Source organism: Panthera pardus, unplaced genomic scaffold, assembly GCF_024362965.1.
Source record: "Panthera pardus isolate Hobbes unplaced genomic scaffold, ASM2436296v1 HiC_scaffold_21, whole genome shotgun sequence".
Taxonomy (NCBI): domain Eukaryota; kingdom Metazoa; phylum Chordata; class Mammalia; order Carnivora; family Felidae; genus Panthera; species Panthera pardus.
The window spans coordinates 11,299,302-11,443,480 of NW_026526777.1; the positions used below are offsets into that span (position 1 = coordinate 11,299,302).

At 46.5% G+C, this 144,179-nt stretch overlaps 1 protein-coding gene, 1 long non-coding RNA gene and 1 pseudogene across 7 annotated transcripts; all 3 read right to left on the reverse strand.

The window, feature by feature from the left end:
* Positions 1–18,209: 18,209 nt before the first annotated feature.
* On the reverse strand, positions 18,210–89,771 carry LOC109276607 (uncharacterized). Of its 6 annotated transcripts, XR_002084755.2 has the most exons (8): positions 89,478–89,771; positions 88,803–88,910; positions 87,325–87,446; positions 42,062–42,267; positions 41,276–41,366; positions 35,282–35,386; positions 26,491–26,593; positions 18,210–18,554 (listed from the first exon to the last, which is right to left on the reverse strand). It is a non-coding gene; the product is annotated as an uncharacterized LOC109276607 (long non-coding RNA). The 6 variants fall into 6 exon arrangements; XR_002084753.2 differs by lacking the exon at positions 26,491–26,593; XR_002084756.2 differs by lacking the exons at positions 18,210–18,554; positions 26,491–26,593 and adding an exon at positions 19,920–20,080.
* LOC109276606 (ATPase PAAT-like) lies at positions 64,617–66,490 on the reverse strand (annotated as a pseudogene).
* Positions 89,772–117,939: 28,168 nt separating the features above from the next.
* Positions 117,940–123,526, reverse strand: HLX (H2.0 like homeobox). Its single transcript, XM_019465673.2, has 4 exons — positions 122,478–123,526; positions 121,560–121,739; positions 120,566–120,750; positions 117,940–118,785 (listed from the first exon to the last, which is right to left on the reverse strand). The coding sequence occupies exons 1-4, from the start codon at positions 123,070–123,072 to the stop codon at positions 118,303–118,305; spliced, it is 1,443 nt and encodes a 480-aa protein (XP_019321218.1). The 5' UTR covers positions 123,073–123,526; the 3' UTR covers positions 117,940–118,302.
* Between the last annotated feature and the right edge of the window lie 20,653 nt (positions 123,527–144,179).

The following is a 144,179-nucleotide window of genomic DNA, read 5'->3' on the forward strand; positions in this document are numbered from 1 at the left end:
CAGTGAGACAACAGCACTTACCAAGCAACTATTTTTTTAAAAAGCGGGGGAGGGTCTTCTTCATTTCACTGTCCTCTCCATTTTTCTTCATTAGACGGATTCGGGGGCCTGTTTTTAATTTAGTCTCCAGTCTTTGTTTATCCTACTGCTTACATCACATGAACCATGCTACCGGCAGGCACAATTCTCCGGACAGCATGGAGTCCAGTAGTACCTACCTCAGTTTCCCAAATCTGGCTACTTTTATTGTCATTTCCTTGTGGTCCTAACATCTTTACCCACGTAGCGCAAGAATTTTATAAAAGGATAATTTACCGAACTATAAATGTTTATTGTTCTCCCTATATTTTTGTCGGGTGAACACACCCTTTGGGCTTCCTGGTTTCTGTGAGTTTAGTGGAATTAACAGCAGAACGAAGAACAGAAGCATCCTGAGGCTGAGATAGCACTACTGAGATAGCACTACGAGTACCAAGCAGGTCAAGGGATGGAAACCCTTTCGAATCCTAGAGCCATCCTGCCGGGTCTTGGGAAGGGAAGGGCGGGGGGGGGGCAAGACCTGGGAGATGTATAGACCTCTTTACTCTCTGGGATGATGCTTGAGGAAGCGACACATGGTCTTGCCAGAGCCGAGAAGGACTTCAAGGGGAGGGATCCCAGGCCCTCAGGATCCAGGCTCAACAGAAATGCCTGTGCCCCATACACAGCATGGAGGCAAAGAGCAACCAGATACCAAAGACTCCATGGTTTAATCGTAAGGATATCAGTGTATATATAGGGGCCCAGAGATGAGGGGCCTTGTACCCATTTACTCGGGCTCACTAGCCTCCCAGATCCTAGGACATCCCTGACAAAAGTAAACAGAGCCCAACAAGTGGCCACGATGGAATTTCTGCCAGTCGGGCAAATGGGGACTCATGACGCAAAGAAATAAGAAAGTAAACATCCTTTCCCATTTGAGCTGGTAGACCAAGATTTGTACCCATTCTACATAATTCTCTGGGAGAGTTTTTGTTCTATACACTTACTTCCTCTCCTTGCCTCATTCTGCCCCATTACAGACCCTAAGGAGGGAATTCTAAGTAGGTCTCTGCTGCTTGGCTCTTGATTCGGGTCCGTGGAAATGCCCCCAAATGAAATTATTTTTTTTAAGTACCAACAGAGCATAAAACATGCAAGTACAATATAACCTATGAGTGCGAAGTAGAATTTACACTTAAACAATGTATATTTATGATGTTCCTCTCCTTCCTCCATTGGGGAACAGAATCACTTCTGTATACTTAATCAGAACACATTTTAAATCACACCGTGCAACAGGCCTTGTGGCAATCCATGATGGCCAAAGTATATAAAATATGATGAAGTTAAGAATTTGCAGCTGAACCAACAATATATCCTCCTGGAAAGGAGACATTAAATAAATCTTCGCTGTTTTTTGATAGCCTATTAAAGTTCCTTAAGAGCTCCAGTACATTTGACTACATTTTTTTTAGCCACAATGCCTTAAACAAGCTTTTGTAATCATAAATATAACACTAAAAAAAGCAAAAACAAAGAATTAGCAATTAAGTGTGTCTCTTTTTGGGACTAGCCAATGAACAGGGCCTTCCTCCAAAGGGAAGTAAAGGATTATGTAAAAAGCCAGGCTATATAGGAATTGGGTTTTTTTAATTTCTTTATCCATTTGTGGGGATTTAAGGCCTAATTTTATTCTTTTTTTTTTTTGTTTTGTTTTTTTGTTTTTTTGTTTATTTATTTTGAGAGAGGCAGAAAAAGAGGGAGAGAGAGAATCCCAACCAGGCTTCACATTCAGCACAGACCCGGACGCAGGCCTCGATCCCACAACCCTGAGATCATGACCTGAGCCAAAATCAAGAAACAGACGCTCGGCAGACTGAGCCACACAGGTGTCCCACAATATTTTTAATTAAGTGGATAGACACTGGGTAAAATAAAGGATCCAAAGCTTCTCTTGACATGAAAATTTTTTATGACCAACTTTCTTTGCTTATGTTTGTGTGGTCACAGACAGGTATTCGTTACAGCTGAGCACCACAGAAGTTAATAACATTGCGGCAACAGAAACTTCCAGATACAGGCATAGTTCCTAATGGAACTGGGGCAGAAGGTAAGGGTAACATAAGAAGAGGCCCCCGGGGCACCTGGGTGGCTCAGTCAGTTAAGCGTCCGACTTCGGCTCAGGTCATGATCTCACGGTTCATGAGTTCGAGCCCGGCACCAGGCTCCATGCTGGTAGTTCGGAGCCTGGAGCCTGCTTGGGATTCTGTGTCTCCCTCTCCCTCTGCCCCTCCCCTGCTCACTCTCTGACTCTCTCTTTCAATAATAAATAAACGTTAAAAAAAAAAAAAAAAAAGGAAGAAGAAGAGACCGCTACTTTCAGCCAGATAATATCGGCTAAGGAAAATAGAGCTTGAAATAAATACAAATGTAGCCCAGAAGTACAAATGAATCTCTTAAGAGTGACTTCAAATTAGTATAGCATTCCTGATGGAATTCAGTGGGAAGACAGGACACAGGATGAAAGGTTAACAAGGGATTTGTGCTCACAATGAAGTCAAGGATGTAGGAGCCAAGGTGCTACCTTGAGCTGGCTGAGATGCTGAACTTGGGAGGGTCTGGGGGGAGAAGCTCCAGTCAGAACCCCAGGTCACTCTGACTCTTCCAAAAGGGTCTCAAAGGCCATGGAAAGAATGCAGGGCTACTGGTAGGCTGGAGCCACTGAGGTGGGGAAAGGGAACTAAAAGAAGGAAAGGAAAAAAGAGAATAAAAGAATTTTTTTTTTTTTTTTTTTTTTTTTTTCCACCATAGCAGAAAGAACACTGGCCTGGATGCTGAACACTCAGGTCTGGCTCCGGCAGCCATCGGCTGTCTCTGGGCCTTTCACTGAGTCACTGAGTGCTTCGCCCGAGCTTCCTGGTCTATGCAACAGGAACGTGAGCTCATCACGCAACTTTCTGATGTGAATTTCACAAAACCTTGGACCCATAGAAAATGCTTTAAGAATCTTTTTAAATTTTTTTTTTACATTCTTATTTATTTTTGAGAGAGAGAGACAGAGCACAAGTGAGGGAGGGGCAGAGAGACAATGAGACATAGAATCCAAAGCAGGCTCCAGGCTCTGAGCTGTCAGCACAGAGCCCGATCAGGGGCTCGAACTCACAAACTGTGAGATCATGACCTGAGCCGAAGTCGGACACTTAACCAACTGAGCCACCCAGGTGCCCCTAAGAATCTTTTTAAATAAGCCTTGTGAGACCAAATATATTTGGAAAATTCCACACATTTTAACCCAAGCAAAAATGCACAATGCATATTAGTACATTAAGACTCTGTGAAGTCTCACAGTAATCTGGTAAGAAATTTTACTGTTTCCTAAACCGACTTGATCTCGGAATGCTTTTTTTTCCCCTATGAAACATTTTTTAACATAAAGTGTACCCTTTGTGAAACACATAGGACTAGATATTTCCAAATTTAAGTTTCGTTTTTTTTAATATGAAATTTATCGTCAAATTGGTTTCCATACAACCCCCAGTGCTCATCCCAACAGGTGTTCTTCTCAATACCAAATTTAAGTTTCTATGAGGCTCTGAGCAGAGATGCATAGAAAAGGCTTGAAGCCCAAACTTACAGTTTGTATCCCTACCCCAGGACTGTAAGATGAGTACAGACTGGTCTTAATCTAAAACTCCCATTCGGAAGTATAACATGAGTAGCTGATCAGGCAACTGAATAGAAATCAATGAGCGAGGGGCCACCTGGGTGGCTCTGTCGGTTAAGCATCCAACTTTGGCACAGGCTATGATCTCATGGTTCGTGGATTTGAGCCCCACATTGGGCTCTGTGCTGATAGCTCAGAGCCTGGAGCCTGCTTCAGATTCTCTCTCTCTCTCTGCCCTTCCCCAGCTCATGACCTGTCTCTCTCTGTCTCTCAAAAATAAATATTTAAAAAAATGAATTGAAGACTACTCTTGAGAAGATACATCTGGACAAAAGAAAAGAAAAGAAAAGAAACCAATGAACAAAAACTCAGCTCTTGTGACCTATCCAAGTTCTGGTGAGCTACTCAGTCAATTACACGTGAAAAGAAATGCCTCTCAGGCACCCACTCTGTGCTGAGTCCTGACATGTAAGACCTTATTTTGTATCCCAAATAAACATACTAATTTATAATCCCAAAATTACAATTTTAAGCCCCAGGAGGACAAGGGATTCCCTAATGTATCCCCAGAGCCTATCCCAAATCCGGACATAAAGTAGATTTATTCACTTGTGAGTGAGCATTCCAATGGACAAATATTCCAATGGACAAATATTTGTAGAGATGCACTAGATATAATATCATCCCCCAAGGAATTTAAGGCCTGTTTCAAGTAATCTCAAAATAACTTTATTTATTGCCAAAGTCAATAACAATTGATGCTGAATGATCATGAAGACATATCGGTTTTCAGCCAGAACATAATGCAGTGATTGACTATCTCCAGGTGCAAAACTATGTCCATCATGTATTGGTACATCTAGAACTTTACATAAATGATAATATATTAATAATCCAGGATGGGCTTTTACTCTAATAATATAATGGACAGTTCAGAACAGACCGACATGTTACTAATATAACTCTGGCTACAGAAACAAAATAATTATAAAAGGAGAGAAATAAAAGACCCAAATATTCATGAGATTCATTGAGAAAGGTTTTCTATAGGAAAACTTGAAGATGCTTTTCAGAAAAAAGAAGAAGGGTGGGGGGGGGGTTAAAATAGGACTGGTTTAAAAGGTATTCCAAGATTCTTTCTGTTATTGTCTTTCAAAGCAAGAAAAATGCAGATTCTGGTTTGTTTTGCAAATAAAGACTCCAAAGAGGTCCCTGACTTGCCTGCAGGCACACTGGGAACAGCCTAAGTAAGGAATTCATGGAGCCCAATGACTGAGCCCCCAGCTAGGGACACAGCCCGAGCCCCTTCACAACGGACCCAACCACGATGCCTTCGGTCACTTGCTTCTATTCAGAAATGGGCATCTTTGGATGTTGACAATAAAGTTATTCAAACTAATTATTATTTCCCCAATGTCTTGATCCCTTTGGCTTTTTCTTCAGCCTAGAGTGTGTGGACACCTTCTCTTCCTCCCTGTCTCCCCGACCTGCTCTTCAGCCCCCCACCTGCATGAGCAGTGCTGATACACGCCGTCACCACATTCTCAGCTTTATCTCAAAGCCAGTTCCGTTTGCTCTCTGCCCCTGTCAAGCACTCTGCTCCAGTTCTTCCTCCAAATTCAATAGGAAAAGCAGAGCAGATATCCCTATAGGACACTGTCATCACCTCATAAGGCCTGCAGCCTGGAACATAAAATACTTCCGACTTCTCAGCTCTCTCTCAGCCTGAGCAGATTACAAGTAGGGCACTTAAAATCAAAGGCCAAGAGGGACCAAACCATGACTTTTGAATGAGAAGTAGAAGCAGAAGCCATGAACCACTTCCAAAAATTGGGAGTCTCAGATTCAAAACTCTAAGTGCCCTGGAGACAATGTGAGTTTGATCATCAGAATGTTCCCAAATACAAAAAGCAGGAAAGCTGGCCTAGGTTTAAAACATGACTTTGCAACATATGGGTTTTGGTCGAGCATGACACAAGACAAAAAAATAAGACAGAGAAGTTTGGAAGGACTGCTCAATTGTTCTCTTATCTGCCACCAAGAGAGATAGACAGTATTTCTCCCTCCCAAGGCTCACAACTCACTAACAGACCACGTAGAACTCACACCATAGGCAATGCAAAGTTTTTTCACTTCTCAGGGTACTAGAATCCCAGATCTAGAAGGATCATTCCAAAGCCACACCCTCAGCACTTGTCTACTGATGTACTTTAGAAGACCCCCAATGCTTTTTTCTTCAACAGAATTACAATCGAAGAATAAGCTAACATTTTGAAGAAAGTTACTGGTAAGTTCCAGAACGACTTACCCTCCTATCAGTCATTCTCCAAGTCATACTCAATCACTGAACCACCCTGTCACCTGCAGAATAGAAGAAGACCCAACTTTTTCTACCACTCGCTGTTCAATCAAAGGGACAAACTCTCCACGTTGTTGCAAATGGTAGGATTTCATTCTTTCTCATTGCCAAGTAGTCTTCCATTGTTTATATAAACCACATCTTCTTAATCCATTCGTCAGATGATAGAACTGGAGGGTATTATGCTAAGTGAAATGTGTCAGTCAGAGAAAGACAGATATATGTTTTCACTCACATGTGGAACTTGAGAAACTTAACAGAAGACCATGGGGAAGGGAAGGGGAAAAAATAGTTCCAAACAGAGAGGGAGGGAGGCCAACCATAAGAGACTCTTAAATACAGAGAACAAATGGAGGGTTGATGGGGGTAGGGGCAGAAGAGATGGGAAAATGGGTGATGGGCATTGAAGAGGGCACTTGTTGGGATGAGCACTGGGTGTTGTATGTAAGCAATGAATCATGGGAATCTACCCCCGAAACAAAGAGCACACGGTATACAATGTATGTTAGCTAACTTGACAATAAATTACATTTTTTTAAAAAAGGGACAAACTCTTTTTACCAAGCACCTCTCTCTTTCTTCTTAATCAATACAAAGAGTAAGATTAATGATCCTTTGCTTTTATAAAGCACCCTGAGTTTAGAAAGCAGTTTAACATCCTTAATCTTTTCTTCCAGGGTAAATGACCATTATCTATTTTCTCTCCCCCTGTGATTGGCATTCTGCATCGATCAGATAGAATTCATTCACATCGTGCCTTCGATGAGGCCTGTACTGTTCTTCTAGGTTGATTACTTGTCAGTTGCACTCCCCCAATATTATATTTAGAGTCTGTCTCTACTTTATGTAACCTGCTCAAATTCCTGCTGGAGAATTGCAGAATCCTAAGATCTAAGGCTAATTCCATTTACTGCCTCTGCATGTGAAAAAAAGAATAATTATTAACAGTGCGAGACTTCCACCTTTCCTCCCTGCCCCGCTGAACAGCCAAAAGACTTCCAAAATTGGTCAAAGTCACAAATCTTGCTTGGGTCCGTTCCTTCCTATGAGAAGAATAACTGGGGGAGAGGGCAACAAATCAGGAAATATAATATTCCTAGGCAGACTTTCTATCATCCATTAGACCAGACCTCACAAAGTCAAATGCCACAGAGGCCAGACAGGTCAGTGAGTGAGTGAGCAGGCATGAAATATTCACAGTGGTGGGGATCGTAGCAAACTAGTAAACACATTGCCCAGTGCCTACAGACTCCCCATCGTTCAGCTCCAGCCCGTTGTGGACTAGAAGTACAGGTCTAGGGGAGGCCGATCCTTGGATTTTTCATGAGGCTCCCAAAGAAATTTCCCAATTTGTAAATGTTGGCAACTAATTAAAAACATTTCAAAACAGTGTGAAGGCCAAGGCAAACATGTCCACGGGCCAGATGTGGCCTGTGAGCCGTGGTTTGCAACCTCTGTGATAGGCTGACGAGCTATTTAAACGCAGTAAGACAGTTGGGGTGCATAAGGGAGGAAAGAGAAATGGCATAGCCTCCTGGCTTCGGATGGAAGTTTAACAACCTGTGTGGAAGAAAGGTACGCCGCGGGGGAAGCACTAGGCCAGGAGCCAGCGCTGGCTGGCCCAAGCCTTTGGGTTGACAATTGTTTCCCTTTGTCCAAGAAATAATCTCCGCAGAATAAGCTAAGGGATGGATTTGGGAGTCTAATTTAAAGAGCATACCAGTATGAATAGATAAATAAGAAATACATGTGTTTCCATTCGAGGTACAAAAGCAAACGGGAGTGAGATTCAGGTCCCAGTTTTTCCAGGACGGAGAGAAGAACCGTGGGGAGCCAATGAGTTGATGTGCAGGTGTTTGGTGACAGAGAAGTGGGGTGAGAGAAAGGGCACAATGCCCGGTGTAGACCCTGGGGTGAGACAGAGTGGACCCCACGTGGACACTATCCCAACCCACCTCCCCCAGTGCCCTTCTCTAAGCACTGCACAGGGCCGACCAGCCTGAACTGTTTAAATGGATGAATGTAACGAGGGCCTCTGTCTCTCTCTGGGTCTGTCTGCATCTAACAGCTGCCCACATCAGTATCCTGGGACCTACACCTTTAGGGAGCCCTGCGACGGATTCCTATTACACCAAAGGGAAAAGCCATGTGCGCGGAACCGAAAAACAATATTTGCTAATTTATAGCTATTAATTAAAAGCCCTGTCACCAAGCCAGGCGCTCCAGTGTGGTTTTAAAAGGTCCAACTTCTCCAGGGAGGTTGCTGCAGAGAATGTGAAGTGAGCGCCCGGTGCTTCCTTCGGCAGGCAGGCTGGGGAGCAGACAATGTCTTTAGGCTTTGGATTTGCACAAAAAGACCCTGCCTCCTCAGAGCCCAGACAATGCCCTGCATTCACGGGGATCTCGGGAGCTCCAATGCTGTGCTGAAGAGCAGAAAAAAAGTAGAGCCGAATTGAGAATAAATTGGTATTCACTAAATGGCACTTCTGAATTTACTGCAGCCTTCACCTTTGGAGGGAATTGCCAAGGTGCTCATAAAAGAAGAAATGATGAATATTCAGGATGTCTTTTGAATCCATTAGGCAACCGGGGATGAAGTCTCCATATGTAGACTTCTGGTTCTTTCCTTAGGCTGTTAAGGAGACTGCCAAAATGGCCGTCTGCAGGAAAATATGGACCCTGGGTTTGCCAGTGGGGAGAAAGTCTACACGCCAAAGGTCAAGTCCATGGAAATAAACCTGGTTTAGGAGTTTCTGCAAAGGAAGAGATCTATAAATTTTGGATTTCTGGATACAATGAATGAGAGAATGTGTCTTTTTGTAGGAACACGGATCAAAATGTAGCAGCAATCTATTCATCGTATGTGAGCCTTTGTTTCACAGAATCAGATGTTCTGCAGATCTAACTGTGGCTACGCCACACGGGAAAATCCCAGACAATCTATACAAAAGCCTCATGTAGTTTTTTTCAACTGGGTTCACCAGGCACAGAACTGTTTGTCCATCTCTGAAGAGGGCACTGTTTGATCCCCAGTCTGCTTACTTACGTCCCAAACCCTTGCTCCTGTAACCTTACACAAAGAGGCATCGTGGGCTCTTTGTGCTAAAAAGAATTTTAAGAAATAATATAGCAAAGACCATCAATTTCCAGGAGTACTGAACAAAGATCAACCAATCTTCAGAAAAAGGGAATTTTTGAAAAAGGGATGATACCCGTCACTTACCATCAGTTTCTTTGCCTTTAAAGTAAAGGAGGGAAATCAGATTCAAAGCCACAAGCGTTCATGAAAGCCGTCTCTGCACTGCACCTGGCCCTGGGATGGAGATAGCACTCTTTCTGTCTTCCAGGCACTGATGCTATAGTAAGGGACATTTACATACAAGTATTCCTTTAACACAGTCTCAACAGCTACATTAAGGTGTTAAGTCAACTCAAAGGAGAGAGTGATTCATTTCTGTAGAGAAGGATGGAAGGAGAATGGGAGACTGGAAACTACTCAGGCAAAGAGACATTTAAGTTGTCCCTTACAGGAGAAGTTCAGCAGAAGAAGGAAAAAAATGAGGGAGAGGGTACCCCAGGTAGAGGACTCTGCCCGGGTCAAAGATATGGGGTAAGAAAGCACAGGAAGGAATGAGTTATCTGGTAGAAAATGCCTCTAATTATTTTGTAGGAAATACAAAATACCACCACCCTCAGGGAGATCATATTCCTGCCCCTATTTCTAAATCAGGAATCAAAAAATATAGTCATGTGTCTCCAAAGTCTCTTCCAGAAATAACACTCCACGATTTTTATAATTCTAAGTAACAGGGAAAAGTTGAACAACCCAAGAAGAGCCTTGTATTGAACGGTCTCTTTTCTTTGCTCTTTTATGACCAAAAGTGAAATCGGTGGTGGTAAGTGGGATCACCACCTACACTGTCTATCGCGGTCAATCTTACATGACTTTGACATCAGACAAATGCAAATTTGGGGACAACCTAAAAAATACTTGACCAAAGGTGTCAAGGTCATTAAAGACAAGAAAAGACCAAGAAGCTATCACAGATTGGAAGAGACTAGGGGACGTGACCACAAAATGCAACATGGTAGCCTGCACTGGACCCTAGAGAGAAAATGAACATTATTAGAGGCATTGAAGAAATTGCATGAAGTCTGTAGTTTACCTAACCTAATAGTGCTGTACCAATCAATATGAATGTCTTAGTTTTGATAAATGTACCATGGTTATGGCAGATGTTAACATTAGGGGAAGCCATGTGAGGGGCATACACTCTCAATACTACCTTTTCATGCTTTTTGTATTCTTTCAAAATAAAAAAAAAAAGTCCTCTTACGTCCAATATAATATCGACTACCAATATAGTTGCTAATCTTCTCTCCTCAGGCCAAGGTTATAAAAGATTTCCCACTATATCATTATGGAAATGTTGTGGAACAAAAAAAGAGAAGATTGGTAGAAAGTGCCTTGGAAGAAAAGGAGACTAGAAAACGAAATGCTAAACAAGGATGAGAAAAGAAAAACTGGAAAGATTGGTGCTCCCTCCGACCTAGAACCCACCAGACCCCAGCCCGACATTGCCACGGTTACCCATCATTTCACTCCCTGCTGCCAGAGCCAGATCTGTTAGGGCACAGGCTAAACTGTTCTAACAAAAGCACTGACACAAAGATTAAATAAGACTGGAGTTGATTTTTCTCTCATTTTGCAGTTCAGAAGTAGGTCCAGTGCTTACAGCGTGATTGTGCCATCCTGTCTGTGGTTTCAGGTTCAAGTTAACTGCATGAGGTCTCACCTTCGTCCAACACCCGGGAAAGGAGGGGTTGGGGGGGGGGGGGAGGCAGGGTCCATCAGGCACTTTCCTTGGCACATATCTTCTACTCATATCCCACTGCCCAGAAATAGGGCACATGGCTGGACTAATCTCATCTCTAACTGCACAGCCATGTGCTCAGCTACGGCTCAGCAGATGTACTACTCCAGAAGAGAATCAGTCTTTTTTTTTTTAATTTATTTTTATTTTTGAGAGAGAGAGAGAGAGGGTACGAGCAGGGAAGGGGCAGAGAGGGAGGGAGACACAGAATCTGAAGCAGGCTCCAGGCTCTGAGCCATCAGCACAGACCCCAATGCAGGGCTCGAACCCACGAACTGCAAGATCATGACCTGAGCTAAAGTCGGACGCCTAACCGACTGAGCCACCCAGGTGCCCTGGAAGAGAATCAGTCCGGGGGGACAAGTAGCAGTCTCTGTCACTACTCCTCTAATCCAGCCTTGTGCTGCAGGCATTTTCATTCTATTCAAGGTAATGGCAAAAGCAGAGTTTCGATCTGACAGCATAAAATTAAGTTGTAGAGGAGGCAACGATATGACACCGTGGCACGTGGGATAAGGGCAAAACCACGACACAGATTGAGTTCATCTGAGGAGAACCAAAGGCAGGATCCTAGTGTGACAGGATGTTTGAGAAAATGCGCTCAATTCTCCACTCCTTCCCATACCTTCACCTGTTTGCAGTGTGATTTAACATCTACTCCCACCAGGAGAATCTATTTCCTTGCCTTTGAACCTAGACTACCCTTGTGACTCGCTTTGTTCACTAGAACGCAGCAGAAGTGGGGCGCCTGGGTGGCTCGGTTGGTTAAATGCCTCTTGACTTCGGCTCAGGTCATGATCTCACGGTTCGTGGGTTCGAGCCCTGCATCGGGCTCCGGGCTGAAACAGCGCACAGCCTGTTTGGGATTCTGTCTCCCTCTCTCTCTGCCCCTCCCCTACTTGCTCTCCATCCCTCTCTCGTAAATAAATAAATAAATAAACAGCAGAAGTGACACTGTGTGAGGTCCAAGCCTGGGCCCCGGGAAGCCTTGCACCTTCACGCTCTGTCTCTTGGAATACAGCCACCATGCGAACAAGTCCAGGCTGGCCTGCTGAAGGGCAGGGGCCATGTGGGGTCAACAAGGTCTTGCCAGCTGAGGCCATCCGACCCCAGCCAGCCTCCCACTGATGTGATGAGCCTGAAGTGCCGAAGGTAGCGGAACGCAGCCAAGAGCAGCCGAGCCTGACCTGGACCAGCAGAACTGCTCGGCAGATCCAAGGCCCGAGGCTAAATAAATGGTCGCGGTTTAAAGCCACTAAATTAGGGGGTGGCTTGTTATGCAGCAGTAGCCCCTGATGACATCAGTGGGGCTCAGTTCTCGATGAAGAAGCCGGCCAAAAGGAGTTAAAGAGATGGCAAAACTCGGGGTGCCTGGGTGGCTCCGTTGGTTAAACCCCCAGCTCTGGATTTTGGTTCAGGTCATGATCTCACTGAGTTCATGAGTTCAAGCCCCACGTTGGGCTCTGCACTAACAGTGTGGAGCCTGCTTGGGCCTCTCTCTCTCTGTCTCTTTGTGCCCCTCCCACATATGCGCACATGCTCGCTCTCTCTCGCTCTCTCTCAAAATAAGTAAAAAATTTTTTTCTCAAAAAAAAAAAAGGGATGGAAAAACTGGAGAAACTAGTCAGAGAGCTGTGAGGAGAGCAGGGAGGGTGCAGCACGGGGATCAGAGGAAACCTTTCAAGATGAAGGAAGTGGTCCTCAAGCAAGACGAGGCTTGAGAGAGAGAACTTTTGAGGACAACAGAAATAACAGTTGAGAGGCCATTCGGGTGATGAAAACCCAGATGGAAACATGAGCTGCCCAACAGCGGCACAGAACTCAGCTCCTCCTTTTGCTTAAGCACATACCCCCGCATCTCTGTGTACCTTTCGGGTCCGGGAACTTGCTTCATACTTTCTACATGAAAGACACATGAAACTCACACGACCCTACTGACCTCCTAGGATAGGAGTCTGAGGAGCTGAGGCTCTCGCCTGTGAATTGCAAACGAATTTATATCCGCTCGGATCTCCATCATTTCACATGCCCCAGGTATGGACGGTTTGTCACACAGCCTGCAGCCTGGTAATATGGGTGGATAATACTGGTTTGAAGTGGGCCGGAAGCCTCCTCCTGTGGTGACAGTCACGTGCAGTGAGGAAGAACACAGCCTTTAGCGTCAGCCCTGGATTTGAGCTACGGCTCTTAGCCGTGTGGCCTGGGACTTACTCCACCTCCTAGAGCATGAGGTCCTTCATCTGTAAAATCAGGTGAATAATAATCTCTACCTTGAAAGTCAGATATGAGCCTGCGATGATATGAAATAAGCTAGAACGTCAGCGTTAGGCCAGAGTCAGAGATGGCGTAAGGAAATCACCCAGAAGTGCCCAGGGCACGGGGGCCTCAACAATGCTTCTGTCGGTGCCATCCGGGCTTGGTTTCCCACAGCCTTGCTCCACTGGCCTGGTGAGACTCTGTAGCCTTGTGTTAGGCCTTCCCAAGCCTAGTCCCTGACAGATTACTACCTGTTCTGCCTAATGGACTCGATTTCCTCCAATCATCTCCTTCCCGGCCCGGTGGGCCAAGGTCGGCCCCCTCCTGCTGGACCTAACCAGGCTGGGCCCACCTGGGTTTTAAAGAGGCAATTGGTTCCTCAAAATGATTCTCTCGATAAGTGGAATAAGACTGCAATGGCAAACAGGGAGAGGAGGGGAGGGGCGTGCATAAGAGGGCACGGCATTTTGACAAGCACATTCAAGGCCATAAATATGTGGCAATTGCTTTTCTCATCCAATTCTCTTATTTTGAAACTTTCCTGGAAGGGACCTGGTATCATTAAGCATTATTACAAGTCACCCAATCACGGGCATCCACGTAGGACTGACAACCAGCAAGGAAGATTATGTCATTCTCAAAGACAGAGGGAAGAAGGGGGGGGGGGGGGGGGGGGGGGGGCGGGGAAGAGGCTCCAGTGTAGACAGAAATGGGGGGAAGGGTATTTCAAACACCCATCAGTGAGTCATTATGCTTTTAACAGCCTGAACTTAACATCGGTTAAGGCCTCCTGGTCACCGCTTATTTTGTGAGCTGCGCGGTAACGTTTTAAGTCTACCTTTCTAATCACTAACACCTAGATGGCTGTAAAAGCAGATTACTTAGAGAGCCAGGAGGAAACACTGCACATGTACAAGCAATGGCACAACAGATCGCTGTTCTTGCCCAATGTCCCCGACAGTGCTTGGAAACCTCTTCTGTCTTTGCTATTCCACAAGGTACCGGGGGTTCGACAGAATCAAAGACAACACAGATGCATTGCTCTTGTGCACCGGGCATCCCTCCACGCGGTGAGTCCCCCGCCCCGCCTCTGCACCGAGGCCCACGTTGGCCGATCACACCCTGTTCGCCCTGTTGTGGGTGCAGCTGCCCCTGTGCAGCCCCGGGTCCTGGCGCCCCCAGCTGAGGAGGGCCCCTCCTGGCCGACACCCAGAAACTGTACCCCACGGCACGACTCTCCTCTCATTGGTCTTCTTGGGGATGCAGAGAGCCCAGGATCGTACTGAGGGCCAAGACTGAGAGCTGGAACCACCTGCTCTTTGTCTAAGGAGCTGGTCTCTCTCTGCCTGTGTCAGGGGGATGAGCCAGTGCCCCCAGCCCCCACCGGATTTCCCCCCCAAACAACCCCTAGATACCCCCCTTGCCAGACCCTGGTGGGGGCAGCTGAACTGGCTGCTCCCATTCTCTGCCTCTCTCTTTCTCCCTGTCTCTTTCTCTGTCTCTCTGTCTCTCTCCCTCTCTTTCTCTGTGTTAGATAGATAGATAGATAGATAGATAGATAGATAGATAGATAATAGATAGATGATAGGTTTCCATTCACATCACATTCTGATTGAAAAAACAAAACAAAACGTTTGCCATCTTCTCCTTGCCTTCAGGACAGAGCCCGCCCTACCGAGCCTCGCATCCAACGCCCTCTGCAGCCTATTTTTCCTTGCTGGCTCCCACCCCAAATCCCTGTGTTGAGCCCACAGGACCTCCAATCCACCCCCAGAACCATCCTCCAGGTCAAAATATTACCACTCTTCGCAGCCAGCACCACACACAGGTCCTATTTTCCCACCTAGAAACAGATTTCTCCCCTGGTTTATTTATTCACTCATTCAACGTGCCTTAGCTGGGCACCAATGGAGCTTGAGTCAGGCCCGGCGCGAAAGCAGGTGACTCTCATATGCTCACAGTCAGATGTATTTTGCTCTTTAAAAAACGGCAACCACACAAACATGTCACGGTATCACAGGGCAACAGCCATGGTCCCCGCGAGTCAGGGATGACAGTGACACGGAAACACAGGGCCTCTCAGACACTTCACGGCCCCCACAGATGAGATCACTGGGCGTGGGTGTGGAAGTCACCTCTTGGAGTTGGCTCTCAGAACTCACGGCTTCTTCCCCCTCGATCCTGTGCAGGATGCCTTTGCGCCCTCCGGCCTCACGAACCAAACGAGAAGACAGGCGAGGAGTCCCCCCTCCTCGGAGATGCTGGTAACTTTGTCAGGACCTCCCGGGTCGGGAGGTGGGACGAGGTCGCCCGCCTGCCCAAAGCAGTCGGGACCGGGCGGTTGGAGGACTCAGACGCTACCCAAACCCGGGCAGGGGAGGGGAGGGGCGGGTGTCACAGCAGCCTCTGCAAGAGAACTCTGCAGAGACAGGCTGAGAGGAGGACAGGTCCCTGCAGCGGCCTGTGGATAGCACGTCGGAAAATTTTGAGCATTTCATTTCACTTTATTTCTGTTTTGAGATTTCTGCAGTGCCTAGTAGATAGTAGATAACGCTGCACTGTATTTCGCTTTTTTCTGGCCGGCTCTCCGATCCTGAAGGTAAAGCATTTTGGTTCTGAATTCCGGGAAAACAGATCACTCATTTCCCCGCAGTTTCAGGGCCTGCGCGCTAGGGTTTGGCTGTTGGGGCAGCGAGACGGCCAGTGGCAGACAAGGTTGAAACGCCCGTGCGAAGGTTCCACCAAACTCCAAACGCGTTCCGGCAGCCAGGCCGGAGCCCAGCTGCACCCTAGAGTCTCCGCCCTCTACCACCGTGTCTTCTGCGCTTCCGCTGACCCACCAGTGTTTTTAAGGGGGGCTTGATTTAAATTTTTCCTTGATTCCACATACCAAAATGTTGGGGCGAGGACCCCCGCTAACAAGTACCACTGGCAGGGAGGGCTAATGCTTTCAAGTTTGCAAATTCTTTCCCATCCTTTATCTCATTTAATATCCACCATACTCCTGTGACCTACTAGCCCCAGCGGCCCCACTTGCCGGGTGAGAAAAATGAGGCCCAAGTATCCACTGACTTGCAAAGGGTTTCGCACCAGTAGGCCATGAGAAGAGTTTTTCTTCCCCAGCAAGAAGTCCGCTTGATCGCTTATTCTAGACTCCGCTAAGTGCAGTGGCCCCGTGGGCATTATTCCTGGGGCTCCTACTCAAACGGCGTGCTCTAACCTCGCCAATTCCACGGTCTCTTAGAGAAATAAAACCTGCCCGCCCCCCACCCCACCGCACCCGCAGACCCACACCTATTTCCAGTCGGCCCTTGGCAATGAGGAAGCACCTTAGACTTCAGTCTAGGTGAAGTGCTGAAGCCATAAGTGGGATGGAAAAAGCAAATCTCTACAATTCCAAGGGAGCCTCCCTTGGAATAGGGGTAGAGAGAGGGGGAGACACAGAATCGGAAGCAGGCGCCAGGCTCCCAGCTGTCAGCACAGAGCCTGACGCGGGGTTCGAACCCACGGACCGCGAGATCATGACCCGAGCCGAAGCTGGACCCTTACCCGACGGAGCCGCGCAGGCCCCCCCTTTTTGCTTAACTTTAAATGGCACTAGCCAGCTGTACCGTGCACCGTTTTTCCAACAAATGAGAAACAAACAGCCGAAGAAAAATTTCTGAGGTGTCTCCCTGCTGAACGAAATCAAACTCGGGTAAGAGGCACCAGAGAGGTTTAGCCTGCCTGCCATCTTCAAAGTTTTATCAGAATTATTCATCGGGGCTTCCTCTCCACCTCTGACCCAAAATTCACCAGATTCCCTGAAGTGCCATCGTAGGTCACTAAACTTCTTCCCCATCGTCTCTCCAGCCCCACCTTGTCCCACGCTGGTCATCTTCTGCTTTGCCTGAAGTAGTTTGGCGTATTGTTTATTTGTTTCACGGCCTAATCTGAAATATGAGTGTGACAAGGCTGCTCCCCCCCCCCGGGGGGTTAATGGATCATATCATAGCAACGACAATCGGGCATCGAATTGTATTATCAACATGGCTTCCCTCCCCCCCCCCCCCCCCGCATGTTTACAACTGCTTTGTCTCTTTCAAGTCACAACCCTTCCTGGTTTGTGTGACCTTGAGAAAGCCTCTCGTCCTCTCTCTAAACTCCAATGAAAGAAACATAAGAGTAAATTCCTGGCAGAATTCTTGAGGGCGGAAGACAAATGAACGGATGAAAATGTCTTTTGAAACCAGTAAGAGCTACAAAACATGCCTTAGAAACCTCACTATTTCATTGAGGCCTCTACTTCCTTGTTGGTCAAATGGTGGTATTGAAAACAGCACGTGCTTCATACAGCTATTGTAAGGACCTGATGAAATAATACGGGGAAGGTGCTAAGCTCCGTAGTCAGCACGGAAGACGTGCTCAGATGGGCGCTTGCGGGGGGGGCTCAGTCGGTCGAACGTCCGACTTCGGCTCAGGTGAGGATCTCCAGGTTCGTGAGTTCAAGCCCCGCGTCGGGCTCGGTGCTGACAGGCTGGAGCCTGCTCCAGATTCTGTGTCTCCCTCTCTCTCCCCTTCCCCCACTCACGCTGCAACTCTCTCTCTCTCTCTCTCTCTCTCTCTCTCAAAAATAAATAAGCGTTAAAAAAATATTTTAAAAAAAAATGAGTGCTCAGAAAAGCCAGCCCGCAGCAGCAGCCACAGGTCAAACCTCGGTGCTAAGTCCAGCAGGTATGACCATCCCCATTTCATAGCTCAGGAAACTGAGGTTGGAAAGGTCAGGGAGACTCGGGCAACATTGTCGGCTTTACTGTTTCAAACCTCACTGGAAAATGTGTACATCCACATGGCTGGCTGGTTAGCAGGTAATTTTAGGTGTTTCTGCTTTGAAAGCACAAGTGGGAAGCAACAGGCTTCTGGTTCCTCCAGACTCGTGGCTAAGGAGCCACAAAAGAATTTACCAGCCCTTTCTGGATTGTTGGCTCATTAGCAGCGGCCGTTCAACCAGATGCTCATGAGAAACGCAAACTCAAAGAGAATGAGGAGACTCGGGGGGAAGACAATCGTGGCTTTTACTTTTCATCCTCATTTACAATCAGTAAAGAACCCAAGGGAACAACAGTGATGAAGTTTAGGGACAGACACTGAAACTCCAGGCTTCCAGTACAGAGATACCAGACAAGTCACTTGCGAAGCGTTTTCACCCCTCCGATTATTTCACAGTTTGGGTCCACAGAGAAGCTGGTCCCCACACTCGGGCAGCAGAGGCGGAAAGAGGTAGAAAGATCCGAAAACCTCCAGCCAATTCTGCGCACATCATCACGCTCCAGGTTGTGGAGCCTCTCCTGGTAAGAAGAACACGGCTTCTCAAGGAAAGCGTCTTGCCATCCAGCTTTAGCTTGTCCAAAAAAAGAAGAAGGAGGAAAAAAAATAAATAACCCCAGTCTTCAGCCAAGAACACCAGTTGGGGAGTTAAAGAGCTGGGCACACAATAATTTTAAGTCACGTCGGAGGAGACTTAAATAGCACACATCAGCAGAAAAGAATGAGGGAGCCTTAGCACACTGACTTCATTGATACCCCATTTATCAGCAATTACGGACTCCATTAAAGGCCGAGTTTACAGCAGAAAGAGAAGCAGAGCCTAAAATATGTCCCAGCAGATGGACGGAGAGTGTCTGTGATGCCGTATTTCAAAGGCATCTGCAACGTTGTTATCATTGAACGTGGAGTCAGAGAGGCAGCAAAAATACAGCGGCCCGAGAGCCAGCAAATGATTTACTTGACCTTTGGATGGGTAGAACTGACAGCAGAAACCTCATTAATTCCTCAGGTCACTCTGGAAGACATTAATTTGGTTTGGACTCGACGAGAGGAGATTTTCCAGACATACACTAGGAATTATGAAATCTCCATGGCCGGCGAAAGTATGCCCAAATCACTTTTTGCATAAATCAAGCTGACTTTCTGAAGAAGGATAATATGCTTAATCAAGGGAGTTATGGAATTTCTGGTGCTTATTAGACAGAAAATATAACAGGATTTTATTTGGTTATCAGTTCTGGGAGAGAGATTTTTTTCTTTTCCTCTTTAAACTAACAGTCTTCTCCTGCCAGAGTGGAAGAGAGCCTTTGTAAGCGCTGGAAGAAACGAGCCGTGTAAATAATTTGTTCACACAAAATAATTTGCTTTGCTTTGCTCGTTCTTGCTCTTATCGAGTGGCCACGTGCATCCTGTGGGCATCTCTGCTGAGTCCCAATCAATGTGCCAGCTCAACCTCCCCTGCCTCCCCTGCCTTCCCCCTTTAGCTAGAGCTTTCTTGATATAGACACATCTCTCTAAGTAACAACCACGGGTGACTGGTGGCTGTATTCTCTACATTTTGGGGGCCTGGGCCAAAATTAAGAAGTCTGGGATCAAGGCAACTTGTGTCAAAATACAAAGAGTGCAATGCTAACCAGAAAAACCTCTCTGCTGTGTCTTCACGTCCGTGAAAGTCTACACACACACACAAACACACACACACACACACTGTTCTCTGGTCCCCAAAAGGAATCATTTCTAATGGTTGTAGATTAATGACTTTTAAGCTCTATGACTTTCCCAGAAATGCTGCTTCTTTGTTTCTTTGTTCACTGAGGAAGAAAAAGGTGTGGAGTCCTTGGGAGGTGGGGGGGAGGGTTGATTAAATCCAGAACAGTCATCTGGGTGATTTACATCATTTCATTTTAGGGACAGTGACAGACAGATGGACTATTCAAAATGGTCAGGAGAGAGAGAGAGAGAGAGAGATGGAGATAGAAATGCTGCTAGGCGATGAGCTTATACCCAAGTGTCTGATGGATAAGCCACAAGCCCCCTTCTCGATGATATCTTCTCTCGTAAAAGTTGCATTCATCATGTTTAAAGCAAGGTTATCTCTGGCTAAAGAGAACATGCATTAGTACGTTTTACTCATTCAACACTGAGCACTCCCTATCAACAAGCGTCTGCCTAAAGGGGAGCAGGAGAACGAGAATTAATCACAGGAAGACAATTTAAGGGAGTTGGGCTATAAAACGGAATTCATTAGTAACCATAAAGTATCACTGCTCTAACCTGCTTTCCCTTAGACTGCTTCCTCTGCCGGGGGACTGCGCCAGCTTGTTCACCTGACAACCTAGAGCCCCCACCCCCACCCCCTCTGCCCCCATTCCTCTTCCTGCTGGGGACAGAAAGAACAGAAGACTTGCTGGTGCCCGGCCAGGAGCACAGTGTGTGAAGCCACAGAAACTCCTGGACAAATACCGAGTTAAAGCCCAGATGAGTCCAGTTGGGACAGAAATCCTTACATCTAAGGTCCTCTGTTCATCCCACCTGCTGACTTGGAACAGCATGAGCTCTTTTTATAGGGGACTGTCACGTATGAGACAGAAAAACGTCCTGGTCATAAACACAGGTTCTGGATTTTTGTAGACCAGAACAAAGCAGGATCCCAAAGAGCTATCTGCACCCCTGAGTTCAGAGCATCATTATTCACAAAGGCGAAGATGCGGAAGGAACCCAAGTGTCGATCGATGGGTGGAGGCATAACAGAATGTGGTATATCCGTACAATGCAATACTGGGCAGCCTTTGAAGAGAAGGAAATCGCTCACTTGCCACATCGTGGGTGAAGTTTAAGGAGACTATACCACGTGACATAAGCCAGTCACGATAGAACAAACACCGTCAGATCCCACCTAGATGAAGCACCTAAAGCAAACAGATTTATAGAGACAGAAAATAGGACGGTGGTTGCTAGAGGCTGCAGATGAGCAAACATGGGGCAGCTGCTGTTTAGTGGGGACAGAGTTTCAGTTTTGCAAGATGAACGCGTTCTGGAGATTCGTTGCATGACCATGTGAATCTCCTTAACACTACCGACTTCAAAACAGTTCAGGTGGTAAATTGTATGCTCTGTGTGATTTAAACAAAAAGAAACAAAGCATCCATAATTCATCATACACGTATAAATCACGTTCAAATTCTGATGTTGCAGTTAAATCTGTCTTTTCCACTGCACCGCACATTGTTAGCATTTTCTCAGGACCTTGCATATTCTACAGCCATGCCTCAGTGGTGCATAGTATCCCATTGTCTTAGCGATCCCTTATTATTGGACATTTAGGTTACTTCCGGTTTGTTGCTACTACAAATAAACCATGGTAAACTCCATTTTTTATGTTTATTTATTTATTCTGAGAAAGAGAAAGTACACGAGCAGGGAAGGGGCAGAGAGAGGAGGGGGGGAGAGAGGGAGAATCCCAAGCAGGCTCTGCACTAACAGCCTGCAAGGGGCTCGATCTCACGAACCGTGAGATCATGACCTGAGCAGAAATCAAGAGTCAGTCACTTAACTGACTGAGCCACCCAGGCATCCCTAAACCCCATTTTTACATGATTTTTAAATTTCATATTGTATTCCTTCCATTATGTCTTTATTTTCTTTAGCAGTTGAGACAGTATGGGTGTGGTATTTAAGATGTGTTTGTTGGGAAACCTCTTTGATTCTGAGAGGACATGTGTTGCAATTACAGGAGAAGGAGGAAAATTGAGGGAGGTCAAATCAATCTTTCACAGAAGTAAAACTCCCAGTTTGAAAACAGCGATGGTTTTGGCATAAGGATCATCAGAACTGGGTTCTCACAAACTGTCCCTTCCCCAGAGAACATCCGTGAGATCGTAACTGGCATTTGTTTGCAGAACTCCCACCGTCCTTCATGTGCCCAGGATCAGACTTCAGACCATCGGCACCCAGAGCACATCCTCAAGGCCTTTCCTACAGAAGAGAATTATTTACTCAGGCCTTGCTCCCCTTGTAAAGTAACTTACAACATTAATTTAGGGTCCGTATCATCACTCCCAAGTCATCAGTGAGAAAACTGAGGCCCGGAGAGGTTGAATAACATGTCCCTTACACGGCTAACAGTGGCAGGGTCAAGGTTCAACCCCAAACTTCCTGTGCTTTCCCCCCAACACGACTCCGCCATGTTGCATATACGATTGATCACGGAGCTCCGCGTGCAGAGGAACTTTTGATTTGTAGGATTTCTCTGGCTCCCAGTTTTCCTCATCTATAAGGGGGCCAATACACATTACCGGGGGAGACTAAGGGACCAGTTTCAGACAAGGCTTCCTGTTGCCTGCTCCCCTCCTCTCTCTTCCCCATGCCGGACAAACCCTACTCATTAAGAAGAGTATTTCTGAAAGAGGCGTAAGAGAGTATTTGGGGGGGAAGTGAAAGAGCCCCAATTAGGAATGTTCTATTCTAGGAGGAAATGGGGCTGTAGATCGTATTCCCATATGGCAGTTGCATGTGCCTCATGGAAAAGACTATTGAAAAGCCGCTGTTACCACAGAACAGTTATCTTGCGCTAAGTTCCTGGGATCCAGACACGGGCTTTTCTAACAGACTTGTTCTCTGCAGTCGTCTGTGGCCACTCTCAGAGCCTTTGTCCTCGGAATTCTCCTCCCAGAATGGCTGTTTCTGTAACGTGAGTCCCGACGAGATGACTCACTGGGGCCATGTTAACTTTTATCTTCATCTGTTTTTAACAGTAATTAGGCCAGAGCGACTTTTGGGGGCAGCACATGAGTCAAATTTCCAATCACTCCCTGCGCTGGAAATCCTGGTGGTTATTATTGGCATTTTGTGACCATATTATTCACATGAGCTTGGAGTGGTGCTGTGTAAGGTATCTGGTCAGGCGATTAGGGATGCATTGTTTCTTTTATTTCAGTCAGTTCAGATCAAAGGCCTGCCAAAATCCATCCCAAAACCCCTTGCTCTAACCCAACTGCGGCTGCTACCATGTAGATAAATCCTTGAAGACAGAAAAACCAGCCATTTGCAATGGTCTTTCTTACTACTGTGAAATTCCACACGGTTTCCAATATTCGTCTGGAGGATGTGCCAGGCTTTCATCTTTTGCAGGCACGGAGGGTGTGCAAACTATTAATTTTTTAATGATTATGACCGTGTGGGACAAGCCCAGAGTCCAAGTGCCCAGGCCACACCCTCGTGTTTGGCAAAACATTCCCCACATTTCTTGCTGCCTGGATCCCTGCACGGAGCTGCGGGGCTGAGCACGACTCTCCCCCCTCCGCCCCCCCCCGCCCCCACCCCCCAGTCCCACTTCATAATTCTCAAATGTGGCCTTGGCTGAATATTCATCTCTGAATCCAATTCACTCCAGTTTTTAAATATGTACATATATATATATATATATCTTTTTTTAATTCCAACAGATTCTGCCTTCCTAGAGCCCTGCTTTTCCAACTTCCCAGATGCAGCCGTACTTAAAACATCACAAAGCCACAACCCGACTCACCCGCTGAATGCCCGGCACCATGACCCGGGATAACCATGAAGGAGAAAGGAGATCGGGCCTGGGGCCTGGACTGGTGTTTCGCGTTACAGAAGAAGCAGGTCGTAAGTAAAGCAAAATGGACGAAGACACATTCTGCAGAAGAGGAAGTGTGGTTTACAGACTCTACAAAGGGCAGGAAGGGAGGTAGAGGTGGGCTAAAGAAAACATAAACAATGAATAAAAATGCCAAGGAGCAAACCAGGACTCCCTTTTCACACGGATTTGGAGTTGGTTGATCCTGGGTCTCAAAGGATTTAATCCCTCGCTCAGTTACTTCAGGAAATATCCCCCCTGCATCACTTTAAAGTTCATCTCTCTTGGGGATCTGTAGTAAAAAATACCGACATGGACCAGAATGATACGTTCCTGTGGTTCATCAGAATAAGGGTTACTTTTGGGAGCCAGGGACACACAAATCATTTCGAATGTATTTGTCACCACGTGTCTCTTAAGCTGGTGATAGGTACATCGATACTCTTGTTTATCCCTTTTTTGAGTGTCCAGAAGATTTCAAGGAAACTTCTAGATAAACAAATAAGTAAAAGAAACATCAGCCAAACCCAGTACTTGAAACCTCCCTCAAGGAACACCAGGACTCGTTTCACGGGGCAATGTGAACCTTTCAGGGCACACAGCTCAGAAGGGCCCCACGCGGGGTCTGACGCTTTGCTGTCACCCACTTAAATTTCGTCATAAATGTTTAACAAGGGGGCCACATTTTCATTTTCCACTGAGCCCCGCAAATCACATAGCCAGTCCCAGGTGGCACTTACTGGGTCAAGACAAGAACATTTCCAGGGGCGCCTGGGTGGCTCAGTCGGTTGAGTGTCCGACTCCTGATTTCAGCTCAGGTCATGATCCCAGGGTCAGGGGATCGAGTCCTGCGTCGGGCTCCACGCTGACCATGGAGCCTGCTTAAAGATTCTCTCTCCCCCTCTCCTTCTTCTCCTCTGCTCACTCTTGCTGGCTCTCGCTCTCAAATAAACAAAAATAAAATATCTTTTAAAGTTTTGATTTTTTTTTAAACTTCCGGCCACCCTCCCTTTGGAAGTGGTAAATCTCCTCCAGTTTGTCTAGGTGGAAACATCCTCCAGACCTTCCCTCTCTCATCTTCCCCTCACCCTCTCCTCAAAAACCAAAGACACACGAGACGCAGAGGAGGGAAAGGCTGGTCAGGGCGAGGCAGCAGCTCTCAGGATTGGCGAGAGGAAGTGGTTCCAGACCTGCTTCTGCTCCCCACTCGGCGCAAACGAGGGAAGTGGCTTCCACTTACCGCTGTTCCTCCCCAGCAGACACTCTTTAAATTTTGGTTCGCGCTTAATTTCCCACGTTGGGACAAAAGAGCTCTCCCGTCCGATTATTGACAAAGCATGCTTTCGCTCACCAAAGGGGGACTGAGCCCCGGTTATGTGCAGGCCCTGTGTCAGGCCCTAGAGGACACAAAGCTGCAAAGTCGGGGGTCCCCCCCACCGATGGAAAATGTTTAAGTCGATTGAGAAAACAGCAAACAAATGATTTGAATACTGCGACCCAGAACCAACGCCGCTCAGAGTAAGATAGTATAAATATACTACTACCGGGGCGCCTGGGTGGCTCAGTCCGTCAACCGTCCGACTTCGGCTCGGGTCATGATCTCACGGTTCGTGAGTTCGAGCCCCGTGTGGGGCTCTGGGCTGACAGCTCAGAGCCTGGATCTTGCTTCAGATTCTGTGTCTCCCTCTCTCTGAGCCTCCCCTGCTCACACTCCACTTCTCTCTCTATCTCAAAAATAAATAAAAGCACTTTAAAAAAGACGAAAAAAAGTATATGTGTACCTCTACCATCCTGGAGATGAGCGCTAAGTGCTGTGGAAGCAAGGGAAGAGTGCCAGCATCCACCTGGGTGGGGAGGGGGCATCATGGAAGGTGCCAGGAAGGAGTGGAGTGGAGAAAAGCATTTCAGACAGCAGAAACCCTATGTGTGTAGAAACATATAAGAGTGTATGGTATATTTATTCGGAGGACTGCTGTTCATCCATTCATCCTTTCTTTACAAATCGTGTGTAAGTCACCATGCCTCAAAATAAATTTAAGGGAGATAATGGCAGAAGTTGAACGGGCAGGAAGAGGCTAGATCACGAAGAAAAGGTTAGATTTTGTTTTGTCGGTAGAAGGAATCATCGAGGAATTTGAGCCGGAAAGTCAAGATAAGGTTTGTTTGTTAAGAAGAAGACTCTGGCTTTGAGAGATAATTTCCAGGAAGGTGAATTAAAGTTTTATGACCGGTCAGAAGGAGTCTATTGCAATCTTCCTGTCTCTGTATAATGAGGGCGATGACGAGAGGTAGGAGACAGATTTTAAGAGAGTTTACTGGACTTGGAGACTGGGTAGGAGCAGGGAGAAGGAGGAATTTAGTGTAGCTCTCGGGTTTCCATTGGGAGCAATTGAGGAAAGGTAGCATCATTCTCCAAGTGCTAGAGGCCAAGAAAGGAAGCCGGTTTGGGGGACGAGGTGAGGTGTTTGGATTCGGTGGTGTTGAGTTAGAGAAGTCTGTGGGACCCCCGAGTGGATTTATTTTTCTTAGGCCAATGGAAACCTATCAAGAAAGAGTTTTAATCTAGAAATAGACTCCGGGGAGTCCTTCATGCACAGGGAGTTGTTGGAGCCGCAGCCCTGGATAGCCCTCACAGGAAGGAGGAAGAGCATGTGGAAAGAGAAGTATCCTGATGATAGGAACCCTAGGGCTAGGAGGTACAGTTAAATCATTAAGGGAGACTGAAAAGAACTACCAGAAATTACAACTTAACCAAGAAAGAGTGACATTATAAAACCAAGTTTTTCCAAGATGAGGAGAAAGAGAGAGGGCCAACCCATCAGGGTTATCCGTGACTGCAATCCTCAGTCTCTCACGAAAGCAATATGCCTGGGGCAAATCAAGTCCACTCGCAGACAAGTCCGACACTTACCACTCAACTCATTAGAGCGTGATCAAAGTTGAGCACCCCTCCACCCTGTCAGGCTTAGAAGCGAGACATAATTAACAGCCTTCCGTGGTTTCATCAGCAAAACCTGGTAATGAAGAGTGAAAACCCTATGATATTAATGTAGGAAATGGAGAAAAAGACCAAAGTCTAAGGACAAAAGGAGCAGGAAGGACACCAGAATGAGGTGACTCTCAGGAGATCTAATCTTTCCTAGCAGACCTATTACAGTAGTGATGGGCATATTTGCTAAGGGTTACTGAATCACGTCACTTACAGAATGAATATTTCATTTAGGACTTTCAATTTTCTTTCTTCAGTTACAGCTGTACAATAGAGCTTTACCTTCTCTACCTGAGACACAGAAAACAGGTTGGTCCCTTGACTTGAGCAGACAATCATGAAAAAAAAAGAAAAGAAAAAGCAAATACATACATATATGTCAAGTTTTTAACTGAATTAACCAGGTGGCTGGTAGAAAACCACTAACAGCATTTCGTAGGGTTGATTCATAACATGGAAACTCAAATTAAATAAAGCACAGTATTTCAGATCAATTTATTTAATATTTTTAACAGACTCGGATCGATTCAAAAAAATCAATTCACCAATCCCGTGTACACACTGAGAAGTATCTTAATTCCCACCAGTCAGCACAGGGCACAGGGGAAGAACAAGTCCACCAAATTGGAACATAAGCCCAAGTTTCCGCCAATGAATTCTAATCATTGTTTTCAATTAAGCCAAAGTTTCCTCAAATGAATTCTAATCATTTTTTTTTCAATTTATATCAGCTCATGGAGCTAATCAATTCAAAAGTTTAAGGGAGAACTGAGCAACCTATAAGTGATATTTGACTTTATGGGAAATGGTAGGAGCTTTCTTTTACTAAAATGCAGCCAACAGTGACTTACATACAACGGACTGACTTTCACTTCCAGCTAAGATGGAGTAGCAAGGGCTCGAATTGCCATCCCACTTGAAACAACTAATAAAGGAAACAAAAGACGTGAAACGGTAACTTTCAAAACATTGGGCATCATGTGATAAAGGGAGACGATCCCTGAGAGACAAGAAAGGAAGCAGGCTCAACAACTGCTCGGCTTACTTCCTGGACGGAGTTTCCAGGCTGCAGCCTGGGGAAGGGAAACCCATGGACACACAGCGTCATGCCGTCTCCCTGGGTCAAGGAAATGGAGCTCGGAGTCGGCCAAGGCATCTTTATTTTGCTGAGGTTAAAAAATCTGGAGCTAAATAAAAAATTGAGCATGTTAAATAGAAATACGGGCAATATGAGGAAAGTAAAATTTGAATTTCCAAAGATGAGAACCAAAATGTCTGAGATTTAAAAATTACACTGGTGAAATTAATGATAGTCTAGCTTTTCAGAAGAAAAAGTTAACGAGCTTGAATACATAGCAATAGAAAGTATTCAAGATGAATCACAGGGGAAAAAATAAAGAGAAACAAACTCAGCATCAGTGAGCTGTGGATCAACTTCAAGAAGCCTAAAAGACGTGTAGTTTGAATCCCAAAAAAATGGAGGACAGATGCGAGACCAAATTAATATTTGAAAAAATAATGGCCAAAACGTCCAAGTCTTATGAAAACTATAGACTAACAAATCCGAAAAGCTCAATGAGCTTTTTGGCACAAGGGACATGAAAACTACACCAAAGCACGTTACAACAAAATTGCTTAAAAGGGAAGATAAGGAGAACATTAAACACAGCCGGAAAGGGGAGGGGGGGAGAGAAATTATATACACACAAAAAAGAGACATCAGACTTCTCATTAGAAATCATTCATGCCAGATGACACTGGAGCTACATATTTAAATTACTCAAAGAAAAAAGTTGTCAACCTAGAATTCTATATCCAGCAAAAATATTGTTTTAAAAATGAAGGCAAAATAAAAACTTGTTTAGGCACACAGAAGCTGAATGAACGCCTCATACCCCAATTTTCCTTCTGCTTTTTCACACAGAAAGCAAATGAAACCAGATGGAAATCTGGATCTGCACAAAGAAAGGAAGAGCTCCAGAAATGAGCATTGCATGGAAAATATGCAAGCCTTTTATTCTTTTTATTTTTATCCTCGTTCACCATTATACAATGAAAATCAGTGCCTGCCCAGAAGGCTTTGAAGTATATTGACCATGTGAAATCTACCGTTACAAGATAGTAGGAAATGATGAGAGTAACTATTAGAAATTGAGCCCCAAACTTCTAAACACTGATGACATAAATATGCCATGAGATCAGAAAAACTTGAGTATCTTAGCAGTGAATATTTTAATGATTGAATTGGGTAAAGTCAGGCTAATTAAAGAAAATATGCAGACATCAATCATTATATAAAACATGATTGAAAAACATGACTTTGCCAACTCAATTTTCTATGATAACTGTCCTTCACTTACCCTGTTCCAGCTATATCATGCTTTCCCTACTCTGGCAGAGTGTCTCATAGCCTGCTAGACTCTTAGTTCCTTGTTGGAACTTAGCTTACAAATGCAAAAAAAAAAAAAAAAAAAAAAAAAAAAAAAAAGATGATGGAGAGAGAGAGAGGCAAAGCTAATGCCAAATTTATTCTCTTATGGTTTAAAATTCACACTTTTTCATGGCACCTGGTTGGCTCAGTCGATAGAGCATGCAACTCTCGATCGTAGGGTCATGAGTTCGAGCCATACACTGGGTGTAGAGATTACTTAAAAATAAAATCTCTGAATAAAATAAAATTCACACTTTTTCTTAAATTTGGACTTATGAGGTAAGGCAAAAAAAAAAAGTTTTTAATCATGGGGAATGATTATGTATTTATACTTCCAGTTACCATCACTCTTCAACATTCCCGTTGCTTATTTATGCTCTAAGGGACTTATTTGATGTCCGCAGAGGGTCTTAGACTGTCTTCAAGCATGCCACACATTCTGCGCGAGGCCAGAACATACTAACTTACCCAAAACAGAAATTATTCTTTGGCTTTAATTGTGGTTTGCTTCTGATTTTTCTTTTCAACAGAGTGGGTGCTGTATGTATGTGTGTATGTGTGTGTGTTTAGATATGTCAACTTATATACAGTAATGTAAGGCAAATCGCATTTTTCACGTTGCAACAACTGTGAAATCAGAATGCACTAGACAATCAAAGGATCTTAGATTAATTGAAATACAGTAACACTCAAGGCACATCATGAAAAATGCCAGCCTTCTGTTTCACACCACCCTATCCCTGCAGTCTATTCCCCACAAGCAACCACTTCTTACTTTTTTAAAGTTCCTATAGATAATTACCTGTATATTTTAAATGACTTAACATAGCTATTGTTTTATTCTCTACGTTAGGTTTTATCTGTTTTTGCTCTGCAAGGGAAGAAGGCATTTCATCTCTCTTAACCATCACCACCACCCCCTTCTCTTGCCAATATGCTCTTCCTTTCCCAACATAATTGTGGTAGGCAAGATTCTAAGACGTGCTCCAAGGCTTTTTTGCCCATGGTATGCATACCTTACATAATTCCCAGGACTGTGAAAAATGATGTATTTTACTTCCATAATTAGGTTATGTTGCAGGACATGTTGCAGGATAAAGAGATTATCCAGGTGGGTCTGACTTAATCACGTGAGCCTTTTAGAAGTGTAGAGTTTTCTCTAGCCAAGAACAGAAGAGGGGGACAGACAGATATACTCCAGCTATCCTAGAAGGAAGCAAACACCCATGCTGTGAACTGTTGGTGGGAAGGTGTGGCCTCTAGGAGCTGAGAACAGTCCTCGGCCAAGACTAGCAGAAAAACAAGGACTTCAAACGTGCAGCCACTAGAAAATTAATTCTACTAGCAATCTGAATAAACTTCATTGGATTCTTTCCCCAGACCCTCCAAAAAGGAACACAGGCCAGCTGATACTCTGACTTGGGGCAGTGTTGGTGAGGATGTAGAGAAATTTAAATAAGGAACAAATTAATTACGCAGCTGTATCACATTTTCTCATTATATCCATATTTAGCATTTATGTTATTATGGATCTATGAATATTATTCACAGGTAAGCCATGGAGTATACTACAATTACATTTCATTCTCGAACAAGTTTGTTTCCCTGGAGTCAATAATCACCCAGATTTTTCTTTAGTTACTATGCTTTGTATTTGTCACTAATTCTCCTTCAAAATGTTCACTGTTCAGAGAAGCATACTAGGCCATCTATTAATTTCATATTTTTGTCAAACATCACCCTTCTGGAGCCTTCTAACCTTCTGCTCAATCTGGGCTGATTGCTTTCTACCTAAACAAATTTCATCTCCCTTCACTGTTATACTGGAATGCCCTCTCTCCCACATTTCTTGGATTCCTTGTTTTGCTTTCTTGGATTACTCTTTTGTTTTAGAGAAACACCGTTTTTAATACCTTCCTGCAAAAAGAACCTTGGAGATCATTTTTTTCCTTTTTCCTTTTTTTTTTTAAATTGTGGTGAGAACAGTTAACATGAGTTAACATGAGATCTTACCTCTTAATTTTCTAGGTGTGCGATACACTATTGGTAGCTATAGGCACAATGTTGTAGAGCAGATCTGTAAAACTTGCACAGCTGAAACCCTACGCCCATTGAATAGCAACTCCCCCTTCTCCACCCCCCCCCCCCCCGCCAACCCCTGGCAACTACCTTACCACTCTCTGCTTCCATGTTTGACTATTTTAGACACATCATACAAGTGGAATCATGCAGCATTTGTCCTTCCCTGACTGGCTTACTTCATTGAACGTAATATTCTGAAAGTCCATCCATATTGTTGCACCTGGCAACAAGGGCTTTCCAACCCTTCCTTTTTTTTTATTTTTTAAGGCTAAATAACACTCCCTTGTATGTATATTCCACAGGAAAATACAAACCAAAACCGCATCAAAATGTGATATCATTTCACACCTGTTAGAAGGATGCCTTAGTTGGACTGCTATAACAAAGTACCATAGATTGGGCAAAGTTTAAACAATAAAAATTTATTTCTCACAGATCTAGAGGCTGGTATCTGATGAGAGTCCACTTCCTGCCTTGCAGATGGCTATCTCATTATATCTTCACGTGGCAGAGAACACAGACATCACATGTCCTCCTCTTTTTAGAAGGTCATTAATGCCACTCAGAAGAGGCCCACCCTCTTAATCCAATTATATCCCAAAGACTCCACCTCCAAATACCATCACACTGGGGTGTAGGCTTCAACACACAAATTTGAGGGAGACACAAACATTCCGTGCAGAGTAGATGGTTATTATTTAAAAAAAAAAAAATACATTGCTACCAATAGTGTAGAAGGGTTCCAACTTCTCCACATCCTTGCCAACATTTGTTATTGTCCGTTTTGTTTTATTTTGTTTTGTTTTGTGATACTGGCCATCCTAACAGGCATGAGATATCTCATTGTGGTTTTGATCTGCACCTCCATTATGACTGAGCATCTTTTCACGTACCTGTTGGCCATCTGTGTGTCTTCTTTGGAGAAGTGTCAATTCAATGAGCTAGCAGCTCATACCTGTCAGGGTGGCCATTATCAAAAACAAAAACAAATGTTGGTGAGGTTGTGGAGAAATGTTGGTAGGAAAGTAGAATGAGGCAGTCACCTTGAAAAAGAGTACAGAGATCCTTCAAAAAATTACAGATAGAAATACTTTATGATTCAGCAATCCCACTTGTGGATGCTTATCCAAAAGAACTGAAATTGGGATTTGGAAGAATTATTTGCACGCCTATGTTTATTGGAGCATCATGCATAATAACCAGGAGGCAGAATCCATCTAAATGTCCATCAATGGATGACAGATAAAGAAAATGTGGAGATGAATTTTTGAGAGGCTTCATGTCTTTAATGTTTATTTATTTTTGGGAGAGAGAGAGAGAGACAGAGCACGGGCAGGAGAGGGTCAGAGAGAGAGGGAGACACAGAATCCGAAGCAGGCTTCAGGCTCTGAGCTGTCAGCACAGAGCCCCACGCGGGGCTCAAACCCACGAACTGTGAGATCACAATTCGACCTGAGCCAAAGCCGCAAGCTTAACCGACTGAGCCACCCAGGCGCTCCATGACTTCTCATGTCTTTATATTGCATTCATACTGGGCTGATAGTTTGGCTGGGCACAGAATTCCGTGTACGAGCTTCTTCACTATGCTTTGGCATCCAATTTGCTTTCGAGAAGAAAACTGATGCCATGATGGCCATCCTCTGAGTACAACCTGATTTTCTTCAACTTCTCCCCTTCCCCCACCTTTTTTTATTCTTCTCTGTCAAAGTTTTTAAGAACTTCTCTGTGTCCCCAGTGTTCTGACATTTAACAGCGATGTTTAGTGTGCCTTTCTAATGTGCACTCATTGGGTCCTTTTAATTTGGAACCTCATATCCTTCATTTGTATTGTTTCTTAGACAATTTCCTCTCTTCTGTTTTCTCTGTTCTTTCTTTTTGGAACTCCAGTTAGGAGATAATTTCCTCCCTTCTGTTTTCTCTGATCCTTCTTTTCACAACTATTACTTCCTGGCCTGGTCATTTAATTTGATCTTTTCTTTCATATTTTCTATCCTTTACTTTTTGTTCTATTTTGTAGATTTCTTCAACTTTGTTTTCCAACCCTCATATTGACCACTAATATTTTGCTTCTTAATTTGCAAACGCTCTTCCTGTTCTCTGAATGTTCCTTTTTAAGTAGAATGCTATTCTGCCATGATAATATGTTTTTATATATTTCTGCGGGTATTATTTTAGAGAGATTTATTTTTAAGTGTGCGTTGCTTGCTTACATTGTCTTTCCTTCCTCTGAGTTCCCATTTTCTGATGTTGTTATTGATGTTGTTGTTGTTGTTGTTGTTCTAATTATAGTCTCTATTTTCATCTTAGAGGCTTTTCTCAAATGCCTGGTGTCCCTTGATTATTCTTTCCTATGTATGAGTGAAACATTAATTTTATTTAGAAGCATTTTTGTTTTGAAGTCTTCTTCTCATTTCTGAGTTTCATTATAGGTGGAGACTTGGTCGTCCCTTGGGGAACCTCTCAGAGTTGTGTGTCTTTAGCTCTTCTCTCTTCAGCAAGTTTCCCCAAGGACAGAGCATTCTGTTCCCTGCCAGGAGGGTATAACCCTGATTATACACATTCCAAAAGCTGCTTCAGAAAAGGAAGCTGGGGATATCAATGGTTGGTATGTAAACCTTTACTTAATCCTCCTGATTTCTGTGCGATGCCCCCTTCCAGTGCTATGCCTGGTATGCTTGAACAGGGCCTCTGTCTTCCTGCCTACCCTGAGAATAAACTGTCAGTGGTCTAGAAATTGGGGGACGGCAGGAGCCTGGCTTCCAAGGTTGGTGAAGAAGATCCGGGACTCTTTATTCAGACTGGTACCTCCCATTTGGGATTCTCCCCAGGATTCGGAGCTCACTTTTTTTACCGGTTCTTCCTGCCAACAGGTGTTTAATTTTCAACTCTTTCCACACTGCAGCTTTTTACCACTGGTCTAGTCACTTTCCAGTTTCCAGATTTTGTTCTTTTCTTATCTCTTATAAGTTTACTCCTTTTTTTCTTTATCATCACCTTAGTGGGATTTCAGTGGGAAAAAAGCATCATGTTTAACCAGAATCTCTTAGATATCAATTGACTAGAAATCTCCCTCTATTTGTCATTACATCAGCTCCTAAATGTGAAGGATTTTAAAACATAAGAATATCATTATTACTTTATTTTAGCACTTACAGTGGATTTTTTTTGTTTAGATTTTCTGTGTACTTGTATAAATTTGCCAAGGGTTCTGGAATTTTCATGATAACTAATGTGAAAGACACCAAGCTGGGAGAATACTTCCCCGAACACCCGCTCTCTCATGCATATACACCATTTGGTATGTCCGGGTATATGCATGCCAACCTTCCAATTCCTCAGTGTTACCCTCTTTGAAATGGCCAGAGGTAGAGTAGGCAAGGCCTGGCAGGAGTGATCTGGGGTGTGGCAGGTGTGACAGGGAAGCCTAGCTCCTACACAGCCCTCCTCCTCCTTCACTTATGGCTGTTGGGCTTACCCTGCCCCCAAGTCTGGTCTCTGACAAGAATGATCGAAGATACCCCAAGTGAGCATCAAGCCAGTCCTCCTATAACTTGCCTTGCCCTGCCCCTGTCCCCAGGTGGAAGAAAAGCAATTCTGCCCCAGCCCTTTTTTACATGCCATGCTGGTAACTGAGTCCAAGTCCCCACCTGGTAACCTGCATCATGTCCCAATTTACGGAAAATTGGATCGGGGCTAGGTTTCCGCAGAAGCCGCAGTGTGGTATCTCTCCTGTGCCTGCCCACTCGTCCACTGGAGGGCTTCCAGATCTTACTTCCTCCTGGGCAGCCTCCCTGCAGCGGTTAACCTGTCCATGAGTTAGGACACCGTCTACTCCCAAACTTCCCTAATCAACTTGCTAATGCATGAACTGTTCTCCACTCCTTGACGTGAGCCATTTAAACCCTTGGTTGAACAAATTCATGCAGTCTGTTCATGAGGGTTCCATTTGAGGGGGGAAAGGAGACAGTTCAGGGACGTAGGGTTTGAAAGAGGGACAAACGGAACCCAAAGACTCAACCCGTCGCCTCTTCGTAACTTTAAAACCAGCCCTTCCCGCCCGCTTCACAAATTGCCCATCTTCGGTGATTGACCCCCACTAAACTGCCTGAATCCTGTGGTCGCCCTTCTGATGATATCACCTCTGAGCTTGGGGGTTACTCTTATTTCTCCACACGTGTCTCGGTGTTAAGAGTTTCATACCTGGAAGGTTGGCTTGTCCAGTTTACTGACTTTCCATGGCTCCTATCCCAGGACAGTCGTGGCATTCATCAGTCCGATTCTCCAGCCCATGGCACTGAGGTCACTCTGCCAAAAAATCCACAAAGACCCTAAGGGTAAGCTCATTACTGTCCTTGCACTGTGGGTGGCAGTGAGGAGGTCTCTCTCCTACATTATGTCAGGGGAGACACCATTACTGCCTTCAAATTAACAACGCTTGGCCTCGGTTTCCCTCCTTTTTAAATGGGTATGCTAACGTGTGACTCACAGGGAGTTGTGAGGAGCAAATGAGAAAATGTGATCAAAATGCCAAGCGCGTGTCTCACACGTATTTGACGAGCCGTAGGTGTGAATTCACAGACTCTCTCCCTGCGGCCAGGGAGGAAGAAGATGCCTTTGGGGAAGCCACTGGAGGCATCGCCGGAAGGTTGAGGGGAGCACCTGAAGAGGGCACCCTGCGCCGTGAGGGTGAGGATTGTTGATTCCAGACAAGATCTTCCCTTCCACGTCCACCCGCCCAAATTCCAAAGCCTGTAAAAGCATTAAGGGACCATCCGCCTGGAGCCACGCAGGAGCTTCCTGACCTAAACAAGAAGGCGCTCTGGGCCTGCAGGAAAAGCAGGGCCGGGGTGGCTGTATTTCAGCAGGCCTCCCGACCTCTGAGTAAATAAATGTGCGGAACAGATACAATCAACATTTTCTCTGGGCCTGAAATCAGATCTGCAGAGGCCTCCGTCCCTCTGTGCCGGGCAGACTGTAATTACAGGATATGTTAAATTTTCTTTATAGCTAGTTCTGATGGTCGCGAGGTGACCACACCAGCCCGTCCAGCGCCCCGCTCTGGTCTGCTGCCACTGGTAATGACAACCAGATGTTTGTCTGAAGTTAATCATCAATAGGGCTCTCGCCCCAGAGTCAAGAAGGGCTCACCATTTGCTTGGAGAAGCCGTGTAAAGTGGTGATAAGCGGGGGTGGCCTGCAGCCTGCCGTTGGGACTGCCGCTCCAGAGGGAGATAAGCCATCTGACACCCTCAGAGGCGACTGAGGGGAGAGCAACTGACCAAAACCAAAGTTTACCCGGCGCGCAAAGTGTCTCTGGGAGTCGCGGCCCTTCCCTGAGGTGCGGGAGAAGGACTTCCAGAGATAGGGCAATTTGGATAGCTACGGACGTCTTCGCTGAGAATCCACAGATCTCACTCAGCCTGCGGACAACACTCTCCTGGGATTCCCGAGCAAAAGTCTTTTCCTTTTAGGGGCAGCGCTCCTCTCTGGCTGAGAAATTGTCATATGATATGTACATCAACGAATGTATAATTGAATCACTCCTGTTAGCGTCTAACACGGCAAGTCTGAGTTCGAACCGGTAACAGCGGCATCCGTACTTGTAATTATTAGAAGAAAGCATCGACACCGGGATTCTGATTAGAGGTATGAGCTAAGCCCCTGGCATCTACACTTTTGATGAAACCCCCAAGTAATTCTCCTGCAGGGACATGCCTTTTTTTTAAAACTCCTGAACCAAACTAGTTTGGAGACGCAGAGGGAAGAAGTGTGGACGGCTCTTTTCCCCAGTCTTAGAACCACAAAGACTCCAGCAAGAGTCCACTCTCTGCCCGGGTCTGTAGCGTCTCAGCCCGAGCACTGCCCCCAGACAGTGCCCCAGTCTAGGAAAGGGGGTCCGATCCATTTCAATGTGATTGTTTTAAGGAATCAGGGATTTTTTATCAGGAATGAGTTGGATGTTCTGGCAAACTAAATGTCATCAAAAAGTCCTATGTTTTCAAAAGTTTCCCAACTCGGAAACTTCTATGTAAGGTGTCTGCTGATTCTTTTTTTTTTTTTTTTTTTTTTAATTTTTCTTATTTGAGTAGAGTCGGTGCACAATGTTACATTAGTTTCAGGTGTACAACATAGTGACTTAACTTTTCTATGCTTCCCACAAGGGTAGCTACCATCTCGTATTTGGTAATTCTTTTTTTTTTTTAATTTTTTTTTTAACGTTTATTTATTTTTGAGACAGAGAGAGACAGAGCATGAACGGGGGAGGGGCAGAGAGAGAGGGAGACACAGAATCTGAAACAGGCTGCAGGCTCTGAGCGGTCAGCACAGAGCCCGATGCGGGGCTCGAACTCATGGACCGCGAGATCATGACCTGAGCGGAAGTTGGACGCTTAACCGACTGAGCCACCCGGGCGCGCCATCGTATCTGTTAATTCTTGAGGAACTCATTTGTTTCCTCGAATTTTCTCCTCAAATTTACAATGATCATAGTCAGTACTCGCATTTACCAAATATATTTGCTTTGCTTTATACGGTATTTACTTTTCCATTTGGTGCACACCTCTTTCTTACAGGTGCCCTGATTTAGAGTAACACATTAAACATTGGTGGGAGGATATCCAAGCCAAAATATTATTCTTATTCTTAAGTCCAGACAGCCCGGGAAATTCTCAATTGAGTACTGTTCTGTAAGTACTGCTCTAATATGAAATATTATATTTCATATAATTAACTTCCTTTATAGTCATGGTTTAGGGAATAACAACTAGTGTGTCCCTAAAAATCCAACCCAGTCCCAGAGTTTAAAAACACTTCTTGTTTTTCTGGGGCCCCTGGGTGGCTCAGTCAGTTGAGCACCCAGCTCTTGGTTTCAGCTGGGGTCATGATCTCAGGGTCGTGGGATCGAACCCCACATCAGGCTCCATACTGAGCATGGATTCTCTCTCTCTTTCCCTCTGCCCCTCTCCCCTGCTCTTGCTCTCTCTCTCTCAAATAAAAATATATATATATATATAAATATTTTTTTGTTTTTCTGGATATAATAATATATGATTGTAAGAAACTCAAACAATACAAAAATGAACTAAGTACAAAGTGATAGTTGTCCGAAAAGAGATTGGAGTTAGATTCGGAGTAAGAATCAAGAGTGTCTGTTACACATATTACTGAGTAACTAATACAAAGTTTATGCATTTTAATCAGGACATTTGGTGCCACCATCAAAATGGCTTTCTCGAAAAGCAGCATCTTCACAAAGATCAAAACTCACCCTCTAATATTCCACCTATTCCACACCTGGACTCTCTAGCTCCCTTTTCTGCTTTATTTTTCTCCATTTCCCTTAATACTATATAATATAATAAAGATTTATTAATTGTTATTTAGTGTTTGTTCACCGCTGTTATTATTATTTATCGTTTGCTTCTTTATTCACTGCTGTATCTCCAGCATGAAGGACAGGCCAGATTCATAAAAATTCTTGCTCGATAAACAATCGAAAGTCGAATGAGTACATGCAACTCAGGTGCCATCGCTACTCTGAAGGCTTTGCTCATGTCTGTTATTCTTGACTCGAACTTACCGGAAAGTAACTTCCTTTCTTTGCGCTTCTATTTCTGTATTATGTCCACACTTCTGCAGTTACATTTTTCACACAATTACAACACGCTGACCCTACCAAAAACCATGAGGCCGCCATTTGAGGGCCAGCGCAAGGCCATTTGTATCTTTATCCCCAGTGCTCATCTCCACAGCTGTCTCCTGTCTCCTTGTTAGTGTGACAGTGAAGAGACTGAGGAAAGTAGAGCGTAAATAATAAGACTGCTGATTTGATTAGAAAAATACCAGAGCAGGGAAAGAGCCAAACCATATATATATATATATATATATATATATATATATACACTCTTGTGTATATATATATATATATACTTTTGTGTGTATATATATATATACTTTTGTACATGTCTATATGTGTGTGTGTATATATATATATTTATATAGTATACAGTATAAATATACAGTATACAGTATAGTATATAGTATAAATATATATATACTTTTGTTATGGGATGGGATAGAGTATAACTTTCAATCCAAGCCTCAGATAAAACCTAAGTAGGGCTTAGGGCACCTGGGTGGCTCCGTTGGTGAAGCATCTGACTTTGGCTCAGGTCATGATCTCACAGTTGGTGGGCTCGAGCCCTGTGTTGGGCTCTGTGCTGACAGCTCAGAGCCTAGAGCCCACTTTGGATTCTGTGTCTCCCTCTCTCTGCCCCTCCTCCACTCATTCTCTCTCTCTCTCTCTCTCTCTTTCTCTCCCTCTCTCAAAAATAAATAAACATTTTTTTAAAAACCTAAGCCAGGCTTTATTTTGGCCTAATATGGAAGGTGATGTGGAATCAATGTGTGCCAGCTCATTAAAAGCATGCTGGTTGAATTCCTGGAATGCTAGGTTGTTCCTGGGTTTCAAAGATCAAGCTGCTATCTTCACTTCTTTCCAAAAGACCTCACCAAGTGACCAACAGGCAACAGAAAATATGATACATCTAGTTCAGTATTTAAAGATTCACTAAAAATGGATAAAGAAGATGTGGTGGTGTATACAATGGAACAGTATTCAGCCAAGAGAAAGAAGGAAATCCTGTTATGTCACAAAAGGGATAGACCTTGAGGGCATCATGCTAAGTGAAGTAAGTCAAATACAGAAAGACAAATATTGTATAGTATCACTCGTATGTGGAATCTAAAAAAGTCAAACCTGCAGAAACAGAAAGTCGAATGGTGGTTACCAAGGGGCATCTGGGTGGCTCAGTCGGTTAAGCGTCTGACTTCGGCTCAGGTCACGATCTCACGGTTCGTGAGTTCAAGCCCCGCGTCGGGCTCCGTGCTGACGGTTCAGAGCCTGGAGCCTGCTTCTCATTCTGTGTCTCCCTCGCTCTCTGCCCCTTCCCTGCTCATGCTCTGTCTCTCTCTGTCTCTCAAAAATGAATAAACATTTAAAAAAAAAAAAAAAAGCCAAAGAGTGTCAAAGATCCACCAAGCTCACCCCCTGAGTTCTCTACCCAAAACTCTCTGCACAGTAAGAATGACTGCTCACTGCACATGAGTCTCCCATCCATTCATCTTCAATGAGTTAAAGTATAATTAAGTGCATTGAACTCCCACTTGGTGCCTCGCACTTTGGTGAATAATTTCATATATATGGGGCGCCTGGGCGGCTCAGTCAGTTAAGCTTCCACCTTCAGCTCAGGTCATGAGCTCGTGGTCTGTGCGTTCAAGCCCCCCTGTCAGGCTCTGTGCTGACAGCTCAGAGCCTGGAGCCTGCTTCGGATTCTGTGTCTCCTTCTCTCTCTCTCTCCCCTTCCCCGCTCACACTCTGTCTCTCTCTGTCTCAAAAACAACTAAACACTAAAAAAAAAAGTTTTAAAGAATTTCAGATATAAATGTCCACTTAACTCAAAAGTGTCTGTGACGTATGCTGTTCTTTCTAGACCTCCTTAGTGGAAGTTTATCTGTTTGCCCAGTTGATGCAAGTTTGTGCTCAATTATTTATGGACTAGTTTACATACTTCCAACTCACCTCCAACTTCCTCTTCAGAAAATGAATCAAGCTAGGTTCAAGTACTCCTTTTATTTTTTCTAGGAGTTTAATTTTGTAGAGCAATTTTAGGCCCACAGCAAAATCGAGAGAAAGGTACAGAGATCTCTCATATACCTCTTGTCTCTACAGGTGCACAGCCTCCTTCCTTACCAGCATCACTCATCTGAGTCAAGGTCTTAATAACAGCATAATAACGTTTATGGCGTACTTACCACAAAATCTCATTTATTGTGCACAATAACCAAGGTAAACAGTAGTATACCCTTGTTGCTTTTATGTAAACTGGCTCAAGATCCGTGTATCTAGAAAGTACCTGTGGTGCTATTCAAAACCAAAGTTATCTGACTCAAAAGTTGTTTGGTTTCCTCAACATCAGCAAGAAGACAATCTCTTTCCTCGTCATACTGTATTTCCCCGTAATCTGGTATAGGGGCGTCTAAAACAGGACATTTAGCCTTCCGTGTCAACAGAAGAGTACAGGGCACTCCATTTATGGCGTAGTGTTTTGTACGGTCATGACAAGTAAAACACTGTCCTTGCCATCGCTGGGAAGGATTTTATCCCACCCTCTCTGGTCCATCCATGGGCTCCACCTTTCCAGGCCTGTAGAGATACTTCTAGTCTTCTTTGGGGCTTCAGTGCTGAGTCTGAAATTGATCTCAATTCTGGGAACATTAGGAACACCTGCATGCCAATGAAATGCAAACATTAATCAAAACCAAATGTAAAAGATTCCAGGGTTGTGTGTCATCTGTATCATCCACTCTGTTTCTCTCTCTCAGGAGGAATGATTGAGAGTTGATTACAAGTTCTTTTTGATGATGCTGCTAAAAACCGTTTGAAAAACATCATCCCCTCTGTTCACAAGATGGATTATATTGGGCAACATGAAGTCATGATTATATGGCACTAATTTTAGCTAAGTCAGACGTCTTCGTGAAGGCATTGCTCATGCTTGTCAACCACTGCTAACTGAGTCAAAGTTCACCCAACTTTGGACAAAAGGGGAAACAATCAACCACCCGCCCCCCCCCCCCCACCCCCAACCCCGTCTCTATGAAGGAGCTTATCAAGAGTAAAACCAAGCCTGAGGCAGACGGGTCATTTCGTTTCTAGATCTCACGAATTCTGCTGCCTCCCTTGGGGTGCCCCCACAGCATCCCACTCTCTGCTGGCTTTTCAGTAACACAGGCAGGGTGGAGACAAGTGAAGCTCTTTTGTGGTCCCCTCCCTTCCCTTCCCCCAACGCCTTCAACGAGGAACCTGGTTTCAAGGACTCGTGATGCTAATACACCACGTGAGGCCTCCCTCACAGTTTCCTCCTCTCCCAAATTGGAGCAGATCTTGTCATTGCTCCTCTATGATCTGCTTCGAATTACCTTGTAATCCTGAAAAACATGTTGTAATGTTTCAAGACAGCAATGCCCCCAGAGCTCTTTCAGAGTCTCAGTGCTAGATGGATTGTTTAGCAGTTGGATTGTTTAGTTGTTGTTTTTCCATTTGTTATTCGTTGAAGACTCTGAGAAGTTTGGAAGGGGGATGTCAGCCACTCCATTTCTAACAGTTCTAATTCCTAATGGATCTGCTATAAGGTAAACAGACGCAAGTTATGATGATTTGCCTTTGATCAGGGCCTCCACATCCAGCCTTCAAGTAATTTATGAACACTGATGAAGACTACCCACGTGATGAGGTACCATACTGTTCTACAGGTATTTCCTCAGCCCTGCAGGTGTTTGATTCAACGGAACAACGGGAGCTCAGACAGTCATCTTTCTTCCCCAGTGACAAGAACCATGATTTCATTCCTTCCAACTTTTCAGATCCCCTGGAAGCTAAAAGAACGCTGATGACTGGTGAGTAGGCAGAATCTGGGTCCGTTGAGAAACCGTGGGATTAAGGCTGGATTCAAATCTCAGCTTTGCCATTTACTGTATGAGTGAGACCTTGGCTGATGCTTCTTAACTTCGTGGCTCAATTTCCTCATCTCTAAAATCGAGGTAATTATAATAACTACTTCTCAGAGTTTGTGTGAACCTCAAATAAGTGAATTGACATGAAGCTTCTTTGTACAATGTTAAACCAATAGCGCTTGTAGGGGTGAGGGGAGCCTTTAAAAGTTTGATTCTAATGTCACCTGTCAAGGTTGGCAAGGAATTGTCATTTTCAGCATTAGTTTAGAGACACAAATGAAGACCATATGGCTCATAAAATTCCTTATGTTCTTTCAGCCAATCTGTAGCAGCACCTGCTAACAAATGAACCCAGATATTTAGAGCCAGTCTTTCAGGCCACAAGCATCGTATAAATGTGCAACACCTATTATATGCGCACGTCTAGGCTAGATTCTCTGCAGGAGACACTGGAAGAAGCAGCAGCTACAGATACCAAGAGTTTTGTATCTCGTTAAATTCAATCCAATTAACTCAATCAATGAATCAACCAGCACTTACTGGAACATTCTACAGGCCCAGTTCCACCAAGGCGCAGCAGGAGAGACATTTCTGCTCTGTAGGAATTTGACCTCTGAATCATTTCATGGCTTTCCTACCCTTAAAAATGGGGAAGAGAAGTTATCATAAGGCTATTAATAATAGAAGGCAGGAATCTACCTGGAAATGAGGAAGCAGGCCTCACCAAAAGCAGACTGGAAGGTCAGTCATTACCTCAGGAGCTCCAGGACAGGATTACCACACGTTCCTCACTACCAGAGCTTGGAGGCTCTGGTCCTTAAAGAAGACAATGCCCACTCATGTTTCAGTCAAGCAGAACCCTCCCGTTCATTCGGCATGGAGTGCCCCTGTTTAAGGGAAAGTCTGCTTTCCCCAACAAGGACCGTGGATGAGTTTGGTTTGCCCCACAAGAGGCTGCCATAATAGTCCTCTTTAGAAAATGACCTTTTTCCCCTCTTTCCCACTCCCCCTACCCACATCCTCACGCTTCAAAAACAAGAGTCAGAAAAACAGCCCAATGGACTAGAAAACTTGGGGGACAGTTTATAAAAGAGGTGGGGAAGAAACTGAGCCTTGAAGATGTGGTGACCCCAGATATCCAAGAAGCTGGAGACATTCCAGGAAGACAAAACTGGTTGAGCAATGACAGGAGTCCCAAAATGAGTTTCTCCATAAGTATACAACTCCCTTAAGTACAGCAGCTGGGACTCACTATTTCTTTTTTAAAGGGAATAAAAAGCAAAGGGAAAGTGACCACTTTGATTCTGTGAAGGAGTGACTTTCTCTACTGCTAGATATTGATACATGTACCTAATAAAGCTGAAAGTATTTTTCTAGACTCATCCGCACTCTGAAGTAGGCTTTCTTCGTTCTGGTGATAACTTTTCTCCCTTCCCAGGGCTTGGCCTGCTGATACCATTCCTAAGAATAATAATAGCGAATTATAAAACTAACATATTTATAGACAACCTTAAGTTCCGTATGTGTCTCATCTTATGTAATCACCATTATATAATATGTATTGTAAAAGGAGACTTTACAAAGCGAATCATTGCCAAGAGAAGGAAGACGTTCCCCACCCCACCCCCCCACCCCCGACAAAGAAGTAATATTTAAACTGAATTTTCAAATACGGTGTAGGAGTTCTCCCGGTAATCAAGTCTGGGAAAAACATTCCAGGCAGTGGGATTGGCATCAAAGAGACAGGAACAATCATGGGACGTTCCAGAAAAAGCAAGCGGTTCACCAACATTAGATGATAGGGTCCTTGTGGGAAGGGGTAGAGGTGGGACCAGACACACTGGAAAAAGTCAAATTGTGGGGAGATTTACATGCAGCATTTTGTCAAAATGCAACAGGAACGCATAACGCGCTTTAACAAGGGGGAGGCTTTATCTTATCTCATCTCATCTTAGAAGATTTGGGGCAGCGTGGAGCATGGATTCACAGAGCAGGGAGACGGGAGGTCAGAGCAGCCAGCTAGGAGGCCATCACTACAGTTACCCAACTGAGAAAAGGAGGAGAAAGAGGGTCGGCCTCAGTCAAGAAGTCTCTGCCCTCTAAGGCTTAGAACCAAAGAGGACTGGAAAAGCTAGCAAACAAATGCCCGTTGCACCCAGCTGTGGATGCGTGAGGCCAAGGGGACGGTAGCTAGAGTCGTTGCTGGGCAAGTTCAGAAGACGGAGTGTTTCTTGCTTGGGGACTCCAGCAAAGCTTCCAGAAGGGATGATATTTGAGTTTCATAGCAACAAACGAGTAGGATTTTAATAGACAGAGATATTTTGAAGAGCATCCCAGGAGGGAACAGCAAATGCAAAGATTTTAAGCGTGGAAAGCATGAGGCTGGTTGGGGAGATAACAGACAAAAACACACTCAAGGGCCAGCCTGCCATGCTGTCCCAGCCATCAGAAGCCCGGAGCAGGATGCTGTCAGCTCTCTCACTCAGGCTGGTAGACCCTCAGTAATAACCCCTTCCTGGCAGGGGTGGAAGAAGTGATCTAAGTCTTTATTCCAGAAAACCACAGATAATAGCCTGGACGTGTGTGCTCGAGGGCCTGGAAGAGCATTTCCTCAGCAGCGCCCAGAACGAGGCAGTGGGATAGACGCTTCATCAAGAGGAGTTTCTGTTACAAATCTGTTAGGCTTTCTTACCCTCCATTCCTAGTTTCTTTTGGGCCAGTGGCCCTGCCTGTCCCAGCGCTTTGTTGTCCTGAGTCTTCTCCTCAAATTGTTTCAATAACGAGGCTTCCATCCACAGCAAAAACCAAATGGCAACGCAGGGACAGTGGCCGTGACAGTAACTCAAGTCTCCAGCTTGGCGGCAGCTTGGGGATCCCCGTCTGGGGACTCCCTGTTTCCCCACCTGGGACTGGGGGCCCTGTTCCCGCCTTTCCCGCCCCCCCCCCACGTCTCTTTATTCACCGGCAGCCCAGAAAGCTGTTTAACAGTAAGTGAAACATTCCGCCTTGAATTCTCAGATGTATGTGATCTGAAAAAAAAATAACAGAGAAGAAAATATCCTGAGGACGTCAGAGGAAGAGAAATGTGGACAACAGATGCCGCTATTTGGTTTTGTCCCCGTTTTATCTTTTAAAAATACATAAAACATGAATAACTAGAGAGAAATAGTTCCAGCTTTTGGTAAAATCAAAAAAGGGGGTGTTTTATTGTTTGGGTGGCGCCTCTTCCATTGTAAGTTGTTTGGCTACTCAACGCACTTGATGAAATCGTAAAATTCTGGTGCAGGACTAGAACTCCAGAGGTGACTCACTCCAGTTCCTGGTTTTTCGGTTGAAGAATGAGCACCCAGCCTCAAAAAAGCCATTTTCCTTTTATACTTAGTCTAGAAAATCCCCCTGTCTGCCATGCTGGCCTCGTCGTACCATCAGGAGGGTCTAAAAGGTGTTCTTCTGTACAAATGCTCATCCGTACAAGTACTCATTCGTTGCTTTTATTCATTTACTAATTACTAATTCGTTATTCATACTAGAGATGCTCTGCGGGACAGTGGAGATGCAAACATGATTCCTGAGTGTCATTTGTATGACGGTGTCAGCATAGAGGGCGGGATGCTGTCGCAGAATATCCAGAAAACACCTTAAGAGCGTGGAGGGTGAGAGGGACTGGTGAGAGAGAAACTAAACCAGATTGAGGATGAAGTCGTGGTAGGACTGACATCATTTCAGCTTACACGGTAGGAATATCTAACCGTTACAACATTTGTGTGTCGTTCTTTAGGGTTTTTTTTTTTATTTATTGAAATTCAAGTTAGTTAACGTACAGTGTAGTCTTGGCTTCAGGAGTAGAACCCAGTGATTCATCTCTTACGATGATGCCAGTGCTCATCCCAACAAGTGCCCTCCTTAATGCCCATCACCTATTTAGCCCATCCCCCCACCTATCTCCCCTCCCCTCCAGCCACCCTCAGTTTGTTCTCTGTATTTAAGAGTCTCTTATGGTTTGCCTCCCTCTCTGTTTTTATCTTATTTTTCCTTCCCTTCCCCTATGTTCACCTACTGAGTTTCTCAAACTCCACATATGAGTGAAATCATATGATATCTGTCTTTCTCTGACTTCTTTCAAAGAATGTCCAGACAACCTCCTCATTGATTTTCCCAACAGTCATGTGAGGCAGGTCTTATTATTATTCTTGGCTTGTACATTAAGAAATGGAGGCCCGAGTTTTCAAAAATAGTAGGTGACTGACTTCGAAGTCAAATTTGGACCTCAGGGCTTTAGGACTCTGGCTCTCTTCTCTCCCGGACATGGCCTGGCTTTTATTTCAGGAAATAAATTAATAGTGTGGAGCATCTCTGGGGTCAGGCACTGTGGTTTACGTTTGGTGTGAGGGGAGAGGGGCGGTGGTTACAGAGATGAGTAAACTTTCAGAATCGTATAGTCGAGGAGAGGAAGAAACACAGAATCATACACGAAGAGAAAACGTATTTGTTTTTCAGACCTGAGTGCACAAATCAGTAAAACAAGCAGCCATTGGAACAGGAGTCCAGGGAGGGAGACATCACCACATCATGGGCTAACGTGGTGTCGCGAGAAGGATGGGCCAATAGAGCTTGCTGCTTGGATGCAGAAGTCAATTAAGTGGGGAAAAAAAGGAAAACCATTAATTGCTTGTGCAAGTGGTTGGAAGAATGGGCTGTGGGGTCAATCAAAGGCGCGTTTACACCCCAGTCCCGTCTCTATGTGGTAACTTTGAGGAATTCATTCAACCCGTCCAACCATGTAAGCATTCAGTGAGATCACCCCATGAAGCATTTATCGCAGTACCTGGAATTCACCAATTCTGAATAAATGCTGGAGATGGTGGTGGTGGTGACATCACGGTTAACACCATCACCTTCCACCCTGGTACTCTCAGACACCCCCAAGAGGGTCTCTCAGGCCACCCCAACACCGCTCCCGGCCACTCACCCCGGTGCTAATCTACAGGCGTCTTATGAAAATATGGGGCTCTCTACTCATTTCCCCTACTGTCTTCAGTCTCCTGTGCCTGACTCTTGCAGAACAACACGTCCACAAAATCATTTTTCTCTCGGGATTTCCCTGTTTTCTAGAACTTTCTGTGGAATTTACATCCCTCCAGAAAGTCCTTCTTCTCAAGGACCCAGACAGTGCCTGCTACAATCCGCAGCAGCCCCCCACCCCCCGCCAGCAGATAGGAGTCAGGGGTACCCCTAGGACTGGTCTGCTCTCCCCCGGAGGTTCTCTCTCGGTCTGCTATTACTTACTGCATAACTCTGGGCTGCGTTATTAGCAGTCAAAGCTGTAGGGGACCCAGCTGCCATGAAACAGACACAGAAAGAAAAAAACGCAAAGCCAAAAATGATGTACTGTGGCTGAAATCTGTGAAGGAGGCAGTGTTTCTATTTAGAGTCCTCCAGCCCCCCCAGCGGGCCTCCATATACCACTCCCCCTCCCAGCCCCCGCCCTAGGCTCCCTCAGCCTCCTCCTACCCTCCAACAAGTTGTCAACTATTCCCTGAAGGAGAAGCCAGAAAGTGTGCCAAAAAAAAGGGCCTTGGCTGGGAGTCAGGACCCTGGGGTCCAGGTTCGATTCTGCCAACGATGAGCTGTGGGAACTTTGGCAAAGGATTGAATTTTTCTGAGCCTTCATTTATAAATGACTAGACTAACACTGCAGCCCTAACCCTCGGTGATTGTACCGCTGTCCTTGTTCCTCAGCACATATTTGATAGATGCACACACACACACACACACACACACACACACGCATGTGCACGTGCACACACACAATCACTCATCAGTGAATTCTATGATTCTTAGCTCTCATAACAGTTACCCAGCTGTCCGTTGGATGTTAAGAGCAAAAGAATGTCTATATTAATACTGTGGACAAAAGTCACTTTCTGTAAGATACAAAGTCTGATTCAAAAATATAAGAAAAAAAGGGAAGCTATAAACATAAAAACGTGGGGGCGCTGGGGTGGCTTAGTCAGTTGAGCATCTGACTCTTGATCCCAGGTCATGATTCCAGGGATCAAGCCCCGAGTCGGGCTTTGTGCTCAGCAAGGAAACTGCTTGGGATTCTCTCTCTCTCTCTCTCTCTCTCTCTCTCTCTCTCTCCCGCTGCCCCTCTACCCAACTCGTGTTCTATCTCTCTTTCTCTAAAATAAAAATTTTTAAAATAAATAAAAACGTGAAGACAAGATGAATAGGTAATTCACACAAAAGAAGGTATAAATAGCAAAAAAACATTGGAAATTAATATCTACAAATTAATAAATACAATATATAACATAAATATAATAGAAAGTAATAAGGTAATAAATACAGGTCAAAATAATATTGATATATTAAGACATATTATAAACTCCTATTAATCAAAGCAGACACTTCTGCATCGGGAACAAATAGATCAATGGGACAGAATAGAGAACTCGGAATTAGCACACATTGTGGGTGTGTGAGTATGTAGGTGACTGGGCGCATACTTAGCATGTGATAAAGACAACAACACAAAACAATAAGGGAAGACAAATTATTTAGCCGATGGTTCGGGAGAAATCAATTCCCATGTGGAAAGCTATAAAGAATCAATTCACAAAAGAAGTATCACAGATGTCTAAAAAGCATTTGAAGGGGTAGCACCTGGTGGCTCAGTCGGTTAAACACCGACTTCAGCTCAGGTCATGATCTCGTGGTTCATGAGTTCGAGCCCCACATCAGGCTCTGTACTGACAGCTCAGAGTCTGGAGCCTGCTTGGGATTCTGGGTCTCCCTCTCTCTCTGCTCTCCCCCACCGCCCTCCCCGCTCATGCTCTCTCTCTGTCTCAAAAATAAATAAAACATTAAAAAAAATTTTTTTAATAAAAAAATAAAAAGCCTTTGAAGGAATGCTTGAACTTGCCAATAATCAGAGAAGTTAGATTAAAAGAATGAGATACTGGGGCGCCTGGGGGGCTCAGTCGGTTGAGCGTCAGACTTCGGCTCAGGTCATGATCTCGCGGTTTGTGAGTTCGAGCCCCATGTCAGGCTCTGTGCTGACAGCTCAGAGCCTGGAGCCTGCTTCAGATTCTGTCTCCCTCTCTCTCTCTCTCTGCCTCTCCCCCACTCGCACACTGTCTCTTTTATATTTAATAAAAATAAAAACATGAAACAATGAGATGCTAAGGGGTAACTTTTGTAGTTCTCAGAAAGCAAAAACAGCTGGTGAGAGTATAAACTGGAACTGCCATTCTAGAAAGAACCTGCCAACATTTAGCAAAACTCAACGTTTATTTTTCTGACCCAATGAATTCAATCCTATGTATAAATCCCAAAGAAGTCCATAAGTGTGCCTGGACAATAATGTCTCCCATGACATTGTTTACAGTTGCAAGCAGTCGGAGACAAGCTAGTTTTTGATCACTAGGGTAATGAATAAGTTACGTGCAAGAAATACACGCTACAGCATAATGTGCAGTAATAAGTGAAAAGGCAAGAATAAATCTCAAAAGACACACGGCAAGCGAGAAACACAATGAAAGTTATAATGCAATTCCATCGACGTATGGATAAAAAGAAGAATACATCACATGCGTACACAGAACCACACTACATAGTTTGCAAGAGCACAAATTCAGGGACGCATTAGAATGGGCTTCTACCAAGAGGACCCTGGTGAGAAGACAGGCAAGAAAATACAAACCTCCAGGCAAGAAGGGATTTAAAGCAGGGACTGAGGTGCACTCAAAATCGTTGGAAGGGCTGGAGGCGTGAGGGGCAGGGACGACCACCACTGGTTCCCTAGTCCACTACCAGACTTCAAAAAACAAGAAGTTGATACAGTCACCCTTAAGGACTAAGGAAGTGCCACCAAGGGTTACGACTGCGTTAGCACTGAGGCAGGTGATTTATGGGAGAAGCCCTGAGGTTGCTGCAAGATCTCAGATCTGCCAAAGCCCACACATCTGCTACAACAAGGAAGGAAAAATAATGTGTTCCTAATTCGAACGAGGGCATCTCTCACCAGTGAAATGTAAACTAGAACCTTCTGACCGTGGAATCTGGAACACGTGAGCTTCTAGCTTAGCAATGCAGGGAGCACTTAGAAGGGCAGAGGAAAGTTGCTGAACAACAGACATTCTTCTGGCTGCCCGGGACCCATTCACACCCTTCTGTATTTAACTTCCAAACAACAATAGTATGAGATTCACACTCTCTGCCTCATGTGATGCTATTACCCCTCACACAAATAAAGAGGCCTTCACCCTTTCCACAAAGAGGTTTCCAAAGTCTACCATCATCATTGCAACCATTGTCTAGTTCAACCACAATCCTTCTATCATTGAGTCAATCTAAAGACATGTACTTAATCACCAACAGCATACCTTACATAAAATAGTAGGGGAAAGGAAGAGGGAAGGTGGAAATTCCATACTGCTTAACATAGACAAAGACATACACCTAAGAAAATACAAATAGCTGCTACAGTCATCATGTCTAAAACCGATCCCAGGACTATAGTTGGTATTTTAACTCATATTCCAGTACCTATTCCATGATCTCTTTGTCCTTCAATAACCACTTCCACTGGCCATAGCTCTCGATCTAGTATAGTGAGCCAACACTCTATTCCTGAAGGGCCGGAACCCTTGGTGGCCCTGTCTGTGTTGGGTTACTATCGTCTTCCATTACATTTTTCACTGGCAAGAAAGTACCAGCAGGCACCCCTAATTCCCCCAATCCACATATATGCTTTCTGACTCTGTTTTAAAGTAGTAACCCTATGATATTGGAGGATTGGTAGCTTTAGACAACACAGGAACCCCCCCCCTTCTGTGTCCCTTGGTTCGGTGACATGAGGAGAGCAAAGTGGAGAACCTTCCATTTCATTGTCATAAAAACTAAAGACAAGAAAAAAATATTGAAAGCAGCCACAGCTTTCCTGTTGGGAAAAAATAATTTGAACGACAGTTAACTTCATAACAGAAACCATGTAAGTCAGCAATGAGTGGCTCAGTATTTTTCAAGAGCTGGAAAAAAACAACTCTCAACACAGAATCTTATAACTAGTGACAATATCCTTCAGGAATTAGGGGAAATCAAGACATTCGCAGGTAAAGAAAAACTAAAAGGTGTCCCCAATAGACCTATCTTAAAAGAATATCTAAAGGACATTCTCTAAACATAAGGAACATGATAAAATAAGGAACTTTTGGAAGATCAAGAAGGAAGAACAATGTAAGAAAAAATATGGGTAGGGGAGACTTGGTGGCTCAGGCAGTTAAGCATCTGACGCTTGACTTCGGCTCAGGTCATGATCTCAGGGTCGTGGGATCCAGCCCTGCATTGGACTCTGTGCTGACAGTGTAGAGTCTGCTTGGGATTCTCTCTCTCTCTGCCCCTTCCCTGCTCGTGGTCACTCTCTCTCTCTCTCTCTCTCTCTCTCTCTCTCTCTCTCTGTCTCCCCTCTCTCAATAAATAAATAAATATTTAAAACAGAAGAGGGGCAGCTGAGTGGCTCAGTTTGTTAAACATCCAATGCTTAACAACTCAGGTCATGATCTCACTGTTCATGAGTTAGAGCCCTATGTCAGGCTCTGTGCTGAGAGCTCCTGCTTCGGATTCTGTGTCTCCCTCTCTCTCTGCCCCTCCCCCACTTGTGCTCTGTCTCTCTGTCTCTCTCTCCCTCTCTTTCTTAAGAATAAATACACATTTAAAAAAAATTAAAATAAATAAATAAGAAAAATATGGGTAAATTACTATAGGCTTTCCTCCTCCTCTTCCTCCTCATCCTGTATTTTCTGAATTATGTCTGATGATTGAAGTAAAGATTATAACACTGTCTGGTGTGGTTGTAAATATACATGTTTCTATGTATGTAAATAAATGTGGAGGAAAATTACTGAAGAAATGTCTTTCTTGGATGGGTGAGAATAAGGGATATCTAAAGACACATAAAATACTTCACTCAAACTGGTGGAATATGACACCAGTAGATTGTAATGTCTCTTTGGAATATTGAGAAAAATATTTATAATCCATACTTGGTGTCAGGGGACCTGCCCCACACTTCATTCTAAGGATTCTAGGTCCATAAACGTGGTTAAGAATGGAAAGTGGATAAAGGGGGGCACCTGGGAGGCTCAGTCAGCTGAGCGTTCCATCTGACTTTTGATTTAAGCTCAGGTCATGGTGTCACAGTTCATGGGATCGAGCCCTCTGTTGGGTTCTGTGCTGACAGCACAGAAAACTGCTTGAGATTCTTGATTCTCTCTCTCCCTTGCTCTCTGCCCCTCCCCTGCATTCTCTCTCTCTCTCTCTCTCTCTCTCTCTCTCTCTCTCTCTCTCATTAAATAAATAAGCTTCAAAAAAGAAAGAAAGAAATTGGATAGGGCCATAACTCCCTACTATGGTGACTAAAATGAAGACCTAAAATATTTTCATTTATGTATAGCAAGTAAGATTTGTACAGCTTCCCTCCTATTGGTTCTTGGGGAAACAATCAATGAAAGATTACTGAGGGTCAAACCAATATTACTAACTTTAACCCTGCATCCCATACTGATAATCTGCTCACTTGGTTTCTGGTGGTTGAATGTTGGGTTTTGGTCTCTGCTGTTGGGGAAGAAGTGTATTTCAATGGCAGCACCTCCTGTCTTCATTCCCAACTTTCAAAGTCACTACAGAGCTTTCAAAGAAGGCAAGTGCTCCCCTCACCAATATATTTTGTTATGCCTTTCTGAAGGAAGTGTCCTTTGGAGTCTTTCCAATGACCCAGTAAAGAAAGAGGTAAGTGAATTTTGGCATCTCAATTTATTTTCTTTGGGACAGAGTTAAATCCAGGCTTCAACCTGTATCAATTAAGCTCTGCTGCATAAACAATATTTCACAAACCACACATTAAAACTGCAAACACTAGGGCTCCTGGGTGGCTTAGTGGGTTAAGCATCTGACTCTTAGTTTCGGCTCAGGTCGTGATCTTAGGGTCGTGAGATTGAGCCCTGTGTCCGGCTCCACCCTGGGCTTGGGATTCTCTCTCTCTCTCTCTCTCTCTCTGTCTCTCAAAATAAATCAATAAATAAACTTTTTAAAAGCTGCAAATACTATTTCTGTGATTCCCTGGGATTATTGGGCAGTTCTTTGGGTTTAAGGATGAATGATTTAGGATAACCTCATTCATATATCCAAAGATTTGCCTGAGATGGTTGAGAATTTTCTCCAGGTCTCCAAGTTATCACTCACCCACCAGTAGTAGTAGCTACTAACCTAGCCTAGCCTAAGCTTGTTCAAACGGTGGCAAAATGGTTCCCACCAGCGGGAGAATGCAAATCCCAACATACATGCACTTTTTAAACCTCTGCTTTGATGTTTGCTAATGTCCCATAACCAGAGCAAGTTACGTTTCAAGTCCAGATTCAAGAAGCGGACAAACAGTGAAGTTCTTTTGATGGTGAAGTCCCATTACAAAGGGAGGGGTATACAGGAGTGGGAAGAACTATTGAGTAAATTTTGCAAACAAATCATTACAGAATCAACCAACAGAGAAAACTCAAGAGCCGTTCCCAGCTGCTGAAATGGACACACTGAACCCATAATCTTTTGATAATCCCCCCAAACCCATAACTTTAGCAGATTTCATGTTTGTTTCGATCTGTCTTGTAATGGGGGCAAGGGAGGGGGGTCAAGGAGCATCAGCCATCTCTTCCCCTTGTACTTATACTTGGACTTATCCCTCTGGGACAGGCTGGGGCTCTGACCTGAGTTACAGGTCTATAGGTAATCAGGAGGGGCGGGAGCAGGTTTTGAGGAACACTAAGATCCACTTATAAGAGAATTGTTCCAGGCAGTTCCAGCAAGCTTGCAGACTTTTCCAGCAAGCCTAGCCTCCTCAGATAAGGGAAGAGCTGCTGGGAAGAGGGTGCCAGTTAGATGTGAGCTTTAAGGTAATCAGACCCGCCCACCCTTTCCCACATGTTCCCAATTCACTTTTTATGGTGTCTCCCTTTGCAAAGCAATGTCATAATTTTCACATGTGACACAGCAAAGCTGTGAATTCAACCTGCGATGTAATTCTATAAGATGCAGGATCAACACTGTGGATCTGACTTTTTTATACGTTGGCCCAGCAGCCACCACATCTAAGGGGTTCTTTTGGTTCAGTCATCCAAGCCCTCTGGTTCTTCGACTGTGATTTAATCAGATAATTTAAACTCTCTTTCACAGTCATAAGACATTGTCGCACCCCACAGTCCCTGTAGCCTTTATTTCCGTACTTAGAGTTGACTGCAACAGGCACTTGGTCACTCAATGTCTCGTCTTCAGAAGAAAATTTGTAGGCACCAACAGGTGATAATTTCAATAATGCTTTTGTTATTGCATGCCACGGATTATTAATATCCATGTCACTGGCAATTATGTCACCACCGCTTTCAAACATAACGAGGTCAAATAACAAACCCCAGCTTCCCACATATAAATATACGTGCAGTCACTACCAGCACCAAATATTTTATCAGCCGAGGTTCAGTCCCGGAAACACCAGCACGCAATGTATTTCAAGCAAGGATTTAATACAGGCAATCAAGTACGTAAAAATTGCTTCCATTGATGGAGGAGTAAAGGTCAGGGAAGGATGTTTCTGCCTCTCAGAGAACGAGGAGGTTTCTGTCAACCACGTCGAAACCCGCAGGAACTCACTGTTGTGGCTGATGCGGTAAAATGTTGTAAAATCTCATCTGTCCAAATCCTGATGTCTGCACGCCGCAGACGGAGGAAAATTAATGACATCTACATCTATTCCGCCTCCCAAATCCTTTATGAGAATTTTGCATTGGCGAAATAGGAAGTAGAACTTTACTGTCAAGAGATTCCGAGAATTGTCATTCCCCAGGATACTAGGGGAGAACATACAAGAAGGGTGGGATTTTGAGACTGAGTGGGAGTAGAAATTGAAAAAGAAGGCGAAAAATAAAATAAAATAAATTTAAACAAGAAAGAGGTCTTGTACAGATGATGGCAATGTGCTCTGAATTAAGGAATACTCTGCACCTGAGGTCCAGTGGGGGGGGAGAAATGAGGAAAAAGGAATAAGGAAGCTCGTTCACCACATGTAGATGGAGCTCTCTGGGAATTTCACGTGTATATTCACATCAAAGTAAAAAAATTGTATCTTCTTACTTCTTCCTTACTCAGAAGAAATTACTCAAAAGAAAAAGAACATATTGTGCACATTAGAATCCTTTTTAGTATTACGTATGAAAAAAAATAGTTGACATTCTCAAAAGCTTATCCTGAGAATTTTGAGTATTCCACATTTGCAGATTTGTTTACTTTTCCCTTTAATTTGGTCATTTTGGAGGGCGCCTGGGTGGCTCAGTCGGTTGAGCGTCCGCCTGGCGATTTCAGCTCAGGTTGTGATCTCACGATTTATGAGTTTGAGCCCTCTATCAGGCTCCACACTGACAGCTCGGAGTCTGCTTGGGATTCTCTCTCCCTCTCTCTCTGTCCTTCTCCTTTTCGCTCTCTCTCTCTCTCAAAATAAATAAACAAAATTTAATTTGGCCCTTCTTTGTTTTATGTATTTTGAGGCTATGTTATAAATTTTATGCAACTTAATAATTGTTCTGTATCCTTTGTGGATTGGCTTTCTTTTTAAGTTTATTTATTTATTTTGACAGAGAGAGACCGCACGCATGTGAGTGGGGGAGGGGTAGAGAGAGGGAGAGGAAGAGAGAATCACAAGCATGCTCAGTGTTGTCAGCTCAGAGCCCAATAATGGGGCTCGATCCCACAAACCCAGAGATCATGACCTGAGCAGAAATCAAGAGTCAGATGCTTAACCAACTGAGCCACCCAGGCGCCCCTGTACCTTTCTTTTGGAGAAGTGTCCACAGTATCTTTCTTTTGGAAAAGTGTCCACAGCTCTCTTTTGAGAGCTAAGCATAGCATATGCAATATGCCTCAGCAATTCCACTCCTAGATACATACCCAACAGAAACTTATTACAGATGTACACCAAGAGATAGGTACAAAAATGGTCATAACAACACTATCTGCAATAACTCAAAACTGGAAGTAACCCAAATGCCTATCAAGATTTAGACAAACTGGGGTAAATCTTACAAGAGAATACTATGCAGTTGTGAAAATGAACTGCTACACGTGGCAATGTGGGTAAATCACACAAACATAATGAAAAAAGCCAGAAGAAAGAGTACATACCAGATGACTGTGTGTGTGTGTGTGTGTGTGTGTGTGTGTGTGTGTGTATTTATGTATATATATATTTCAAAAGAAGCACAATTAACCCATGGTGTTAAAAGTCATGATCATCGGGGCACCTGGATGGCTCAGTCAGTTGAGTGCCCGACTTCAGCTCAGGTCACAATCCCTCAGTTCGTGAGTTCGAACCCCACATCGGGCTCCCTCCTGTCAGCGCATAGCCCACTTCAGATTCTCTTTCCCCCTCCCTCTGCCCCTCCCCCACTTGCACTCTCTCTCAAAAATAAATAGAACATTAAAAATGATAAAAAATCAATAAAATTCATGATCGTGACCCCTTTTGAGAATGAAAGGATGATAGTAAGTGGAAAGGGGCTGGTAATGTTCTACTTCTTGACCTGGACACTTGTTATATGGGTGTGTTGACTTTGTGAATATCATCAAGTTTTACAATTATGATTGTTGTACTTTTCTGAGTTCACAATCCCAAAATCCTATTAAATATAAGATATGAAACATCAACTCAGTGGACTAATTTTAATTATTAAAAGTTACATTTATTTCAAACTGTGGAAAATGTTTATAATATACTCGTACATAAAAAAGAAGATACAAATTGCATCTGCATTACAACTACAATTATTGTATAGGTGGCTCAGTTGGTTAAGCGGCTGACTTTGGCTCAGATCATGATCTCACAGTTCATGAGTTCGAGCCCAGTGTCAGGCTTGTGCTGACAGCTCGGAGCCTGGAGCCTGCTTCGGATTCTGTGTCTCCCTCTCTCTCTGCACCACCCACCCCCCCCGCCAGCTTGTACTCTGTCTCTCTCTCTCTCTCTCTCAAGAATAAATAAAACATTAAATACATATATATTACAATTATTGTATAAATAAGTACTAAGTGGAAAGTTTCGGAAGAAAATAAACCAAAATGATGAACGGTTATGTTATAGTGAAGACTCAATAGGAAATTTTTAAAACCATTTTCTTTAATGTCAATTCCATCTTTACAAAGTAGAGCACTTTTATAGGAAGACAAAAACAGCCAAATTTTGTAAACGTTGGCTTTTCATTTTCTTAACACCAGTAAAAATCTTAACCTTCTGAGATTATCTTTGGAATAGAAAAAGCAAACAGCAGATGAGTATCAGAATCAACTGTTGCTTTCAAAGACTCCCAAGCTCCTACCACTGCATTTTATTTTTTACTATTTTTTTAAGCTTCTTTATTTATTTTGAGAGAGAGAGAGACAGTGGGAGGAACAGAGAGAGAGGGAGAGAGAGAGAATCCCATGCAGGCTCTGTGTGTCGTCAGTGTGGAGCCAGATGTGGGGCTCAGACTCACAAACTGCGAGATCATGACCTGAGCCAAAATCAAGAGTCAGACGCTTAACCAACTGACCCACCCAGGTGACCCTTGATTACTTTTTTAAAAAAATTTTTTAACGTTTATTCATTTTTTAGAGAGACAGAGCACGAGTGGGGGTGGAGCAGAGAGAGAGACACACACACTCTGAAGCAGGCTTCAGGCTCTGAGCTGTCAGCACAGAGCCCGATGTGGGGCTCAAACCCACAAACCGCGAGATCATGACGTGAGTCAAAGTCAGCTGCTTTTTTAATGGACTGAGTCACCCAAGTGCCCCACCCTTGGTTATTTTTTTAAATGTTTATTTATTTATTTACAGAGAGAGTGTGTGAGCAGGGGAGGGGCAAAGAGAGAGGGAGAGAGAAAATCCCAAGCAGGCTCCATGCTGTCAGCACAGAGTCCAACGTGGGGCTTGACCTCACGAACCATGAGATCATGACCTGAGCTGAAACCAAGAGTCACATGCTTAACCAGCTGAGTCACCCAGGCTCCCCCTCCCTTTTGATTATTAACTGAGAATGTAAATTAGTCACTAATCTCAGTGAGCTTTTTTGTGTTGTGGGTCATTTGAAAATCTACTGGAAATGATGGAGCCTATCCCCAGAAAAATACAGATTCCTACACACACGTCAAATTCGTAAACAATTTCCTTGAATTTATGAAACCCCTTGAGAGCCGAGGACACAGATCCATAGTCAGGAGGCAAAGTCCCCTGCCAACTGAGAACTGAATCCTCTAAGCATGGGAGAGTCCCCATATGTCTAGAGCCCTGAGGAGTTTCAAGAATCCAGCGTAAGAACAACCGCTCTGATCCAACCCCTCGCTTCACACACGAAAAACACGAAACTCTGACAGGCATGTGATCTGTGCACGGTCCCAAAGGTACTCAGCAGAAACACTGGAACAAGACCCTTGGATTGACATCTGATCATTATCAACCACCCCTCTTCTGCTACAGTAATACTTCTGGACTTCGTCTTCTTGGTCCATCAGCACAGCTGTTCCAGCTTACTTTAGATTATGATGACATCACATCTCTTCCCACCATCTTATTTGCAAAATGTCTGCATCTTTACATTTAAGGTCTGTTTCCTATAAGCACCATATGGCTGGTTGTGATCTTTAATCCAGCCTCGTATCTCTTTTAATAATGTCATTTAATGTATTTGCATTTAATATACCTACCAATGTGTTTGTACTTAAACTATCATTATTGTACTATCTGTTTTATAATGTCTCCCTTATTATATTTTCCTTTTACTCTCCTTTCTCGCCTTCTCTGGGACAAAGCTTCAAGGCTTTTTTGAACATTTCTGTTCCCCACTACTGGCTTGTGAATTATACATTCTTTTACCATTTCTTTTTAGTGGTCACCCTGAAGATCAGAACATCCATCCCTGACTTTGTAAAGTCTGACATAAATTAGAACTTTTCTTTCCCACAATAAAGCATGATGTAAAAACATTTTAAATTCCATTTATCTTCCTCTCTTTTTGAGCTTCGTTGTCAAGTATTGTATCTACATATAGTTCATACCCACAAGACATTATTGTTACCTTTTATGAAAATAGTAGTTTACATTTTCACCATGTATTTATCCATTATATTGTTTTGTGTTTCTTTCTACAATTTTTTTTTTTTCCAATCCGGGATACTTTTCCTTCTGCCTGAAGAACTCTCTGTGGTATTTTTTTAGTATAGATATACAACTAAGTTGTCTCTGTTTTTATAAAACGTGACTTTATTTTGCCTTCATTTTAAACATTTCCTCTGGGCGTAGAATTCTAGGTTGACAGTTATTTTCTTTCAAAATTAAATACACTACACCATTGTCTTCTGGCTTTGATTGTTTCTCTTGAGAAATGAGCTAGGTCTTATTTTCTCCTTTTGAAGATTCCTTTCAAGATTTCTGTAGTTGCTTTCAAGTTCGTTTGGGTTTGGGGCTTTTTCTTTTGTTTTGTTGGTTTTGTTGTTGTTGTTGTTGTCGTTGTCGTCTTAGGTTTTTTTAAGTCTGGCTATGATATGCCTAGGAGTGGATTCCTTTAAGCCAGTTTGGGATTTGTAGTGATTCTTGAATCTGTGGCTTGATGTCTTTTGACCGTCTGGAAAAATCGGTGGCTTTTAAGCTCTTCAAACATTTGTTCTGCATCATTTGCTATCCCTTCTTTTTCTAAGGTTTGAATTACAGTGGATTTTTTCAAAAATTTTTCAAAAGTTACTCACAACATTATTGTCTGTATTATTTTCTCTGCTCTATTCTTAAATCTGTATGTGTTCTGCTGACCTATATTCTAGTTCATTAATTCTCTCTTCATCTGTATTTAATCCATTATTAGTTTGTTCCTTAATTTCAGATATTGTAGTTATATTCTCAGATTGATATTTGTTACTTTTCTATAGATTACACTTAACTTCTAAACTTTTACTCATGTATTCTTTTTTCTTGAACATACTAATCCCAATTCTATTACATGTCTGTATATGATCATTCCAACCTAGATACCCCAGTCTCTCTATTAACTGATTCTCTCTCTCTCTCTCTCTCTCTCTCACACACACACACACACACACACACACACATATCATTAATCTATCTGGCAATTTCTTATTAAATAATGGGAGCAAATGGACTATCACTGCTCAAGTGGAGCCAGTGTATTAGAGAGTGAAAATTTTGCACAAAACTATACGAAAATCCCACGATTTTTAAAAAATAGGGTGAACTTTCTGAGAGTCACTATTAATTTTAGAGCCAAATCCCCCAGAGGTGCATTTTCATTCCGCCTGCCCCACACGCCTCCACACAGGGCTGTTCCCATGCCACTGCCTCCAAGAAGTAGCCCAGATCACCAGCTGTGCGACTTTTCGCAAGGCGCTCAACCGTCCTGTGCCTCGATTTCCTCATCGGCAAAATGGAGACGATAGTGGTATTCACAGCCCCAGACTGTTGCCTGCAACACTGCAAACTGCCCGATATGTATTACCATCGTTTTCGCCATTAGTACAACTGATTTGTAGAATTACTGTGCTGAATATAATTAGCCTGTGAAATGATACATATGAGTGTGCTGGGTAAACGTCAAAGCATCTTCCATGTACAAGGCATCGTTATTTTTTTTAACGTTTATTTGTTTATTGTGAGAGACAGAGCGTGCGCACACACTAGCTCGTGCGTGCCCTTGAGTCAGAGAGGAGCAGAAAGACACCGAGAGAGAGAATCCCAAGCAGGCTTAGGCGGGCTCCGTGCTGTCAGCGCAGAGCCTGACTTCGGGTTCCATCGCACAAACCCTGAGATCATGACCTGAGCCAAAATCAAGAGACGGATACTTAAGTGACTGAGCCACCAGGCACCCCTCTAAGGCATCATTATTAACATAGTTGGCTCAATAACTATGCTACAGTCATAGGTCATAAAATGAACATGGAAGGAATATTTACCCTGTACGAAGCCCTGACAGTTGTTCTCTTTGGGGAATTAAAGAGAGCTGCCCCAACAGAATCCCAGGGGAAGAAAGCTGCCTGGAAGAAAGATGACCCCTAGATAAACAACCATAAACAGATTTCAGTATCATCATTAGGGCAACAAATCATCCTTCAAACCCGCCAGCTGACAGCTCTGTGATCCCGTACTGATGGGAAAGTAAACCCTGCTGGGGTCAAATAATTGAGGGAAATATGGCCAGATTAGATGTCATCCGATGAGTTTACATTCTATAATAATTGAAACAGTCATCGGAGCTCTGACCCTGCCTTAATCCAGCTCTGCAATACTTAATATTTGTGGCTGCTCCTGGTGGCTCTCCCTCAGCCCTCGCTCCTGGCCCAGGATTTGTTGAAATAAACTGGATTTCCTGGGTGAGATTTGAAATAAATTAGCCACGCGACGGCCACCTTCCCACCAGGTGCCCACTGGGTTCCATGTACTGCGTGATTCTAAGCGCTTAGAAGCACTTTCTAACAGCAACTCAGTTGCGCCAAGAGAAAAGAACGAATCGTTCATCTGCTGGCCCCAACAACCAGGAGGAATCGATTAAATTACCAGACTGTGCCATGGGCCTTGTTTGCAGCATGAGAGACAATTCTAGCATTTGAGTCAGAGCAAAAGAGGCAGCCCCGAGAAGGGCAGAGCCCAAGGCCGTCCCGTGGTTTGTTGTGGTCCACTTGGGCCGTCCGTCTCCCTGAGATCATACGGCAGCCGCTCCCCTCTGTCTGGTCGCCTGGATTCCTTCACGAAATTCCACTTCATATTTTCATATTTGTAAGTCCGCATAGCTGCTCCCCACCATTCATTCTTGCCCTTTCCCCCATCTGTTTATATGAGGCAACCACATGAGAGGAAAAAATAAGACACCCTAGAAATTAATTCCATGAAGTAAGAATTTACTGTCTCTGCCTCCTAGGGGAGCACAAAAGAAGGGGAGAGGTCATTCTGTAATTCACTCCTGAAAACGTGACAGCTGCTGGTTGTCTCAGGTCGGGGGGTGGGGCATCGCGTCTTATTTTCCAGGACCCAGAGTTTGTCTCTCTTCTTGATCTGTGCAGTGACGGTCTTCTTGAAAGACCAAGTTCATCAAGCGTTCCATGGGAGTATCGGGCTGGGTGATTGACTCAGTGTGCTCACTGTCATTGAGGATAAGAAAATGTCGAAGTTTGAAGGGAGCTGAGATATTATCACGTCCAACCACGATATTTTACAGATGAGGAAACAAAGGCCAGATGGATAATTGTTTGCCTCAGGCCGTGTATCAGGTATGTGGCATAGTCAAGACCAGAAGTCTCAAAATCTCTTCACTCCCCAGTCCGGAGAATATTCCCGGGCAACGTGCCCCCTGAGCTCTGTGCATCCCTACCTTGTATTGAGTCCCCCATGGAGCTCAGACTCAGGAAAGCCCTGTCAGTGACAGAGAGGGCACTCTACAGGTGTAAATCCATATAAGCTTTCCAGATGACAGGAATATCCCCTGTGATTCCAGAAAAAAATTCACTTCAAAATATATGTTCTAAAGAATAGAGATGTTCATAAAGTTGTATGCAAAAATAGCTTAGCAATTAATAATATAGAATTCATATTATAGACAAGATCTCAAAATTATATATATGATACCAATCTTTCAATTATAGAGAAAGAGAGATTTTTTTTTTAATTTTTTAATGTTTATTTATTTTTGAGACAGAGGGAGACAGAGCATGAATGGGGGAGGGTCAGAGAGAGGGAGACACAGAATCTGAAACAGGCTCCAGGCTCTGAGCTGTCAGCACAGAGCCTGAAGCGGGGCTCGAACCCATGGACCGCGAGATCATGACCTGAGCTGAAGTTGGCCGCTCAACCGACTAAGCCACCCAGGCGCCCCGAGAAAGAGAGATTTGAAGGACACTACCAATTGGATCGTAAAAAGGGTTTTCCTCTTTGTTGCTTTTTCTTTTTTTCTTTTCCCAGAGAAGATGAATTTATTTTTTCGATGCAAATATACCACCCTTCAAGGCATATAAGATAGTTATAATTTCTGAAAGTTGTATCTGCCAGCGAGAACCACAATCTTGTTGATTCATATGCCTCAATCCTTCAGCGCAGAGATTCAGTGCTTTATGCTTAAACGTGGCAGAAAAGGTGTCTCGAAAGAGGAACCACTCTTGGGGCGCCTGGGTGGCGCAGTCGGTTAAGCGTCCGACTTCAGCCAGGTCACGATCTCGCGGTCCGTGAGTTCGAGCCCCGCGTCAGGCTCTGGGCTGATGGCTCGGAGCCTGGAGCCTGTTTCCGATTCTGTGTCTCCCTCTCTCTCTGCCCCTCCCCCGTTCATGCTCTGTCTCTGTCCCAAAAATAAATAAAAAACGTTGAAAAAAAAAATTAGAAAAAAAAAAAGAAAAAAAAAAAAGAAAAGAAAGAGGAACCACTCTCAGCTCAGAAAAGAAGAGTTCCTTATTCATTCTGGGTTTATTGGGATGAAACAAGATGACTTCTCTTGTTTTGCATCAGACGCTAAATCTAAAATAATAATCTTAACAAATAGTCCAGTTCTGGTTTTCCTTTCTTATCCATAGTATCGCTCTGATGTGACAGAACATAAGGTTAATGGCCCGATGTAAACTAATGTTGCAGAAACATCACGTCTAATTTTTCACCTGAAATAAACAACATAAAATGTATTTTGGTGATCTGAAATTAAAGGTTGCAAGTCTTAAGGGCTCAGAGAACCCTTTCTGAGAACGATCAACTAGAAGAAAAATATATCAAATACTGTATTTTTTTCATTCTTCTAAAACATAAGGTCTTTGTATAAATTAAAACAGTACTTAAGTCAAACACATATACAACACACTCATGAATCGCACTAGAAATCCTTAAAAAGTTTAGGGGCACCTACGTGGCTCAGTCAGTTGAGCGTCCAACTTTGGCTCAGGTCACGATCTCACGGTTCTCAGGCCCCGCGTCGGGCTCTGTGCTGACAGCTCAGAGCACAGAGCCTGCTCCAGATTCTGGGTCTCCCTTTCTCTCTACCCCTCCCCCACTCGTGCTCTGTCTCTCTGTCTCTCGAAAGTAAATAAATGTTTAAAAAAATTTTTTAAAGTCCTTAAAAAGTTTAAATGCTTAAACAAAAATAAAAGTAAATAAAAGTAAAAAATCAAAGCAAAAAATACTACAAACAAAAATAATCTATGACCCTATCACATTACAGTTCTAGATTTACAGTAACAAGTACAGCTAAAATGAGCACTGAGGTCACTTGATGTAAGATGGTCCTCCCCTAGTTGCTTTGAACTTTTGGGGTTTTGGCTTTGCAATAAATGTGTAGTAAATATCTGTAGTGCCTTGTACATGATAAGTGGGTGGGGAGTAGGGATTCTGCAGCGTGTTTATTAACAAAACAATCTTTGTATCTGTGTGCTCCTGAAGTTTATATACTCGCAGATCAATATATTCCACAAGAGTTTTTCTTCCATCAGGTCCATATTTTTAGTAAGAGTCTTTTCCAAATAGGAGCACACAGGTTGCTCTTCCATTGCAACACCAACAATGACCAAACGTCAGTGATGTTTTCCTGCCACTTGGCATGAATGTCCCACACGGAGATGGTTGACCAGACTACATAGATTCTGAAGAAAAGACAGCAACTCGGAGTTGCGAATATCAGAGTTGTCACTTGCTTTCTTTGCTAGGAAAGAAGAAATTGCATTTTTAAGGTCATTCTCAAGGAGAGGATGGTTTTGTGGCACAATTTTACACTCTGGGGTTTGTAATATTTCCTCCGCCAGGTTGCTGTGGACTCTTCTCAATGGAAGCATTTAAGTCTCCAGTCACGGTTCCAGATGTCAATCCAGTTCTGAAAGGAAAAGGAAAAGGAAAAGGTGTGGAGGGTGACTCGTGCAAGGCTCCTGAGGTCGATGACGATTGTAGGTCAATCGTACGTTTGGATCCCTTATTTCCCAAAACCGGCCGATGCCGCTTTCCAACAGGAATCCAATTCTGCCGTTGAAACCTAATCGTATTCATCAATTGCTGAGCTCCAGGTGACAACCTTGACCCCGGAAACTCCACGAGAGTTTGGACCCTCTGGAGGTCTAGCCTCGATCCTAAAAAACAAAAAATACTGCAAACAAAAATAATCTACGACCCTATCACCTTACAGTTCCAGATTTGCAGTGACGGGTACACTTTCAATGAACACTGAGGTCACTTGATGTATGTAAGATGATCCTCCCTTACTTGCTTTGAACTTTTGAAGGAGAGCTGGTTGAGGAATTTGCTGAAACCGGCCTCACGTGTACCATAACTTTAGTGATGAACACATATTGCTTTTCACCAACGGAGAGCAACTTTATTTTACAAGCGTGGCTGGGGGACTCCAATTTTCTATATTTTTTGTAGAAAATCATTTTGTGCTCACCCCGTTAGGGCCAAATCTCAGGTAAAAGGAGCAGGGGTGTTCATCTTGGCTGTTCAGGCTTCTCTTCAAACTCACCAGATCTCGGCCCCAGGAAAGGTGGCACGCAGACAAGCCTGGGTGCGAGGAAGGCTCTGGGCCAGAGTTCCACCTGCAGCATCCCAGGAAGAGGCCAGCAGGGGCGGCAGGTCAGTCCCTTGTCCTCAGGCCCGGTCTCCATTCTGCCGCCGCCAGCCCAGGCTAACCCCGGAAGCTCTCTTTGTGATTTTCTGAGTTTTTTTCCAAGTTGTATACACTGATTGTGTTTGTACTTTACTATTTTAATTGGGACAAACATTACTTAAAACAAACCAAATGTTTTAGTAAACATTTCTTCATCTTGTTCTTGAGCTACACCTCCACTGAGTGCTTCTTTGAAATCAATTTTCTGGTCCATGAAGTGACTGGACCATCCCCCCCCCCCCCCCCCCCCCCGCCCACCAAACTACCATCCCATTCTGATCCCCTCCCCTGGAGGCTACATCCCACTTCCTGTTCCTCCTGCAATATACATGCTCTCTGGTCTACTGAGCTCCTGCCACAAAGAGAATTCTCACTCTAAAAGCCAGTATTTTAGTCCTGAATTCCGGCACCCCAACGTTCCAGCATCTGATGTCAGACAGAACCATTGGGCCAGTTGCCCTGAGAACCACGCCGACATTGATTTGAATCATTCCTACACCTGGTGTCCCAGATATGTGCGGAAGTCTGGCCTTCTCTTGCCCTTGCTGGAATCCCTGCTCAAGGCCTCCTTCCTAGTTCCAACATCCTCTGGTGGCTTTTCAAATCCAGGGGTTGAGAACCCAGCAGGCTTTGAGTCTGTATCCACTGGAGCCATGATGTCTGGAATCAACTGAGGTTGAGGTTCTCCTATGGACAGCTCCCTGGAAGAGGTCCTCATCATCTAACACTCACAGCATGGCAGAAAGCAAGCAACAGTGTAAGGGCTTGTGTTTAAAGAAATATTTAGCAAGGGTGGTTGAGCTTTAGATGAATACATTCCATTTCACCATAGACACAAGCAAACCATGGGGGTCTTGTTGGACTTGGCACTTTATGGTTCCCAGAGATGGCACCATATTTCTAAAAGCTGTTTCCAAGGAATCTTCCAAGAAAGCAAGCTCAAGAAGAAAATCAGAGCTCTTAGGCAAGTTAGTTGCCCTTAAAACCCAGTTGTCTATAAAAAATATTTTTAAATAAAGTTTTCCCTCCAGATTATAAGAGAGAACTCTTAAACATGGTTCATGTGACAGAGGCATGGGGTCGGGGCAGTGGAAAATGAGCATCCCTGACTTGCCTTGTGTGAAAGGAAACTATAGCTTTAGTTTTACCCATTAAAATCAGGTTAGCGTATAAATTTTTGGCAGGAAATTAAATGATGCAAACAGATGTAGATAGCAGCATCTTAATGCCCAAAGCAGTTTGTCTTTAAATATAAGAATACAATAAAATAGGGGGGAAAGTTCATTTCTGAGCATCTGTTTTTATCTCGAGAGGAACTATCGGAGACAAGAGGGTGAGATTGCTTTTGGAACCGTGTGAACATGAGTCAGGCAGAGCAGGTATGAGGGGACAGCTCTGGGGCTCAAGGTCCAAGGGTCAGACCAAAAGGAGGGACAGTAACTCAGAAGGCTGTTTTGCCAGCCTGAGCAGCATGTGGCAGGACCCTGTTGCAAGCCTTTTACAATCCACTTCATGGGTCCTGGGATATCTCCACCCAAGGCAGACCCACTCGGGGTCATTGACTGGGGCCTGGTGATTCCGTCACCGAATCCGATTTCCTTGGGGTATATTTGTTAGCACATTCTACAGCTTCAAGAAGTCAGACAATACGGGGATAGAAAGGCACCTGGGGCCAAGAACAAGAATTGAATTTCCTATGAAAATAGCAAACTACAGGAACCTCTATTCCCTATAGTTCTTCCATGCAAGCCATACCCAAACCACATCCCAACGATGTAGGGGACGCAACTCTGGGATGGATTATGTGGTCAGTGAGTTGGAGGCTGTATGCAAATGCTTGATTGCAGAATAATAGGTAGAATATTACATCAGTTATCATTTCAAAAAAAAATATGTGATTTCTGTTTTGCATATAAAGGCACTGGTAAAATTCTATAAGGATATACCAGTCTCATAACAGTGGCTACTTGTAAATGCATAAGCTCTAAGGGAAGTGTCTGAGGAGATATGCAAAGGCTTTCAGGATTAGATGAGATTAATTTTGAAGAATATGTAAGAAATGTAGGAATTACCAAAGCAAATAAGGAAAAGGTGGTATTCCAGTAAAGAGGTCAGCATTTCAGACTACCACCAGTAATTCAGTATAGCCTGAATATAAGGTGCATAGAAAGAGTTGATAAGAGATGAGATTGGAAAAGGAGGCAGGCTTCTGATCTTGATGCGTCTTGTATTTAATTCCAAATAATTTTCATTTTTTCCTATAGGCAGTAGAGAGCCTATATTTGATTACCAGTAACAGAAGGATCATCCAAGGATGACTCAATAAGAACATCTATTTCATCATGTATTAGCTCTGTTGCCATGTGGACAGGGTGGAAAACAAGAGTGGATACAAGGCAGATACCCTGTTGGACAGGAGACGTGAAGCCAGTGGTTTCTGAGATTGCGTCTGATGAACCCCTAGGGCAGTGATGAGGGAAGGAGCCAGGTGGGGAGGGACTCCCATTTAGGGGGTGCTGACATGCTTGGCCAACTTGATTTGGAGTGAGAGCCAGAATTCATCTTTATATTGCCAAGAACGGTTTGCAAGAGTAGACGAAAAAAAAAAACTAACCCAGGGTGGAAAAAAAAATCAGACCAGTAAGACTGGTGGAGAAGGAGCATGAGGGAACTTTCTGGAGTGATAGTAATACTCTATACCTTGATAGGGGGGTTCGGTTACACAGGTGTATAAATGTGTCAAAATTGATTGAATGGTACACCCAGAGATTTGTGCCTTTCTGTGCAGAATTCACCCTCCACTTAAAAAAAAGACCCTAAACAAACACTGCATTCTAGTTAATGAACATATAGTAAAGCATTTAGGAGTAGAGTGAACTAATGAAATGTACTACTTTGAAATGTACCAAAATAGGAGGTAGATTTATGGATGGGTGGAGACGTGGAGTGGTGGGTCCTTCTGTGTAAACAAATACACCACAAGTGAATTGTATAATCTTGGTGGCACCAATTCACTGTAAGATTCTCTCAACCTATGTTTAGAAATTTTTCATCTAAAACATGGGAGGAGGTGGGAAACGACCTACAAGAAAATCTTTTCTCAGAGCCTTAATACCTACACATCCTTGGGTTCACATAGTCACAGCCCTGGCACAAGACAAATCTGATTATTTTGTAATTATACAGTGCCCCAATAATGGCACCCTGAATTTCCAGGAAAAACCTTTCGCTGGGTGGATGGGTAGACACTCTCTCCCGAACTCTGACCACAGTGTTTCAGACAGAACAGTTTGCATACATTAATCGATAGCTGTTACACAGTAGTCCTTCATCAAGCGCAAGAATTAAATTCTTGAAAGCCCCATGGGATGTGAATTGAAGAACTGAAGATTCTATTAGGAATATAGTGCCGGAAGATAGAGGTTCCAAAAGAACCCAAAAATTAAAAAAAAAAAAAAAGTTCCTAAATATTTTTCACAGCAAAGTAACTACACAATTTAAATTTTTAAATGTTTCGCAGTAATCATTAGCACCACAAAATTAAATATTTGCCATCCCTTTCTCAAGGCCATGGTGTCCCCAGCTCCGCCCTATTAGCATTTCAGGTCACATCATTCTTACGGGGGTGGGGGCTGTCCTGTGCACACCTGGCCAAATACCGGGACTTCTCACCTCAGTGGTGACAACCAAACATGTCTCCCAAACATCCCCAGGGGAGAAACCGCCCCTGGCTGAGCTCCCGGGCACCACATCCTTGTCCTGGGCTGCTTTTCTCAGCATTTCAATGAGATGCCTGCAGATGCGTTTGCTTTGTTCTGAGTGAGTCCCATACCAACAGGCACATACCCCACATCGAGTCCTTCCCCTGACTGTCCAGTGCTGTCTGGTTTTATGGTTCCAGATTGTTCTGCCCGCTCCAGAAGAAACATGGGAACCTTGCAGCTTGAGACAGAAAAAGCTTTCACTAAACTTTATCTAAATAATGTGCTCAGCTCTCTGTTCTGATGCCTTTAACTCCCCACCTCCTTCTCCCCCCTACACACACACACACACACACACACACACACACACACACACACAGGGATGTAAAGACTCCCTTGCAGACTACATCATGCCAAAGTCCCCCTCCTGAGCCTCTCTCTCCTGCTCTGCCTCTGGCATGATGTCTCTTTTCTAGTCCCTAAAACAAGTCTCCTAACTTTTTCTAATTATCCCCAGCTTGAGTGACTCACAATTCTGGGTTTTCATCATTTCAGCAAGATGTGCAAAAGCAAACCTAGACATATGAGAACTTTGGGGAAAGAAATCGACGCTAAGGGGAAGGTGACCCAACATTCTGCATTCGATCTAAGGTTTATAGCTACCAAAGTTGGCGTGACTACTCATGCTGCCCGTGTGGGGGCACAGGGACCTTCCTGGGTTCTCCTTTGCCACCCTGTGCAGTGCACGGTCACTCCCAGTATTGGCAGGAGAATCCTAGGACTCCTGCTCTGACGTAGGAGGGGTTATAACTTTTTCAGGGGAGACTGCATCTCCAACAAGGATGTGACCGTGCAGGAAATTTCCCTTAAATGGCAACTTTGGGGTCCCTCTGGATGTTGCCCTAACCAGAAATGCCCTTTGGGTCTCCTCAGTGTCGAAGTGCCATGATGGCTTCCAGACCCCCTGTGCGGTATCTTCTGCCCAGACTCCAAGTGAGATGGTGTCACTGACTGTTTGCTGGTAGGAGGAGTGAATCTTTTCCTAACCCTTCCGTCTCCCTCACTAAGTCTCAATGCCCTGCTGGGTCTGGACTGACAAGATTCAGCTCCATTGACTTCTTAGAAACACGGGATAGAAACAGCCAAATTAGGGGCGCCTGGGTGGCTCAGTCGGTTGAGCATCTGACTTCTCAGGTCATGATCTCGCAGTTCGTGAGTTCGAGCCCCGCGTGGGGTTCTGGGCCAACAGCTCAGAGCCTGCTGCTTTGGATTCTGTGTCTCCCTCTCTCTCTGTCCCTCCCGCCCCTCGCACTCTGTCTCTCTCTCAAAAATAAATAAACATTAAAAAAAAGAAAGAAAGAAAGAAATGCCCAAATCAGCCAGGCCCTCAGGGACAGGAAACAGTGACCTCCCACATCCTTGGAGAAGCACCTCTCTTATCCACCGTCCATGTCACATGGCACTGCATCACCCAGACCCCAGTACCTGCCTCTTCCCCATCAGACTGAAAGCTCCGTGAGAGCTGGAATATAGATCGATCACCGCTGATCTCCCAGCCCTGATCACAGTACCTGGAACACAGCAGATGCTTGATAAGCACTTCATGAGTAGAAAGGAAGAGAAGCGCAGTTTCAAGCATGTCAGGATTTTACAATTCCCAAGCTGCTGCCAGAAGAACCGGGCAAAGGGAGGTAAGAATGAGTTTGCACATTTGGTAAAAGAATTCGTGCTCTAAGAAAGAGGTTTACCCTAACTCGTTTCCCATCCTGGACAAAACTGACAAATCTTTCTGGTACTCTGACATTTGGTTTCTGGGACTGTGTTTGTTTAACCACAGATCAATGAAAGTCGCGATGACTGGCTTCTCTCCACACCGTCCTCACAGCTTCTGGGAGTTCCAAGGCAGAGCTAGAGCCGGGGAGGCTGGGGGGAGACCCCAACGTCCCACGGTTTTCCAAGCCATGTACTCACCCACCCTGCTCATGCACCGAGTCACCAAAACCCAATTGCCAAACTGGGGGGCGCTGTGGGTTCAGGCAGTCTGGAGCTGAGGAAGGATTTTATTTCTCGTATCTTCTCCATTCCTGTCGCAGTAAGCAAATCACACCTTTGACTGTCAGCCAATCCCCTGACAGTCAGTAGAGGGAGAGTAATTGTCAAGGGGCGTGGCCTGTGATTGAGGACACACTGACTGTAACTTCTGCGTGGCCTGATTCAAGACCTCTTTTGCAAGCTATGCTCCCTTTGAATACGAAAAAACAGAAATGGGGGTCAAATTGGTGAAGCAACTTGGGAAAACAATTGGGCAGCATCCTTTAGAATTTTAAATACCCTATAACCTAGTATTCTAGTTCTCCCTCAGAAAACACATGTGTGAATAAGCTAATGAGTAGTAAATTGTGCACAAGGATGTTAACTAAAAACCTGGAAATGAACAAAATGCCCAACAACAGGTGAAGGGCAAAATAAGCTGATAGAGCCATACTAAATAATATTTGTTGCACGCAGCAGTTGAAGTGCAGTTAACTTGTTTGTACTAGCACGAGGAGGTCTCTAAGACATGTTAGGTCTTTAAAAAATGAATATAAATAACACAGTAGGAGCCCATTTGCTTAAAGCGTACATCCGTGTGTGTGTGTGCGCGCGCACACAAAAACACACTACACAACCTAAATCTTTTCTATAAATACAACAACCTTAGAATGTAAATCGATCGGGAAATGTGTAGAAAGGTCCACATCCATCTACTGACCATGGTTACCCTACGGTTGAAGTCAGAGAAGGAGAGAGAGGAGCAGAGAGGCCGAGGGTGCTGAGCAGGACAGAGTACGGTCTGATGTGTAATATTTTAGCTTTTACAAGAAGATAATATTCATGTGCACCTTGAAAATGTAACAAATCCAAAAATGGGCTGGGGGGACTACACGTCTCCATCTCTGCAGGGGAAGGAAGGCTATTAAACGGAAATCCCAGGAAGTAGCAGCTCTTAGAATTAGTGCAATGTCCTGAATGTGGGCAGGACTCGCACAGCTGAATTAATGCACTGACAATGCTCCCAATGCAAAAATGTAAACCCTTCGCCTTGAGAATTCTTCACCAGGAAGGGCTCTTCTGTATTAGGCAGAAAGTTGGACTAGATCCCCTTTAGTGTCAGATGCCTGGAACGCAGTGTCATCATCCAGTGTGTGATGACAACAGGTACAATGTACTGAACATCGACGTTTGCCCAGCACAGCCTGGGCACCTCACATGCCGTTTCTCAGCCAGTTCTAATCCCGGAGGTTTGTAGAGTTATTTCCACCCTACAAGTGAGGAAACCAAGTTCGTAATAAGCAGTGAGCTGAGGTATGGAGCCAGATGTGCTTTATTTCAAAGCCCATTCTTTTAACCCCGATGCCGCACAGTGCATGAGAATTCGGGGGCTCTGCCCCCTGGAAGAGGGTTAGGGGTTTTTGGAGGGGCCCTTTCTAAAATGTTTCCCAAAAGTTTGGAATAGCCCTATAGCTTCTTGGGGACCATGGAATAGTTTCTCTGTGTCCAATAAAATGAAGTTGCCTCTATAGAACATTTTTCTGGATACGGCATTCCTCAAATTCTGTCCCAGGAGCTGTGTGATAATGAAGTTTCATTGTCATTTGAAAGAGGTCGATGGAAAAGGGAAAGGAGTCCCAGGTGGGACAGATCTGAATGGTGTAGCAGAGGAAATGCTGTCCCCATGAACACAAGCAGCTGGGTGTCTGGACGCACCATAAAATTTTATTGTGAAATGCGCAGATGATGGGCCCAGCTGCAAAGCATCAGGAGGGTTTATCGTGATCTCCCAGTGCATTCTGGGTGTGCTCCCCTTTGACACTATTTTCGTGGGCTGAACCTAACTGAGATGAAGACATCAAAATTACTTCAAGGTGCCGTCCTGCTGGGAGGCACTCCATGGGCTTCCCTCTCTAAAGCTCATCATACCATTTGTCATGACCAGCAGCGAGAACAAGAAGTATTAAGCATTAACCTGAGAAGACGACGGGACCTGGAGTTTAGGAAACCTTTGTGGGTTATACCCCTATCTGACAGACATCATCAGTTACCAAGACTACTGTGAGACCTGTGGCCCTATTGGCCACACTTTGTCACTGAGCAAGATCACCAAATCATGCTATACAACTACACGCTTGTGTTTCAGGGAATGAGATAATCTACAGCCTAAAAATAGTTTGACTCTGTCCACTCACCCCATAACGCCTTACAAGCAGTTCTGTCCTTGGTAAAAATCCCTTCTTCTAAGTAAGGCTTTGCCTTTTCCCTTAAAGACCATGATATCCTCAATCAGGCTTTCCCCTATGAACCATAGGACACAAAAAAGTGTTTGGGATGACTATTTTCTCTCTCACAAGGATAGTACATAATTAGTTCTATTTCAGCCACACTGGAAAGAAGTTGGATCGTTACATAAAATGGATGCCTTCCACATCATGGCAGAATTCTCTTACTGAAGCCCCGTTGAGAAGGGCTTAGGAAGGCCTCCGGAGTCATACAGCATAAGATTAAGTCATAGAATCTCATGAGGAAAGGGCTTCATACAAGGGTTCCAGTTCAACAACCCCTTATATATATATATATATATATATATATATATATGTATATTTGCGTATTTCTCTTTGAGAGACAGAAATAAAGAGCGAGAAGGAGAGGCGCAGAGAGACAGGGAGACAGAATCCCAAGCAGGCTCCACGCTGTCAGCGCACAGCCTGACAGCGGGCTCGAAATCACAAACTGTGAGACCGTGACCTGAGCAGAAACCAAGAACGGGACACTTAACTGACTGAGCCACCCAAGTGCCCCAAACAATGTCCCCTTTTTCGTACGTGAATTCTCAGTGATACCCTGAAAAGTAGTCAGTTAGTCTCTGCCCAAACAGCTCAGCCATCAGAGGCAGCGAACTCCAGGAAGAAGAGTGCTCACTGCTAGAAGCTTTTCCTCTGGACGAGGTAAGAAGGGACCAGATGATAGGGAGCCTCGAAAGCTACATGAAGACATGGGGACTGCGTGGCAAACCATCAATCCCCAGCTCTCTGCCGGGCCAGAACAACCCCACGTTTGTTCCCCTCTGATTCTGCCAAAGCCCGTTATGTTATTGCAGGGAGGGGCACCCACAGAACTGTCGACAAGTTTAGAAATCTGATGCGGGGCCGGCAGGTAGATGCTATCAACAGGTAACACCATCCATCTCACTCAAGGAGATTTACTTGGCCGGGCAGACAGCCCCTCGAGGAATGCTATCTCTACCCATAACCTACCACGATTCCCCTGCCTCCTTGGAGAACTTGAAAATACCCCGTCCTGATGTCTTATCTTGTTTTCTCACATCAGGCCCGGGCTGAGGTTTCAGGTGTCAGGCTGCAGCCAGAAGGGAGATTTATGGTCCTGTTATCAGGGCTAGACAGCAAGAGGCTGTGGTCACACGGTGGGGAAACAATAGCCGGGCGGGGAGGGCCACGAGGAGGGCTGCTGGTCAGCACCTGGCATCACCTGTACCCACACGGTCCCCGGGGGCGGGTGGACTGGGCTGGGGGTTGGAAACAGAAATGTCCCGTGGGTGCTGGGAAGACAGCTCCCTCCACGCGAGCGCTCTGAGTGCAGTCACTTACCGGCTCGGGTGGTTATTGCCTATGGCTAAATCCACTGTCACATATTTCAGAGGTGCTAAATCATTCCAGCAACGTATAAAATAGAAAGCCTATCACAGCTGCTCAGGACTGAGGAGGTCATGATAAATGGACGGTGAGTGAGAGGACCCTTGGGGGCTGACGCAGGCCCATGTTCAAGCCCTAGAAGAGGCGTCCTGTTGACTTGTGCCATATGACAGCTGGTCTGCCCCCACCCTCCAAGGACAAAAATGAGAGGTTGCAAGCCAACTTCTACTTCTCCGGCAGGGGCAAGAGGGGTAGGCAGGAACAAACCTCATTACTATAGCAGCCCCGGGGTTTCTCAGTCAGCCATCTACCTTTGTGAGACCTCCCATCTCCATTTCTAACAAAGCCTCCTCGACTAAATATATATACAACAACATATAATATATAATACATTTTTTACATTCTCTCGATACAGATATAGATTAGATTAGATTACAGATACGCATTGTAGATTATAAATATGTATGTATTACAGATATAGATTATAATTATATAGATACGTTATCTATATCTCATATCTATATCTCATATCTATGAGATATATATCTATATATCTATAATATATAATATTATATCTCATATCTATAATATATTATCTCTATATGTAATCTAGATGGCATTTGATAAATGCCACAAAATATAGTATGATGAGCTAACTGCTTCCCCATCCCGAACCGTACCCTCGTGTTGCTGGACCCTGAACAAACAATCCCTGCCACTGTCCCCCGTGATGCTATGAGTGGGGTACGCTGGGAGAGAAGCTCTCCCACAGCTCTCTCCCAGCCTTCGGGTGTGTGCAGAAAAGGCGAGAGCAGACTTCAGTCAACTTCAGGGAAATCCCAATGCTAAGCAACAGGGAGCAGCATCCAACTCTTCCTGCCTTCCACTCAGGCTGCCAGCGGAGAATTTAGATTTGCCAAAGAGATTCTTTTCCAGGCATTAGGCTAAAGTCACCACTTATTCCCCACGGTCTGCCACACGGATATTGTCGCCTGCTGAGTCAGGGCCCTGGGCTGAACCTGAGCAGGTGACCCCAAAGGAAATAGCTGTAGTGTGCCCGGGAGCAGCTGTCTCCTTCAGAGCCCTGCTCAAAGCCCAGCCTCTCCAGAGACTCTTCCCTGGTTTACCCTGAGTAATTAAGCAGAGGCTGGACCACATACAACAAATATTTACCGGAGGGCACGATGTCAAGGGGCCATTGCAGTACTGTTAATTCAGCATACATTTATTTGGAAGCTTTCGTTGGTGAAGAGTGGAGGGCAGGGGTGCCTGGGTGGCTCAATCCGTTAAGCGTCCGACTCCTGGTTTCGGCGCAGGTCATGATCTCGTGGTTCTGTGAGTTTGAGCACCGCATCGGGCTCCGTGCTGACAATGTGAAGCCTGCTTGGGAGTCTCTGTCTCCCTCTCTCTCTGCTCCTCTCCCGCTCACGCCGTCTCTGTCTCTCTCGAAAGAAATAAATAAACTTAAAAAAAAAAAAAAGAGTGGAGCATAATGGATTCAAGAATGAGCTCTGAGCCATCCTGCCCGGTTCATATCCTGAGTCAGCATCCCTTTGGATATTTTTAAATTAAATGAGTTAATACATTCAAAATGATTAAAACCATGCCCAACACAAAAATAAGCACTCGATATATATTAACCGTTATTATGTTTACACAGTGGCGACGCCCTGGGGATGGAAAGATCAGTAAATCATTCTCCAGCCACCAAAGAAAATGGAACCAACGGGGGCAGAACATTTCAACACAGTGGTGTTTCCCAACCAGTCAGCCATGGCACACGGATATACCCAAAGCATTTCCCAACTATACTGCCAAACGGTAAACAATGCTTGAAAGGAATGTTTGCCACCCTGAGTATACAGCTGGGTTCCTCAGCTAAATCACTGAGTTGAGCTAAATCACTAAATGTTGTCTGGAACAGGGGATAATGCCAATCTTCCACCAAAGAAAAATCACACCTTACGAGAAAATGTAAAAAATGTAAGAATGTGCCACTGGGTCACAGGTATTTCTAGTTGAGCAGTGAGAGTACTCGGGCATACTTTTATCTGCTAATAACACGATACCCAACTAAAGTGGGTAACATGGAAGAACATGTATTATGTTGCAAGACAAGAAGCCTCGAGGAAGGTGGTACAAAGTTGGTCCAGCAACTCAATTACATCATTAAATCCCAGACTCATCCATCTCTCCAATCATCAGACCAAAGCCCATCAACTTAGTCCTTAAGTATCTATCCCCTAGGATGCAAAACGATTACCAGAGTTCCAGTCGTCACAGGTAGACATGATGATGTTCAGCAAAGAATTTCCAGTGGGTCTCCTTTCTTAGAGTTGCATGTTCCTCAAGGCCCATTGCCAACGTTGAATCACATGGCCCTACCCTAGCAGCCAAAGAGTCTGGGAACGCAAGTGCCTGGCTTCTTTGGCCTCCGTAATGGAAGATGAGCTATACCAGAAAAGTGCGTCACCATGAATGCCTGCAGAGCGAGTAAGCGAATCATCCAGAAACCGTGGATGTTTATTCAGACATTGTGAGTTTTTGTTGTGCTTGTGCTATAGTAGTAACTGTGTACTAATTATTACTAACTTGTTGAGTGTGGCTTTAAAACACGTAATCCTCTCAAGCGCATAGCCAAATACTCTAGTATTTCAAAAGGTACCGCAAACACGGACAGGCTGAGCCCTAGTTCAGTACGTGGCAGTAAATGATAGTCAAGGAAATGAAATGCTAGAGAAGAGACTGGAAAATCAGCCAGGAGATGCATACATATTCACATACTCATTCATTTTTTAATTAATTTTTGAACATCTGCTGTGTGTCTGGCACCATTTTATAGCGGCGAATAAGACGAAGTCCCTGACTTCATGGAATTTAAGTCTATTGGGTGTGACCCCGTGGCCTTTAGTCCCCAAGACCCAAAGATTCTATTATCATCCTAGGTTTATAGGAGTTTGCTGTTGTTGTTGGTTTTTGTCTGTAAATGTTTTTGCACTTGTCAAAGTGTGTCTTGCTTCCCTCCGGACTTCCCACCTCACAAAATAAGAAACACAGGGCTTCCATTAATTCTGCGCCCCGTGAAAGGAAAGGTTCTTCACCTTTCTTACATTGGCAAATTGGCAGAGTCCCAAAGGGCAGACCGATGCATTTACCCCAGCTTTGCTACCCGGAAGCCATACAGCCGTGGGCAAGTCACTCGGGGATCCGGTTTTCTCATCTGAAAGTGGGAACGGTAATAGCCTGTATTGCTACATAACGCTTTCATGACGCGGATCCTCGGTACAAAGCTTAGACAAAATCGGCACACAACGGCTGGCGCGTCACAGGCACTCCGTGTCCGGGAGGGGCTTGAAGCGGTCTTTGCTGCCATCTGACCTTGTAATCTCGTTTGCCACTTGTCAAATGAAGCCAGCCCTCTGCAGCAGGTGGCCAGGCCAGTCAATTAGTGCCTACAGATGGCACGGTGATCTGCTAATTGCTGCGAGGCTTCCAAAATCTAAATCGGTGTGGTGGCCCAGCTGCCAGGGACATCAAGTTTTCCTCTCTCCCGCCCCTGCCCTCAGCCCTGCTCCTGAGCATTCCAGCGAAAACTCTAATTCTCTGGAGACAGTCAGCAGTTTGTGCTGTTAAAAATAAGTCGTTTGGACCCTGACTGGCCACGTATGAGGACCAAGGAGGCACTTAGTGCCATCTTTGATTTCTTTATGCCCACCCCCACACAAAAATGGTTCTTAATCTACGGGAATTTTGACAATTCTCTCATGGTTCAGCTCTTCAGCTGTCACTCGGGCTATTCCCTGACTGAGCACGAGGCGAACAGGGGACCTGAGAAGAGACAAGCAATCGCGAGAAACCAGCAAACTCAATTATTTATTCAAGTGGCACAGCAGGGTGTATGCTCACCGCCATGAGTTAACGAATTTTCTAAAAAATTAGCTGAGCAGGGGCACCTGGGTGGCTCAGTAGGTTTAAACGTCCGACTTTGGCTCAGGTCATGATCTCATGGTCTGTGGGTTCGAGCCCCACCTAGGGCTCTGCACTGACGGCTCGGAGCCTAGAGCCTGCTTCGGATTCTGTGTCTCCCTCTCTTGCTCTACCCCTCCCCGGCTTGTGCTCTGTCTCTTTCTCGCAGAAATAAACAAACATTTAAAAAGAATTTTTTTTAAGAAGAATCAAAATTAGCTGAGTGTATCTCCATATATAAATATACGCTGTATTTTTTTCCAAATACATAATCAACTCCGTTTCCTAGCAACTCAAACAACCATCTGCTTTTTTTTGAGCTGTCTCATCACAGATGTCCTTCCTGAGTCTTAAACCACGGCATGGGCCAGGGCTTCCTGCTAGGAAGTATGGGTAGTTTGACATTTGTGGGGGAAAGGCCCCTGCACATATTTTCTCGTTGCCATTCTAAAAACATGACATGTTACCCAAACATCAAAGCATCGGTGTGTCCCTGGAACCTCTACAATAGGCCCGAGATATGGTGGCTGAATGTAATGGAAAATAGTGGAGAAGTGGAGCAGGGACAGAGAGGAAACAGATGGAGAGAGAGAGCTCCCCTCTTACACCCCAAAAGGACATATGTCTATGGAGCTGTGTCTTTTTTTTTTTAATTTTTTTTTTTATGTTTATTTAATTTTGAAAGAGAGAGAGACAGTGCACGAGCAGGGGAGGGGCAGGAGAGAGAGAGACAGAGAGACAGACAGACAGACAGAATCTGAAGCAAGCTCCAGGCTCTGAGCTGTCAGCACAGAGCCCAACACGGGGCTCGAACTCAGGAACCATGAGATCATGACCTGAGCTGAAGTCAGACGCTTAAAGGACTGAGCCACCCAGGCGCCCCTGGAGCTGTGTCTTCTTAAATAAGAAAAGCAGGAGAAAGAATTTGAGAAGAGGCCAAGCAAAAAGGACCCCCCCCCCCTTCTTCCTATTGTCATTCAGGACCAGCATGGATAAGACAAAGCTCCCTTGGAAGTGATAATGCCAAATTCAAGGCAAAATTCAGAAGCCAACTGCAGCTTTTCTGCTCGTGTTGGTCAGCTCAGGCTGCCAAAACAAAATACCACAGACTGGGGGGCTTAAACAACAGAAGGAGGCTGAAAGTCCAAGATCAAGATGCCAGACAATTTGGTTCCTGATTTGGGCTCTCTTCCTGTGCACACAGATGTCTGCCTTCTAGCTGGGTCCTCACCTGGCCCGGAAAGAGAGAGAGAGGATCCTGATTCTATTGGGTCAGGACCCCGCCCTGATGACCTTATTGAGCCTTAATCACCTCCCGATAAACCCCATCTCCAAATACAGTGATTTATGGAGCGAGGGCTTCGACACATGAATTTTAGGACACAATTCTGTCCACAGCCCTGTTAAAAACCTTGCCCTTTCTGAAGGCCCCTCGCTGTACCCTGGGTGCAGCCATCCTGAGCATGTACCGTGTGCTTCAAGACACAGTGACCCAGGGGGGTGCCTGGGTGGCTCAGTCTGTGAAAGCGGCCGACTTCGGCTCAGGTCATGATCTCGCGATCCATGAGTTCGAGCCCCGCGTCGGGCTCTGTGCTGACAGCTCAGAGCCTGGAGCCTGTTTCAGATTCTGTGTCTCCCTCTCTCTGACCCTCCCCCATTCATACTGTCTCTCTCTGTCTCAAAAAATAAATAAACGTTAAAAAAATAAAAAAAAAATAAAAAGACACAGTGACCCAGGGGCCTCCAACTCACTACAAATTCTCAACTCAACCCAACTCAAGTTCTACCCTCCCTTGTGGTCATAGGCATGTAAAAAGTCCTTTATCAGTATTAAAACTTAGGGGCGCCTGGGTGGCTCTGTCAGTTAAGCGGCCAACTTCAGCTCAGGTCATGATCTCACAGTTCGTGGGCTCAAGCCCCACGTCGGGCTCTGTGCTGACAGCTCAGAGCCTGGAGCCTGCTTCGGATTCTGTGTCTCCCTCCCTCTCTCTCTACTCTTCCCCCACTCATGCTCTCTCTCTCTCTCTCTCAAAAATGAATAAACATTAAGAAATTTTTTTAATTTTTTTAAATACTCAAGTTTATATTTGAAAAGCATTGCTGCTTTGTCAAAGGATTCCTCAGATGACATATGCTACATGAACTGTTAAGAGAGGCAGGAGTATCTGGGTAGGAAGGGCTTGGGATTTCTGCCCACTGGAAAGTTGTTAGAAATGAAGGTAAAGAGGAACTAAACTCATGGCACAGGACGACGGTAGATGGACTTTAAGTTGTACCACACTTGCCTCTGTTACTAAAACAAGGCGACATGCTGGTCATCATTAATATTATTCTTAGTGTTGTCTCATAAATCTCCATTTTTCTCATTTAAAGAGAAACATACGGTATATTACATACATAATTTTACACCTCTAAAGATGATCCTGCTCCAAGGCATGGAGAGGAAAAGGCTAAGGCTCTGTCTTCCTCTCAGATTCCACCTACATTCTATTTAATTCAGCCAAAATTTAGGAAGCAAAAGATTATCCTCGACACTGACAAAGCTGAGGGTCAGGAAGGGTGATCCTGCCACACCCAAGGTCTTTCCCTCTCTCCCCCCTAGTCTGTAGGTCCTGGGGCCGTGCCTGGGCAGAAGCACAGAACCGGACCAGTGCATTCAAAGGACCCTCCACCCATCTTGGTCTGGAGCGAGAATAGGGCACAGCTCCCACACCCACAGAGAAGTCAGACCGAGGAAATGATGGCGGCGACGTCACAGAAGAGCCCCAAGGTGTTCCCCCATGCCCAGGTCATTCACCTCATTTCCTTCCCCTCCTCTCCTGGCTTCCTTCTCTCCCTGTCCTGATTTGCCTGTCACCTGACTGTGCCCAAAAGGGCTTGCGTGCACTTCTTGGAGATCGACAACGCACATCGGTGAGAAGTCTTGCAATTAAAAGAAAACTTATTTAACCCAGTATTTCCCAAATGCATTTCTTTCCCATGGCAGCGCGCAGCCCCATGGGTGGCTTCTAAGTGTTGCCGACCAGTTTTCAAATACGCACTGAGCTGCCTTCATTATAACCCTTAAGATGATAGTGTTTGCTTTCGGTTCTCTCCCACCTCCTAGGCACGTCCCCTCACTTTCGGCAGGTACTATCCTTTTACCCCTTCTCTGCACTTTGGGACCTTAGATTCAGATCTTCTTCACGACCCTCAGACACAGAGGACCACCAAACAAAACCTGTACCTGCCAAACAAACCTGCAACACCAAACAAAACCTATACTTTCCAAACAAAACCTGATGCTCTAGGCTGGAATTTCCAACTGGGAACTCTAAGGAACACTTATCGTCAAGAAAATATTAAAGAGAGAAAACTCACGATTAAATATGTTTACATATTAAATTCCCCCCTTTGATATTTGTAAGACACATTACCGAAGGCTCTGAGAAGTCTTGTATTAGAGAAACTTATCTAACCTCCCTTTCCCAAATGCATTTGGCCGCACTGCCCCTTTTTAATAACACCTAACAAAGAAAGAATCACCAGTCCACGGAATACCCTTTGAGAAACTCTGCTGGAGTTTTCTCCTCTGAACCCCTCCTGTGCCATCAAATCCCCCCTGTTTGCTGTCTCATTCTGTCAGAATGGTTCGAATAGGTGAGCTAATAATGGCTCATTGAGTTAAGAACAGCAGGCACACTATTGGGTACTGGTTGCTACTCCGCAAAATACTCTGGAAAAAAAAAATCATTTTACAGATGAAGAAACTGAGCCCTAAAGAAGGGAAGGAACTTTCTCAAGTCTTGCCCAAGCAGGAGGTAGCAAGCTGAGAGCTAAATCCCAGCCTCTGTGATGATTCCTTTTAAACTGGCCACTCTTGTCAATCAGGGGTTAATAGGCTCACTTTCCAGAGCTGTTTACATTTTAAAGTCAAAGAGAAGAAATACTTTAATCCCAGAAGAATGAAGTGAATCCCGACTGACAGGGATCACGGAAGACTTTGAGGAAGCCAAGGAGGCTGGTCTTCCTTCAGACCACAGCCCTCTCTCCCCGTGGATACAAGGAAAGTTTTGCCTGCTTGGGCAAGGAACCCTTCCACCCTCCTCCCAACTAAGGTTGTAAGGTTCTGCAAATAGCCATGTATTTGCGTGGAGGCACAGCGAAGGAGTGGGGCTAGCTAAGAATAAGTTGGGGGGCGGGGGAGCGCCTGGGCGGCTCAGTCCATTAAGCGTCCAACTTCGGCTCACGTCATGATCTCGTAGTTCCTGGGTTCGGGCCCCGCGTCGGGCTCTGTGCTGACAGCTCAGAGTCTGGAACCTGCTTCGGATTCTGTGTCTCCCTCTCTCTCTGCCCCTCCCCGGCTCACGCTCTGCCTCTCAAAAATAAACATTAAAAAATCTTTTAAGAATAACTTGGAGTACTCTGATTTGTGCAGCCCACTGACTCTTCCATCTGTTAATAGCTTGGGTCGTGGTCTTATTCTGAGGGGGCCAAACTCAAACCGACTGCCCATCACACGTGAGTTTTTGCCGACAAAAGGGACGGGTCCGTGAAATGCTGGCTGTATGATGCTGAACGTGGTGCCTTTCAAAACCAAGTGGTTCGCTAGATATTTTCTGAAGACGATAATCCTGAGAAATCAGTACCCGTTTCAGCACGTATTTGCTCCCAGTGGCCGGCAAACTCCCCCCAAGTCCTCAAATCAGAATTTGGGGTGCGCTCCCGTTGAAGAGATTTTCCAGGAGGCGTCCCTTCTAATGTATTCTGATTTCAAACGCGTGGCCTGTGATGATCACGGAGTCCGCGGTGAAGCAGCAGAGGAATTTGCCGCAGCCACCCGATGGCCATCTCATTAGGCTCCAGTCCAGTTCTGTTTGTACTTCTCCATCACCTTTATTTGTTTAAGAGGCCTGACAAGGCAAACACTCCTGATGCGATGTTTACATTACAGCTTTCACTGGAGCTTATTAAACTCATCGTTACTTCATATAAGCTGCAGATATGTGGCTGGGGCCAGTTCGTGTTGACAGTACGTAACAGACACCCTGTCACAAGGTAACATGTTTATACACTCCATTGGATGCCTGGTGGATTTTGTCCCTGTAAAACTATCAGAGATAATGAAGCTACTATCAGATAAGTGACTATAATAAATGACTACAATTAGGTCTCTGGTTGATGAGAACACTTGGTGGTCTCTCCAGCTTGACTTAGACAAATCCCAGGCCACAAAAAAAAAAAAAAAGTGGGGGAAGGGGATCAAAAATCCAAGGTAAATGAGATTGATTTAATGGAACACCATTTGATTTCAAAAGGAGCAAGAGTTAGAAGAAATCCAGTTTTCATCTTTGCTCCCTCCCTCCTGACCCTCCTTCCCTTCCCCTTTGTCTATTGCGAAGAAAGAAAGAAAGAAAGAAAGAAAGAAAGAAAGAAGAAGGAGGAGGGAGGAAGGAGGGAAGAAAGAAAGAAAGAAAGAAAGAAAGAAAGAAAGAAAGAAGAAGGAAGGAAGGAAGGAAGGAAGGAAGGAAGGAAGGAAGGAAGAAGGAGGGAAGAAGGAGGGAGGGGGAGGAAAGAAAGAAAGAAAGAAAGAAAGAAAGAAAGAGGAAAGAAGGAAGGAGGGAGGGAGGAAGGGAAGGAAGGAGGAAGGAGGGAGAAAGAAAGAAAGAAAGAAAGAAAGAAAGAAAGAAGAAAGAAGGAAGGAGGGAGGGAGGAAGGGAAGGAAGGAAGAAGGAGGGAGGAAGGAGGGGGGGAGAAAGAAAGAAAGAAAGAAAGAAAGAAAGAAAGAAAGAAAGAAAGAAAAAGAGGAAAGAAGGAAGAAGGAGGGAGGAAGGAGGGAAGAAAGAAAGAAAGAAAGAAAGAAAGAAAGAAAGAAAGAAAGAAAGAAGAAAGAAGGAAGGAAGGAAGGAAGGAAGAGAGAGAGAGAAAGAAAGAGAGGAAGAAAGAAAGAAAGAAGGAAAATTCTGGAATCAGGTTCTTCTGAAGTTCTAAAGCACTCTGCATGCCTCCTCCCCAAATGCCCCAAGGATATCTAGACTGGAAGAAAACACCACTATGCCTCTAAACTTGGGGAAGCTTCTCCAGAAGAAAGAGCCCATCTGGGGCAGTTACTGCACCCAGAAGAAAAACTGGCGAAGAGAATAAATCCCCAAAGGGTCTTGGCATGAACTTCAATATCGCTCTACGGTCAAGGCTCCATCCATCCATCCTTGGGGCGGCTCGCAAGGCGCGACTATAATCACTCCTTTAAAGGGTTTTTGTTACACCAGGCAGGCTCTCATTACATGCCTTCGAAATAATAGCACACAATTTAAGTGCTCTGATGAAAAGGTCTTTAAAAGACATTTATTTTCTTGTACGGAATAGTCATTTCCAGGATGGCTTGTAGGTTTACAGTGAGCTCTATATATAGACGTATAACCTGAGAATGTGCTGGAAGCAGGTGTGTAGGGCCCTTTTAAAGGACTTAGAAGATGACACCAGCCAAGTGGAAACGGATTGGCAGTCAAATGCACTGTGGGCGCTGCACAATTAGTTTTCTTCTGTGACAACAATTTTGTTTACATCGCATCGCGCCCGCTTGCCCCAGAGGTCTCCCGACCGTCCTCTGCCATTCTCCCTTCACGCACCTCCTCCTCCCCACCCCCATTCTCCTACCCCTGCCTCCCTGAATCACAGCCACGTTTTAGAATTTGGCTAGAGGAGAAATGCTTTTCTGAAGCAGTGTGTTTACTCTGGGGGGTTCTATTTTCCTTTGATTTAATATTCCTAATAATAGTTTCAGGGGAGATTACTGTTCATGGTAGAGTGATTCCCCCCAGGAATAAATGCTCCGGGAGGTGGGGATGGGGAGGGGGTGATTGATGGGGCTTTTTGTATATCCCTGTTGCCAGAAGACCTCATAAACTCAGGAAAGCTGTCCAGGCATCAGTCTGTTTACCTTTTCACGACTTTAAAGGTGATTTATTTGACCTTTGAAAACTGGGATCATACTTCTTGCTGAAAACAGTGCACATTTCAGCATAAACGGTGACAGTCAAGATGGTAAGGTCTCCAGTTTGAGGTCCTTTATCACTATTTTTCTCATTCTAATCTGAATGGGAAGCGTCTGCTGGGGTCTCGGTACAAGCATATTTGAGGAACGCTGTCTAAATACATGGAGATAAGTGTGCGTTTATGTACCATACGTACGTACAGTTCTCATAACGATTTTTAACACTAGTTAGAAACGCCCCGGGCATCAGGGAAACAAGAGGTAGCACGCGTAAAGAAAAGCCTTGGGATTCCAGATAGGACCTGAGCTTTCACTGGCTGGTCGTTACCCTAGTCGTATAATTTAGCACCTTGCAAGCGACAACTTTGGAGCCGAACCACCGGCATGGGACGCCCAGCTCTATCACTTAGTATATAATGTTGGCGAAGACACGTGACTTCTCCGCGCCTTGACGCCGTTATCTGTAAAATGGAACAATTACAGTGTCTATACCTCACAAGGTTGCTGTGAAAATTAGAATAAATTGAAGCATGTAGATTGCTTACAATAACGCCTGGCATATGGAAAACAATACGTGTTAGTTACTATGACTCTCTGGAAAGGGGGGTAAATAATTATCCCTACAACAATACATGCAGCAATTAGAAGCCGACAATAGACAGTGCATATCAAGCCCCTCGTACAAGGCGACATGCTCTACAAATGCCACTCACCCCTCGGACGGAAAACAACTCATGAAGATCGTGTAAGTCCCTCGAAGCGGCGCTGCGACTACAGACATTTTCCTAACTTTCTTTTACTCAAACGACAAAGCAATATGGCAGGCTCTTTGTAGCTTCGTTTTACATGCGAAGAGACAGAAGGGGTAAACAATGAATGACTTACTCAAGGTCGCACAGCTCTTCACACGGCTCTTTGCACAGCATGTGCATAGAATGCACATGCAATCTATGTGCATTCTGATTAAAATTGTATAGTATTACAATGTGGGGTATTCGCTGACCAGTAAGGGATGAAACAATAGCTACTGGTTCTTCGGGTTTGGGGGGCCCACTTCCCCAAAGCGACCAGTTTTGCCTTCAGAGGGACCCAACCAGCAGTGGAAACGGTGCATAGAACAGAGTGAACGTCATTAGCAAGGTCAGTCTTTCTCTGAGATTTAACAATCAAGAGAGGAAATGAGGGAAATCGTCCAATGGCACAGACCGGATCGGGGGAACTGCTTTACCAACTGGACTCTTGGTTTTACTTCTAAGGAACATTAGAAAGGACGTTTGGTATCAGTAAGATTTCTATTTTAAAACGTTTTTTATGTCGGGGCTCCTGGGTGGCTCAGTCGGTTGGGCGTCCGACTTCGGCTCAGGTCATGATCTCACGGTTCATGGGTTCGAGCCCCGCATCGGGCTCTGTGCTGACAGCTCAGAGCCTGGAGCCTGCTTCGGATTCTGTGTCTCCCTCTCTCTCTGACCCTCCCCCATTCATGCTCGGTCTCTCTCTGTCTCAAAAATAAGTAAACATTTAAAAAAATTTTTTAAATAAATAAATAAATAAAACGTTTTATGTCTCTTTAGAACCCAATCCGTCAATAGAAGAGTGAGCACTGCAACACGAATCCATTCTGTTAAAATAAAATTGAGTTCATTCCCACTGATGACTTTGCAAGCTTTCCCCACAAGTGGCCAGCAGGAGAGGACGGGGATCCTTGAGTGCAGGGGGGGACATTTACATTGCTACACATTTTGCAAGGCCAGTTCAAGTTGGGGGTACAGTGATTTTTTTAAAGCTCCCGGGAGCCCCACAGGTGCTAAGTGAGGGCTCGGGACACAACCTAGAAAGCCCCATTCAATGGGCAGAGGGCACAAGCTTTCTGAGGAGTCAGGAGACAAGTCCTTGGGACAGCAGAAACAGGCCCTGGAGGTGACATTGGTAACAACAAATGTGCCTGCCCCTAGAAACCAGCTAGAAGGCCGTCTGCTCTGGGAGAAGACCCACCTGTTCCCACACTTCCAGGGCCTCAACAGCAGTAACTGCTCCGTGACCGTGCGCGTCCCCTGTTCCCAACACCCCGCCCTCCTCTGCACCTGTCAGAAACCTGAGCATTGACAGACGCGGCGACCCGGTGCCCATCCCTGACCCTGCACATGCTCGGCTCAAACCCCCACGAACCCAGGAGGACTCTGGAGGTACCCACCATCTTCTCTGACGACAGCCCATAATTTATGAGCCGCTGCATTTCTCTTCAGGACGTGACGACTGCATGTGTTCTAAGGGGAGAGCTGAAGAGCCATTAATCTTCACCCTGGCAGGGAAGAAACTGATGGTAATTTAATTTAACTGGATGGGTGAGGTAGATATACAAGACCACAAGGTAAAAATGACAAGATTATTAACTGCGCCCAACGCTGTCTGTTTAGCAAGCTGCCTCCGTACGTGGAAGAGGGTTGGTTAACGTGGACCAAGGTTCAAGCAAGGTTTACAGAGGGGAGGTTCTGGCAGATGTGGGTAATGGCAAGGCTCCACATTTCCAGGGAGAGCGCAAAGGACTTTTGTGGTTAGAAGAGGAACTTGGGCTCCAACCAGATTAGCAAGCAGGCTAAAGTTTAAAAGGTCAGGGCACACTCAGAAATATTTCTCTCCCACACCCGCAAAAAGGAAACGGTTGAACTTAATCACCAGGGTCCCCCTTCAAGCCCTCCCCTGACCAACCTCTCATTCCAGCTAACTCAATTTTTCCTCCTGTCCAAGTTGTTTTTAGAGGCTGAGCGACAGCACTTTGCCATCAGGGAGCAAGTCTTTCGGCCACCGGCGTCCTGAGTCTCTGGAAGGAGCACCTGCCTCAGGCTCTCCCTGGGAGCTTTCTACTCACCAGCCCACGCCCAGGAGAGAGAGCAGCCAGGAGAGAGATAGGAAGTCGACTTTGTGGCGTCCACCATGGATTCCCTCCGTGGGACACTTCCTAGGGTATCTGTCTCCCCCACATCAACGTCAAGTAAAAGCATTGCCCCCAAGTGCAGACCCCTTTCAGAGAGGAGAGCCTTCACTTTCCCAGCTCCTGGTCTGGCTCAGGACTTGGTGCGCAGAAATGTGACAGCAAGCTTCCGGGTGCTTCTCAGTGTCCCAGCTTTGTGCCTGGATCCCAGGGCTCTCGAGGCCCCGGCCCCTCGCCCCACCTCCAGGTCCAGATTGACCAGGCCAAAGTACAGATCTGCGGAATCACACAGGTTGTCCCAAACAAGGGCAGTGTTTGCACTGAGAAGCCAATAGGTATTCAATGCCTTACGGTTTGCAAAGCATTCATCGAAAATGATGGGCACGCAGCCCTGGATGTGGGCAGAGCGAGTATTCATTCCCCACTTTACAGATGAGAAAACTGAGATTCAGACAGGTCAGGTTTACCAAAGCCATAAAAAGCAGGACACACGTTAGAAAGCTTCTCTTGGCACTTACTTTAGTATATATTATATGCATACATATAAGCATGTATTTTAATAATACGTATATTTTTGTGTATGTATATATTTGTATAAATTAATGTATATTTGTGTATATATATATTTGTATAAATTAATATCCTTCTATGGCAGACACTATCGCTCACGTCCCCAAATGTCACTGTTGCCTCTTTTCTTATTTATAGAACCAGAATTTTGTTCAGTGCGGGCCACAGATGCATTAGACCCCAGGAACGGACCCGGCTTCTGATTTAAGCATGGGACCAGCTTCTTCTCTAAACATTGGTCCCCAGAAATGGATTCGACTCAGCTTCTGGTTTCTGACCCATGAGGCTTCTGGAAAGCTTTTCCTTCCTGGTTAAGAGGGAGGCACCATGAGGGGAAGCGCTCTTGTCCCACTTTGCCCATTCCCCCTGCTATGGAACATGGACGGGTGAGGGGGGCAAAATGCTTAAGAGCAGCTGCAGCTTTTTTGCAACAATGAGGAAGAAGGCCAAGGACATCAAAGACATGACAACGCAGAGCTTTGATATCATTAAGCTACTAAACTACCCTTGGTAAATGCAGAGCATCGCACTCCTAGTTTAAGCCATTTTTAGTTGAGTATTTTGTTTACCAGAGCTAAAAGCATTCCCTGCTAATATGCTCCCGGACCAGATGATGAGAAAGTCAAGGACAGAGGCCATATTTATGTTTGAGCCCCCTTTGGAATCTAGTCCAAAAATAGCCACTTAACAAATGTTTGCTAGAAGAAAGAAAAGAGTGTTCTCCTAACAGATATATCTTGGTGTGATGAACATAACAAAACCAATGAAGTTAAACTTAAATCTTTACTTGTTGGCAACCACGTGGTCCTACATTCCAATTGCTCTTGCCACCGCCATTATTCTGCCTCCTTTCCCAGAATCCTTCTCACCATCTCCATACACTTCGACAACTAAAAACATGTTTCTTCCTAAGACTGAACAAGTCAATAATACATTTCTGCAGTGAAGGTATTTTTCTTATTTAAAAATAGAATCACCCATGGGGCTCCCGGGTGGCTCAGTCAGTTAAGCATCTGACTTCGGCTCAGGTCATGATGTCACAGTTCACAGGTTCGAGCCCCACATTGGGCTCTGTGCTGACCGCTCAGAGCCTCGACCATGCTTTGAATTCTGTGTCTCCCTCTCTCTGCCCCTCCTCCGCTCACGATCTCTTTCCCTCTCTCTCTCTCTCTCTCTCTCTCTCTCTCAAAAATAAATAAAAACATTTTTAAAAACTTTTTTACATTTTTTTAAAATGTAAAAAGAATAAAAATGGAATCACTTAAAGGTGACGTTTCAAGTCAATGAGGAAAACAAATGATGAAGCAAATCTAATAATTATTTGAAAAAAACAAAATAAAAATATTTCTGGTACACCAGAATTTTGGTACACACCAAAAAAAAATTCAGATGAATGACAACCCACTATATTACAAGGTAAATAATAATTGAATCCATAAAAATATCTAAAGGCATACTGAAAAGGGTGACTGGGTGGCTCAGTCGGTTGAACCTCCGACTTCTGCTCAGGTCATGATCTCATGGCTCGTGGGTTCAAGCCCTGGGTTAGGCTCTGTGCTGACAGCTGAGAGTCTGGACCCTGCTTCAGATGCTGTGTCTCCCTCTGTCTGCCCCTTCGCCGCTTGCCGCTTGCACTGTGTCTCTTGCATTGTCTCAAAAATAAATAAACATTAAAAAAAAAACAATACTTAAAGGCATACTGATAAACATTTATATAATGTCACCTTTGGGCGAACATCGTAAGACAGAAACCATGAAAGAAAAACAATTAAATGCTGGACTATATAAAAATTAACATTTTCTGAGCCTAAGAAAACCACCGTAAACAAAATTGAGAAATAACACTGGAAAAAATATTTGCATGCAAAGAGTTAATGCCTTAAGCTACATAGGAATCTTACACGTATGTAATCATGAGAAACAAAAGAACACCCTGATAACAAATTTGCAAAGACATTAACTCAAAATCTACTGAAGAATAAATACCAACAAGCAATTAACATATGAAAACATAGGGGCGCCTGGGTGGTTCAGTCGGTTAAGTGTGACTTTGGCTCAGGTCGTGATCTCACAGTTCGGTTCGTGGGTTCAAGCCCCATGTCAGGCTCTGCACTGGCAGCTCGAGCCTGGAGCCTGCTTCAGATTCTGTGTCTCCCTCTCTCTCTCTGTCCCTCCCCCGCTTGCGCTGTCTCTCTCTCTCTCTCTCTCTCTCAATAAATGAATAAATAAATAAATAAATAAATAATTGTTTAAAAAGCATTAAAATAATCTTTTTAACATATGAAAATATAGAACCTTACCAGTTTCAAAAGATATTCAGATTAAAATGAGACCCCCTTTGTCATTTTCTGCCTATCTTCTAGGCAACGTTGTCTTTCATTGTAATATCAAATGTTTGGTAGAAGTTAGAAAATTGTGTCGCCCGTATGTGTCTATTGGTACCAGAAAACAGAAAACAAAAATTCACAGGAAAAGAAAAAGAAATGGAACCTTTGACATGTAATATTATCTTACAAAGTTATCTTAAGGAAATATTTATCCTAAGGAAATTTATCCTAAAGAAATACAAAGATTTACCCATAAATATGCTTACTACAGCATTATGCATAAGAATTAAAAATGGGGGGGGGGGGGTGCGGGCGCCTGCATGGCTCAGTCGGTTGAGCATCTGACTTCAGCTCAGGTCATGATCTCACAGTTTGTGAGTTCGAACCCCGTGCCAGGCTCTGTGCTGACAGCTCTGAGCCTGGAGCCTGCTTCGGATTCTGTGCCTCCCCCTCTCTCTGCCCCTCCCCTGCTCATGCTCTGTCTCTCTGTCTCTCTCTCTCTCTCTTTCTCTCTCTCTCACTCTCAATAATAAATAAACGTTAAAAAAAAATTTTTTTTTTAAATGGGAGACACTTGAGTGGCTCAGTCAGTTAAGCATCTGACTCTTGATTTTGGTTCAGGTCATGTTCTCAGTGTCGTGAGATTGAGCCCCGAGACAGGCTCTGCACTGACCATGGAGTCTGCTCCAAATTCCTTCTCTCCCTCTCTCCGCCCCTCTTCCTTGCTCGCACACTCTCTCTCACTGTCTCTCTAAAACAACATTTTTTAAAAAGAATGAAAATTGGAACGAACCTAAATGTGTATGAAATGATAGCCTATTTTTGCACAGCAAATATTGTTACTGGGAAATGCTCCCCACATAGTGTTAGTGAAATAAGCTAAGTAAGGGAGTCATGACATAGACCGGGCATCTGGTTATACAACGGAAGTTGGTAGCAAGATAATGGCATCATAGAAAATTTTGTTGTCTCTTCTGAAGTTTCCAAATGTTCCTGTGAATCACATGTATTGTTATTTTTACCTGGGAATAATCATCAGAGCCTCTCCTGTCCCAGTATCACGATCCCAGCAACATGCCGTTCCCAGCAGTATTTCAAGTGGTAAAACACCAGTTCCTAGACGTTTTCCAATATTAGTACATACACACCTAACAAAGATACAGCACCAAGGGGGGTGAAAAAACAATATGCATCATTAATAAATCCTTTTTTATTTTTCCTCTCTTTTTTTTTTTTTTAGAGAGAGAGAGAAAGCACGCGTGGGGGAGAAACCAGAGGTGAGAGAGAGAGAATCCCACGCAGGCTCCACGATCGGTGCAGAGTACGACGTGGGACTCGATCCCACACCCCTGGGATCGTGACCTGGGCCGAAATCAAGAGTCGGAGGCTCAACCGACTGAACCACCCGGGCGTCCCATTATTAAACCCTTTTGAGCAAATACTGTCAATAAAAAAATGGCAAAAATTTTGATATCTACCACCCTTACACAGGCAGTCTCGCGTGACCCTACAAGAACCCTCTGAGGAAGGGCTGAGTGTTAAAGTGATTTGTCCCAGGGAGGAAATGACAGCTGCTGGGCCCCTGGCTTCACTGGACACTTATGGCCGTTCACACAAGACTGGGCCTTGTGTACCTATGACTTCCGTTGACTGCAGGGCTCCCCAGCACCATGAGCCCGGGGAACCAGAGGTCTGCGAAGCTGTAGCAGTCACTGCCTGGCCCCTACCTCCTGCCATCGCCCGTGCCCCGTTCTCCTGAGCTCTGTCCGCCTCTGAGCTGCAGCTACGGAAGAGTGAAACTCTCATCCACCCCTTCCCCATCTTATGGGAGGGTGGACGCTCTGAGCAGCATCCATGGAGAGCCTGGAACGGGGCAGGGCCGCATCCGGTGAGACAAGAAGGCTTACAGAAGAGTCGAGCGGGAGATGGGAGCTCAGCCAGAACGGCCAAACTGGTCTCTGGTGTTTCACCGCCTGGGAGTCCTCTTCAACCTTCCGCCAGGGATCAGCAAGGAGACCTGAAAATACAGCTAGCCCACATTTGATAACTATTTCTTCTCCACTGGTATCTTAGTACCTCAGTAATAAGGATCTTCCTAATAATAGGTTCGTCAGGACAATCTCAGGAACCCCTTTTGACAGAAAATTAAAACAGGTCCACAATACAGATCTATTTTTCTCCCATCTCCTGTCATGACAGACACAACTGAACTCTAAGTCCCAAGCCTTTGCCACACTTCCCAGGTAACCCTTCCACCTCCTTGGTCCAAACCTTCCATGGGTGCACACTTCCCATGGTATCTGCCCGGTACTGCCCGGCCTCCCACGAGGCCCAGAGCCAACGTGGCCGCCCTGCCTGCTTCCCCACAGCCCAAGCGATTGCACAGGCCTTCATCTGCGCTCCCGGGGCACGTATCCACGGCCCACACCTCCAAGGCACTCACTGATGGTGCTGTGCCCGCGGTCTGCCCAACCGTCTCCCCCACGGTGCTCGGAGCACCACGCCTAATCCGCCTCGCTCCCTCGGGGTCTGGCACAGAGGCCCATACGTGGTCAGCACCGTGCTCCAGGGAGAGAGGTGGTCCTCGTTGGTACTCTCAGGAATCCCCAAGAAACAGCCAACAAACTGCAGCTCGCAATCAAATGACAAGAAGTGAGAATTACAGACCCTCCTCTGTGAGACGAACACAGCTGTGAAAAATGAACGAATGCATACGCACACACATACGTACGCGCACACATTTACTTGCGTGCGTGCGGGTCTGCGTATATGCACCCGTGTGCACGCGCACGCACACATACATGCGTGCATCATCCCCCTAGTCTGGAGGGGACCAAAGGCGTGAGGAAGGTGTGCACCAGAGAAACGACACAGTGTGTTCACGGAAACGTGGGGACATCCTACATAGGATGGTCCCGAAACTTACCCTTAACTGTGAAGCAAGTTCCGCCACAAGAGGCTGGCTTATTCTGATTATTGAATTATCGTAACTATTGAATAACTATGCGTAATTACTGATTACTACATGAACCAACCCAGAAAATGTCGTGCCTCATGGTGGCACATTTCCCGATTTGTTGGATGAGTTGAAAGGAGGCCATTCGCACAGCCTAGTAGACAGCCCGACCGCGGAAGAGGAGTGGAGTGGCCCTATTCTAACCCCCTTATTGTGCATGTGGCAGAATTGAAGCCCAGACCGGAGAAGAGACAGACTTCAAGAAATATTTCTCGTTACCTGGAAAGCTGGGGCTAGAAGCCAAGACTCTGAGCTCTCAAGTCACTGGACAGGGAAGTCTTCCCTCAAAGTAGAGGCAATATGGCAAATTAGCAAAAATGATTTAGAAGTTTTGGAGAACTTGGTTGTGGGGAATGGACACTTTGGGACATTAGATGCTTTAAAGCTCTTTTTTCCCCCCTGCTACTGTAGCTTTTTATCTGGTCTGTATAGTGAAGGGGGAAAGGAGCAAACAACTGGAGAGGAAAAATAGCGTGCCGTCTTGCTTCCGCTCTCCTTCTCCCTGCCATGCACGGGCCCAGCCCTCCTTTCTCTGCCCCAAAAGGTCTGAGCACACTGGAAGCTGAAATAGGTTACAATGACCGTTCACAGTCCACTGGACCCCAAGGTGGAAGCCCTTTGCTCTGCCCAGCCTCCTAGAGTCTCCTCTTTGACCTTGGAGACTAAGTGATTTCTTTCCTCTGCTTGGAATGCTAATCCAGACACACTACGTTTGCCCATAAGACTTGGAATCCCCACCCCACCCATGTCCTGGCCCCCAAGCCTCTCACTATCTATGACCCCATGAATCACAGAACCTTGATTCCTAAGTTAAGATCCAGACTAGATCCCCTCCCAACCTCGCCAAGTCTCAATAGCACACAAGGGCCTTCCTAGACATCCTGGTGAATCATCCAAACACCTAAGCGGGCAACTATGCAGGGAGGAAAACATGGCCAGTGTTGAGAAAAAATTCTGCGAGGCAGCTTGTTGCCCATCTACAAATATTCTGGATTATCACAATATAAGATTTAGTGAGAAAGATACCAACTTATCCCAGAGGTGTTGTTAGAACAGTTACTTTGAAACAGTGGTCGATTTCATTATTGTGTTCATAATCAGGTAGAGAAAATCTGCATGTTTCATCTCAAACACAAAGCTGGAGAGCTCAGACCCAGGGACCAATCCCAGCCTTGCCACAAAGGATGGCGTGAGTCTGGGGAGGTGTCTTTACCTCTCCCCGAATTCAGTTTCCTTAACTGGAAAATGAGAACAGTGATATCTGCCTCCTACAGAATATTTCTGATGATCAAATTAGCTGCGGCACAGGGGTCTGGCCCATAGTAGGTACTCGATTAAAAACTAGTTCTCCCCTTCCATTTTCCTCGTCTGCAAATTATTCAGAATGTGTAATCAGAGCACGAGGATACTAACACCACCTGCTGTACGGGTCTCAAAACTGCATAAGCAGCAGCAAAGGTGAAAATACAACCTCCACTCAGGAAAGAGCAAAACCAGGGTTCAGAAATGAGTGAAAGCCCTGTACGTAAGACACGCCAATTATATATGCGGGATAGAGGCCACTGGAGATGCTAGGGCGGTGGGTAGAATTAATCGAGGCCAACTTCCTGGAAGAGGTACACCTTATTTTGAAATGTAAGAGATAAAGGAGAAAGGATGTGGACTGACTGATAAGAAGGAAGAATAATTTCTTATGCAAAGTTGGGGGAGGGGGGATCTTGGAAGTCAAAGAGAAAGGTCTTGAAGGCCTCGTGTTGGCAAATCGTCAAATGGAGCCTTTCGTCCAACCCAGCCTGTTAAGCCTTTACACCCTTTGATCACAGAAGAAAATAAGAGAGAATTTGAATGGTTGGATGTAAATCACCCCACCTCAAGGCACCCTCCTGGGACAGCCAGCTGACAGAATCCAAGCACAGCATCTCTAACCCGTGGATGTCCTCCCTTTGGTCAGGACCTGCCTCCAGGGGCAGGAGGTGTTGGAAGGAGCCATCTAAGGCCTTGGCCCTTGTGACAGGGAGACTCAGAAGAGGGTGGAGATGTGCTTCTCTGCTCTAGACACAGAGGTCATGGGCGAGAGGAGCATCCTGAAGACAACAGTCCTGCCTTGTCCTTCTTGTTGCCATCACAATTCCTAGCTCAGAGCCCAGTGCCTTGAAGGAGCTCCATACGTCACTGCTAAGTCAGCTGCCCTCGAGTAGGGAGCCGAGATGGTCTTGGGCAGCAGGTTCCTAACTAGATCTCCACCCTGCACCCCTGACTCTACATTCTGACCACACCCATGATAGAATGTGCTGTGCCTTCTCTTCCTTCTAGATCTTTGAAGACAATCCTCCTTCTGCCTGAAAAAAAACTTGGAGGGGCCCAGCTGAGAGATGGCGTTTTCCCAAAAGCCTTCTCTGACCCGACTCCAGCCCCCAAGAATCCCCTTATCTTAGCATGTATTGTTACATCTTATCATAATGTCTTGTCCTCTTGTCTGCATCTACATTTGACTCTGAATTCCACGGAGGAATGTTTTTCTTATTCCTTGCTATTTCCCCCCAGGACCTAGAACGGTGCCTGGCACATTAAGGTTCTTGATAAAGATTTAAGAATGTCCAAAAAAAAACCCCACTCAGGTAGTTCTGAGTAGCCCAGAAATGGAGGAACCTAGGGCAGGAAAGGCCTAGAAGTATCCATCTTGCTGCCCTGGAGCTTGCCTCTGATACTGCTTTGATCCTGGCCAGTGTTGCTGATCAGGGTAACACCACCTTAGCAGGCTGACTTTGGCCGGTATCATCCCACCTGCCCTACACGGACATCTCACTCAGGCTTTGGGGAATCCACGTTACCCGGCCCCACATCCTACACCGTATTCTGAGTCTGGTGCCATGTGTCGAACAGCCTTGGCAACTGCATTGGGTGTGGTTCAATCACAGGCGGGTCAAGACAGACCAAAGCCATGCACGATTGTCTCAGTGACTCAATTTTTTTTTTTTTAATTAGGAGAGCTCACCCTGATTCTCTAACTCTAGCGAAAAGAAGACACAATTATGAAGGGATCAGGACTAACCCTAGCACAAGCCAGAGCCCAGAGACTTAGACGATCACAACGGATACTTCTAGATGCTCCAGGTGACATGGGGTCAAAAGAAACATCTGAACATCTGGACAGTCCTCAAGTGGGGAAGAAGACACATGTGGGCAGCTTTGGAAGAAGCACTGAAAGCAGGGAGAGAGGAGGGCAGACAATGTCAGCCAACCACGCGCACATGACCCCAGGCCTTTCTCTAGCACCAGTTGCCAAAGTGACTTCCTCCTCTCTCACAGCGGCTGCCCTCATAATCACTGATCCTTAGCAGCAACATGAGGGCCCGGTGTGCTGTGTGGTCGTGCCCCAGAAGCATCCAGAATGCAGGGTCTTTCTGTCTCCACCCATTGTTCCCTCCTATCACCATCATGAAGAATAGAGTTCTATCTCCCCAAATCTTGAGGGTGCATGATGGTGCCCCTATTCTACTAGTCTACGATGCATGAAAGGTCCCCGGCAGGGCACCTGGGTGGCTCAGTCAGTTAAGCGTCCAACTTTGGCTCAGGTCATGAGTTCACGACTTGTGAGTTCGAGCCCCACATCGGGCTCTCGGCTGTCTCCCTCTCTTTCTGCCCCTCCCCCGCCTTTGTGCGTGCTCTCTCTCTCTCTCTCAAAAATAATAAATGAACATTAAAAAAAAGAGGAAAAAAAAGGTCCCAGGCAGAGGCAGAGGCAGGAGTGGTGCAACAGAGAAGTCCATCTCAGAATAGTGGCTTCTCCCACAGCGGACTTGTTTCCACGGAACAGCACCCACATTTTTCTCTCTATAGGTCATACCCTTCCCTTCAGCTAAGTGTGACTTTGGTGGCCCGTTTCCGCCAGGGGACCTCCCAAACTATTAGAGCACGCCCCCTTTGCAAGCACCAATATCCTTACGCAATCCTGCTGCTTCCTACATCCAGATCTGGACGGCCGCATGTGGGGGCCGCGGGACGGTCGCAGAAAGATGATTTGGCACAACTGGGGCCATCACAGAGTGCTGTTGTCTTAAGCTCCCGGCTCCCATCCCTTATAATCCCCAACCCCCCCAGTTCCACATGTTGCCTTCAAACATAGAGCATGGCCTTGCCTGGGCTCTGCCCCACAGATCGATTATGACATTATTACTCTTGCCCTGTGACCATGGGTCTAGCCAAGCCTGACCCTCACGCTGTCGATTCGCCCTGAGTCATTTATCAGCACGGTAGCTGATTGCCCGTGTCCGAGTAAGCGGGAGAGGTATTTCATCAAGACATTTGACACCTGCCTTTGAAGGGTGAACGACAGAATATATGAATGCCTCTGATTAACATCTAAAGGCAGCCTGGCCCCCCTGAAATTGCCCCCTCCGTGGAGCAGCTCCCAGTAAATCCAACCGGCTCCCGCTGGAGGGACCTCTACCATTTCAACTCATTTATCAGCAATTCCATCTGCTTCGGTTTGGGGCACTCCATGTGTCCGTGGTTCTGTCGTGTCAGGGCCCGGGGCCGCTCCCTCAAGAGTTTCCAGGCTCCACGGAAGGCCTAATCCAGGCCTGTCATCCTCCCCAGTGATAGCAGAAGCAGCTGCTGTTTCTTCCTCCGCAGCATGGTGGTTGCCAGAAAGTCGAAGGGGCCCACCATCCAATTTCCATGCCTGGAACTAAATCTGTGTGTGCATGATCTCTCCTCGAAACTGCAGCGGGGAGCTGTGTCCCTCCACCTTTGACACCAAGTAGATTGAACGTCTTCTGGAGGAGCGGTGAGCTCATCCCTGATCCCATTCAACTTCAAAAGGCCAACTGTCTCATTAACCTAATTGCCTGACTTTAAGTAACTTGCTTAAATTACCAACGAACGGATGGCCATTTCTGTCCAAACAAGACGTTTTAAAGCATTGCCACTAAAAAGAAATGACTTTCAACCATGACAGAGGAATGTCTTCTTTAGAGGATTATTATCATAATTATGGTAGATACGCTTGTGAGCCCAGAGAAATCGATTTTGAGAGAGAGAGATAGAGAGTGCGTGTGTCCAGGAGAAGGGCAGAGAGAGAGAGAGAGAGAGACAGAGAATCCCAAGTAGGCTGCCATGAGGCTCGATGCCATGACCCTGGGATCATGACCTGAGCCCAAATCAAGAGTCGGGCACTCAGCCGACTGAGCCGCCCTGCTGCCTCGCCCTGAGAAATTGTTAAAAGAAAGATACAAATGGCAAATTGGTATAGATTACAAACTACGGAATCCTTTCTCAGTGATAGCATTTTGAAAAGTTCAACCAAACTACACTAAATTATAAAGACAATCAAATATGAGTACTATATAACAGTTGTCCCTCTGGAGGGAAAGAAATCCCTCCGGAAAAAGAATACTGAAACTATCACTAACCCCTGTTGGCTACATTAAACCTAATAAAATTACCAATGATAAATTTCTCATCAATGAGGGTTCCCTGCTGTGCTGCCTCTCCTGGCTTTGGTCACAGTGAACCAGGCAGGGAGATTGAATTATTAGTTAGACTCATTTTATTGGTTTGGGCTTTGGCAGGGGGTGGTGGGCAGTGTGTTATATGGGAGATTCTTTTCATGTTTTGTTTTTTTCCCCTCAAGAACCAGCTGGTTTTGTCTTTAGTTTCAAATATCAATAATAAAAAAAAAAAAAAAAATCCAGGCAACCATTAGAAAGCAGGAATTTGTACATGGGAGCTTCCCATCACACCTGATGTCAGTCCCAGCAGGTCGGCCAGGATGGGCGGTTCAAGGCTCAACAGGGGAGACAGGGGAGAGGTGCAGGAGGAGGGCGGTGGGCATGGCCCCTTGTGGGTCCGGCAGAGGACGGGAAGGTGGGTACCGTTAGGAAGTGGCAATGGGGAAAGAAGCGGTGAGGTGTGTGGGCTGGGGCTTCGGATCAGGGCAGACGGCTGGGCCTGCAGCCCCAGGGGGCGGCTCTCCATAACCCAGTATCCCAGGCCTGGCTCCGGTCTCTTGCTGATCCAAGCTGAGTTTTAAATTTCCATATGGAGATGGCAGCTGGTATACAAAGTATCAGAGCTCCACTGCTGGTCTCCAGAACAGCATGGGGTTCCTGAAGACAAGATATGCAGCCTAAGTTCCTAAGGACTGGAACCTTCCGACGGAGAGGGGACTGCTGGAGTGCCCTGGATCCCATTACTGCTCAGTCCCTTTAATGTCAACCAAATAGCCCTTTTTCACCTTAGACAAGGGTCCCGGGGATACAAAGAGAAACCCAAAACCTGGGCTGAAACTCAGGCTCAAATCTCTTAGACTATCTCCTCTTAACTGGCAGGACCCAGACCGAGGACTCCGTGAAAACGTTGGAGAATGTGTGTGACCAGAGTATGAGCAGCCCTAGGTGGCAGAAGGCCCTCCTCTGAGAAACGCAGCTCAGAGCCCAGGACTGCCCCAGGGCCCACCGCTTGGCAGTGCTCTGGTAGTTCCGGGCACCCAGATGCTGGGTGTCTCCATATCCGTGCTGTGCTCTGCTTTGTCTCCAGGAGGGCCACTTAGCTGATGGGACACACTGGCAGGAAATCAGGGCAGGGAGCTGCCCCCTCCCCCCAGGGACAGGTGACACCATTGTGTCAACAGCTACGCCCTCTGCCCACAACTGGGTCTCTGCTCTTCCCCAGCTGCAGGCTCCAGGCTCCAGGCTCCTCCAGCAACCCTCCAGCAACACTGGTCCTTGTGTGGGAGAATGAATAATGGCCCCCAGCCATAACCAGTCCCTGATCCCTAGAGCCTGCGAATGTGACTTTATGTGGCGATAGGGGCTTTGCAGACGTGATTAAGGATCTCGAGATGGAAGTTTATCTGAATTATCCGAGTGGGCGCTCAATGCAACCACAATGTGCTTGTGAGAAGCAGGCAGAAAGATATCTGACCTAGAAGGAAAGGCTATGTGACCAGAAAAGCAGAGATTGGAGTGACACAAACATAAGCCAAGGAATGCCGTAATGAACCAGAAGCTGAAAGAGACAAAAAGCAGATTTTCCACCCTAGCCTCCTGAAGGAACCAGCTAAACCCTCTGACTTTAGCCCAAGGAGACTCATTCTGGACTTCGGGCCTCTAGAACCGTAAGAGGGGGAGCCTGGGTGGCTCAGTTGGTAAAGTGTCCAACTTCAACTCAGGTCGTGATCTCAAGGTTCGTGAGTTCAAGCCCAAATATATATATATACTATATATATACAGGGCGAGTATATATATATATATATATATATATATATATATATACACATATATATATATATATATACATATATATGTGTGTGTATATATATATATGTGTATATATATATATATAGTATACTATATATTCTCCTTAAATGAAATCTTACTGTACTGTGTGTGTGTGTATATATGTATATATACTATATACTATATATAGTATATATACTATATATATATACACACACTAGTATATATACTATATATAGTATACTATATATAGTATATATATATATACACACACTAGTATATATACTATATATAGTATACTATATATAGTATATATACATATACACACACACACACACAGAGTACAGTAAGATTTCATTTAAGGAGAAAATTTAGGAGAAAAAAAAGTAAGGATAAAAGAATTTGGTGCCAGGACTAATATAATAAAACCTTAGTTTGAGAGCATAATTCGTTCCAGAAACATGCTTATAATCCAAAGCACTCGTATATCAAAGTGAATTTCAAGAACCATTGGCTCAGTTGGGATCACGTGAGATTTGGCATCACATACTACTTGTATTACAAGACATCACTCATTTATCAAGCTAAGATTTATGAGAGGTGTTTGCTCATCTCGTGGAAGGAATACTCACAGAACATGTCACTCACAACCCAAGGTTTTACTGAATTTGCATCCAAAATCTATGCATGCATACAGCATCCTGACCACTTTTCAGGAACTGGCCTGTGGAGCTCCCCCACATCCAATGCAAAGATAACCAATTTTAGGTTCTTAGTTCTTAAACTAGCCTGATAATAGGAGTCTCCTGGATACCGTATTAAACATCCAGATATCCAATCATCCCCTCATCCAAAACCTACTGAAGTAAAACCTAGTAGAAAATCAGTAAGAACTTGGATTCTAATAAATTTCCAAGATGAAATAGGTCACAGCATCTGGAAATTAGGAACACAATATGGGAATTGTAGACAAAGGCAAAAGTGTTAAAGATGTAGGAAGAAAGCCATCATCTCAAGACTTCAGAAAATCTCCAATTGATTATCCTTCCAGCTATGGTCAAGCACTATCTTCTATACTAGCATGCACAGAAGAGAAGGACGCCATGGTACCAGGAGGGAGGCCAGGTTGAGCATGAAGGGATATAGAGAGAAGGTGAGAAACCCACAGAAAACAGAGCCAGAGCCCTGATCAAACCATGCGTGAAACTCACTCCATCACTACACTTTTCAATCATGTGAAGCAATTAATTTCCTTTATTAGATATACCACCTTACACTGAGTTCTCTTTTCTTACATCTCAAAGCATCCTATGTAGTAAGTCTATTGTATTTATCTAATATTTTCTAGTGAAGATCTTATTTTTTTAATTAAAAATGACAGAAAACGAAAAAAAAATTAAAATTAAAAAAATTAAAAATAAAAATAAAAATAAAAATGACAGAAAACTAAATCGTTGGAGAAAGATAAACTTTACCCAAAAGAAGTGTTTCATTATTTTTAGTGACTACTATTGTTTTTAAAGAAGTTTTTTTGGGGGCGCCTGGGTGGCTCAGTCGGTTAAGTGGCCGAGACTTCGGCTCAGGTCATGATCTCACGGTCCGTGAGTTTGAGCCCCATGTCGGGCTCTGTGCTGACAGCTCAGAGCCTGGAGCCTGTTTCAGATTCTGTGTCTCCCTCTCTCTGACCCTCCCCCGTTCATGCTCTGTCTCTCTCTGTCTCAAAAATAAATAAACGTTAAAAAAAATTTTTTTTTAAAAAAAGAAGTTTTTTTCTCTCCTGACACACTGTACCAAGAATATTGCTAATTATTTTGACTTTTTTGTTCTCATGATAACTAACCATCACCAGGGTTTTAGGTGCAACCAGAGATTAGTCTGGAGCTTATCTTTCTTTATCTGCTGTTGTAACAATGATTCAAGCACTTTCTGGAAAACATTTCAAAGATCCATCATTAACTCCCCAAACACACTATGAGCACTGATATAGGGGACATCACATCATTTTCAGCCCCAGGGTATTTCCACTGCTTAGTCACCGATGGGCTGAGACCAAGGAATCAGTGGAAGTGGCATATTCAATGGAGCCTGATTACATTTTGAGGACTCTGGCTGTCCTTTTCCAACCAGTTCAGCTATTTTGAAGGACTAACTGATTTCTTAACTGGAATGGTTAACGTAAGTGCAAAGTATTGACTAAAATTCTAAAGCCTGGAGCCCAGTTCACATCCACATAGAAATATTATTGAAGGGGAGTTATTATTTAATGGATATAGAATTTCAGTGCTATAGGATGAAAAAGCTCTGGAGATTGGATATCGTAACACTATTGCACTATATGCTTAAAGTGGTTCAGATAGTAAATTTTATGTTTTGTGTATTTACCCAGAATTTTATAGACAGATAGATAGAGATACAGATCTGAAAGGGGAGGGGAGTTAAATTTTATCATCACCCACTAAGGTTTCAGTCTGCCAGTTACAGGTTCTTAAGTACTTTTAATTTATTATCTAATTTAATTCTCACAATAACCCTATAAAGAAGACAATGTTATCATTACTACTATTATTCCAATTTACTGATAAGGAAACTGAGCCCTGGAGAAGTTCCAGCACTAACCCTGAGTCATCTGAGCTGAGCTGAGCTGAGATGCAAGTCAAGTCCATTCAGTTTGCCCTGAGTGTAAGCTCCCCACGACCAGCCACACTGCCTTTCCACGTTTTGTTATCAGAAACCATTACCTTTGTTTTGCAGAAGCAGGAATTGACCCTCGGAGTTCAGAAAATCGTCTATCATCGTGAAAATAGCAAGTGCAAAGTCCAGACAAATTCACCCTCTCTAGTTTCAACGTCTATGTCAAAGATGTAACCTTGAAGATGCTCTCAGGAGAGAATCTCAAACATTATTGGCCTCAGAACTCCTTTACAATCTTAAAACGTCCTGAGGTGGCTAAAGGGCATTTATTTGTGTGTTTGTGCCCATGCCCATTTACCTCATAGATGAGCACTGCCCTGTAGAATTTCCATGATGAAGGAACATCCAAACATTTGCACTGTCCCACTGGGGACAGTCACTGGCCACGTGTGGCTATTGAACAATGAAACGTGGCAGGTGTGACTGAAGACATAAATATTTCATTTCTTTTTAAATAATTTAAATATAAACAGCCACACTGCACAGATACACACGGAAAACCAAAACATATTTTTGGAATGTACTAGAAGATGCACACATTCCATAAACCATCAGAGCCAAGACGTCACCACACCTAATGTGGCCTCTGGGAAACTGCATCGCACCCTGGCGGAGAAGCCAATAATCTTTTTTTGGGAGAATAGCTTTGACTTCGGGGATCCTCTGAAAGGGTCGCAGAGACCCAGAGGGGTCCCGGAACCACACATCTGCTCTTAAGGGCCTGATAGGAGCTCAACTCCTTCCTTCCAAAGGAACAACTCTCCGTCCACCCGGCTCTGGGCTGCTTCTTCTCATTTGAGGGCACTTTTGCCCCGCCCCCTCCCCATAACTGGATTTCTCAGGCTCACCAGGCGCGCTGGGGCCGGGCCGGAGGTTAAGCGCCCAGTCACCACTGGGGCAGAGGACTGGGAGGTGGGGGACAGAGGTGGTGGCGAGGCTGGCTGCGGGAGAATTCTCTCTCAGAGGTTCCGAGTCTCCAAGGCAGCAGGGATCAAATCAAGAAGCAGAAAGAAGCTTGCAAAGTGAAATTCAAGATGCTGGAAAAGATGGAAAGGCCTCTTCTCCCAGGGGTCTCCCGCTTCTCCCCTCCTTCCGGCAGGCAGGAAAGAGGAGGCCGTTGGAGGGGGAGAGGAGAGGGCTTCGGAGGGTCTTCTGGGGCAACTCAATCAAAGAAATTATTTTCCCACAGACGAAGCCAAGAATATCTTAATGGCTTTTTCCTGATTGAGGAATAAATCTATTAATTTATGGCCCGGCCCCAAACCGGTTGTATCAGCCCCGCCCACCTCCTTTAGAAAAATGTGAGAAATGCTGCAGAATTCCACTTATTTTCATGATCTCCATCTTCTCTCTCCTTCTTCTTCTTCTTCTTCTTCTTCTTCTTCTTCTTCTTCTTCTTCTTCTTTTCACTCCGTTGTTTCATAATCCACCCTGCTCAATTTTTTACTCCTACCTCTTCTATTTTCAAATAAATCGCTACCTCCGTCAGTGGGCGCGCCCGATGAAAGGTGCCAAAGCTTCGGAGACGCGACTCCCCACCTCCCCCTTGCTGAGTGAAGACACCGGCAGCAGTCATTAGCTGTCCCTGCAGAGAAGGTGGAACTGCGCAGGCCCCGCACCACTTGCCCGAGCGGCCTTGCGCATCCCAGAGCGCGCGTTTTCGCCAAGCCTGGGTTCGCCTAGATCTTCCTGCCCGAGAGACCCGGCCCAACAGTAAATCAAAAGAAAGCAGAGGGAGAGAAGCCGTTGTCTGAGACTCACAATTACTACCTCCCAGCGCAATTAACACGCCCCGGGGTAATTGCTAAATGGTCCGTATTTATGGACTGGGCCACCCTGCTTGCCTGACCCCGAGGTTTGCAGCTCCCAGCGAGGGGGCGAGTGTCCAGCCCCTTCCGAGAAGGACTAAGAGTTGCATAAATTGCACACACACACCCGCCCCCCCCCCCCCCGGCTCTCTGCGGGAATTCAGCCCGCTTTCGCCTGCGTGACTCTTAATATATTCGAAATAAGTAGTGGTTTCATTAGTACCGTAGACGATTTAGATAATGTAGGCCCTGGAGAAGGAGATGGAAATTGTTTCCAACTCCACTTGCGAACTGGCTGCCCTTCAGTGAGTTAATTAACCTTTCTTAGCCACTGTTTCTTTATCTGTAAAATGGGGATAATCCAAGTAATCACAACAATTGGAATTTTATAAAAAGCAAATAAGCTTTTGTATACAAAGTATATACAGTATAAGTAAAGTATAAAGTATATACTTTATGTATATAAAGTTCTCAGGACAGTGCCTGACACATAGGCACGCAAAACTCTGCTACGTTATTTAAATTAAAAGTTGTGCCCGATATTATTAGTTACGCTCAGGCCTAACCGTCCTTCGAGGTGCGTTAGGCGGCGCCACTCCGTGAACACCAGTCCTGCTGACAAAGTGAATGAAAGGACCTGTCCTTCTCTGGCTGCCTGGCTTAACTCACACCTCCTGTGCGCCGGTGTGGCCCGGCCTGGGAGAGACAGCGTGGACGCGCTTCGTGCTAACCCGGCAGGATTGAAGCCGGAGCACTGGAACTTCTAGTGTTGCTGGGCGTTGGCCGCCTGCCCCGGACCATTTTCGCGCCTCCTCCAGCCCCCCAGACCCAAGGAAGTCTCGCATTTGCCCCCAACTTTTGGATGGGCTCTTTTCTCTGTCACGGACCCACTCGAGAAATAGAATGAAGTCTGGCCCCACGGGTGGAGGACCGAGGCCAGGCCTCGACAGGACGCCGGGAGGACTTGGCGCCGTGGGAACCCCGGGGCCCGTCACCTAGCCGCACTTGGGGCCACGCAGTCCTACACTGGGCCCGGAATCCCACCCTGCGCCACGGCCGCACCGGCGGTGCAGACACGCAGGGCGACTGAACGCAGGCCTGGGAGCCGGTTTCCTAGGCTGGCCGGGCTGGGTTAACTTCGGCGAGGCTGGTACCCACCTCCCTGCAGGGCTTTCGTTTTCAGCCGCGCCCTCCCGGGGAGGTTTATGGCCTTAGCGCAGCAGAAAGGAGAGACTCGAGGGCACCATACTTGGCCGCGGCGCCTGCGGCCCCAGATCGCGGCCTCAGGGGCTCGCGGGGCCCCATCCTTCTGGTGCGCGGGGCTCTGGAGCCAGAAAGTATACACAGACCATAAATTTCCTGCCCCGCCCGGCGCCGGGCCCCTCGCTCCGGTCCTAGGAGCTGCGGCCCGCGGCAAAGCGCTGCTGGGACCCGCCGCAGCTCCAGGCCGGTCGCATCCCGTCCCGCCGCTGCACGGACAACCACTGCAGCGTTAGGACTCGGGTCACAGCCCGGCCGAGGCTCTGGGCCGCAGTGTGGGAGGAGGAGGTGGAGGGAGGCAGCAGAGCGGGAGGCCAGGTGAGGACGGAAAGAAAAGGGAGTAACTAGGAGCACAGAAAGGGGAAGATGTGGCTTGTAGACTAACCTTAGCTTCCCAGCCTGAGGTGGAAAGGAACAGTTAAGTGCTCATGGCGACCACTCGCTTACAGATGTTTTTGTACTGAACTCTCCCCTCCTTCAGTCATCAACCTTGTACACCAGACAGGGTACACCGGGCATGCGCTTTCTCTGGGGGTGCGACAGAACGATGCTTAATGGATTTCTCTGTGGCGGGGTCTACTCTCACAATGTAAAGTGGATATTTGAAACAATGAATGGAGTAATTCGCTAAAAAGGAGAGCAGAGCTTTTCTTTGAACTTTGAACTTTTCTTTTTCTTCGAAGAGGGAGTCGGGGAAGCCCACCCTTTCAGGATTGGAACTAGGAACCGGTGGGCTTCGGGGTCGGAGGCTTGGCCACGCCCCTTGCCAGCCAGTACCTGGATCAAATTACCCAGCCTCTCTGCTCCTCAAACTGGATTATCTGTAGGATTGGAAGAAAACATCTTCTCGCCCAGGGTTGCTGGGAAGGTTAAATGAGATACAAGACTTTGAATTTGTGCCTTAAAAGTGGGAAACGATTGCGTCTGTTTCCTCCGTTTTCACTTGCGCGCCCCCACCCTGGGTGATTTCCAAGTAAAGACGCGTTCCAAACGGAAGAAATTAGCGATGTAATGGCGGTGAGGGTGGTGAGAGTTTAATGCCAATTCTCGCTTCCTGAGCGCCACTTCTGTTTGCCAGCATAACGGCGCGCGCGACCGTGCGCGCGGCCGTGACTGTCCCCTGTATTAGATATGCTCCCCTAACCTATGTAGAAGGGATACTGAACTGCCTCCAGGGTCGCTGAGCAAACTGATGGGGAGAAGATGGGGAAGCATAGTGGGACGGCTGGAGAGGACTCAGAAGGCAGGATGGGTGTCCTCATGACCACTCCTCTGCGATGGGAAAACCAAAAGAGGGGAAAAGAGGGGAGAAAGAAAGATTCCGAGAGCTAAAACTGTTGGTTCAGCCGGCGCACCTCAGGGCGCTTTCCTGTTGCTCCTCTGGAGCCGCTGATGGTCCCGAACCGAACCCGCCAGCGCGTAGTAGGGGCGCAGATGGTGTATGCATGTGTTAACGGATGACACCGAGGCTATGGCTGGTTCACGTGCACCGACACATCAATCTCTCTTGGCTCTTGAACCATGCTTCTGACGAGGATGACATCATCGCGGGTCGGTGTTGTTGTTTTAATCTTACGGGCCGTTCGTTTTTTAATAATAGTTTCAAACAACATAACTGCCTTTCGTTTCATTTGGGGTCATAGCCGAGGCTGGAGCCACGACTTCTGGAGCAGCCCCTGCACCACATCGCCTGCCCTGGTTGCCCTCGAGCCCCGCCATCACGGCCCAGCTCCTCTGAAAGTCCTAGTGGAAAGGTGGACAATCGCTGGATGAAGGAAGACCCAGGCACAAGGAGTGGAGAGGGGGAAACAAAAAGTGGGAAGGGATGGGGATGCCCAAAGCAAGAAGGAGGACTGGGAGAGTGGAGACCGAAGGAAAGGGGAACATTTGCATTACGGTGGGTCGACATTCATTTTTAAATTGTGTGTCATAGAAAAGTTTCATTCCTTTCCTTTCTAGTTTTTCACCCACTGCCCCCTCGCCGAGGGAGACAAGTCCGCGGAGGAGGCAGGAACCTTGCGGGAGATGAGAACAAAGGGATGCGGCTTAGATCGCTGCGGGGGATCCAAGGCAGCCTTACCAGGAAGATTTTGAGATTTGCCCGGCGCAGCCCACCCGCTGCGGGGCTGATGTCGGGACCCACCCGAGCGAGGTCGCTGACCTCCGACTGGGCGCTGGGGATCCAAGGAGACAGAGGACCTGGGACCCTCCATCGGACCCAAATGAGTGGCGAACGGGGTGGGGGGCGGGCGCCCTCCTACAGGCTTGAGGCTTCAAGCACAGTCTGCGCCGGGAGCGGAGAGAGCCGGGCCGCGCAGCGACTCCTTTGGAGGGCGTGCGCGGCCTCCGATTGTCTCCATAGAAGGATCCAGAAAATGGCCAGATCCTCAACCAGACGCCTGTGGGGCCCGCGAGATAAGGAATCTTATGCGGTCATTAGTTCATTCGTTCTTTCATTCATTCACTGGCTCATTTCTTGAGCTCGCACCACGTGCAGGAAAGTGCGGGGTGCACTCTTCACCCCATTCGCACACACAAAAATAAACAGCCCTGACAAATCAAAGCGCGGCTGAAATTTGCTGACCCTGAAATCGCCAGAGGCGGGTGGGGCGTGAGCAGTTGGGGGTGGGGGGAGCTCTGGAACTCGGCGAAACTAACCGACGCTTTTGCGCAGCAGAAGGAGAAAGCAAGGTGCACATTGACAGCAGCCCGCTCGCTCACTGTGCCGAGAGACGCCGGCGCGGATCTTAACGCCCGGAGCGGGCCACCCCGGGAAGCACACAGTCTCCGGCTTCCGTCCTGGTCCTTGCGTTGACTGCTGGCGAGGTGACTGTGGGCGAGTCATTCAACCTACAAAATGGGGCCAACGATGCCCACCTGCGCACGACGTTCTCCAGATGAACGTGCGCGAACGAGCGCTTTCTCATCTATATGGAGCGCTGCTTGGGAACTTATTTTCTTCTTCTGCAACGGATTTAGTGTCCAGGACCCTTGTGTGTCCTCATCCAGATGACTTGGGACTTCCAAGTCCGCTCCTCCTTCCCGAGTCACCACTCAGTAGTTCCCGCGCCTTCTAGCTCACTTCTTCCTGTGTCCAAGTGCTAACCACCGATCACGTTGTTCCTGAGGATCCACTGGGACTATCAGTAACCACAAGGAACACAACAATGTGTTACTCATTTATTCAGTAAACACTTCTTGAGGCGCCTTCCCCGTACCTAGCGCTGTGCGAGGTGCTAGAATTGCTCCGACCCTAAGGCAGAGCCCAGCCTTGCCCTCAAGAAGCAAAGGGTGCCTTTTCCCAGCTAAAGGGACAGTTGATATCCTGTTTCCGTTTTGAAGACTTCCCTCTACGCGATTAGTTAAGAACTTAATAGAACTCCCCAAATTTCATTTGTCCTGACATGGCCTCAACAGTAGGCACATAGTTTTCCCTCCTTGGACCCCAGATACTTAAGTTTCCCTCAAACCTGAAGTGTCAGAAAACTCTAGCTCCTTCCCCTTCCAGCTCCCAAGGAAAACTCCCAACCACACCTAAAAGCACTGTCTTGAGCACCTGCTGTATGCACAGAATGCCAGGCACAGTGCCTGAAGGACCAAGAAGAAATGCCACTGGTCTTCCCATAGAGACGAGGGGTCTGAGCACAACCTCTGTGGACACACTGTATCCAAACACTCTGCTCTACTCTTTCAAAGGTTCCTCCCCGGGGACACAGTGACTGCCCTGAATTCATGAGCCTCCATCTAAGGATCTGATTCCTTGCCTTTTTTTTTTTTTTTCCAACTGTGCAAATACTAATAAGGTAGTAAATACTGTAATTAATAAAGGAAGGAAGGAATATAATATGCCATCCACTTTCTCATTTAACATTTTACCATGCAATTCATTCTCACAGTGGTTTAGAAGTTAGGTAACATTATTTCCTATTGTACAGATGAAGAAACTGAAGCCAATTTCCCAAGGTCCCACATTTAATAATTAGCGAATGAATGAACGCTTCTCGGGCTCTTTGGGGTTGGGGTCAGGCATGCTCCTTCTGACACCCCCAACTCCGACCTCCATATGCCAGCCTCTTCCCATACTTAAAACCCCCCAGAAATAGTCATTGGGGTCACTGAAGCCTCGAGCTCTGGGCGTGGGTCAGGTGGTGTAGCCGCTGTCACCTCCACCACCTTCTATGGCTGGTCTGTTACCCACCCAGAACTGTGCAAAAGGAGGAGGCATCATCTGCTGGCTGGGACTAGGTCTAAGGACCGGGGGAGAGAGAAGGAGTTAGCTCAGTGGCTGCATGACCAGCATGATGAGGTCTCGGACACCTCGTGCTGTCCCAAATCCCAAATGTCAGCAACCAGATGGAGAAACACTCAAGAATGATGTCACGTCCCAAGAGCAGGATGTGGCCCGACCTTAGACGTATTAGCAAAGCCACATAGGTGGTACAGGCTGAAGGGTGGGGGTATCAATCCTGGAGAGGCCCAGGCCTGCAACTCCTGGAGGGAAACTTCTTGGGGACTACCAAAAGGAAGAACAAATGGATCTGTTGGAGCCCACAGTTCCCCGCAGGCTCAGCGCCTTTTATGCCCCCTTTTTAAAAAGCCACTGAGCGGCACCTGGGTGGCTCAGTCAGTTAAGCATCCGACTCAGGCTCAGGTCATGATCTCAGTTGGTGAGTTCAAGCTCCGCACCAGGCTGTTTGGATTCTCTGTCTCCCTCTCCCTCTGCTCCTCCCCTGCTTGCATGCAATGCATAGATGCTCTCTCTGTGTCTCAAAAATAAATAAACAGTTAAGAAAAAAAGTTAAAAAGCCATTGAGTTGTAACAATCCAGATCAGAATCTGGTTGGTCAATTGTGCCTGGTAGGACTCCTCTCCCTTTGCCCCTCAGGAGGCACTAAACCCACAGCCTTATCAGAGTCCTGGCACTCACTCCCCAGGGGACCTTGGGCAAGTGTCAAGAACCCAGCCTCTGTTGCCCCATCCTTAAAATGAAGAAGTCAGAAGTAATCACACCTGCCACGACATCTATGCTTGTTCATAAAATAACAGAAGACAGAACATCCAAGGGACCCAAGGACCACCCATTCTCTGAGCTCACCTGTCGGAGGTGTCAGAGGCCCCAGGCCAGTCGCCGCGGGGGCCCAGCCTTTCAGAACCCCGGTGGGGCGGGGGTGGGGGCATGGAGGGGTTGGAGGGGAAGGAATAGTTTGGAAAGTGCACACCTCCCGGGTAGCAGTTAGGAAATCCAAAGAACGGCTGCGGGGGTGGGGGGAGGAGGGTGCCCGCTGCAGGTTTTAATATCCCGGGCGTGGGGAGAACCTGCAGAGAAGGCAGTTCATTTGTCTTCAGGACCCCAGCCAATCCCGTCACGACCTCAAAGGGAAAGACTGAGCCAGATGCATGCCTGAGCACAGTTAAATCGAGGTGTATCTCCCAAAGCCCGAATACCTACAGTTGGAGTGCTCCATAAAACCCAGTAGCTGGATCTTCACAAAGACCATGGAGAGTGCGGCCCTCCTTCGCCAGAGGCTAAAGAAGGGGGGGAGGGTTGCGAGGGCCTGTCTGTTTAGGGTCCTCTCCACCTTCTTTAACTTAGTGTCACCGCGTCCTATGGGGAGGGCCCAGCACTCAGTCTTTCAACCGGTTCTTCCTTCTCAAAACAGACCATTGCGCCCCCGGGGAGGAGGGTGCGTGGACCTCAGCCTCGCGCCTCCCTTCCCCATACCTTGCTCCAGAGCTGTTCTAGGCCCCACCCTGCACGCTGGGGGATCTGTTTGAGTTGGCTTGGGCTTGGGGGGAAGTGGGGGGGGGGGGAGACTGATCTGGAGATAGAGTAAAACTCAACAGGTTAAAGCCACACAGGTTAAAAGTCAAGTCTGGAGCGCCCCCATGATATCCGCTGCCAGGTGCTGATCCCCGCCCCACCCTGCGTCCCCTTAAGTTCCCGGAGATTGCGACTGCAGGGGCATCTGGGGTCACCCTCCACTTAGGTTAGCTTCCACGACCTAGAACAGGAGGGACCAGCAGGCTGCGCACTCAGAGCTCACCTGCTCCGTGCTGGCCTCAAACTCCTGCCGACACCCCACTTCTAGACCCCAGCCAGAGGGAGCAGCCGCAGGAAAGATCCCAGAGCCACTGGTCCCCTCTGCGGTGCGGAGGGAGTCACAGGGATTTGTGACAACCGGAGTCTGAGCAAGTCACACACACACACGCTACTCTCGAATCCTTGCGAGGCGGTGGGGTAAGGAGAACTGGAGAACACCTTGGCTGGTGTGCGGGCCAGAGCCTCCCTTGGAGACAAGACTTCGCCTTGAAGTTCCACGGGGCCTGACAGCCGTGGCCCCGGAAGGGGACAGGACAGCGAGGGCCACCCGCTCCCCCCAAACTCCCGGACTCCAGGTCCTGCCTGCTCTGGACTGAGGCGGACAAGTGGAGCGGAATTCGGCTCCGGCTTACAGGGCTTTGGCCGGCGAGGCTTGGCGCAAGGAAGCTTTTCTGGAGACCAGCGCCCCACCCACCCGGCCACCAACTGTGGCCGAAGAAGACGGCGTGAGGCTCTTCACTCTGCCTTGCCGAATGGAGAAGGGAGAACTTTATTCGCGCGTTTGTGCCCAGAGAATGCTGAACCGGCCAGGACAGGGTCTCTCGTGTCTCCGTCTGGGTCTGCGTTCCTGGGCGCTTCTTTGAGCATGTGGCGCTTTGACCTGTGTGTGTAATTGGGGTGCGAGCGCGCGTGCACCCGAGGGGGTTTGAGACACACCCCCACCCCCCGCTGCCTGGTCCCAGCGAGACGCGCGGTCGCCACCCCTCGGCACGTCCCGGCTGCGCCTCGAGGACCTTGCTCCGAGGACTGGGCGCCGCGAGGACCACTGCGGCCGGCGAGGCAGAGCCCAGCCCGGGCAGAGTTACGGCTGCTCTTCGGGAAGGGCGAGTCTTGGGCGGCACAAGCGGGGGTGGCGGCTCGGCTCTGCCCCGGAGCCCGCGCGCACCCGCCGCCGCCTCCAAGCCCCAGCGCGCTCGGCCTTCCCTTCCGCGCCTTAGAAATCTCGGTCTTCGTTCAAGAATTTCCAGCTTCCCTGGACGCGCTTGCAAGCATCGAGCGCCACCGGGAAAATTCCCAATCCCTGGGCCGAGGGAGCAGTCCCGGGATGAGTCCACGCGGCCCGAAATGCGGTGTTTCCTCTCCGCCGCCGGGCCGGCCTAGAGACGACTCTTCGTCCTGTGGCTGCTCCTCTTCCAAATGAACCCTCAGCTTCTCCTGGACTTGTGATACCCCGTTCCTGATGAAAATGTGGGAGAACTCCACCGCCCAAAGCCCCTTAGAATTTCAAGGGGGAAATGTTCCAGAAGGAGAGGTGGGGGGGTGGCGGAGGAAACGCTCCAGGAGCATCCCCACTGCCACCTCCCGGTGCCCGCTGCCAGGTTCATTTCCTTCCCAGTACCCCAGCTTTGCTGCAACCTCTGGTCTAGCGGATCCTGGTCGTGCTAAGGCTGAAATGTACCTGAAATCATTTCATTTAACAGTCCCTGGGAGATCATTTCCTTTACTTAAAAAACAAAAAACTTGGGTCCCAGGAGGAGAAATGCAAAGGGAGATCAGGGCAGTGGGCACCCCGAGGCCTTGTGGTCTAAAGCACCAGCTCCTGTCCGATTCTCCTCCCCAGCTGAGCTCCTCAACTGGTATCCTTGCTGCCACCATATTCTCCTGAATGCCAGCACTGGATTTAAGTGAGTCAAAATTCCGTGTCCTTGGGATGTCCTATTACAGCATTTTAATATTTCAGGGGTCAGAGGAAACTGATTTCCGTAATGAAAGCAAAATTGGGGCACAGGAAGAATCCTGCGGTTAGGTGGTAAGGCCCGCGGAGTGGTGAAGGAATCCCTCCCAAGCAGGTATGGAGGCTGCTGTGCCTGGAAACCTAGGCACATTTAAAGATAATAGTCAGCTCACGTTCCCATTTAACTTAAGGCCCCTCCTTCGAGCCTTCTACCTTTCCCTTCTCTTTCCTACACTGGACCACCCTGGTCGCCGCCACTCCCCTTCCCCAAGTGTGCACATTCCTTAAGGGGTTCGGCTCCACTTGGATGCTGGGAGGTTGATGGGGGCAGGGAATGGTCAGCCTTGCACCCCTGTGCTGCGCCAGGCCAAAGAAGGCTAACTCTGGGGCCTCTGCTCTAAAACGGAGGTCTTTGTGCTCAAGTCAATGAGTCAAAATGGGGAAGAAGCTAAGCCAGATCGGGGAACCACTAAGAACCTTCTCACTCCAGCCTGGGGACTGGGACGTGTCCTGGGCTCGCTGACCTCAGCGTCTCTGGGGGAACATCACTCTCGACAGAGCATCCTCTCAGAGAACCACATCTTGGCATGGATGGTGGGCCTGTAAGAAGCCTTGTCAAATAGACCCTCGGGGTCAGGTTTGTCAGCAAAGTCTGTTTGTTTTTAAATCTCCCAAAAGAGCTTTATACAAACTCTGGACTTGTTGTAGTTCCGAGGGAAAGAGAGCCCAGAGAGGACAGGTCTGGGAGAGAGGTTTGACTGTCTAGCCTTTCAAAACAAAACAACCTGAAATGGTCCATCCCAGTTGCAGCATGGAAGCAAAATAAATATCCCAGCTGCAGTGTGATGGGGAAACGGCCTCTCGACTCCTGGCTGTTGGGGCTGGAGCTGGGGAGGGACTCACTGGGCACATGCAGTGGCCTAACTGCAAGGGAGATTGTGAGTGGATGGGGCTGGGAGATACAGTTTTGTAGACCCATCACTGGGCAAATGTGAGCCAGGAGGTCTGAGTTCCGGTTTTGACTTTGTCTGCGTGTGACCTTGAACGGGTCACTTCCCTGACTGGCCTAGGATTGTTCCGGCACCTTTAAAGCCTTCTCAGACCTGGCCCTTCAACCCTAACCACTGTGATCTGTCTGTCCTTTCCTCCAGGACACTACCTTCTCCCCTTACGCCATCCAGGCCCAAGGAGCTGTTTGTGTTGGAATTGCTTCAAAGCTCCACTCGGGCCATTGAGCCGCCACGTTGTAAGTACTGACTGTGGCTAAATTGACCCCGCCCGCATCACCGACATCTCCACTCCAACTCAGCAGGCTCTCCAGCCAAGGAAAGCCCTCGGGCACACTCATGGGGCCCAGACCCCGGGTGGGGAAGCCATCTGTCCGACAGGCCTAACAGATTCCGCGGCCACCTCGGTCCTCTGGCCACACTCAGGGTGGTGGAGCGCCCGTTCCGTGGCGGTGGGTGCAGGCTACGTCCGAGGGGCCCTCGGAACTGGAGGGACCTCTAAGCCCCAACGCCGATCTCTGCAGCCAGGCGGGTCTCAGCTTGCTGCACTCCCCTCCTCCCCCCCCCCCCCCCCCCCCCCCGCAGAAAGTACTAGTTCCCGCCTCCAGCTGCTGCGGCCTCCAGCGCCCCGAGGCTGAGGTCCGGGTGGGAGATCCCCGACCTTCACGACCGCACCGCCCCAGCAAAGCCGAGCGGCCTTTACAAACCGTAGTAAACATTTTATTTACAAGTTTGTGTCGTCCTGTGTGCAGCTCGTCCTTGCGCCACAGCCCCGAGTGCGGGGAGGAACTGTTTCGTCCAACACTTCACAGTGTGAACTGCTCGCGGCCGGGGAGAAGTGTTTGGCCGGCGCGGGGGAGGGGAGGGGGCCTCGGGCGGGGGCACTGAGACCCCCCTCGGCTCTGGGCACCTGCGCGGCGGCGACGGGCAGGTGGGACCGCAGGGAAGGGCGCTCCGCCGCGGCGTCGCCCTGTCCCCATTGCCAACGCAAAGCAGGCGCGAAGTCCGGCCCACCCTGGGCGGCAGTGAGCGGCACGCGGGCCCCGGGGCCCCTCGCCTCGCGCAGTCTACAGGCCGCCCAGCGGCGCCGGGGCGGGCTCGGGGCTCTGCGGAGCGCCGCTGAGGGTGGGCTGGGGCGCGGGCAGCAGCTCCGAGGCGCCGCCGCCGCTACCCGCGCCGCCGCCGCCGCCAAGGCTGCCGAAGCCGAAACTGCCGCCAACGCCGCCGCCGCTTCCCGCGCTCCCGCCGCCGCCGGCCGGGAGGAGGGCGCCGGCGGCCGAGGCCTTGATGACCGTGGTCTGGTGCAGTGACCGCTCGGCCCCCTCGGTCCGCTCCGTGTCGCTGGGGGCCATGTCCAGAGACTCGGAGTCGCTGCTCTCGCTCTCGGCCTCGCCCTCCGAGCGGCTGAGGCTCCGCTCCTCTTGCTCGCCGTCGGCGGCCGCGGCGCCGCCCGACGGCTTCTCGCCCGCCTCCTTGTCCTTGTCCTTCTGGGCCTGGGCCTCCTTGGAGTGCCGCCACTTCATCCGCCGGTTCTGGAACCACACCTTCACCTGCGCCGCACCACGTGGGGAGACAAGAAGGGACACGGAGATGAGACGCGGGCTCGCCGCACTCCGACTCGCGCGCGGCCTGGAGCCGCGGTCCCCAGCTGTCTACCACCGGCCGGGCCCTGTGCCCGGCGCAGGGGCCGAGAGGCAGCCCCGGGAAACGGAGGCCTTCGCCAGGGATCCTCGCCTGCGGAACCCACTAGGCCTGGTTCTCACAATGTGGCCCTCCAGACCTGATCCTGAAATGACCTGGATGCTTGTTGGAAAGCAGACGAAGGACGATTTCTGCTCCAAATCAATGCGTCTTAGCCCGACTCGAGTCAGGACTCTCCGAAAATCTGATTTAAATTACGGACCCCTAGCCCAGAAAAATATACCCATGATTTCAAGAGTTTGGTGAACCAACGTTAACAATTTGTGCTAAGCTGGTCCGCCCCTCTACTGCGTCTACCCAAGGCAAGTTTCTACGAAAGCAGTTCTTGTTAAGGAGAAACCGTGGGGAGAACAGAGGGGAAAGAGGGTTCAAAAGAGTTAGTCTCAGTGGTGGGGGGGGGGGGCACCGCTGGACCTTCAGCAGAAGAGCATTTCCTTGGCAGGTAGGTACTCAGAAACCGATAAAGACCTGCCCCTGCCTGGGATAAACTGATCCTTCAGCGGGCTTAGAAAATGCTGGAATGAAACCTGTGCAGAGTGGAAGAAGGGGGGTAGGGATGGGGTGGAGAATCTATATAAATATATACAATCCCCTGGGGGACCTAGTGCTGTTCACACAAGTTCCAGCTTCCCTTTTAAAAATAACATCCACAGCTGGTGGAAAACGGCTGGGCTCTTCCAGTGTGTGCTGGGGAGGGGGGGGTGGTGGTTGTGTAATGGAGGACAGAAAGGGGGGGGGTAACCTAAAGGAGCTATGAAAAGGTGCCTGCTTTTGGCTTCTGCTCTGCTCAGAACATTCAGCACCCAGGGAGCAAAGGCCACTGCTGTGGGGTGTGGAAGCAAAGTGCCTCTTCTATTTCCGGGGGGGGGGGGGGGGGAAGGTCCAATTCTTGAATTTGAAAAAAAGAAAAAAATTGAATTCAAACACGATCGATTCGCCATTGCCTTGCAAAAAAAAAAAAAAAAAAAAATCCAAGTAGGCAGAAGCTGCTGAAATGCTCTTAGGTATTCTAAGAAAATCTGTTTTTTTTTTTCTTTCTCTCACTCCCCGCCCCCCCCCCCCCAGAGATTATCTTGAGACCCTGTGCCGTTAGAAAATCGGACAGACGGTGGTGGCTCTGCTCTGAGTGCACTCCTCGCCCTACTAAGTAATTCCGTTTGAAATGATGTTTTCACTTCCTCACAAATGGGGATTTCACAATCCAGCGGCAGCAGGAGGAGGAGGGAGGAAGGACGGGGCGGGGGAGGGGGGGGGGACCAACAACAATCTCTTGACTTTGGATTTTTATCTCTTCTGAAATACATCGCCTCCTACAGCGAATTGCACTACAGTCGAGTACATAATTATTATCTCCTGCGGCCTATTCGCTTTCTCTGCTGTTCTTTCGCCTGTTGGCCAAAATAAACATGCTGCGGTTGTTGACATACATCTTTGGGGATGGGCTATTCTTTCCGTCCTTCTCACCCCCACATCCCCCCTCCTCCTGCCTCAAGTTTCGACGTGTACGAGGTCTCGAGAAATTCAAGGCCCTTGTTTCCCCCGCAGAAGGAGAGTGGGCCGGGGCGGAGGGAGCCCTGGGGCTAGGCCGCGCCCCGAGGGAGCGGTGCGCGGGCGCCTGAAGCGGCTTACCTGCGCGTCGGTGAGGCCCAGCATCGCGGCCAGCTGCTTTCGGTCGGGCTTCGTCACGTACTTCTGAATCTCAAACCTCTTCTCCAGGCCTTTCCTCTGCAGGTTGGAGAAGACAGCCCGTGACCATGAGCGCTTCCTCTTGTACGTCTGCGGCATGGTGTCCTTCGTGAGCACAGCGTAGGGACCTGCCACCAGGCGGTAGCGGGGGGCAAGAGAAAGACAGGAGGGCCGCGTCAGTGCCACGTCCGCGGTCTGCGGGCCCGGGACTCACCGTGCTGCTTAAAACTTGTTTTTGCGTTAACATCGGCCCTCCTCCCCCCGCCCCGCATTCGGATAGCCCTTCGCGCAGACTGGGAATGGCCTGTCTAAAATGGAATCCTACAGCTCTTGAGACTTTAGGCGTGAGGCCTAAAGCGAGTGTGGAATGGAGAAGCCCGGAGCTTCATCGATTAATTCCAAAGGGAAAATATCAGCCAAATGCGCGGCCTTTGGGCATGCAAAGATTTGGCGAAAACGTCGGTTGGGCCTTTAGGATGTAGAGAAGACAGCTTTGACTCTCGTGTGTGTGTGTGTGTGTGTGTGTGTGTGTGTGTGCGCGCGCGCGCGCGCTGCGCGCGTATAAGTTCTTGCAAACGTGTGCGCCGACAGAACCTCTCCTTGGCCAAAGCGTTTGAAGTCATTCCAAACTGTGTGTATGTTAAAAAACAACACCTCTGGCTGCGTTTTCAAGTCCCTCTCTGGCTGCAAGACTAGGGAAAGCCCCTTCACCCCACCCGCCCACGGCCTCCCTGGGTCCCCCACCCTCTGCCCCCGGGAACCAACCGAGGGGTGAGCTAGCTAGCTGAGAACTCTTTCGGTTTCTGTCTGCGGGCTTGGTAGCCTCCTGCACCGACCCCGGGTTGGCTGAACCGCGGTGGCCACGCCAGGCGTCAGTCCTGAATGAGCAGTCAGTCGACCCGCCCCGTCAGGCCGTGGCTCAGCAGGGTTTCCGTACCTGGAAACGTGTCTTGAAACTGATGCTGGACTGAATTTCTCGGGTTCGAGCTTAAGGGGCTCAGGATGGCAGAAGCCTCGTTAATGGGATCTAGAGACGCGAAGAACTGGCCGGCAGAAGGCTGCAGGCCGGGAAGGTGTACGCCTGCGGGCCGCCCGCTGGTTAGCAGGGACGTGAGGTCTGGGGACGAGGGAAAAGAAGAGCTGGTTACACCTCGGGCAAACCCACACTCTCCGGCTGAGTTGTCCCTCCCCTCCCACCTCGATTCGGTTTCCCTGCAGCAAAGTCGCGAGAGACCTTGTCTCTACCCCCAAAAGCCCTCTCTCCCCGACAGAGGCCAAGGGGCGATGCACAAAATGTTTCCATGTGTAGCGCACACGTCCACGTCCACACATATAGCAAGGAAGGGCTTTATATAAAACGGCCAAAAGGCAGTCACTTTCAGGAGACCTCCACCCTCCCCCGGGAAAGAACCCCCCACTCTGCTGAGGGGCGATTTTGTTTATCTACATTCTTTGAGTGGCATTTCACTAGAAATCGGATAAATGGAAGGGAAAGTGTTCCCCGAAAGGGTTTCCCCTGTCAAATTAATATAGCTCACTCTCTAGATATGTGATTCAAGAGACAGAGAATAGCCATTTTAGCGAATATTTATGCCAACGGATTTTTAGGAATAATGATTCTGTGACGTGTGTTTTTTAAAGCATCCCTGGAAACTTTTTTTTTTTTTTGTAATGCAGAGCAGGTGAGTTTTACACCTAACGTTTCACAGTCTTCTTACAATTCATTTTCTTCTCCCTCATTTTACCGACTTGTCCTTAATTGTGAAAATACTCAAAGGCATCCCAAATGGCCCTGGGACCTGGGAGTGCGCCAGGGCCGTGGTCAGAGGCCTGCAGCCTCTAGCCCAAGACCTACCTCTCAGCGTGTTGCCTTCCTTGACTTTGGGGTCAAATTCTGCAGACAAAATGCGGTCAATTCCAAATTTGAGGTCCTTGCTGGAGGGGGCCGGGGCCGAGCCGCTATGGGGGGGATTCGGGACCCCCCGCGCCCCAGAGGCCGGAGGCTGCAAGGCGCCAGCCCGGGGTGGAGGCGGAGGCTGCTGCTGCTGCGGTGGTTGTTGCTGCTGCTGTTGTTGCTGTGGGTGATGGTGGTGGTAGGCGGCTGAGAGCGGAGACAGCCGCTGCGGGAAGCCAGCCGGGACTTCGGAGGGCGCCACCACCGGGGTGGGTCGAAGCGGGGATCTGGCGGCAGCTTGGAAAGAGGCGTGCGGGTGAGCCGAGCCCAAGTGCGCGGTGAGGGCGGCGGCCGAGGCCCCCGCCAGACCCTCCGGGGCCGCCCCCGGCTCCCCCACGCCGGCGTGCAGGATGTCTGCGATGCAGAAGGAGGGTTTCTTGACCGCGGCGGGGTCCAGGGGGAAGGAGCAGCCGCCCGGGCCGGCCGAGGAGCAGTAAGCGGCCGACCAGAGGCTGAAGTTGGAGGCGTAGAAGGGAGCCAGCCCGGCGGCGAACATTCTGGCTGGGTGCGCCGAGCGCCGCCGCGGCCCCGCCGGGCCCGGCCGGGTAGCTGGGTGGATGGGTGCGCGGGGAGGGGCGCTCTGAGTCGCGGAGGCGGCGGCAGCCCAGCCGAGGACGATCCGCTTTCGCTTCTCCGTCCGCACTGAAGACAGGCCAGGGAGCCCTAGCGCCACCGAGGGAGGAGGCGAGGCCCGGATCCCGGCCGGTCACAGCCTCGGCCCCTGGCCTCACTTTAAAGGCGGCGAGGCGCCCGCGCTCCCCGCGGGCCGGAGGCGAGCGAGGGGCTCTGGAGCTGCTAGGCGGGCAGGGGCCGCAGCTCCGCACACTCCAGGGAAGCCGGGGAGACAGGGGCCGGGCACCGAAAGAAAACCCAAACAGCTAAGCCCTACGAGCTAAATTTAAAACAACAACAATAATAATCCGTTAGCTTAAAAAAAAAAAAAAAGTAATAAGAGAAAAAAAAAAAAAAAAAAAAAAACTCCTCTCTAAAAACTCCCAAAGTTTTGGCAGGAGCTTCGGAGTCAGACCCAGGGTAGGACCTCGATCCGAGCGCTCATTGGCCATCCTCGTGACCAATGGGAGCGGGAAGTGGAGGGGAATTGGGAAAGAGGGGCGTGGCCCGCTTCCTCGGCCACGCCCCCGGCCACGCCAAAGTGTTTGCTGCTGCCGCGTGGGCTGAGCAGGGTCCCGCGCGTAGGGGCCCGGGCGGCGGCTGCAGGGAGTTGTGGCCCTCCGCTAACTTCTGCAGCTCCAACCCGGCATCGGACGTGGCGAGTTGGTCCCAGCGCTCCCGGGGCGCTTGCCCAGAGCAGCTGGTGCTCCCGTGTATTTTCACGGGTGCAAAGCCCGCCTCCTGGCACGGGGAGGCGGCCCCCTGGGTTCCCTCCTCCTGATTTCACTCGGGCCTGATTTTTCTTCACTCAGCCTTTATCCCGAAAGTCGATGTCCTCATCCTTCGTGGGCTCCGGCTGCCAAGCTGCTCAGCTCTGAGCTCTGGCGCGGGAGAGCTGGGGCGCGGAGTCCCCGCCCAGTTTAGCACCGCGTCAGCCTTGCTGCCTCCGAGACCTTCAGGGAAGAGAGGAGGGGCCGTCGCAAATTAGCTTTATTCCAGGCTGTCACGCAGTGACAACTTGGACGAGTAACTTTTCAAACAAAATAAGATGGATGTCTCCGAACGGCTCCCTTGGTCTCAGCCAAACCCTCCCGGGAGCCTCAGACGACAACAAAACAGGCCGCCGTCCCGAAACCCGGGAAAGCGGCACGCGCGTCCCCTCCTCTGCTGCACCTTGTAGGAAATGTCACCCTCTCAGCTCCACCACAGCCCCAGATCACGTGGGGTCCATTGTTTTGCAAGCGCCCACAAGAGCACATTTCCTTGGGGTTAAATACTACTTTCAATTCAGTGACGGTTTCCCCAGGAACCCCTTGGGCCTGGTCGGAAAAGAAGACGAAGTGAAGTCGACGTCTTCCATTCGTGCTTTGGGTCTTTAGAGCGTAGGGTGGGTGTAGTGGGGGTTTTCTGCAACATCAACATCTCTATTTTAAGAATTCGTTCTCTTTTAAATTACAGTCAGAATGGATTTCCCCACCCCTCTCCCAAACAAACCACAGGCCACCCAGATGAGTTCTTCTTGCACATTTTCAGGAAGAAAATAAAATAATAACAATAATGAAACACGAAATCTTTTGTTTTCGATTGTCCTAATAAGCATCTCCTAACAGAACTTCTGCGCTTCTATGGTATTTCTCCCCCCCCCCCAAGAAAACTTTTAATATAGTTGCAGTAAAGCTTCTGTGACATTTTTTATTTCACTTCAGCACCAAGAGGTCTTACCAAACAAACCCAGAGGCAACAGAAATTGCCATGCCTATGTCAAGGCTCAGGATGTGGGCTAATTAAATATATTTCTAGTCGTTTCTAGACTTTTGTTGCAGCTGCTGTCATTTTAAGCTTTTGACTTTCTCCTGGAAAGTAATGAATCACTGATCAATCACTTCCGACCGGTCAGCACTGGAACACCGCCTCCCGCCCATTCCCTACCCGCGCCCCCATCCCCTCTCGGTCTTTCTCTCTCCCTCTCGGGGTCTCCCTCTCTCCTTTTATTAAAGGACATGCCTGGCTCCATGCAGCAAGGACAGAGGTGTTATTTCCAGAGATGGAATGGAGCGGTGGGATCTGCTGAGGACACGGGCACCTGGGGTAAGAGATCTAGGAAGCCCACTTCTGTTTCTAGCCGGAGGCAAAGGAGTGACAGGCATAAGCCGCTTGGGGCGTTGGACCCTCCTTGAAATGCTCCAGTGGCGACGTTTCAGGTCGAGGCCGGGGATTCTGGCGAGACTCCGCTGCAAGGGCGCGGCCTCGCTGTGACTTCACGGCTCCCAGGGCCGGTCACCAGCGCAAGCGTGTTTAGGGACGGCCATACACCCTTTTTTCTTGTGTTTTCTAGTGTCACTTCTAATTCCAATTTGACCGCAAACATTCAAACAGCGGCCTAAGTTCAAACTCAAGTTTCTACAGGCCTCACCCCTGCCTCCCGCCCCCAAACAAGACGCGTCCCTCAGGGGGCGGGTGGGTGCGGTGTGCGGACTAAGCTGAACGCGCGCCCCTGGGGTGTCCTGAGGCATCCACGACCCGCGTCCGCAGCATTCGAAGGCCCCGAGCGCGGGGCAGGCGGGACGGGCGAACGCAAGGCCCGGAGGGGGGTTTTCCTGCAGACTGCTAGCCAGCCGCGCGTTCCTCTGTGTCCCCGAAAGCCCCCTCCCCCCTGGCTTGGCTGTAAATTGCAACTTCGCTAGCGCTCTCCTCTGCTCTTCCAGGCCCTCGGCCCCCTTGCAACCGCGTCAGCGCCACCCGGGCCTACTCTCAACTCTGGAGGGAAACGCAAAAAAAGGAAACCTTTGGAAAGACCCCCTGCTTCCCCCCCCCCACCTCCCCCCCTCACACACCCCTTTCCCGGGATCAGGTCTCGCCGCTGCTGGCCCCTCGCTCCCTTCTGAGTCCGCTGACTCCCCTCCTCCATACTGCCCACCCCTCAGAACCAAGAAAGCGGCAGGAAACCCCGGGCTCGCCGGAGTTCAGGTCATCTCCTGTTTTTTGATGGGCTCAAACTCGTACTAAATGAGCGGATGTGCCTGCGAGATTGGTCTCAAAATAGAAGCGGCCTTAGTATTTTAGGATACTGCAGAAATCCTTATTTCTTCCGGAGAAAAACTCTATAATGACTCCTAGCACTTCCCCTTTCAATATTTGTGCAACTTTATCTCCACCGACAAGTTGCTCGGGTGACGCAAATCCGCCCTTGTGTATTACAACTACCAAAATAAATGCGCGGAAATCAATTCCCTTCTAGCAATGAAAATATAAATATACAGCTGCGACTTTCCCCTTTAATCTTTGCTTTCCGAGCGGCTCCGAGCTGTGGCGAAATGAACTGGTCCAGAGCAATTGAGACGGGCGGGGAGGCCCTGGGGGCAGAGGCGAGGGCTCCCGGGGGCCTGGTAGCCACGAGGCTCCAGGCTCGAGCAGGAGTAAAGAGGGCCTCCCTTAAGCGAATTAATTTGAGCTTAAATGTGGCTGCGTTGCCTTCGGGGAAGCGCAACTGTAAAGACAATTTCGTCTGAGGCCGCAAAGCTGTGCTGGCAAATTACAATTGACAATAGAGTAACAGAAGTACTTGTTTATACTCAAAGGCCACAATAGCAGGGGTTTCTGATCAATTCTGATGGCTGTCTGTAATGCATTCCACTCTCCCCTTTTGCTGGGTACACCCAGCCAAAAACTATTTCACCATACTGGGAATGGACAATGCCAGATAAGATCCCTTTCATAATGTAACATTTTTGCTTATGGGGATGGCATCTAGGGTTGAAAGAAGGGGCAGAAAACAGAGGTTTCTGCATTGACTGAAGCAAGAGAGGGGTCCCCTTACCCTTTGGCTGTCCCTTGAGCCTCTATATTTAAAGCACCAGTGCAAATTCTTGTCCCAAACCTGAGGACACAAATACACACCAACTGAGCCTAAAAGCTCAAGGAGACTGAACGCTGACCTTTGTTTATTGTAGTGACATAACTCTACAAGGGCTTACGCTGTCCAGATCTGCTATCTGCTTTTGTTGTGGGTTTGTTTTGGGTTTTGTTTTTTTTTTTTTCTGGTACACTCTAGGCAAAATAATGTGCTAGGTAATTGCTCTGTGGACTTGGGGACTCTCCCTGGCCCTTAAAATGTTTTAAAATATTTCAATCACAGTACCTCGTGGTTTCAAAGACAAAGAAGGAAATCACTAAACATTTCACAGTCAAAAAGAGAAGGAAGCCTAGCTTACCCAGCCGAGGATATGAGAGATTTCCAATAATGTAGGAATCTGCTTATATTCTGCTGTCATTCTGCCAGCTGAAGATTTATAGACTGTGGGGCTCAGCCCTCACATTTAGTGGTAGGTATGGGACTTCTGTTCCTTGTGGATGCTACATACTGGAGTTGAGGACTCTAGATACTACACACACACACACACACCCCTTGGATTATTTTAAGCAGACCCCAACTCCCCTTTCCTGGAGACTTTAGTTAATCCAGAACTAAATAAAGTTCCTAAGTTTTTCTGAAGATAGTTAGACTTTGATATGGGGTAGGAAAGGCAAATAACAGTGTGACAGCACTACAAGGTCCATAGCCACTGGATTTCTTCCTTTGCCCTGTTCTCATTCCCCAGGTGCGGCTGACTCATAGGTGGCCATCTCTTTATGTGATCATGGCCCTACCCTTGACCTCCTGCCCACAGCTCTGGCTTCAGAGACTCAGATAACATTCTGGGTCTGATCCCATTTGCAGTTTCCTCTCACAGAGTTTCTCACCTATTTCCTTCCCTCCATTACTAGGATGTACCACTGCACACACGTGTACTACCCCCCCCCCCCCCACCCATACACACATATGCACATGCTCGTGTGCTCACTGGGGATCTTAGAGACCGAGCAGAAGAGCAAGCAAGCGGTTTGGGGTTTCCTCCTGTTGCAAAGAGCTACTTGTCTGTCTTTCCAAGTCACCTTCTCCACACGCAGCCAAGAAAGACCTCAGACCTCATAAAACTTAATAGTAGAATCCATTTCAACAGGGCACATTGTAACAAAGACTCACATATAGTTGCAGTGAAATCATCTCCCCAGAAGAGTAAACTATGAGAGACCATCTTTAACACATAAGATTTAGTACTTCCTTCAACAGATTCTGTTTGGTAGCTGAGAGAGAGCTTGCACACTCTCAGCGGATTAGCCTTGTGGAAGCTGGGTGGGTTGCCTAAATTGCCAGATCCTAATAGCCAGGGTTTGGTCTCTAGTGAGTGAGCTGAATGTTAAGGTAGGAGAAGGAGGTGTAGGTGAAAATCATACATTCAAAACAACTTCGGTGTTGAGAGGGGAAAAAGCAAATCACTCCCAAAGTTATATTTCCCTAACCAAACAGTCAAACAAACAAACAAAACCTTTCCTTCCTTTGAGATAAGTTTTCCAACGTATAGCGTAGGTTCTGAAGATGGAGAGGGACTAAAAGGCAGGAATGGAAGGGGCTCTTGGAAGGGAGAGGGTCCTGGAGCCAATGAGAGCTCTGTAGGCAGAGCCAGAGGGTTGTCTCCATCTCTGTCCCAATCTGCCCACCTGCACCAGGATTGAGACAGCTTTGCATTTGGTGGCAGACTCCTGCCGGCCCTGTCTGGCCCCACCAGGCCCCAGCATCCCCTACACCCCTTGGTGAGCCGGCGGAGTACCAAAACTCGGTTCTCTGCTGACACCTGCTGGGCCATCTCTACATCGTTGCCTGGCTGTGCCCGTCCTGTGCCAGCAACGTTGTTGTGATGCAAGCTGACGCTTCCTTTTGCGAAAACACAGGTTTCTAAAATCAGCGAGCACCAGCAGCTGTTGCCCTCGATATTGCCAGCAATATGGAAAGATCTTGTATTACGTCTTTAAAGTGACCAGAGAGGGCGAGAAAGCGGTCACCCTTTCGGACTAATACCTTACATTTTACAGATCTCGAGCCCAGTTCACATAAATCATCTCACCTGTTCTTTAAAATAACCAATTGTAAGGATGCAGAGGAGGTACGATTATCCCTGTTTGGGTTTAGGATGTTGCTCCTCAGAGAGGTTAAGTGGCTTGCCCGAGGTTGCATAGTTAGGAAATGGTGTTTGTTGCTGGGAGTAGAGGCTACATGTTCTGACTCATCAGCCAGAGCCATACCGCTCGGCCAATTTCTTGAGGGGAAACCGTTCATTCAGAGGAAAAACTCTTGCCCACAATCAGAATGTGCACTGGCTTCAGGCAGAGGCCGGAGGGTAGAACTGTGTCTAACCCAGGAACCGAGGCTGTCCCCAGAACACTGTCAAGCAAGGGCAGATTGGCGACTGCGTTATGAATGTGTGACCAGTTGTATCAGGCAGCCCCTGGGCTCACCATATGTTTCTCCCCTTCCTCTCCAAGTAGCTGAAATCCAAATCCTGAAGGATTCCTTCTTTGGAGAAGAGGCATCATACTATGAATTCGTGTCTCTGACCCTTCTCATTGTGCAAATACCTGAGGGTAAGGAGCTGTTTTGACAAGGAGAAGCCAGGAGGAGGTTCTGAGCTTATGATACAAACAAGGACACAGGCCTTAGTGAGGCACCCAGGGCGCCATATTATAAAGAGCATTGGACACGGCCCCTTGCAGGGCCCTAAAGAGGGGATTGGAAGATGCTGTGTCCGTTTTTCTAGAGTCTGTCCTCTGTCTACAAGTGCTCTAAATGGGCACTCCCCACGCTGGAGCTCTGCTACTCATTTTCTCCCACCAGCACCAAATAGTTTTGTAGGATTTCTTTTTTTTTTTTTCCAATATATGAAATTTATTGTCAAATTGGTTTCCATACAACACCCAGTGCTCATCCCAAAAGGTGCCCTCCTCAATACCCATCACCCACCCTCCCCTCCCTCCCACCCCCCATCAACCCTCAGTTTGTTCTCAGTTTTCAAGAGTCTCTTATGCTTTGTCTCTCTCCCACTCTAACCTCTTTTTTTTTTTTTCCTTCCCCTCCTCCATGGGTTTCTGTTAAGTTTCTCAGGATCCACATAAGAGTGAAACCATATGGTATCTGTCTTTCTCTGTATGGCTTATTTCACTTAGCATCACACTCTCCAGTTCCATCCACGTTGCTACAAAGGGCCATATTTCGTTCTTTCTCATTGCCATGTAGTATTCCATTGTGTATATAAACCACAATTTCTTTATCCATTCATCAGTTGATGGACATTTAGGCTCTTTCCATAATTTGGCTATTGTTGAGAGTGCTGCTATAAACATTGGGGTACAAGTGCCCCTATGCATCAGTACTCCTGTATCCCTTGGGTAAACTCCTAGCAGTGCTATTGCTGGGTCAGAGGGTAGGTCTATTTTTAATTTTCTGAGGAACCTCCACACTGCTTTCCAGAGTGGCTGCAAGTTTTGTAGGATTTCAGTGCCTTGTTGAACTATACAGTAAGAATAATCTTTCACTCCTGAAGCTCATAGTTATATAAGAGTATAAGCATTATATGATTATTTCTTTTAGATACAGGTATTTCATGGCTGGAAGCTCTTTTATCTGAGTCATAGGTATGGCAAATGCTTATGGTACTCGTCTTTATGGGTCTTGAAAGAGAATCAGAGTCGTAAAGAAGCAGAAAGGCGAGGCTGGATTTACAGAAGACTTCAGCGGGACCGCGATTCTCCTGCTAACCAGTATTCACCTAGCTCAGCCTGGCCTCAGAAACTTTGGTCCCAGGACACACAGGGATGGCCCAAACGAAAGCACAGGTGATGGGGGTAGATGGAGATTAGGGGAAGAATTTAAAGATGCTTGGGAGGTAGAATGGACAGGCAGAAAAGACCAGCTTTAAACCGTTCCTGTTAAAGAACATATTGTATCCCAACACAAATATCACCGTGTTCAATCATAAATGTGTGGATGAAGAACCCGTCGCTAATTTAAACCCAGCTTTACGGTTTTTCTCTTGCCCAGATGCTTCCTGTATTGGGAGATGCCACCACCACATGCATGAGTCTTCAAAGTGAACAGTTGTGTTTGAGTTTGTACTTTTGAGCCCAGGGCTCATTGTTGTGTTTATTTGTAATTAAGACATGTAAATAAGCCGTTAGGTTCGGAAGCATTTACAAAACACAGCACGTGTTTACAAAACAGAAATATTTACAAAAGCGCAGTTTGGTGAGTTGGGAAGGCCACTGGCCTGTTAAGGAAGGCAGAGTTTAGAGCCTAATAGTATTACAGTACCCTCCCTTTTTAGAAAATAAAAGCCCAGGAGGGTATGTTTAATCTTGCTTTTCCTTTCGTGGTGAGATTTAACAGCACTTGGCCAGTAAAATGAGAAAGCACCTCACTTTGAATGTGAGAACTCTAGGTGATGGAGAAGAACACCATCACGGAACCAACTGCCATTTTAGGACATTATGAGTTCTCGTTCCTTCCCTGCAATCCCCTTAGTGGACCTCACTGGATTGTTTGCTCATTGTGGTTTTCAAAATCCCCAAAAGAAAGGAGTTTTACTCCAAGAATACCAACATTTCAGATGAGGACTTATACTATTAAATGAAGGCTTAATCTTGGCTGAGAAATCATGGAAGCAGGCAGCAAACACAAAAATGAACCTGTCACACACAGGTGACTCTTTCTTTACACTCGGAGTAGGTGAATCGTTGACGATTACCCATGGAATTCCAGCCCAAACTCCCAGAAAAAGTTGGTTTGCTGTGACGAGCTTATGTGACTGATTCCCTGACTTCTCCATGTATATCTAGCTACCTACTCAAAACCTCTGCTGTTGGTCTCATCTGTACCTCACACTTGCTGTCCCAGAATTAGCTCATCATTCACCTCTCCAAGCCGCTTCTCCTCCAGGGTTCTTGGTAAAGTCACCCTTGCCACCCCCCACTTTTTCTTTTTTTTTTATAATGTTTATTTTTTTTTCTCTCTTTTTTTTAAATTTCTTTTTTTTAACATTTATTTATTTCTGAGACAGAGAGAGACAAAGCATGAACGGGGGAGGGTCAGAGAGAGAGGGAGACACAGAATCGGAAGCAGGCTCCAGGCTCTGAGCCATCAGCCCAGAGCCTGACGCGGGGCTCGAACTCACAGACTGCGAGATCGTGACCTGAGCTGAAGTCGGATGCTCAACCGACTGAGCCACCCAGGCGCCCCATATAATGTTTATTTATTTTTGAGACAGAGAGAGACAGAGCATGAACGGGGGAGGGTCAGAGAGAGAGGGAGACACAGAATCGGAAGCAGGCTCCAGGCTCTGAGCTGTCAGCACAGAGCCCGACGTGGGGCTCGAACTCACAAACCCTGAGATCATGACCTGAGTGGAAGTCGGCCGCGTAACGGACTGAGCCACCCAGGTGCCTCACTTTTTTTTTTTTTTTTTTTTTTGGTTTAGTTAGTTGGTTAGTTCGTTTCAAAACCTGATCATCATCCTAGACTCTTTCTCTCATTCCGTACATCCAACCAGTCTTCCAAGTCTCGAGAACATTAAAACCCTTCCATTTTTCTCCCTCCCCTGGTCACCTCCTCAATCCAGGCCACCATCGTCCCTCCTTCGAACTATCATGGCAGCGTCCTGACCCACCTCCCTACAGCCCCTCTTGCCTCCCTTCAGTCCGGTCCATAGTCTGCAAACGCAGTGTTCTATTAACAACTCACTTCCAAGCATACCACTCCTCCGTCGGAAATCCTGCAGTGGTTTTCCACCTCCCTCAGCACACAGTCCCTAACCCTACGCATCACCTACAGCGTTCTGCAGGTCTAGGGCCCCGGCCACGTGCCCAACCCCATCCAACTCCGCGGGCTTCACTCTCTGCGTGGAAGCTGAGCCAGCCCTCTCTAGATTCTGTGAGTGCACCGTGCCCTCTCTGCTGTGGGGCCCGTGCCGGCCCCGTCTCCTGACGCTGGAGCAGCCATCGGTCCCAGGCCCCTTCTGTCTGGCCACTTCTCACTTCCGGCTGTCAGTTTACAGGACACTTTCCAAAGAAGCCCCTCTTGATGCCAGCTAAGTAACGGCTGCCCCTTCCTTGCTCCCTCCCGGAACTCCAAGCATCTCTTTGAATTGGTCCCCATCACGTCTGCAGTCTTTTGTCCACTACCTGTCCTCCGCCTATCCACAACCAGCTCTAAACTTTATGAGGACAGGGCCGGTGTTTGGGAAGCTAGTGAAGTGCCAGATATATATTAGGGGCTCAGGAAACACTTGTGGACTAGTTAAGGGTTGACATAATGGATTGGCTCACTGCTTTCACATCTAGGTTGATTCGTTTTAGGATCTCCCATCCACTGATGTCGCATATTCTCTTGCCTATCTTCCACTGGCCACGTGAAGAACTAAATCAATGGACAGAGAAATGGGGAGCAATGCTCCCTCCACTCCTTTTATTTGTAATTTAGCAATTTCCTTAGTTCCAACTGCTGAAGGGGGCTGTTTGTTTACTGGGAGAGCCTGCTTTCTCACACACGGGTCTTCCCCTTATTCGAGATGTCTGGCTTTATATAGTAGTATCGACAGAAAGCAGACAAATAGAAGGCACTAGATAAGGTCCCCTTTTCTCTATGCAGCCAGTATCATGAAAAATTGAGGGTTATGGGAAGTTGTATAAATAGTATAGGAATGTGTTTTACACATTCCTTGTTATCTTTTGATCTGCCTGGCACCTTTTCCTTTTGGGAACTGCCTCCAAGAGCTGCGGGTGGTGGATCACGGGACCCTGCACAGGACGAGTACGCCACAGGCACACATGCAACCAGATGCATGAGACCGCAGTGAAACCAATCAGACTCATTTTCCAAGGTTGGTGGAGAAGGTAAGAGAGAGGATCTCTCCCTCTCCCTGGAATTACTGGTTCGAAGGAAAACATATGCCTGGATGCCCATCAAGAACACGGAACCTGTCGAAGAGAGGAGCCAAGAAGAACTGAGAGAGAGAGAGAGAGAGAGAGACAGTCTGGATATCAACATCTGGTATTCGGTGTGCTGCTGAGGCTCCTGGCCGCCCCTGGCAAATTTCACTATTGTGCCATTTCTTTCCAGGGCTTTGTTCCTCCCTGTTGAAAATTATGGGCTCTAACTTAGTTTCTCCCTCATTGCTCATTGCCTTTCTTTGCATAGTATCCCACAATGTGAATGTATGGTAGCATATCATTCTTATATTGATGGACACTTATCGGAGTTTTAGGGTTTTCCCCCCATGATCAGTGATATTTTTTTGCAATGAGCACCCTTGTGTGTTGGTCCTTATATACTGGTTTCTCTCTCCCTCTCCCTCTCCCTCTCCCTCTATAAATATATATAGAGAGACAAGCTGGGTGTGTGTATATTTCAATATACGTATATACATACATATACATTCAAGTAGATGTTTTCAGATTGTTTTCTAAAGAGGCTGTAACAAATCACCTTCCTGCTGCCAGTCATGACATGAACTTTATTCCCCACATCCCTGCCACCCGTAGATCGTATTGGTCCTTTTAGCTCCTGCCTACCTGATAGGCATCAATTGGTATCTCATTATCATTTCAACTTGCATTTCCCGGACTTCTGGCCAGAGTGCACAGTTGTCCCACCCTCTCCACGGTGGATGCTCGCCATCTTTGTTTGCCTCTCTACATGATAAACACACAGTAACTCTCCAAGTGTCCCCTGTTTTCAACACACCCTTGTCGGGAAGAATCCCAGCTCCGTGAACCCTCCTCACCAGCCCAAACCTCTCTCTCCAGCGTTGGGTGCACACACTTCCTTGCCTCCCACCTTCTATGAGGCCATCTGTGATCAGAGCCCAGCGAGGGACACAAGACTCTGCCCAATCCACATGTGCAAACGAAAAGACATCCCTCTGTTTATATTCAGTGCCTGTGCACTACTCAAAGCGCATCACCCTGAATATTTAAAATCTTCAACCAATGAAGTATGGTTTGGAAAACAGTCCAAGGAAGGCATTTATCTAAACCGGCTCACTCTCCAGTCTTGCCCTCAATCATAACATTCAGGTCACCTTTTTCCTTTGCAGCTTGGGAGCGGGGTCTATTTTGATTGCCGGCAAAGCACCCAACTTGAGAGCCATGACCCTCGGGACCTAAAAATGCCTCTCAGCCTTATATGTGGCCTCCTCTCTCTAGTGCCCAACCCCCCACCCCCACCGCCGGCTCCCACCCCCATCTTTCCACAGCAGCCACGCACGATGGAGAATTCCACGGGAAAGGGGGCATCTGAGGAGCCCCTGAGGCAGGAGCCCCAGAAGGCTGAGTGGATTTTAAGTGGCTTCCCTGCAGGTGCCCAGAAGCAGGCGTCCGGGACAGCAGGAAGCCTCCACACAGACAGGCCTGGCCTGTTATCCCGATCTGCTGGGAGGTAAAAGGGTATCAGCGACCCTCGACCCTTGTTTTTCCTTTGCCCTTCTTTCCCCTCCCCTGTAACACATACAATTGAGTCATTAAAGTCATGGAGACTCTTCTGAAACTTTCCTTAGGTTTGCAAACCTATTGCCACCTCTGGGTTCAGAGACTCCTTGCTTTATGCCTAGATAGATAAAAACAGTGAGTACGAGGGCCTGACACTCTGCTAAGCTCTTACAGATATGATCTCAGTTGATTTCAAAAACAAACCTAGAGGGCGCCTGGGTGGCTCAGTCCGTTAAACCTCCGACTTCGGCTCAGGTCATGATCTCACGGTCCGTGAGTTCGAGCCCCGCGTTGGGCTCTGTGCTGACAGCTCAGAGCCTGGAGCCTGCTTCGAATTCTGTGTCTCCCTCTCTCTCTCTGCTCCTCCCCCGTTCAGGCTCTGTCTCTCTCTGTCTCAAAAATAAACATTTAAAAAACAAAAACCTAGAAAGGAGCTTTCCATAGGATTTCCATTTACTGGGGAAAATGGAGTTTTAAACAGTTAAGTAACCTGCCTAACGTCACAGTTAGTAATTGGTGCACCTTGGATTTGAAACCGCTTTTTTGGTCACGAAGGGCCCTTGTTCATCCTTCTCCCAGCCATTCCTTGCTCTTGTTCTTTCTTGAGGTAAAGAGCCAGAATCTTCTCTCCCAGTCACCATAGCCTCTTGCACAGCAGTATCCTGATCAAGAGTCTTTCCCAGCCTTTTGTATCTGAAATCTTCCATCATCATTGACTCAGCCTGATTCCCCCCCACCTAATCACGTCTGCTCTCTGCTCCACTCTCTCCTGCCCGAGTGGTGCACACACCGGGCTCTCTGAGTTCATTGCCCTTCATTCTCTCCCATTCATTGCATTTCAGCTCACTGGCCTTTCTGTCCCTGCAACATACGAAGCTCTGTGACTTTGCACCTGCTGTTCCTTCTACTTAGAATACCCTTCCCTGTGTTTTGTATGGCTATCTACTTTGGGTCGGTCAGAGTTCAACTCAAATGCTATCTTACAAAAGAGACCATCCTTGAAACCTACTCATTACTCCCCATGACACCACCCTATTTTACTTTCTTCAGTGCATTTCTAGGTACCAAGAACTCTGGCATTTATTTTTTCAGACGTGTTTATTGTCTGTCTATCCGCACCAGACTGTAAACTCTCTGAGGTCAAGTCTTTATCTGCAGACTCACTGCTGTTTCTCCCATAAACAGCACGAGGCACATAGTAAATGTTCAATAACTGTTTGTTGGTTGACTGCTAATCAGAATGCATCTCGGGAACTGTTCATTTTCCCATCCCTGCTGCCACAGGTCTATCCGGACAAATCTACACCTACCGTTTCTTTCACAGTTCAAACTGAGCTCACTTATGCTGTGAGGGTCACCTCGATTAGTTCCTCCTCATGATATGTGTTCAGTGTCCCTTTTCCAGAAATCTACAGAAGCTCATTTCTCACTCACTACAGTCCTCACGTCTCCCCACTTTTCCGATGCCATTCCATGTGGAATGTCTCAGGCATTCTATTTTTGTGGGTGCTCTTTCTCCAATATTCCCAGAAGATGAGACATACCAGACAGTTTAAAAGAAAAATATAGGGGCGCTTGGGTGGCTCAGTCGGTTAAGCGTCCGACTTCAGCTCAGGTCACGATCTCGCGGTCCGTGAGTTCGAGCCCCGCATCGGGCTCTGTGCCGACAGCTCAGAGCCTGGAGCCTGCTTCGGATTCTGTGTCTCCCTCTCTCTCTGCCCCTCCCCCGCTCATGCTCTCTCTCTCTCTCTCTCTCTCTCTCTGTCAAAAAAAAATAAACATTAAAAATATATACACATGGGGTGCTTGGGTGGCTCAGTCAGTGAAGCGTCCGACTTTGGCTCAAGTCACGGTCTCACAGTTTGTGAGTTCAAGCCCCGCATAAGACTCTGTACTGAGAGTACGGAGGCTGCTTGAGGCTCTCTTTCCCTCTCTCTGCCCCTCTTCCACTTGCATTCTCTAAGTAAATAAATAAATAAATAAACCTTTAAAGAAAGAAAGAAAAATATAGATGTAGTCCTCAAAGTAGTTTGTCCACAGCTTTGAATCCAAATTCCAACAAATACTGTCAGCCTCAACCTTTTATTTGAAAAATGAACCTGACATGGTGTTAGTTGATCCTGACAGCCCTATCATGCACCTAGTTTCTGTTAAGTCTGTGATTCTCAGTCTTTGGTAGAGGCCGTTCAGGACACGCAAAAGGCCTTGGTGTCATTGGTCCTGCGTTGTAACCAGTATCAATAGCAGGATCGAAGGGATCGCATTGACTTAGCAAAACACTGGGGAGATAGGTCTGCTCCCCTAAGCTGCTTTGTTATTTTACCAATAAATATTCAATAGTTAAGTGAATCCTCAGTATTGCCTCGGCAAAATTTGCAAGGATAGAGCTGAGAATGAGGGGCAAGTGGGTAGATGCTTATACTGAGCTTAGCACAGGTTCAGTGTCAACAGGAGGGCCGGTTTACAGGACTTATCAGTGTACTTCTCAACTTCGTGCAATTACTTATTAGATCATAAATATTAACTGATGAAGTCAGACCTGGTTTCCTCAGATCTGGTTTTCTCCCTATATTTGCCCAGAACCTACTTGAGATTGGCCACAAATCTAGGGTGTATTAGTTTTCGGTGCCGAGGAACGAATCACCACAAATTTAGTGGCTTGACACAAAACATGTCTTATCAGGGTAAAGATGTTTCTCAAGGCCACTATTCAATTCTGTATGCGGCCTTGGGTACAATTGACATTTTCACAGGGTTTGGTTGTTTTCAATTTCCTTTATCAAAATTGCCTTTTCTTGGCCCTCCCTCATTTCTTCCTGACGAGATCTTAATATTTTCCTTATTAGTAGCTGTGAACTTTTATATATGGAAGATGTATTATGACTTTTGGTCCTATTTCCTTTTTCCCAGCTTGTGGCTTGCCTTGACTTTTTTTTTTTTTTCCCCCTTTGGCTTTGTCCCTAAACTTTCAGGAGAACTTGGGGCCTTGCTATCCAGGCCCGGATATCCAAGTACCACGGCCGCCTTACAGCCGTTGCTGTAGTCCCTACACCTGGGGGACAACCCCCTCCCTCCTTGTTAGACCTCTCCGGAGTCGGAGTCACAGTCCCAGTCGGAGCTGACAGCTTCTGTGTGCAGAACAGTCGACTCAATCTACTTGCCCGTCTAGCTTTCCTGGCAGCGGGGACTGCTTATTTTCTGTTTCACCTGTCCTCAGTTCACCCTCTCAGGGCTAAACATACCACAATGTAAAAAAGAGAGAGAGGGGGCAGTGATACTTAAGATACACCCAGGCAAAAATCTGCAGCCAGTCCGATGATGAGCCGGGATCAGTGGTCACAACTCATTACAGTTTGCCTTGAAATATATGTTTAATATAACTGTGTAGTGAATTGGGTTGTAATGTTATTTTTAATTTGCTTATTGAATTATTTTCAAGAAATTCCTCTTCTTAATACTCTCAATATAAGCTCCAGAATGAGGACTGTTTGTTTCTCTGAAGCAGAAATACCTCAGTGCTTTGTTCACTTGGACGTTGCCTAATAACAAGGAAAAAAACGTAGGTGTTTCTAGAACTCCTAGGTGAACAATGTACCTTCAATCGTATGGACAGAGACTGTAAGAAGGAATATGTCTCAGAGAAGTTAGAAGATTCTCGAAGCAAACCCCAGACTTGACAACTGTGGGTAACCCCAGTGGAAGAAAGGAAGATACCAGAGAAGCCAACATGGTTGTATAGGGAGGTGGGGGCTCTTCAATAGCCTTCAGTTGTTTTTCTTTTTTAAATCACATCCAGTTACCAAGATCAAATCCAAAAGACTGGCAGGAGCCTCTGAGTATGGCTGCAGGATAGAGCCCAGGGAAACTTTCTAAAATGCGTGATTGGTAACAAATAAGACTTTAAAATTTTTTTTAACATTTATTTATTATTGAGAGACAGAGAGAGAGCATGAGCATGGGAGGGGCAGAGAGAGGGGAGACACAGAATCTGAAGGAGGTTCCAGGCTCTGAGCTATCAGCACAGAGCCCGACGCGGGGCTAAAACTCACAGACAGCGAGATCATGACCTGAGCCAAAGTCAGACACTTAACCGACTGAGCCACCCAGGCGCCCCAACAAAGAGGACTTTTAAATCTGTGTCTTCAAAGAAGGCTGGAAAAGCACCAGGCTTCAGTGAAAAATGTGTGATATCAGTAGACAACAGAGAAGTCAGAGTTAATCAACTTTTTATTCAAGTCTTCTAAGAAAGAATGGTTTTGAAATTGCAAATAATTTTTAAAAAGCTAATGTAGATTTGAAGTTCACTCCAATACACTCCTTTATATCCACTTTAGTATGGAAGGTGCTAAAATAAAAAACAGTTACTTAAAATAAATTCAGTCTTTGAGCTCATATTCCCTGTGTCCCAAAGTGTTAAAAAGCATTCAGATATAATCTTAGATTAATTATTATTTTGGGGAATCTGTTAGGAATGGAGAGGTGCCAAGCCCAGAGGCAAAAATTAGGCCAAACTGTAAAGTATTTTTCAACTTCAGACTATTAAGTATGATATTATTCTCTAGAAATCCTGGACTAGAATATTAAGCACATAATTTGCTTTGTTGAAAAGCAGATAGAATTCCTTTGAAACAAATGGATTTTTTTTTAAAGAACAAGTCATGTCAAACTAATGACATTTATTCTTCCAAAGTTGATAAACAATTAATTCAGTTCATTCACAAGTATTTATTGAGTCAGGCACCACGTGCCCAGAACTCTCCTAGATAACTAGAGAATTTTAGCAGGCAACCTAGCAGAACAGAACAGACAAGTCCTTGCTTTCTAGAAGCATACGTTGTAGAGAGGAAGCTGGCAAAAAGTGAATAGATCTATCGTGTGTTAATGGTGATAAATGTTGTGCAGAAAGATAAGGCAGGAGAAAAGGATTCAAAAATAAGAGGAATAACACTGGGAAACTATATTTTGATATAAGTAAAACATTCAGCAGTAGCTGCATAACATACTTTAGGACAAGACAGTGAAATATGAATTACTGATGTGATACTAGTTGATTGACTTCTCCGAGCCTGACATCCAGTAGTGGATGCAGCCACAGGTTGGTTGAGGAATATGCCTCAAACTGTTTCTGGCTCAGTCCTGATCCACATCAGTATCCAAGATTTTGACAGAGACGTTTAGAAGGCACATTACCAAATATGCGGTGCAAAAAACCTATAAAGAACAATCAGACAAAACCGAGAGAAAATCAAAGGAAGGCAAAATGATGGTCTGAGGGCCTCTGAAAATCCGCCCCTTTATAAGAACAATCAGAACATTGGGAAAAATAGTCAAAGTCAATTTTTTTCAGAACTCTAGAAATTAGCCAAAACCTTACAACAATTTGAGAAGTATTTATTTGAGAAAACTGGCTGAGTCTTGGTTGGAGCTTGAGGGTATAATGTTAAGTGAAATCAATCAGAGTAAGACAAATGCTATATAAATTCACTCATATGTGGAATTTAAGAAACAAAATAGGGGCACCTGTGTGGCTCAGTCGGTTAAGCGTCCAAGTTCGGCTTGGGTCATGGTCTCATGGTTCGTGAGTTTGAGCCCCGCATCGGGCTCACTGCGGTCAATGCAGAGCCTGCTTGGGATTCTCTCTCTCCCTCTCTCTCTGCCCCTTCCCCACTCACCCTTTCTCTCTCTCTCTCAAAATAAATAAACAAAAACTTAAAAAAAAAAAAGAAGTAAAACAAAGGAGCAAATGAAAGAAAAAAGAGAGAGAGTCAAACCAAGAAACAGACTCTTAGACAACAAACTGATGATTGATTACCAGAGGCAAGATGGATGGGGGGATGGGTGAAAGAGGTGATGGGGATTAAGTCGTGATGAGCACTGGGTGACGTATGGAATTGTTGAATCAGTATGTTGTACATCTAAAACGAATATAACACTGTATGCTAACTATACTGGAAAGAATAGAGTAGAATAGAATAGAGGAAATAAAATAAAATAAAATAAAATAAAATAAAATAAAATAAATAAAATAAAATAAAATAAAATAAAATAAAATACAATGGCTGGATCTTGTTAATAACAGCAAGCTTTATGACACTTCAGCTTACCCCATTCTGACCCCCTCTCTTCAGTTATGGAGTAGCCATGAAAACCAACAGCTTTGCAATTATAGTACCATGAAAACTAGCAGCCCAGCAATCATTAGAGCTGAATAATTTTGGAGTTCCCCAAAAGTCCCATCCGCAGACAATTGTCACAATTTGATCTCTCTGGCAGTTCACTAGAAACTTCCACTTACAGGGCTAGCTTTTATCTCACCTGATTCAGAGTTTACTTGGTGTGAATGGCCTTTTCCTGGGGTCATTTATCAAAACAATCAACAACAATCGTTTAACCTCACATCTACCTGAATCTGCAATAACAGTTGGGGCAAACAAGAACCTGATCAAAGTATGTTTTTAAAACGTCGGGAATGAGGGGCTCCTGGGTGGCTCAGTCGTTGAGTGGCCAACTCTCGATTTTGGCTCAGGTCATGATCCTAGGGTCATGGGACTGAGCCCCACATTGGGCTCTGTGCTGAGCGTACAGCCTGCTTGGGATTCTCTCTCTCTCCCTCCACCCCTCTCCCCAGCTTATGTGCTCTCCTTCTCTCCCTCTCTAAAATAAATTAAAAAAAATTTTTTTAAGTCAGGGAACGAGAGGTCTCCAGGCGGCTTTATAAATCTCTGGCATATTCCTGAGAATCTGTAAGGTCATGCACACAAGCAAAGGTTGGCATGTGCTCAGGAAAATCTGAGGAGCCCTAATCTCCCATCTCTGGCTGACCCTGAGGATGTGCAAAAGCAGGAAATAAAGGCTAAAATTTTATCGTAAACTGCCGGCCACAGCATTAAACATGCACCCTCGACACATCCACAGAGCCTCTTGGCAGAGGCAGGAAGACGTACCAGTACAAGGTATATAAAGAAATCTCTTCCCTAAGGGCACCTGGGTGGCTCAGTCGGTTAAGCGGCCGACTTCGGCTCGGGTCATGATCTCGCAGTCCGTGAGTTCGAGCCCCGCGTCGGGCTCTGTGCTGACAGCTCAGAGCCTGGAGCCTGTTTCAGATTCTGTGTCTCCCTCTCTCTGACCCTCCCCTGTTCATGCTCTGTCTCTCTCTGTCTCAAAAATAAATAAACGTTAAAAAAATTTTTTTAAATAAAATAAAATAAAAAAAAGAAATGTCTTCCCAATCACTAGTTGACCACTAAGCTAACTGAGCGAATCCTTCAGTGACTCTTAGTGATGATCTGCACTGACAGTGCAGAACCTGTATGGGATCCTCTCTCTCTCTCTCTCTCTCTCTCTCTCTCTGCCCGTCCCCTGATCCCTCTCTCTCTCTCTGTCTCTCAAAAATAAATAAAATGAAAAAAAAAAAAAAAAACTGTCCCAAAGACACTTGATACTTTGGACTTACTAAACAAAGACTTACAATTGGCTCCTATGGATGTGTTCAAAGAACTAAAGGAAACCATGTTTACAGGGTGGAAGGAAAATACGAGAATGGGATGTCACCTAAGAAGGAACGTCAATAAAAACAGTTATTTTAAAAAGTTGAATGGAAACTCCGAAGTTGAAAAATCACATAAATGACATTGCTTTTTAAATACGCTAGAGGTTCGACAGCAGCTTTGAGTTGCAAAATAATGAAATAGTGAACTTGACAATAGGTCAATTGAGGTGCCCTGTGTGAGGAACAGAAACAAAAATTAATGAAGAAAAAGGTACAGAAATTCACCAAGTGCACTAACATACACATAAGTGAGAGTCTGAGAAGGAGACGGGGGGAACAGCAGAAAGGATATTTGAAGAAATACAGCTTTAAAAAAAAGTCCCAAATTTGCTTTTTTTAAAAAAAGCAAACACATTCATCTACACATCCAAAAAGTTCCACCACTTCCACGTAGGATAAATACAAAGAGATCTACACCCAGACAAATCATAATAAGACTGTTGAAAGACAAACAAAATATCTGGAAAGCAGCAAGAGAGACGTACTCACCACGTATGAGGAATTCTCAAGGTAACTAACTGCTTTCTCAGTAGAAATCGTGGAGACTTTCTTTACAGAGATATTTAACAGTGTCCATTTTAATATATTCAGCAGAAGAAATCCCTCCAAAACACAAGTTTCCTTTTAAAATGGTTCAACATGGGGGGCACCTGGGTGGCTCAGTTGGTTGAACATCCAACTTCGACTCAGGTCATGATCTCGCAGTTTGTGGGTTCAAGCCCCGCATCGAGTTCTGAGCTGACAGCTCAGAGCCTGGAGCCTGTTTCGGATTCTTTGTCTCCCTCTTTCTCTGCCCTTCCCCCACTCACGCTCTGTCTCTCTCTGTCTCAAAAACAAACATTAAAAAAAATGTTTTTAAATAAAATGTTTCCATATGTGGGCACGTTAGTACTTTTCCATCTTATTATTTTCTTCTTTTATGTTTAACTTTGTGATTGTTATTATTTCTGAATTGAATGCTTTATTTATTTTTTAAATATTTATTTACTTAATTTAAGGCGGGGAGGGAGAGAAAGCAAGAGCAGGGGAGGGGCAGAGAGAGAGAAAGCCAAGCAGGCTCTGCACTGTCAGTGCAGAGAGCGAGGCAGGGC

Coding starts and splice junctions, on each gene's coding strand:
- HLX (XM_019465673.2), bottom strand. CDS start 123,072: ATGTTCGCCGCCGGGCTGGCTCCCTTCTACGCCTCCAACTTCAGCCTC. Junction 121,740..122,477: donor GGAAGGCAACACGCTGAGAG/GTAGGTCTTGGG, acceptor CCTCGTCCCCAG/ACCTCACGTCCCTGCTAACC. Junction 118,786..120,565: donor TGGGCCTCACCGACGCGCAG/GTAAGCCGCTTC, acceptor GGTGCGGCGCAG/GTGAAGGTGTGGTTCCAGAA.